We start from the raw sequence: 144,179 nt of genomic DNA, 5'->3' as shown, positions 1-144,179 counted from the left end.
GGAATGGAGTGGGGTAGATTAGAGTGGAGTGGGATATATTGAGTGGAGTTGAGTGGGGTAGATTGGAGTACATTTTAGCGAAGTGGAGTTGGGTAGACTGGGGTACATTGGAGTGGAGTGGGATAGATTGGAGTGCAGTGGGGTAGATTGAAATAGGGTAGATTGGAGTGGGATGGGGTAGATTGGGGTGGGGTGGAGTGGAGAGGGTCAATTGGGGTGGTGTAGGTTGGAGTGGAATGAGGTAGATTAGAGTGGATTGGAGTGGGGTAGACTGGATTGGAGTATATTTTAATGAAGTGAAGTGGAGTGGGGTAGACTGGGGTACATTGTAGTAGAGTGCTATAGATTGGAGTGGAGAGTGGTAGATTGGAGTAGGGTAGAGTGCATGGGGGTAAGTGGTGTGGAAGGGCTCAGAGTGGAGTGGTGTGTTGTGTCATGGAGTGAATGGCATAGTTGGAGTTGTGTGCCATAGAGTGTCTTAGAATGAAGAGGTGTAGAGTGAAGTGACATGGTGTAAAGTGTGGTGGAGTTCCATAGAATGGAGTGGCGTGGCATAGACTGGAAGGGCGTAGATGGGAGTGGCGTAGTGTGGAATATACATGGTGTGGTAGTGCACTGCCCATACATACACATTTTCAATTGAAAAACCATCACATTTGCACCAAAAAATGGTTTAACTTTACACAATCGATAATGTGTGCAAATGTCATCACCCAGCGTATTGATGTCTTTTGATCATATACAAATATTTGTTTCCACCATACTTCAGATTTACAAAAAGAATTTGCTTCATATGTACTAATACTGGTCTATTCAGAAACATCAGCACAGCTCATTTTTTGGGTGCCAAAAAAATAACACATTCTACGCCCTTTCCTCTTAAATGAATACTCAGCAGAATTGTCATAAAAATTCTCTCACTTTGAAGTAAGAGAAAGAGATGTAAACACCAAGCTCCTTCTGAAGAGGGAGCTTGACATTTGACCTCTGTCTTTGAATGCACAGTAAATGTAACAAGTTAAGAACAAAATGTAAAGGCCTGTTTACAGAAAGTGGGTTTGTGGAAGAATACAGTAAACAAGGTTTGGGCAACGGTAGGGGCGAACAAACTCAAGCATTACACCCTAAAGCAAATAAAGACAGCAAATAGAAAGCCAAAAAATGTGACTTACAATCCACAAACCCAATGGTAAGCAACGGACGGAATGCATTCCTAGGTCAACTTTCTGAATGACCACAATATGTGGTTAGCGTCTAGTAGACTTCGACCTAAAAATTGATCTCCTTGCTGAGACTGCAACCAGCTGTCGATATTACTCTACTAAAAATAAAACAGTGGTACTTAGAAGTAATGGCGCTGCTGAATTAAAAGAATAACAACCTTCATGAGGTGCTGATTCCGTTCTGCTAAGAATATATGATCTCTCCTGAGACATTTGATACTAGCAGTGTAAATTTGCTAGCAGACATGCTAAGAAGTTCTGATACTGTCTTATTGCATCCATATTTAAAGTGTCAGTCAATCAATCAATCAAACATTTAGGATTTATAAAGCACGGCTAATCACACGATAGGGTATCCTGGCGCTTGCAGGTCCCGGAGGCTTATTCGAACAGCCAGGTCTTGAGGGCCATTCGGAATTCTGAAAGTTAGATGATGGTCCGGAGGCTGTTCCAGGTTGTTGCTGCAATGTGGGAGAAGAAGCGCCCTCCACTTCTGCTTCGGTAGAAGTGGGGAGTATGGGCAAGTGAAAGGGAGGCAGAGCAAAGTCTTCTTGACGATTGGTGGAAGTTCAGGGGGTGGTTAATATAGGCGAGTCCTTGGCCTTGGTTGTGTAGAGCCTTGTGTGTGTGGATCAGCAGATTGAACTGGCATTTCTTCTGTGCGCGGAGCCAGTGGAGTTGCCTGAGGTGCGGTGTGATGTGGGTGCGTCGGGAACGCAGAGGATGAGTCTGGCTGTGGCGTTCAGTATGGTCTGAAGTCTCAGTAGGAGGTGTGTGGCGATTCCTACGTAGAGGGTGTTAGGTACTCCAGTTGGCTGGTGATGAAGGCCTGTGTCACAGTGCACCTCGTGTGAAAGGATAGCCACTTGAAGATCTTGTGTGGCATGCACAGAGTGAGGAAGCAGGTGTAGGAGATGGCGTTGATCTGTGATTTCATGGTGAGCTTGTTGTAAATGATAATTACGAGGTTTCTGGCATGGTCAGAGGGAGTGTGTGCGGGTCCTAGGTCTGATGGCCACCAGGAGTCATTCCATGTGTTGCTGCTGTTGCCAAAGATCAGTACTATACCGCTCAAGCGACAGGAGTCCTGTTGAGAAACACAAGTATTGCTCCACTAAAAGAATGATAGTTTTACCTGGATGTTTCTAAACTCACCCACTAATACTTGAGATTCAGGTGGGAAGAGCTGTGGCTGTCCCAAAGAAGGGTATGGCAGTGCTGCTGAAAAGTACCTCCTTTTAATATATAGCAGTCACGCTCAAAAGTGCAGTTCCACATAAAATACAATAGCCCTGCTTTAAAGTGCATTCACTGTCCCAATTAAAATATGACTTTGCTGCTAAGAGGTGCAGCTACTGCCCCATTAAAATCATAGCAGCTCTGCGGAGAAGTGCTAGTTCGGCCTGATTCAAAATATGACAGCCCTGCTGGGTGTGTCCATACCGTTTCACCACAAGGACACAACTCCGACTTAGAAATTCTGCTGTAGTCTGGTTTTGGATATAGCTGCAATGCTGAGATTTCAATTCTCTGTCATTCTCTGCTGAGTAAGTAATGGCCGTGTTAAAAGCCCTGACTAGAGAAGGTTACATCTTGCATTTCCTGCTATTCTGCAAGATACATCGTGAGGGGGGTGAAATGTGAAATGGAGTACAGATAAACCTGCCATTGCTGTGGGTACCACTAACAAGTAAAACTACTGTCTTCATATAAACAATATTACAAATGTGATGCTCCACACACCTTCATTCTCATACCATCAAGTCATCACAGTAAATGCTTGTTAAGGACGCCCATCCACACTAAAACAATGAATACATGCATTGGTTCTAAGGGAGTCAGTGGAGTTTAAAAAACATAAATAATAGGAAATAGCGCCCACTGAATAAAGCATGATGGTCAGCGCTATCTTTTAAGTGCGTTGTACAGCGTAAGCCCCTACACTCAATCTTCAGCTGCAACCCTGTGGTACAAAGACTTTTTGTCAAATACAAGGAGATGGGGCTTGGGAGCCCGAGGCTTAGGAAGGATGGCGCATCGGTTCATAGGGAGGGTCATGTTTGTTCTGCCCAAGGTGCCATTGGACCAAAGGCCTCACCCCTGATCTGCTCTGTCTCACTGCTCCACCAGACGGTTTTAGTTTACTTCACTGTGCTCTTGCATTCCTCGCTGTTTATGGAGATGAGGGTGTGGACTCCTGCACCGCTGGCCATGGCATGGAGTGTCTGTACGGTACTCCCAAATCACAGCCCTTCTATATCGTATTTGCACTATAGTGGAATATCTGCACTGCACTTCTGCGCTCGCAGCCTATTACAGAGTATCTACACTGAACCCCTACACCACAGCCCAATCAGAGAGTATCTGCACTTAACCCCTACTCCACAGCCCAATCAGAGTATCTGCACTGAACCCCTACTCCACAGCCCAATCAGAGAGTATCTGCACTGAACCCTTACTCTACAGCCCAATCAGAGTATCTGCACTGAACCCCTGCACCACAGCCCGCTAGAGAGTATCTGCACTGAGCCCCTACTCCACAGCCCGATAGAGAGTATGTGCACTGAACCCCCACTCCACAGCCCAATCAGAGAGTATCTGCACAGAACCCCTACTCCACAGCCCAATCAGAGAGTATCTGCACTGAACCTCTACTCCACAGCCCAATCAGAGAGTATCTGCACTGAACCTCTACTCCACAGCCCAATCAGAGAGTATCTGCACAGAACCCCTACTCCACAGCCCAATCAGAGAGTATCTGCACAGAACCCCTACTCCACAGCCCAATCAGAGAGTATATGCACTGAACATCTACTCCACAGCCCAATCAGAGAGTATCTGCACAGAACCCCTACTCCACAGACCAATCAGAGAGTATCTGCACTGAACCCTTACACCACAGCCCGATAGAGAGTATCTGCACTGAACCCCTGCACCACAGCCCGCTAGAGAGTATCTGCACTGAACCCCTACACCACAGCCCGCTAGAGAGTATCTGCACTGAACCCCTACACCACAGCCTGCTAGAGAGTATCTGCACTGAACCCCTACTCCACAGCCCGATAGAGAGTATCTGCACAGATCCCCTACTCCACAGCCCAATCAGAGAGTATCTGCACAGAACCCCTACTCCACAGCCCAATCAGAGAATATCTGCACTGAACCTCTACTCCACAGCCCAATCAGAGAGTATCTGCACTGAACCTCTACTCCACAGCCCAATCAAAGAGTATATGCACAGAACCCATCCTCCACAGCCCAATCAGAGAGTATCTGCACAGAACCCCTACTCCACAGCCCAATCAGAGAGTATCTGCACTGAACCTCTACTCCATAGCCCAATCAGAGAGTATCTGCACAGAACCCCTACTCCACAGCCTATTCAGAGAGTATCTGCACAGAACCCCTACTCCACAGCCCAATCCGAGAGTATATGCACTGAACCTCTACTCCACACCCCAATCAGAGAGTATCTGCACTGTACTCCTGCACTGATAGTCCTGATATGGTTTATAGGTGCTGGGCATCTGCACTCCCAGTCCTGTTGCACACTATCCTCCTTTTGCCCCTAACCCTGAGCGGTATTATAGAGTATTTGCACCGCACTCCTGTGTTCCTCACCGTTGTATGGTGGCTCGGGCGTGGACTCCGGCACTGCCAGTCCTGTTTACTTTTTTTTTTTGTAAACCATTTTATTGGATTTTCATATTCAAACAAGGTATGCACATTGGAGTAACAAATACAGTTAGTTCTCTGGTATTCAGTGTGTTGTAGTACCATCGCATACTGTTGGTACGAAGACAGTTGACTGTCTGGGCGTGTATTATCCTGCAAGTGTAAATTGTGTTCTTAGTGTAAGTTTGTGTCTTGTGGTGGGTTGCTTGATTGTTCGGTCTAATTAATGCACCCTCGCTGTTTTTGTATCGGGTCGGAAAACAAAATCCACTTATTCCAACTAAATGGGGGGGGAATAACTCGGGGGGATGGGGTTAGGGGTAAGGACATCTAGGGCCTATGACTCTACATTGTTTGACAGGTCTGGTAGCACCGGGTGTGGCTCTCTCACCGGGACAACACGGAATTCTATTGGAATTAAGGGGGTGGGGGGTGTTCAGGCGGCAGCCTGTGTGATGTGGGGTGTTGTGGGGTTTGACCCCGCTGGGGTAGCTGTTGGGGTTCCTGCGGGGGTTTTGTGTGCCTGCTTGAAGCTGTGAAGTAGCATCGACCATTCCATGGATAGGGGGGATCCTCGTTCCGCGCACCTCCACCAGCCTGATTGCATCTTGTTCCGCAGTGCCCTGCCAGTCCTGGTGAATGTGATGGAGTATCTGCACAGTACTCCTGTACTACTAGTCCTGGTGTGGAGTATAGGAAGAGGTGTGGCGCCACGGCCAGGGCGACTGATTCCGGAATCTGGGGATCACGTTCGATCCCCAGCGCCAGCGCCAGATTAGCCCAGCACCATGTGACTCTGGGCAATAGCTTGCTTAATCTTCCTGACGGCCCCCAGCGCCTAGAGACCCTTACGGGTGATTGTTCACGCTTTACAAATGTGGATTATTATTAGGTGCTGCACTTCTGCACACCACCTCTACTGCAGAGTATCAGCACTTTACCCTTACATCAGAATTGCGTTATAGAGCATTTGCATTTGCACAGTCCTCTCGCACTCCTCTAGAGAATCCAGTGTGGACGCCCTCACAGACAGTCCTGGTGATGGAGTATCTGCACTGCACTTCTGCGCTCGCAGCCCTATTACAGAGTATCTGCACTGAACCCCTACACCACAGCTCGATAGAGTATCTGTACTGCACTTCTGCACTCGCAGCCCTATTACAGAGTATCTGCACTGAACCCCTACACCACAGCCCGATAGAGAGTATCTGCACTGCACTTCTGCACTCGCAGCCCTATTACAGAGTATCTGCACTGAACCCCTACACCACAGCCCGATAGAGAGTATCTGCACTGAACCCCTACACCACAGCCCTATTACAGAGTATCTGCCCTGAAACTCTCCACCACAGCCCGATAGAGAGTATCTTCACTGAACCCCTACACCACAACCCAATCAGAGAGTATCTGCACTGAACCCTTACACCACAGCCCTATTACAGAGTATCTGTACTGAACCCCTACACCACAGCCCGATAGAGAGTATCTGCACTGAACCCCTACACCACAGCCCGATAGAGAGTATCTGCTCTGAACCCTTACACCACAGCACGATAGAGAGTATCCGCAATGAACCCCTACACCACAGCCCGATAGAGAGTATCTGCACTGAACCCCTATACCACAGCCCAATAGAGAGTATCTGCAATGAACCCCTACACCACAGCCCTATTACAGAGTATCTGCACTGAACCCCTCTACCACAGCCCGATAGAGAGTATCTGCACTGAACCCCTACACCACAGCCCGATAGAGAGTATCTGCACTGAACCCTTACACCACACCACAGCCCAATCAGAGTATCTGCATTGAACCCCTGCACCACAGCCCGCTAGAGAGTATCTGCACTGAACCCCTACTCCACAGCCCGATAGAGAGTATGTGCACTGAACCCCCACTCCACAGCCCAATCAGAGAGTATCTGCACAGAACCCCTACTCCACAGCCCAATCAGAGAGTATCTGCACTGAACCCTTACACCACAGCCCTATTACAAAGGATCTGCACTGAACCCCTACACCACAGCCCGATAGAGAGCATCTGCACTGTTAGAAGGTGACCTCAGAGGGGCCCGGAGGGGGCCCTGACTACCCTGAGACCCACCCTCGAGGTATCGTAGCCGGGCACTGGCGGGAGACTCCTCAGGGGAGGAGCCTCATGTCTAGGATCGCACACTCGGCACCACACAACAAAGAGACACCACACGAGGAGTTCTTAAGAGCAAATCTTTATCAGATCGGAGTGGTAGGATCTTTATGCTCAGCAAGGCAAAATATATACAAGTAGAGCGCGGGCTTACCAAGTCTTGGAGGGGGGATAGGAGGTAGCGGGACAGTCTTTGGGTGTATGGATCAAATGCAGGAGCGTACCCGGCGCACAGCTCACAATCCTCGAGCTGGGGATACGCTTGTCGTCGTGGGGTCCGGCGGGACCAAGAGAGTCTGTGGGAGCCGCGAGTCACTCAGCAGGGCTCCAGTACAAGTTCGGAGGTCTTACGATCTTCAGGGAGCCGCGAGTCACTCAGCAAGGCTCAAGCACAAGTTCGGAGGTCTTACGATCTTCAGGGAGCCACGAGTCACTCAGCAAGGCTCAAGCACAAGTTCGGAGGTCTTACGATCTTCCGGGAGCCGGGAGCCGCGAGTCACTCAGCAGGGCTCAAGCACAAGTTCGGAGGTTTGGCGATCTTCGGGGAGCCGCGAGTCACTCAGCAGGGCTCAGGTGTTTCCAAGGCGAATCTGCCGGCAGTCCCAGAGCACCCCTTGTTATAAGGCGACTCCTCTTTGATGTCCGGAGCCTGTGCAGGTAGGGGTCTTGTCACCTGGGGGTCGCTTGTTGGGGGTTTCCTGCCATTGTCCTTTGATCCTTTCAGGGCCGGGTCGGGAGGAGCCCCAGACACCCAGCAGGCGTGGAGCCAGCCCTCGGGGAGGCCGGTGGGTCGATCGAAACCCACCTTCCCAGGGAAGCGCAGAGGTGTGATGGAAACTGCTCCTCCCTTTCTCATCCCAAGGGGAGTGCGATGTCCTCCAGCCGGAGTGGCGCCTATAGGCTAGGGTCGCGCTGGGTCCGGGCGGCCATCTTGGTGCATGAAGTGGGCACGCGGGCCCGGGGTGGCCGAAGGAGGAAGGCCACGGACGGGGGAAGTCCGGGTCGGGTGTGTGTGTTCTGGGGGGAAGGATCGGCTAGGCCGTGGGCTCGGGGCTGGTGTGAGGTGCAGGGGTCAGGTCTGACTATGTTACGAGGGCCGGGTCCAACACGCGTCCCCCCCAGCTGAAAGCCGGAGAGAACTACCCATCTTCTTGGGGGTTCTCTTCGCTGAGGCGGAAGAATCGGGAGAGGCCATCGGCGTTGGCGTGGTCCGTACCAGGGCGATGTTCCACGGTGAAATCCATCCCCTGGAGGGAGATTGACCACCGCAGAAGCTTGGGGTTTTCTCCTCGCATCTGCATGAGCCATCGCAAGGGGCGATGGTCGGTTTGGACCCTGAAATGGGTGCCGAACAGGTAAGGGCGTAGTTTCTTGAGGGCTCAGACTACGGCGAACGCCTCGCGCTCGATGGTACTCCATCTCTGTTCCCGGGGCAACAGCCTTCGGCTGAGGAAGGCCATGGGCTGGTCTAGACCCTGGTCATTTACCTGGGAAAGGACTGCCCCGATGCCATGCTCGGAGGCATCAGTTTGTACCACAAACTCTTTGGAGTAGTCAGGGGCCTGAAGGACGGGGGCCGTACACATGGCCGTTTTCAGGGCATTGAACGCCTCTTGGCAGGCAGGGGACCACTGTACCTTCTTGGGCTGCTTCTTGGACGTGAGTCCCGTAAGGGGACCGACCAGGCTGCCGTAATTCCAGATGAATCTCCGGTAGTAGCCCGTGAGGCCCAGAAAGGCTCGGACCTCTGTTTGGGTAGTGGGGGGTTCCCAGGCTAGGATGGCGTCGATTTGGGGCTGTAGAGGGGCGACCTGCCCGCTCCCGACCTGGTGCCCCAGGTAGGTTACCGAACCTTGCCCAATCTGGCATTTGCTGGCTTTCACGGTGAGGCCCGCCTGGCGTAGGGCGGTTAGCACCCTCCGGAGGTGCTGGAGGTGCTCACTCCATTCGGAACTAAAAACTGCAATATCGTCGAGATATGCAGCGCTGAATTTTTCCAGCCCGGCCAGGACTCTGTTTACCAGTCGCTGGAAGGTGGCCGGGGCATTTTTCATCCCGAAGGGCATCACGCAAAAGCGATAGTGCCCATCCGGGGTGGAGAAGGCGGACCGCTCCTTGGCTCCCTCTGTGAGCGCAATTTGCCAGTAGCCGCAGGTGAGATCGAAGGTGCTGAGGAACCGAGCAGCCCCGAGCCGGTCAATGAGCTCGTCGGCTCGGGGAATGGGGTGGGCATCGGCTCGGGTGACTTCATTGAGTCCCCGGTAGTCCACGCAGAAGCGGAGTTCTGGGGCGACCCCGGGGGCAGCTGCTTTTGGGACCAGGACCACGGGGCTGGCCCAGGGGCTGTCTGAGGGTTCGAGCACGCCTAGGGACAACATTTTCGAGACTTCGGCTTGGATACAGGACTGGACCCGATCAGGGACTCGGTAGGCTCGGTGTCTCACTGGTGGGCTGTCCCCGGTATCCACATCATGGACACACCAGTCGGTGACCTTGGGGACCAGGGAGAAAAGGTCCGGAAACTGCCCTAGGAGCTGGCGGCAATCAGTAGGAGGCTCAGCTCCGTCCGCACAAAGTGGGGCTTGAGGCGGTTCACGTGGAGGACCCGGAGGGGGTCCCGGGGTGACTGGACGTCTATCAAGTACGTGACCGGGCTCTTCCGCTCAACTACTTTGAAGGGTCTTTATCCTGGAGAGCGCAGGGTTTCACGGGGGCCATGACCCACACCAGCTGGCCCGGCTGAAACTCGACCAGCGCGGCGTTCTGGTCGTACCAGCGCTTCATCTCCTCCTGACTCGCCTCCAGGTTGGCCTCTGCCATCTTCCGGAATCTCCTAGTCTGATTTCGGAGGGTCAGGACGTAACGGAACACATCTCGGGGGGGGCCTCGGGGCGCCGCCTCCCACTCTTCCTTGACCAGGCTGAGGGGCCCCCTGACGGGATGCCCGTAGAGTAACTCAAAGGGGCTGAAACCCAAGGATTTCTGGGGAACTTCTCGGTATGCGAATAGGAGGCAGGGGAGCAGGATGTCCCACTAACGCCGGAGGGGCTCTTCCAGGCCCGCGATCATCCCCTTCAGAGTCCGGTTAAACCGCTCTACCAGGCCGTTTCCTTGGGGGTGGTACGGGGTGGTGAACTTATAGGACACCCCGCACTGTTGCCATAAGGACCTCATGTATCGGGAGATAAAGTTGGTACCGCGATCGCTCACGACCTCGCGGGGAAAACCCATGCGGGAGAAGATCCCCATCAACGCCCGGCCCACCACTGGGGCCGTGACGGTGCGCAGGGGGATGGCCTCAGGGTAAAGGGTGGCATGGTCCACCAGGACGAGGATGAACCGGTGCCCCTGGGAAGTTGGGGGGTCCAGAGGTCCTACAATGTCGATCCCGACCCGCTCAAAAGGGGTACTGACGACAGGGAAGGGTTGGAGGGGAGCCTTGCGCTTCCCTCCACTTTTCCCACTGGCCTGGCACGTGGGACAGGACTTGCAGTGGGCTTCCATATCCGCTTTCATTCTGGGCCAGTAGAAGTGAGTCACGAGGCGACTGTATGTTTTGTCCTGACCCAAGTGGCCTGCGAGGGGAACGTCGTGGGCCAAGCCCAGGAGGAGGTTTCGGAAGCGTAGGGGTACCACCAGCAACCGGCCGGACCCTAGCTCCACCCACTTCTGTTCGCTATACAAAAGGTCATTCTCCCAATACACCCGGTGCGTCCCCGTCTGGTCGCCTGCGGCCTGGGCCTCTGCCTGTTGCCGGGGCCCGACCAGGGAGGGACAGGTAGCCTGCTCTCGGCAGAACTCCTCTCGGGAGGGGCCCTCCTCGTGGCGCCACTGGGCTAATTCGGGCAGATCGCCTAACTCGGTGACTGGGGTGGAGTCGGAAGGCGGGGGTTCGTCACTGGCGATCGACTCTTCTGGTGGGGGGATGGGGGGACCCTCGTCCGGGACCATCCTATCTTCAGGGGTCGGGGCGTCGTCGACTTCCCTCAGGGGGGTCAGTCGAGCCGCCATGGATCGAGTGGTGGCGCACACCCACTCCGGGAGGCCCATCATCCCTAGGTGGGTCTTGCGCTCAACTTGTCCCCAGGGGGAACTTTCCAGGTCGTTCCCCAGGAGACAGTCGACGGGCTGGGAGGTTCTCACTGCGACCTTCAGTTTACCGACCACCCCTCCCCACTCAAAGGGCACCAGGGCTACCTTACATAGGCTTTCTATGTTGTCGGCTGAAATGACAGGGCAAAATACGTTGGGGAGGACCTGGTCTTCGTGGACTAAATGGCTGAGGACACCGGTGATGCTGGCCCCAGTGTCACGGAGGGCTTCTACTTGGTGGCCATTGATCGTTACGAGCTGCCCATATTTCTTTGTGTTAGAGGGCAGGAGGCTCCCAGGGACCATCTCTCTATCTCCTAAGGATACTAGGGCCATAGCGGCGGGTTCCCACTCCTCGGCCTCCTCAACCTCCTCCCCCAGGGCTACATTGGCTATCTGTCTAGCAGGGGGTGCTGCCTGGGTGGTGCGTGGGGCCATGGGGCATTCAGGGTCGTTGGCGTAATGCCCGGGCTTCTGGCAACGGAAACAAGTGATGGTTACCCGGTGCCCCCGTCTAAGGGGGGGGCCGGATACAGCTGGTGGGGGTGCCGAGAAAGGTGGAGGTTGGGACTTCGGGGGACTAGCCTGGGACTCTCTCTGCCCTCCCTGGTTTCCCCCCCCTCTCTGGCGGGGTGGTCCCTGACTGGCTCGGGGGTACTCTCCTACAGGGCCCCGGGAGACCCGGGTGTTGGTCCAGCGATCCGCCTCGACAGCCAGCTTTCTTGGGTCCGTGAGCTTGCTGTCGAGCAGATGCTGGCGTAGTTCCACAAAGCAGTTGGCAGCCAGGTGTTCCCACAACATAAGGTCGGTTAGTTCTTCCAGGGTGGTTACCTTGCTGCCCTTGATCCACCCATCGAAGGCGCGGCTGAAGAAATTCACATATTCCACCCAGGTGGTACCCGGGATCTTCCTGCAGTCCCGGAACCGCTGGCGGTACATCTCCGGGGTGAGGCCGTACCTTGTGAGAAGGGCCGCGTTCATGTGTTCATAGGAGGTCTGCATGGAGGTGGGTAGGTCGAGCAGGGTGTCTCTCCCTTCGCTCAGGAATCGTCCCCATAACCCAGCCCCCCAATCCTTCTGCGGGACCCGATGGGAGGTCATGGCGACCTCGTAGGCCCGGAACCACTGCTGAATGTCATCATTTTTGTAATATTCTTTGACCACATCCTTGGGGATGTGGACTTTCTGTTCCGTCGGGGCTGCCGCCTCCCGGTTCCCCGGGGGCCGCGCTTCTTCGCTTCTTGCTTTCAGTTCTATTTCCTTCAGGCTGTGTTCATGTTCCAGTTGAAGTCTCCTTCCCTCGTGTTCTCGTTGGAGCTTCTTCTCTTCTAGTTCTCCTTGTACTCGCAACTGTTCTACTGCTAGCTTTTTCTCGGCTAATTTCAACTCGCCCTCAATTTTGAGTTTGGCTAATTCGAGCTCGTGATGGCGACTTTTTTCCCTGTCTGCGAGTTCCTCCGGGGATAGGCCCCCGTCTGGTACGAAGCCTCGCACCTGGTTGCTGCTGCGTTCTCCTTGGGAGGGTCCAGCTTCGTCGTGGGGCTCCCCCGCTCCTTCTGGGCGGGAGGCTCCAGAATCCACCCAAGCTTTCAGTGCCTTTTGCATTTCTTCTTTGGTGTTGAGACCAGTGGTAGCGATTCTGAGTTCCTTACAGAATTGCTTTAGTTCTTTGTGAGTGTACTCTTCCAGCTGTTCCACCTGGAACACGGTACTGGCGTCGTTTTCTATGAGAACTACGGCGTTTCCTTCGGCCATCTTTGTCGGTAGTGCGTCAGCCGTTCACGGTACGATCTCTAGATTATGGGCCCGAATCCCGTCGCTGCCACCAATGTTAGAAGGCGACCTCAGAGGGGCCCGGAGGGGGCCCTGACTACCCTGAGACCCACCCTCGAGGTATCGTAGCCAGGCACTGGCGGGAGACTCCTCAGGGGAGGAGCCTCGTGTCTAGGATCGCACACTCTGCACCACACGACAAAGAGACACCACACGAGGAGTTCTTAAGAGCAAATCCTCACAGCACACCTCTAGTCCCAGCCCTGTACCCTCACTGCACACCTGTAGTCCCAGCCCTGTGATGGAGTATCCTCACTGCACACCTGAAGTCCCAGCCATGTGATGGAGTATCCTCACAGCACACCTGTAGTCCCAGCCCTGTATCCTCACAACACACCTGTAGTCCCAGTCCTGTATCTTCACATCACACCTGAAGTCCCAGTCCTGTATCCTCACTGCACACCTGAAGTCGCAGTCCTGTATCCTCACTGCACACCTGTAGTCCCAGTCCTGTATCCTCACTGCACACCTGAAGTCCCAGCCCTGTATCCTCACAGCACACCTGAAGTCCCAGCCCTGTATCCTCACTGCACACCTGAAGTCTCAGCCCTATATCGTCACTGCACACCTGAAGTCCCAGACATATGATGGAGTATCCTCACAGCACACCTGTAGTCCCAGTCCTGTATCCTCACTGCACACCTGAAGTACCAACCCTGTATCCTCACAGCACACCTGAAGCCCCAGTCATGTGATGGAGTATCCTCACAGCACACCTGTAGTCCCAGTCCTGTACCCTCACTGCACACCTGAAGTCCCAGCCCTGTACCCTCACTGCACACCTGAAGTCCCAGTCCTGTACCCTCACTGCACACCTATAGTCCCAGCCTTGTATCCTCACTGCACACCTGTAGTCCCAGCTCTGTATCTTCACTGCACACCTAAAGTCCCAGCCTTGTACCCTCACTGCACACCTGTAGTCCCAGCCATGTGATGGAGTATCCTCACGGCACACCAGAAGACTGAACCCTGTTTCCTCACTGCACACATGTAGTCCCAGCCCTGTACCCTCACTGCACACCTGTAGTCCCAGCCCTGTGATGGAGTATCCTCACTGCACACCAGAAGTCTGAACCCTGTATCCTCACTGTACACCTGTAGTCCCAGTCCTGTATCCTCACTGCACACCTAAAGTCCCAGCCTTGTATCCTCACTGCACACCTGAAGTCCCAGTCCCGTGATGGAATATCCTCACTGTACACATGAAGTACAAGGCCTGTGGGTGGTGGAGCACCCTCCGTGCACACCTGAATCACCAGCCCTGTGATGGAGTATCCTCACTGCACACCTGTAGTCCTAGTCCTGTATCCTCACTGCACACCTGAAGTCCCAGCCCTGTATCCTCACAGCACACCTGAAGGTTCAGCCTTGATATGGAGCATCATTACTGCACACCAGAAGTCCCAGCCCTGCATCCTCACTGCACACCAGAAGTCCCAGTCCTGTATCCTCACTGCACACCTGAAGTCCCAGCCCTGTATCCTCACAGCACACCTGAAGGTTCAGCCTTGATATGGAGCATCATTACTGCACACCAGAAGTCCCAGTCCTGTATCCTCACTGCACACCTGAAGTCCCAGCCATGTGATGGAGTTTCCTCACTGCACACCTGTAGTCCCAGTCCTGTATCCTCACATCACACCTGAAGTTCCAGCCCTGTATCCTAACTGCACACCTGTAGTCCCAGCCCTGTATCCTAACTGCACACCTGTAGTCCCAGTCCTGTATCCTCACTGCACACCTGAAGACCCAGTCCTGTATCCTCACTGCACACCTGAAGTCCCAGCCCTACATCCGCACAGGACACCTGAAGTCCCAGCCCTGTATCCTCAGTGCACACCTGAAGTCCCAGCCCTGTATCCTCACTGCACACCTGAAGTCTCAGCCATGTGATGGAGTATCCTCACAGCACACCTCTAGTCCCAGCCCTGTACCCTCACTGCACACCTGTAGTCCCAGCCCTGTGATGGAGTATCCTCACTGCACACCTGAAGTCCCAGCCATGTGATGGAGTATCCTCACAGCACACCTGTAGTCCCAGCCCTGTATCCTCACAACACACCTGTAGTCCCAGTCCTGTATCCTCACATCACACCTGAAGTCCCAGTCCTGTATCCTCACTGCACACCTGAAGTCCCAGTCCTGTATCCTCACTGCACACCTGTAGTCCCAGTCCTGTATCCTCACTGCACACCTGAAGTCCCAGCCCTGTATCCTCACTGCACACCTGAAGTCCCAGCCCTGTAGCCTCACTGCACACCTGAAGTCCCAGCCTTGTATCCTCACTGCACACCTGAAGTCCCAGCCCTGTATCCTCACTGCACACCTGAAGTCCCAGCCATATGATGGAGTATCCTCACAGCACACCTGTAGTCCCAGTCCTGTATCCTCACTGCACACCTGAAGTTCCAGCCCTGTATCCTCACAGCACACCTGAAGTCCCAGCCATGTGATGGAGTATCCTCACAGCACACCTGTAGTCCCAGCCCTGTACCCTCACTGCACACCTGAAGTCCCAGCCCCGTACCCTCACTGCACACCTGAAGTCCCAGTCCTGTACCCTCACTGCACACCTATAGTCCCAGCCTTGTATCCTCACTGCACACCTGTAGTCCCAGCCCTGTGATGGAGTGTCCTCACTGCACACCAGAAGTCTGAACCCTGTACCCTCACTGCACACCTGTAGTTTCAGCCATGTGATGGAGTATCCTCACTGCACACCAGAAGACTGAACCCTGTATCCTCACTGCACACCTGTAGTCCCAGCCCTGTACTCTCACTGCACACCTGTAGTCCCAGCCCTGAGAGGGAGTATCCTCACTGCACACCAGAAGTCTGAACCCTCTATCCTCACTGTACACCTGTAGTCCCAGTCCTGTATCCTCACTGCACACCTAAAGTCCCAGCCTTGTATCCTCACTGCACACCTGAAGTCCTAGTCCCGTGATGGAATATCCTCACTGTACACATGAAGTACAAGGCCTGTGGGTGGTGGAGCACCCTCCGTGCACACCTGAATCACCAGCCCTGTGATGGAGTATCCTCACTGCACACCTGTAGTCCCAGTCCTGTATCCTCACTGCACACCTGAAGTCCCAGCCCTGTATCCTCACAGCACACCTGAAGGTTCAGCCTTGATATGGAGCATCATTACTGCACACCAGAAGTCCCAGCCCTGCATCCTCACTGCACACCAGAAGTCCCAGTCCTGTATCCTCACTGCACACCTGAAGTCCCAGCCCTGTATCCTCACAGCACACCTGAAGGTTCAGCCTTGATATGGAGCATCATTACTGCACACCAGAAGTCCCAGTCCTGTATCCTCACTGCAAACCTGAAGTCCCAGCCATGTGATGGAGTTTCCTCACTGCACACCTGTAGTCCCAGTCCTGTATCCTCACATCACACCTGAAGTCCCAGCCCTGTATCCTAACTGCACACCTGTAGTCCCATCCCTGTATCCTAACTGCACACCTGTAGTCCCAGTCCTGTATCCTCACTGCACACCTGAAGTCCCAGCCCTGTATCCTCACTGCACACCTGAAGTCCCAGCCCTGTATCCTCACAGGGCACCTGAAGTCCCAATCCTGTATCCTTAGTGCACACCTGAAGTCCCAGCCCTGTATCCTCACTGCACACCTGAAGTCCCAGCCATGTGATGGAGTATCCTCACAGCACAACTGTAGTCCCAGCCCTGTACCCTCACTGCACACCTGTAGTCCCAGCCCTGTGATGGAGTATCCTCACTGCACACCTGTAGTCCCAGCCATGTGATGGAGTATCCTCACAGCACACCTGTAGTCCCAGCCCTGTATCCTCACAGCACACCTGTAGTCCCAGTCCTGTATCCTCACATCACACCTGAAGTCCCAGTCCTGTATCCTCACTGCACACCTGTAGTCCCAGTCCTGTATCCTCACTGCACACCTGTAGTCCCAGTCCTGTATCCTCACTGCACACCTGAAGTCCCAGCCCTGTATCCTCACTGCACAACTGAAGTCCCAGCCCTGTATCCTTACAGCACACCTGAAGTCCCAGCCCTGTATCCTCACTGCACACCTGAAGTCCCAGCCTTGTATCCTCACTGCACACCTGAAGTCCCAGCCCTGTATCCTCACTGCACACCTGAAGTCCCAGCCCTGTATCCTCACTGCACACCTGAAGTCCCAGCCTTGTATCAAGTTCAAGTTCAAGAAAACTTTATTTCGGAATAAATCCATAAAAGCACATACAATCAGTATAAAACATTTGGCAACAATAGATAAAATCTTTAAAAATAATGCGTCCAAACAGCTAATACATACTAATTACATACATAAATCAGATCGACATTTTTAGGTATTTTTTCCGTTTGTGCCAGAAAGCCCCCAAGAATTTTGCCACTGCGAACACAATGTGCGCGGCCGTTTCGCTCTTGAGAATTCTAAAGGCTTGATGGCACCTTACGAAGCCCATGTTCCTACAGATCGGAATGATCCACTTTCTGCGGAGCTCAGTATAGCCTGTGCAAAAAAATATAAAATGCAGCTCAGTTTCCTCACTTGCGCTGCATGCCGGGCAAATACTGGATGTCGACAGGGACCAGGAGCTAGTGAAAGCACGAATTGGCAAGGACCCGTGCCTCCATTGCAGGTAAAGCTTCCTAATTATTACGGGGTAGACATTATCCAAGGCCGATTCAAAGATGTATGTACTCTTCATAAAAAGGAATTGGTTTGTTAGGGACCCTAGGGATTTAGAGGGTCGGAGTAAAGGAGCCTTAGAATCATAATACACCTTGGTTAGAGCCTTTTTAGAAAATTTGGGACAAACATTACCAGGATCATTCCACAGTGCATCTAGTCCTAGGCTCATCAAACTATTCCTTATGAATTTAAGCCAAGGAATATTCCCCGAATTTGGGAAGCTGAGAACTTCCTGGAGACCCTGTCTATAGTGAATCAATTCAGGCACTGTCCATAATCTGCGCCAGTAGATCACAGGACGAAGTGCCAACTCTTCCTCCAGTGGTCTAATGCCTAAGTCAAGTCGTAAAGGCACTAGCGGTGTACTCGGAGGAAGAGCTGCTAGACACCTAAGGAATCTGTTCTCCTCCTTTGTCAGGCTGTCCAGGATTTTATGACCCCATAGTTCACTCCCATAGGTAACTGCTCCTCTTGCTTGGACTCTATAAATATGAAGAGGAGGGCCTATGGGTTTAAGGGTTGACCTATTCCTCCCCACCATTGCTAGTATTCCACCAATATGTTGCGCCAGCTTCAGCCTTGTTTTGTCCTGATGTTGACCCCACCCCAATTCCTCGTTGAGTGTGACACCAAGGTATTCAAACGTGCTCACTCGGTCTAGTACATTTTCCCCAATGCGAGGAATACGGTGAAACCTGGGTGGCGGATTGAAGGCCATAAATTTGGTCTTTGTGGTGTTAATTTCCAATCCATGCTCTCTACAGAAGTCCCCAAAACCATCCAGAACACGCTGGATTCCCATAGGTGACTTGGAGAGAAGGAGGGTATCATCAGCAAACATAATTGCTGGGACCCTCCTTCCCGCCAACTTCGGGACATCCGAATTGGGGACCCCATTAAGATGGTCAATGACCCCGTTAACAAAGAGGCAGAACAGGGTCGGTGCAAGTACGCACCCCTGTCTTACCCCTCTCTCCACGGGAAACTTGTTTGAGAGTACGCCCTGCGCACCGCACCTCACACGGGCATAGGTGTTTGTATGGAGGCGGATGATCATATTCAGGAGATCAGCTGGCACCCCAACTTTCGCCAGGACTTCCCAAAGCTTACCACGCGGAACAAGGTCGAACGCAGCCCTTAGATCTACAAAAACAGTATAGAGGCTGCCACCCTCCAGCTGTATTGTTTTCCAATGTATAAGGGACAGCCTAAAGACCTGGTCCACGGTAGAGATCTTCTGGCGAAACCCAGCCTGGAGAGGGCTCAGGACATCCCTCTCCTCGATCCAGTCCAAAAGTCGATCCAACAGAAGCCTCGCAAAGAGTTTCTGAGGAACGTCTATCAGACTGATCGGTCTATAATTGGCGGGGAGCAAAGGTGAGCCCCTTTTAAAAATGGGCACAATCTCCGCCCCCAGCCAGGTTGGGGGAAGTGCCATCCCATGAATAATTGCGTTAAACAGTATCACAAAGTACAATGCCCAAATTCTGACTTCGTGCCTTAGGAGGTCGCCTGGAATCTTATCTAAGCCTGGCGCTTTTCCTATAGAAAGGCAAGTTATTGCCCTTTCCACTTCCTCCAGCTTAAAGTCTTCCAACACCGTGCAATTATCAATGGGGTTCATTAAGCTCTCAGGCGGAGTTCCCATTTGGTCTAGCCCAACACTACTATAGAGGGACGAGAAGTGTTTTTCCCAGACTTCAGCTGTAACATTACCTTCTATTGCCTTAACAGGCTCAGCAGAACCATGTCTGACTATGTGCCAAAATTTTTTGGAATCTCTAACTTTGAGAGCAGATGTTATTTCTGACCAGTTCTCCCAGTCCCAGTCTATTTTTGCGGCTTCAAGACTGGACTTATAGGCCACCCTCTTTTCCCTGATCACAGAAGATGTTTCCTTATTTTTAAGTGCTTGGAGGAGATCTTTCTTTGCTACCCTGCAGCTGGCATTAAACCAAGAGGCTCTTTCACTCCTCGGTTTCCTGCCCCGGACCACAGGATTCAATACCTCAGCTAGATTGGCACAAAGAGTCTGATGGATATCCTCAAGGACAGAACAGCCTTCCAACGAGGGCAATTGAGGGAGAAGGCTCTCCATTCTTTCCAAAGTTACAGCCACTTGCTCATATATAGCCCTTATACGGTTCGGTTTCTCTAATAGTCTATCCCACCTTAGTCTTCGTCTGTTGCTAGACAGAGTGAGGCTAAGGGCAGGTAAACCATTTCCCCGGGCTTCTAGCCTAAGGAAACCATCCGCAGCTAATGAGAGGATTAGGGGGTTGTGATCACTCTCAGCCCTTTGGGCAATTTTAAAGTCTAATGCCAATTTCCAATCTTGGAGTCTGATCAGTATGTAATCGATCCGGGACTCCTGCCTTGGTCTGTTAAAAGTTGGCTGGGGCGGATTATCCCCCTTGAACCTACCATTGCATGCTCTAAGTGAATTTGCCAATATTAATGTTAGAACTTGCAATAAGAGAGGTGATGCTACCCTGACTGGCGGACCTGTAATTCTTTGGATTCCCCAGAAATCATCCTCCTCACTGCTGATCCCATCTAAATACGTCGGGAGTGGTTCAAACTGAATATTGAAATCCCCTCCGACCAAGAGTATGTCTGGGCCAGTGAGGGAGTCAAGAAAAAGCCCTAGATCCTCCAGTGTCCTTGAAGTGGCTGCAACTCCAACCGGTCTAGAGTATATATTTACCAGTCTCAGACCCGCCCCATTGGGCCAACGCAAAACGACACATAGGATATCCAGAGAGTTAGTTTCTACCACCTCGGCAGTACAACCTAAATGACAAGCAATCCATGTTGATAGGCCACCAGACGGGCGTCCCTTCCCGCCCCATCTAGCTGGAATATCAAAAATAGCAAAACCGGGGTGGCTAAGATTTTCTCTGGACCACGTCTCTTGGAACATGCATATATCATGTTCTTTAATAAAGGTTTCCCAATCAGTATTGCCTAACTTATTGGGAAGCCCAGCCACGTTCCATGACATAATCTCTAAAGCCCTCATAGTTCTAGTTACAGGCCTAGAAGCCTCGTGCGGGGTAATTTCTTCTATCCTTAAGAGAGCACAGACCTCCCGTGCGCTTCGTGGGTTGCATGAGGACCCCTGTAGGACTTTGGGCTTTCGTGGGAAACAGCCACCCACCGCCTCCACCCCGTTCTCCATGTTTACGGAACGGTAAGATTCGGTAGCTATTTCATCTATGACCACCGGAGCATGTTCCAGGGGCCCTAAGCGACCCGCCAGTGAGGACATAAATTGCCTGTCAGAGATAGAATGGTGTAGACAGCAGGTCGACCGTTTAAAAATCAAGTCCATACCCTCATCCTGGTCCCCCTGTGTGCTATGTCCATAGCCAAAAGAAATACTGAGTCAATCACAGTCATCAACTCCTGATAAGGCCCCAAATCTATTAACAACTTCGAGGGGAGTAAATGGTAGCGTGTAATTCACCCTCCGAGGTCCCATTCTGTGATTCCTAGGTGGAACCGTGGTCCATTCTGCTGCGTTTTCATATGCCACATGACTAGGTACATGCATGTTACAATGTGGAACAAGGGAAGCAGATGGTGCTACAAATGGATGAAAAAGGGCCACTGTTTTTCTTGGAGCCCTGGGATGTGCATTATAAGAGACTATTGATCTTGGGTAAAAATAAGATAATACACGGGGATTTATAGATCCCCGTGTGGAGCCCAAGGGGTAGTCTAAGATGTATTTGACTGCATTGCGGTCTCTAAAATTAATAATGATTACATCCCCTTCTAGATCTTTGATTCTACGGCCCAACCAAGGAAGTCTCCGAACATGCAGTATCTCTCCATTGATGTTTGGGGGAAGGGGTCTATTTGTCCTAAGCCAGTGCACGATTTTGTTTTTTAGGTTATAATAACCCTCATTTCTGCCCTTATCCAGCGGTGGAACTTCAGTTAACACCACCACATATGGTACCGCCTCTGGGGGCAAATTAACTTGATGGCTACGTGAATCACTTACTCTAGCTGAGAGGTGATTCTCCCCCTTCTCGTTTGGGGATGTTACTCTGTTAGGATTTACTATTTCCTTCCTTAGTTCACCAGCTACATGTTGGCCATGACTTAGATTAATTGCGGTAAGGGTGGGCTTGTCCCTGCGCTGAGAATTGGAGCTACCTATCTCGTTAATCCTAGTGTGCGTGAGAGGTGGATCTAAGTCCATAGGGGGAGACGGGTAGTGAGTGGAATCTTTCGATATCCCTGGATGTTTTGTAAATAGAGATTCTAGATTCCCCAGCCGTGACTCTATATTTTTTAATCTTTCTATGATAGGTAGAGTGAACGATCTAATCAACTTCTCGATGCTCTCAAGGTATGATGACACTGTACATAGTTCAGGTAGGAGCAATGGAGAGCGAGACAAATCAGGAGGGGGAAGAACCAGGGAGGAGGAGGGCATTACAGCCAAATCGCATGTAATTGAGGGTGGTAATGGAACCTTTGTCAGTGATGCAATGCTCTCAATTTGTATGGGGCCCTTGCCAAAATCATTGTGATTAATATTGCGAATTGGCAAGTTACCTAACCTCTTTCTTCTCTTGAGCGGGGGGGGCCTTATAACTTTGGACACCTGTACCCTCCCTGCCTTTTTAATAGTGGTCTTAGCCCTCGGTTCAGTTGGAGTAATAACAATATCGATTTCCTTTCCAGAAATAGTAGAAGTATTAGCAGAAGACACATTAGTTAAAACTGGTAACAAGTTAAAATTACTGGGTGTAGGATCAATTGTTCTTAACAGCTCTGGGACGTTATCCATGGCTAGCGCCTCCTGCGTCAAGGTAGAAGGGCTTAGCACAATAAGGGACGAAGTAAGAGGAGATGTACTGTCCAGTAATGTCCTATTTTTCATGCACTCTATGGAGCGGCGTCGCTCGGCCCTTCGTTCAGCGAGGGTAGTCTCCTTGTCCGTGGGTACTGCCATCTTTTTAAAATAGTCTACCAATGTACCTTTGGTTGGAACGCCATGTTTAGCAGGAGAGTTAATAGCTACAATATCAGCCATATTAATACTAACAGTGTCAAACTGTAGACTCACGGTTAGTAGATGTTGGTAATAGGGAGTTACCCCAGTCCGGTCTCCTCGTGTCTCAGAGGGCCTCAGAGGGCCCGCTCTTTGCCCGGTCTTCGCCCCGGCTCTCGTCCCGCACGCGTCCCGCTAGCGCGCGAGAACTGTATTGTGATATTATAGAGGAGGGGGCGGAGATAGGGGAGGAGTCGGGAAGAGGGCCAGGTGCAGCCGGTGTGGAGCGCGCACAGCTCCCTGGTCCTCGCAGTCCCGAATGCGTGGTTCTCTGATAGCAGGCTCTCCCCTGCAGCAGGTGAGTTCAGGCAGCGTTATGGCTCCAGGTTGCGGCGTCCGTTGTGCTGACAAGCCCCAGTGTCCAGCAACAGGGAAACGGTCCTCGAGCGGCTCCCGCGAAGCGGGGGCTGCGAGTCGTAATGTACTTTGCGGGGGAGGAGTCGGGAAGAGGGCCAGGTGCAGCCGGTGTGGAGCGCACACAGCTCCCTGGTCCTCGCAGTCCCGAATGCGTGGTTCTCTGATAGCAGGCTCTCCCCTGCAGCAGGTGAGTTCAGGCAGCGTTATGGCTCCAGGTTGCGGCGTCCGTTGTGCTGACAAGCCCCAGTGTCCAGCAACAGGGAAACGGTCCTCGAGCGGCACCCGCGAAGCGGGGGAGCGAGTCGTAATGTACTTTGCGGGGGAGGAGTCGGGAAGAGGGCCAGGTGCAGCCGGTGTGGAGCGCGCACAGCTCCCTGGTCCTCGCAGTCCCGAATGCGTGGTTCTCTGATAGCAGGCTCTCCCCTGCAGCAGGTGAGTTCAGGCAGCGTTATGGCTCCAGGTTGCGGCGTCCGTTGTGCTGACAAGCCCCAGTGTCCAGCAACAGGGAAACGGTCCTCGAGCGGCACCCGCGAAGCGGGGGCCGCGAGTCGTAATGTACTTTGCGGGGGAGGAGTCGGGAAGAGGGCCAGGTGCAGCCGGTGTGGAGCGCGCACAGCTCCCTGGTCCTCGCAGTCCCGAATGCGTGGTTCTCTGATAGCAGGCTCTCCCCTGCAGCAGGTGAGTTCAGGCAGCGTTATGGCTCCAGGTTGCGGCGTCCGTTGTGCTGACAAGCCCCAGTGTCCAGCAACAGGGAAACGGTCCTCGAGCGGCACACCTGAAGTCCCAGCCCTGTATCCTCACTGCACACCTGAAGTCCCAGCCTTGCATCCTCACTGCACACCTGAAGTCCCAGCCTTGTATCCTCACTGCACACCTGAAGTCCCAGCCTTGTATCCTCATAGAACACCTGAAGTCCCAGCCCTGTACCCTCACTGCACACCTATAGTCCCAGCCTTGTATCCTCACTGCACACCTGTAGTCCCAGCCCTGTGATGGAGTGTCCTCACTGCACACCAGCAGTCTGAACCCTGTACCCTCACTGCACACCTGACGTCCCAGCCCTGTACCCTTACTGCACATCTGTAGTCCCAGCCCTGTATCCTCACTGCACACCTGAAGTCCCAGCCCTGTATCCTCACAGCACACCTGAAGTCCCAGCCCTGTATCCTCACTGCACACCTGAAGTGCCAGTCTTGTATCCTCACTGCACACCTGAAGTCCCAGCCCTGTATCCTCACTGCACACCTGAAGTCCCAGCCCTGTATCCTCACAGCACACCTGAAGTCCCAGCCCTGTATCCTCACTGCACACCTGAAGTGCCAGTCTTGTATCCTCACTGCACACCTGAAGTCCCAGCCCTGTATCCTCACTGCACACCTGAACTCCCAGCCATTTGATTGAGTATCCTCACAGCACACCTGTAGTCCCAGTCCTGTATCCTCACTGCACACCTGAAGTCCCAGCCCTGTATCCTCACAGCACACCTGAAGTCCCAGCCATGTGATGGAGTATCCTCACAGCACACCTGTAGTCCCAGCCCTGTGATGGAGTATCCTCACTGCACACCAGAACTCTGAACCCTGAATCCTCACTGCACACCTGAAGTCCCAGTCCTGTACCCTCACTGCACACCTATAGTCCCAGCCTTGTATCCTCACTGCACACCTGTAGTCCCAGCCCTGTGACGGAGTGTCCTCACTGCACACCAGAAGTCTGAACCCTGTACCCTCACTGCACACCTGACGCCCCAGCCCTGTACCCTTACTGCACACCTGAAGTCCCAGCCCTGTATCCTCACAGCACACCGGAAGTCCCAGCCCTGTATCCTCACTGCACACCTGTAGTCCCAGTCCTGTATCCTCACTGCACATCTGAAGTCCCAGCCCTGTATCCTCACTGCACACCTGAAGTCCCAGCCATGTGATGGAGTATCCTCACAGCACACCTGTAGTCCCAGCCCTGTACCCTCACTGCACACCTGTAGTCCCAGCCCTGTGATGGAGTTCCCTCACAGCACACCTGAAGTCCCAGCCATGTGATGGAGTATCCTCACTGCACATCTGAAGTCCAAGCCCTGTACCCGCACTGCACATCTGAAGTCCCAGTCCTGTACCCTCACTGCACACCTATAGTCCCAGCCTTGTATCCTCACTGCACACCTGTAGTCCCAGCCCTGTGATGGAGTGTCCTCACTGCACACCAGAAGTCTGAACCCTGTACCCTCACTGCACACCTGTAGTCCCAGCCCTGTATCCTCACTGCACACCTGTAGTCCCCGCCCTGTATCCTCACTGCACACCTTTAGTCCCAGTCTTGTATGGAGCATCATTACTGATCACCAGAAGTCCCGGTCCTGTAGGGTAGTATTCCCACTGCATTCCTGCGCACTCGGCCCTCTTACATTGCATCTTCAGTGCTCATTTGAATTGTTAGCTGCTCTGTGACAGACTGTTTGACAGCTTTGCTGCCTATGACGGAGAACGACCTTTGGTCTTTGAGGGACGCTATATCTTCTCTAAAGTACAGACTGTGGCTGGCCCTTTAAAGAGACGGCGTCCTCGGTATCCACCTCCACCCGCCCCTTGTGATGAGACTCAAGCTCCCTCTTCCCAACAGGAGCCGCGCAGGGGAATTCTGCACCTGCCTGCTTGAACCAGCCTGCTGTGGATCAATGCCGCTCACGCGCCTTAACCCTGCACGTGCCGCAAGGGGAGACCTCCAGGGCCCCCGCATCTGAACACGGAGCGCTTCCGGCCGTGCCTCAGATGCATTTGGTGTATGTGCAGAGAACACGGAGAGCAGGTACAGCGATGACCAGCTGGGAGTAATGATAGGACTGCGCCCGCAGAGCTGAACGTGTCATCTTTATTAGGGGGCATCATGCAGCAGATCAGAATTGAGACGCACCGCCAGACGTGGGTGTCCTTGAACAGAGCGCGTGCCACCAATCGTGGCCGAGGTGACTCTGCAGATCTGAGTGGGAGTTTCCTCTTCTGTGATGGAATATGTGTTACCGGTCAGAGGGCACGAGTCTGCGACCCCATCCTAGAGGAAAATGTGAGCTGCCGGCCAAGGTTGGGGGGCTCTGGCACATATGAGGCGATTTTTACTAGAAGGTCTGACCGAGCGAGTGTGGATAGACCTTGAGTAAAATCGGGCCCTACAGGTGCAATGACAGAGCTGTGTAGGCTTCTAGGCGGACACAGCAGGACAGCTATTGTATCCAGTTCACACGTCTGTGTAAGGAACCTGCTATGGCACGATATTCCGAAGCAGCCCAGGGGATGCTGAACAAGAAGCCTGTCTAGGCTGAGGCAGGCAGATATCTCAAGGGGTGCAGGCTCGAGGATCCCCCTCTGACCTACAGCAGGGGACCCTATGGACGTCGATTCACCAAAATCCCCGGGGTCGAGAAGGGAGATCACACTCTATTTGCGCCCCAAAGACATCGCTGGGTTGATGCTACCCTTTAAGGGTGACCCTTAGTCCCTCCAACAGCCTTCTGGCTCCGCTGAGAGGTTTAGGAAGAGCAGGGAGTAGAAACAAAAGAAAGTAAAGAACTCTACTTTCTATCCCTGCTGCTACGGCCATAAGCGTCAACGCCACTCTACGAGTGTAGAGCAGAGGCAGCGCCATGAGAACCAAAGTGAAAGCCAGGGGCAGCAGACATCCTTGGCTGCTGGTTAACGATACACATAGTGGTTGCATATGATCAGATGAACCAATGAGGGAGCAGCTTCAGGGTGTAAGGACCCGGGTCTGTTTCTGGCCAACCGGGTGCCAGTTTAGTGTGTTTAGCTATAAAAAGGCTCACATTTGATTGGTTGTGCCTGGGAAGTACATCATGACCATGCCATCAAGAGAGTGGCTATGAAAGAATTGTATGCAGTAGGTACACAAGTGGCATGGTCCCAGGGACATTTGGCGTTCCCATTCTGTACCTCTAGGCGTCGCATGTGTGCCTGCAGTGTTCAAGGGGCAAGGGGGCAGGGCAGAACGAGAGTCATTACCTTTCCATTCGGCTGGTGTGATTGCCTGACATTGAGGCTTAATGAGATGCTGGCTTCACAAAGATCCAGGCAGTCCACTGCTGATCTGTATTTACATGTGTCCTGTAGGATCGGGGTGCCCATTGTTTACAAACAGCAGCACATAGCAGGGCAGGCTCATCCAGTGGGTCTGACTCGTCCCAAACAAGATTCTCTGTCAAGAGCGCTAAAAAAGGGCCCAGAGAAAGCTCATCCAAATGATTGCCTCTTTAACCCTTTCTTCACGACACTGCGTACCTGGGGAGTTAACAGTTTGAAAAATTACAGCCTACCTGCAAGTTATCACACAACTCCCCCAAATACACACACTTGTAACTAACGGTAGGCTAAGCTTTGGGATTACGCTTTTGGTTCAATTTTTAACAGGGAATTGGTTCTCAGAGGGAGTCCGGTCGGCTACACACTGTCTCCTTGGACACAAGAAATGCCGCAGCGTCTGATGTGGAGCCTTAAATGATACTCCTCAGTGACACTGGCGGGGTCAACCGGTAGAGTAACAATGGACAGAGAAGCTTGTCGTTAACTGGGTACCCTCGCCTTAGAGACTGCCCGTCTCATGTCCTTGTGGCACAGCTGGCACACACCACCTTGACTTAGAACATAAGTCAGATTAAAGGAAAGCAGGCCGCTGTGGTCAGAGAGTCCGTAGGATCAGTGAAGGTAGCCCAGTGTTTCAACTTCTACCCATAATGGGGTGTACCTGAAGCAAGAAGAGTGACGGCCTTTCTTCCTGGTCTTAGCCAGCCCAGTTAATTGGTGAAGCAACCCGTGGAGGACTATGGGGAAGAAACGAGTTCTGCAGCTCGGAGAGACCTTCCCAGTCTCCGCTTGCATAAAGACTCTTGTCCCCCCACTGCTAGTTCATAAATGTCGAATTCCCTTGAGGGACACCTGGAAGATGATAGCAGGAGAGGAAAGCTTCCCCTGGCAAGGCTGTGAATGAACTATTGACTTAGTGGAAAATACTTAGCATTCATTATGAACTGGCTGGTAATTGATGCATGTTAGAAGTTTGCCCTTTCTACAGGGTCACCCTGGATTTTCTTGCCTTTTTGCTGAACCCTATGTTTTCTGGCTATAGAACCTGTACTAACTAGTAACTGCTAACTAGTAGTAAACTGATTGGGCTCCTTCTTTCAGAAAGGTAAAAATGTGTATACACCGGATTGTTTTTCTCTAGTATATGGTACTGAGTGTGCCCAGGGCCTATACATTAATGCTACCAGTGGACTGCAGTACTCATTGTGCCATTTACTGCAGTGGCACTGTGAAGCATGTCTTCAGGCCTACCATTGTGTGCTAGATGTGCTGTTTTAAAATGCAAAATACAACCTGGCAAAATAACCCCTTTTAACAGGTCCAAACCTTCCTTTTAAATATAAATAAGGCACCCCTAAGAAGTCCTTTTGGCCCATAAGGCAGAGTGCATACTATTTGAAAGTTGGACATGTAAAAGGTTAGTGTTAAATTTGTCATTACAGTGAAAACGTCCTAAAAGCTATTTTCACCATAGCAGGTTTGGCTGTTCCACAGGAAAGCATTAAGGTACAATATTATGCTTAATTAATGTTACCTCCGCATAGTAAACAGCTACAATGTGGATTATTTTAAATATTTATTACAAGCCCAATTCACTCGGAATGTCAAATTTGTGATAAATGTTTTGGAAAGCCCACTTTTAAACAATTACCTTTCCCCTGCCTTAACTCCCTGGAGCAAAATCTGCATTTTGCTCTCCCACGTCTGCCAGCCAGTAATTAGCATTTGAATTAGCATGAATGATGTGTGAACTTGCTCCCAAGGAGCAAAGAATAGACTGACCAGAATACTCAGAGATGATAACATAATAGAATATGCAGAATGGGGCTGTGAGGATTATTTTTGACACTGAGGTGTCAATTCCTGCTTGAATGTCAAATCCTGCTTGATAGGTTTGCTGGAGTTTTTCAATTGGCACTTCAAATAGGCCTCCCCTGTCACAGGTAAACGTTAGCTGACACATGGGCAGGGCCCTTCTCCCCCTACCCACCCCCCACTGCCAGCCAGACAGGCCTCAATAACAGTGGTATTCTTTATGATATTAAAGTGTCAAAGCCTGTTAGACAGGTCTGCTGGGGTTACATATAACATTTGAGGAGCACTTCAATGGAGGGAAACAGATTGCAAAAACCCTTCGTGGATATTCACTGTTGAGTTGCTGAAAACTCAGCTTATTCGTCGGTCTTTGAGGTTGTTGCGTGTCCAAGACCTGCCTCAAATTGGATTTTAGTGTTATCTGTGTGAGGACACTATGATTACAATAGTACAATCCCCCACACACCCCCAGTTGAGCGTGGCAGAAGATTTCGGCCATCTTGAAAATGCCCATAGTGGGTAGGGTTAATCCTGGGAACTTTTACCCCATTGGTTAGGGCGTCACCTGGGTTCATTTCCATCCACTAGCTCCTGCCAGGTATAAATGTTGCATCTCCAAGCACCCACTTTAGAACACGTTCTGGCCCTGAGGACGATAAGAGGACTGAACCTGCTGTCTGCAACCTGAGCAGAGCCCAGGACAAAGAAGTGGACTCCATTGGTCATAAGGCTGACCTCTTTCTCAAGCTATAAGAATTCCACAAGCCGCAAGAGGCCTTTCCTGCAGCTTTCCAACTGACTAGTGACAACTGGACCTGGAGTGGACTCTCCTGTTGGCCTCTCGCTGCCACCCTGTGTGTGTCTTCATGCCTCCTGTGAGGTCCTAGGGGGCCTTAGAAGTGTACTCCTGCAGTGGTTTGGGACTGCTACTTCAAACATTAAAAATTCATATCACTGGTTCCCCATATCAAATTTGTCATCCTTTGTGTCATTTTGTTTATTAACCAATTTATCAATTTTTTCAAAATTTGTTTTGGGGGTTTTATTGGTTTGCATTTCAACATTATTACAGTTTTAGCGCTCCATAAATACTTTACACATTTCCTCTAAATCAAGCCTGCCTGCCCTGTGCCAGAACTAGCAGGTGGTTTAGCTCTGGTTAATTTTGTGACTTTAATGATTCACCCTAACAAGGATTGTGGTTATTATATGTGGTGGGTACCTACCCCTCCCAGCGAAAACCCCAATGTCTTACAATGCAATATATATCATACCATATAAAATCCGACTTCACTGGTTCGGAAATTTATCGAATGAGATAATTACCACCTAATTATTTGTTTTTCCCCCTGTAATGACCCAAACCAAAAGCTGCATGCCCTTGTATTTTCTAGACATTTTCCCTTGATAAGTACCAGACATTTTCCTTTGATAAATATAGGAGGACTTGGCGTGCTGAAATGTATCTAGGGAAGCGATAATAATAGCATATAATTCCAATATGTGTGGTAGCAGAAGTTACTGCACATATTGGAATTTAAAGCCCAATCTGTAAAGAGGGCCTAAGTCATTTTCATGTTTCAGGCCTGATCCACCTCTCTTGTAAGCGGTATTGTAAACACCCTACTGTATTGTATTGAAAGGGGCATTAGCTGCACGTTTACCAAAGAGGTAGTAAATCTTTATGAATTCTGGTTGACTTTATTACTTATTAGGGTTTTGGTTTAATTAAGCTGTGGTTGCTTCAGTAGAAAAGTTTCGGCTGAGCACCCTCATTGTTGCTGTACTGGGTTCATCTGTGCTGCTTATTTTCCACCCACTTCCAAAAGAGGTGCTTTACACTAGGCCTGCTACTGAGAGAAAATCTGTATTTTCTTTTGGTGTCCAGGATGCCCCCTTTGTGCAGGATGGCTTCAAGAGAGACCTTCCCTAGTGCCAGCCAGGCCTGCGTCAACGCTCCTGAGCCTGGAGGAGGACTTCACACTCCCTGCCTCTAGGGATGACACTGAGGTAGTCCTGAATTCAGGGCTTCCTTGCACAGCCAGTTCAAGAGCTCAACACTTTTTGGTTCATACCACAAAGGTCCAGATAACCACAATTCAAAACATGGGGTGCTATGTTATAAAGGACCAGGATTGGGTATTTACATTGCTTTGTTAAGAGTAAAGTGTTCGCATACCGCTTATCCCATCAGTGGCCAGCCCAAGGGGTTCATAACTTAGTTTTTTTTTTATTTAGAGTGAGACGACCTCTCTTCTACTTCCAGAGCAGTGGGAGAGAATGGGTTGCACACCTAGCCATGTCCTATCTGGTTGAATGCTGGAGCCCCCGTGGCTACATGTTCCTCCCTTCCATTGTATAAGAGCACACATGGGCAATGCTGAAGCGCCGTGTTCTGTTCATGATTATAACTTCGCAAAAGACAAATAGGTCTAGCATCCCTCGCGAAAAAGACCTGATGGAAGCAAGAGGGATGACTGAGGAACTCCGACCACCTCTCCAGCCCCGCCTCTCAGAGACCCGTGGGACTTGCTCGTCGTGCGCTTCTGCATTTCCGTGCCTTGGAATTTAAGCTTCGGAATATCAGGTACCCTGTCCAGGGGTCCGTATTGTGAGCCGCTCTTGGGATGCGGAATAGAGGTACAGCGTGCTCTGCGTGTCATGCCACGCCTCCTTTCCGCGCGCTCTCTGCTCTGCACCTTTAAGCAGGGTGGGGGCCGCCCCCTCCCGGCTCTGCTGAGTTCAGAACTTTCTTGCTCTGCGGTATATAAGCTGCAGCGCCTGCTCTCTGCCGCAGTGTCCCCCCTGCAACCTCCCGTGCCGGCTCTCTCTCCGTCCTTCTCCTACAGAGTGCCCTTCTCCATCCTCCCCTCCTTGGCAGTGCCATCTCTTCATCGCTCGCTCCCTGCCGGTGCCCTGTGGTCGTCCATCTGTCCTCTAGCAGTATTACCAGCCCACTCCTTTCCTTCAGGTAGCGTTTTCCGCGCATCCCCACCTGTCCCCTCTCCCAGGCAGGCCCCCTTCTACCCTTCTGCCTCCTGGGCAGTGTCCGCTGTCCATCTGTCTCTCCAAGGCAGAGTCCTCTGCCTGTCCTTGCGTTCCTTCAGTCCCTTTCTCCCAGAGAGCCTTCTGCCTACCACTTTCTCAGGCAGTGCCCTCTGCCGCTTTCTATCTCCCAGGGGGCACACTCATCCCCAGCTCCTAGAAAGCGCCCTCTGCCACTCCCTTTCCTAGGTAGCCCTCTGCCACTCCCTTTCTCAGACAGCACCTTGTCTAACTCTCTTTCAAGTAGTGCCCTCTGCCTACCATATTCTCCCCTACAGTACCTTGCCCTACCCCCATCATGATGAGCTACACCCTTGACCCACTGTATGGTCCTTCATCTGGCTACCGCAAGCATCTCGACCTCTCCGGTGGCCGCCACCACCACCTCTCCTCCAGGTCAGCGAGCTCGGTGACCTCCAGCGGCTTCCAGTCATGGTCACGCAGCTCAGCCGTGGCTTCTCCCTACCGCAGGGGCGGCCCAAGCCAGGTCACCTCCTCTACGGAGAGCTTGGAGACCCTCAACGGTGGGTCCAATGAAAAAGAGGTGCTTCAAGCACTCAACGACCGCTTTGCTGGCTACATTGACAAGGTGAGGCAGCTGGAGGCCCAGAACCAGAGCCTTGAAGCTGAAGCAGCTCTACTGAGGCAGCAGCAGGCGGGGAGGTCGGCAATGGGCGAGCTCTACGACCGCGAGATCCGAGACATGAGGGTCTCAATGGTGCAACTCAACACTGACAAGGGGCAACTGCAGCTGGAACAAGAGCACCTGGAGGAAGACCTGCAGCAGCTACGGCAACGACTAGATGAGGAGGCCCGCCAGCGGGAGGAGACGGAGGCGGCCACCAGAGCCCTGGCCCGCTACATGGAGGAGTCCGGCCTGGTACAGTCCGAGCTAGAGAAGAAGGCCCTCTCCCTTCAGGAGGAGACCAGCTTCCTGCGCCAGAGCCACCAGGAGGAGGTGGAGGAGATGCTGAACCAGATCCATGGCAGCCAGGTGTCCATGGAGGTACGAGAGACGGCCAAGACTGACATCAGCTCCGCCCTGAAGGAGATTCGGGCACAGATGGAGGGGCACACCGCCATGGCCACCCTACACAGCGAGGAATGGTTCAGAGGTGAGTGCCGTAGCAGAAGGGACTCAACAGGGCTTGTTCTATCTCAACTTCATACAAGAATCACCTATGACTCCGTACAGCGGGCACCAGATCAGCCAGGCACACTTGACATATGACTCTATTGCGAGGAGGGTAGGAGAGGGTGCAAAATGTCACTTTTCCGGGACAAAAAGTTATTTGTACGTGCTATGGATCTCAAACCAGAAGACAGGTCATTTGGCCATTAAGAAGCTCAGGAGATGTCTTGACAGGCTTATGTCTCCCTTGTAAAAGCTGTCAAGTGGCAATGCTCAGACACAAATACCCCCCAGTAGGCCTGGCCGCCTCTGCCCGGGATAAGGATAGGTGGAAATACAAATCAGCAGAAGAGAGGGTGGTGGGGAAGCTAGGAACGCAGGTGATGAAAAGGGAATACACTCACTGAGATGTTATCATTGGTTTCTGGTTTAGAGATTACGACCCCCAGTCTGCAGGTACGGGCACCTTTTATTTGTGAGAACTTCCACCTCAGTGTCCGGATAGTTGTAGTGGCCTTGGGAGCGTTCCAAGGTCACGAGACCTCGAGATCTGCAGTTTATGCTCCCCCCCCCCCCCTCCAGAAGAGATATTTGAGAATGTTTATCCCCATAGGGTGTGTGCTCGGCCACGTGAAGGCACCGTGGGCAGATATCAAGCAGCAGCTTCATAGATACGATCCAAGCTCCACCCACAATCTGTGATTACAACAATTGGCCATTCTTACGGGTCTTGGTCGACTTCTTTGAAGAATTCCGATGGGCCTTAAGTTGTTAACATTTACTAAAAAGCGACGGCGGCGAAGTGTTTCACAGAGAGCAGAGGGAGGACGAAAGCGATATTAGAGAGAGTGAGAAGGTGAAGATTAAAGACCAGAGAGCAGAAAAAAGGTGGGAGAGGGAAGGTGAGTGGAAGTGTGGGGGGAGTGCAAGTAAAGATGAAAAGGTGAGTGAGAGAGTCACAGGTGGCAGCGGAGAGGAGGGCCCTACCTTGGGAAGAGCAGGGAGATATTTAGGGAGAGTAAATTATCCAAGAAAAGCTCAGGGGGCAGCGAGAAGGGGAACAGATGGGAACGAGAGTGTGTGTGTGAAGGGCGAGCGAGAAGGAAGTGCCAAGTGAGAGGGGAGAATTCGGGGTAGGTGAGAACCAGAGGCAGGACAGGAGAGAAGAATGGGGTGAATAGTTTTGAAAAGGGTGCAAGAGTGAAGAAAATATGGAGAGGGGCGTTGGGAACGGAAAAGTGAAACAGAGCAAGGGGAAAGCAAGAGAGAAAGTGGGAAGGAAAGTGGAAAGTAATTAAAGTGTGGAGGGGTTAATGAAAATATCGGGAAGAAGGTAGAAATGTAAAACATAGCAGTGAAAGAAAATGAGTGATGAGGAGTATGAAAAGGAAATAATAGAGGCGAGAAAAGGGAGAGGAGAGAGGGGACGAAAGTAGAATAAGATTAACAATGAGGGGGGTGGACAGAGGGAAAGGGGTACAAAGAGCAGGGGAGTGAAATCGAGGGTTGAGGAGAGCGGCTGAGTGGCAGAATGACTAGGAGGAGAGAGGATAGATAGATAGATAGATAGATAGATAGATAGATAGATAGATAGATAGATAGATAGATAGATAGATAGATAGATAGATAGATAGATAGATAGATAGATAGATAGATAGATAGATAGATAGATAGATAGATTGATTGATTGATAGATAAATGCATAGATAGATAGATTGATTGATTGATTGATTGAGTGATTGATTGATTGATTGATTGATTGATTGATTGATTGATTGATTGATAAATGCATAGATAGATAGATAGATAGATAGATAGATAGATAGATAGATAGATAGATAGATAGATAGATAGATAGATAGATAATTGCACACTATACAAAAAGTTATTGCTAGGCCCTCACACCGATAATGTACCCCGTGAGGACCAGCGATAGAACGGGTCAGCTTTATGACTGGTCTTGAAGATATAAAAACTTTTCCTGTAAGAGCTTATCTAATAGGACTTTCCACCACCAAATCCCCAGACTTCCTAGTCTATAGCCTTTGACAGTAAAACGTTTAAAATCCTTCTGCTGTTGGAAATTGCTGCCCACTGAAAGCAGCCCTCTGCTAGGAACGTAAGCCCACATTTTCATTCAATAAAGGGGATGGGTTCCCTCAGCTTTTTAGAGAGCACGCACTAGCGTTTAATTGGATTCTAGTGCCTCCAGGGAGCCAGTGAAGGGCTTGTCTGACTGGCCTGTTTTCGCTGATCCATAGACGCAGCAGACTCCTGCCTGATGGCTTTTTGAGGCTCGGAGGCTGTTCCTACCAAAGGGCCAATAGAAAACCTTAGTGTGACCTAGAATAGAGGTAACCACTGCATCAATCAAGATGGCTCTAAAACCTGGCGGAAGGAGGGAGGATGCCTTCTTCAGGCTGGCGGAGAGATGGCAACCAGGTGGCAAAGGTAAATGGAACGAATGAACAAGCGGCACAAGGGAAGGGGGAGAGATAAGGAAAGAAGCGGAAAGGAGAAGATCGAAAAGATGGAGGACGTATGTAAAAGAGGGGAAGAAGAGAAAGTATATAAAAAAGAAAGAAATACGAGTGAAAAGAGGGAGGGGTAAAAGAAAGGGAACATGAGGGGTATGCAGTGATAGGAGGGAAAGAAGTGTAAGTAAAATGGAAAATAAGAAAGGGAGCGGTGTACAGAAAAAGTGAGTAAAGAAGATAAAAGGGGGATGAGAGAATAGAGGGAAGGAAGAGGAATAAGAGGGATTGAATGAAATAAGGGAGGGGCATGGACAAGAAGTAAAGAATAAATAACAAAGGGAAATGATGGAGGAGAAATGTGTAAAAGAGGGGAGCAAGGAAGAGATTGAAAAAAGTACAGTGGGGAGAGGAAGAAGAGTACTAGATAAAATAAGATAAATAAGTAGGATAGAGTGAACAGAAGCAGAGAGACAATAGACAGAGAGGAAGAAGGGGGGGAATGAAATGTGAGGGGCAGGTGCAGAAAAGAGGCGAAAAGGCACCCTGTGAAAAGACAGAGGACCCATAGAGACAGAAAGGTGAAATACGTTGTGAAAATAGGGGAGGAGGCAGTCAAAATAGATGACATAGATGAAGATTAAGGGTTACAGAGGAATAAGAAAGTGGAGAAAGACCTATAAAAGGATGAAAAATGTAGGACAGAGCGAAAATAGAGATGGAGAAAGATAAATCGAACCGAACAGAATGAGAGGTGAAAGTGAGTAAGAAACAACAGAGAGAGAAAAGAGTAAAGGAAGGAGAGAAGAGTGGAACAAGGAGAAGAGGTATGAGGATAAGTAAAAAAAAACAGACAGAGAAGGTCAAGATAGGAAAGCAGGGACAGAAGAGTGGTACGGGCTAAAAAAGAAAGAGGACGTGGGGACAAGGAAAATGTGTGTCTGGGAGCAGAGGATAACTCGGTGGAGGGGCCGATAGCCTCACAGCTTCCTGAAAAATAACGTATGCACATTTCGTATTTATTTTCTTTTAATGCTTGGCAGAATGGTGTCCCTCGTGGACAGAATAAAGTGCAGAATTATTCAATAGTGCTTTGCTGACGGTCTCTAAGCTTCGCAGGGCTGTAAATTGCTGCTGCGGCTATTCAACTCTATGGTACTCATTTTACTGACCTCGGAATGATGAAAGGCTGATCTAACTCTCCAGGATTCAAGCCTGTGAGGAGCAGGTGGCACACCCACATCTTGAGGAGGGATGGGGTGAGCCTTAAGAAGCGCACTAGGAGCAGCAGAGGATTTTTGAGGGTACTCAGAAGGCTAATTTACTATTCTAACTCCAGTCCTGGTATATTTTGGGGAAAGTTAATAACCCCCTAAATATTTTCCAAGTAGTGTAAATGTAATTTTGCATTGGTCTCAGGTGCTGCACTCAGGGCGCAGTTGAAGGACAAAAATAAGAAAACTAGAGGTGACAGTTTAGCTTTGCTCCCGAGGGACAGAATGTCTTTTCTCAGGGCCAGTGGCATTATATTTCGCCACAGCGCCCCCTCTGTCCGCTGGAATGTGCTTGTGCTTTGATAAGGGGTGACATTATTTTGCAGGCAGCTCCCTTCACCTTGGGTGGGGCTGTTAAGTTGCTGCATCTCGCACTCCATGGTGTGTTTTCATTTACACTTTAATCTTTCTAAAAATACTCGAAGTGAGGTGTCACCATGTGTGTAGCGAGGGATGTCTGTCTGGCTCTTCTCCCGCCAGAGGCAGCTGTGAAAGTGAGCTGTGGTAAACTACTTAACACAGTGTTTCTTCACCTGTGATTCACAAAACCTGTTCAGGGGGTCTGCGACTGTAAAAATTAAAGCATATTAGCAGATTAATAAAATACATATAAATAAAAAACGCAAAACAGAAAATTTGAAAATGCTCTGTGAATTGAAGGAATTTAAAACTGGAAACTAAAACTTAAGTTGGTATCTTTGGGGCTTATTATGGTGACGGTCGGTTGGACGACCAACCGCCATCCCAGCAGGAATGGAACCGCCTGGCAAATGAGTTGGAGGTCCCACCCGCTGTATTGCGATAGGACTGCCAGCACGGTGGTCGGAATGGGCTCTATAACACAGTGGCTTGTGCTGCGGTGCTGGAAAAGGGCCGCAGCACAAGCTGCAGTGTTCTTGAGCACTTTGTGCACATTCATGCACCGCGCATGAATATGCGTGGGGGCACTACATGTGCCCCCAAGGCCACATTCCAGTGGCCCATGGGGGCCCTGCTTGGGTCCCCAAAGTCCACTTCCGTCTGCCTTTCTATGGCAGTGGGACCGCCATGAAAAGGCAGTCGGAAAGGGACATCTTAATCCCTACTGCTGTGCCTGCGCAGGCACTGCCACCATTGTAGGGATAGGAGTCCGACCGCCGCCCAACTGGATCCTATGGGAGGCTGCGGTCTTTTCCCCCGCCCTATGCGCTCTGACTGCCGGTATCATAATCCGGTGGTCGGACGTTGCCCTGGATGTCGGGCAGACCGACAGCCCCGTTGGTGGCGGTCCACCCAAAATCATAATGAGGGCCTTTATCTTGATTAACTGGAGCAGTGCAAGTACAACAAACGGAACCCAGTATGGATGACTGGTGGCCTCAACTGAAGCATTGGTATGCACTGACAAAAAGAGAGCATGCACTAGGAGGAAAAAAACTGTGATACTCTAGAGTGTACCATATTACTCTGTCTTTTAGAAATAAAACTTAATTTTGAAAAGCTCCAACCTTACCTTTAAAATGATAATTTCAATGTTTTCATGTTTGGGAAATAAATACAATATTTTCATTTTTTAAATGTATTTGTTTGATGTAACTTCTTTCTGTATTTTTGTGTATTACTGTGAGTTTCAAATCACAGAAGGGGTCCCTGGCTCTTTTGCAGCGGGGCAATTAGTGCAGTAGTAAAGAAGTGGGTGGGGCCGGAAGTTGAAAGGATGCAAGGAAGGATGGGCAATTATTCAGGAAAGCAGTATCACCAATCACCAATCAAATGTAAACATATTGCAAGTCACCTCAGAGTTCTGTGCCCTTACAGTTGAACTGTTTTATCTAAGTATAATGTAATGTATGCCTATGGTGGCCATAGTGTAGAATTTGCATTGCGCTTTATACATCTTGAGAGCGCAGTATGAAAATACCGGTGCCGTAACAAATGATATGGCGTTTTAAGAGGTCTCTCTGTGCCTCTCCTGACAGTTTGGATCAGGCTGTCATAGCCCACACATGCACCAGTGCAGCAGAGTGCGTCAATGCTCAGCGAGGGGAGGGGCGGTACGGCACACCGGTGGTTACTGCACTGCTGAGTCATGGCTCTGCTCTTGCTGCAGAAGACCCGCCCCTTCCCATCGAAGCAAAGCTCGTGGAATGCACCAGCAGCCCAAGACAAGCTGTAGCTGAGCCTGCAGCCTTTCACAGCCTTTCACAGCCTTTCACAGCCTTTATTCTGGATGCATACAAGTGCTGTGGATGAAAGACACCCCCCACATGTGCACTTTCAATCATAGGTCATCAGTGAATCACCGGAAGTGCATGCTGAAGCACTGCAGCATTTCTTTTGGACACACACACACACAGCAATGTCTGAAAGCCTGAAATTCTAACTATCCATACTTGCTCATATGGAACTTTATACAATACCATTTTACATCTATTATTTCCCTTATACATGTATACCATTTCTATGTAGTTATGTATCTATATATATATATATATTCTACTGTAGAAAGAAAGAATAAAAAGCCTTAATCTCCCTCCAATGCACTATTCTATGTGTCATCCTATACCACTCTCAATATATCCTCTACCTCCACTCTCTGACTCATCCGAAACCTCATTCTACTGCTATGATCTCCCTAAGACCCTTTCTTGACTCTTCCCTCCTCTATCCCTCCTTCACTCACCCCAAACCTCATTCTATTGCTATGATCTCCCTAAGACCCTTTCTTGACTCTTCCCTCCTGTATCCCTCCTTCACTCACCCCAAACCTCATTCTATTGCTATGATCTCCCTAAGACCCTTTCTTGACTCTTCCCTCCTCTATCCTTCCTTCACTCACCCCAAACCTCATTCTACTTCTATGATCTCCCTAAGACCCTTTCTTGACTCTTCCCTCCTCTATCCCTCCTTCACTCACCCCAAACCTCATTCTACTGCTATGATCGCCCATATAACCCTTTTTAGGCTCATCCCTCCTCTATCCCTCCTTCACTCACCCCAAACCTCATTCTATTGCTATGATCTCCCTAAGACCCTTTCTTGACTCTTCCCTCCTGTATCCCTCCTTCACTCACCCCAAACCTCATTCTATTGCTATGATCTCCCTAAGACCCTTTCTTGACTCTTCCCTCCTCTATCCTTCCTTCACTCACCCCAAACCTCATTCTACTTCTATGATCTCCCTAAGACCCTTTCTTGACTCTTCCCTCCTCTATCCCTCCTTCACTCACCCCAAACCTCATTCTACTGCTATGATCGCCCATATAACCCTTTTTAGGCTCATCCCTCCTCTATCCCTCCTTCACTCACCCAAGCCTCATTTTACTACTATGATCTCCCTAAGACCCTTTCTTGGCTCTTCCCTCCTCTATCCCTCCTTGACTCACCCCAAACCTCATTCTACTACTATGATCTCCCTAAGACCCTTTCTTGACTCATCCCTCCTCTATCCCGCCTTCACTCACCCAAACCTCATTCTACTGCTATGATCTCCCATATAACCCTTTCTAGACTCTTCCCTCTTTTGACTCATCCAAACCTCATCTAACTAGTGTGATCTCCCGAATAACACTAGACACTTCCCTCCTTTATCCTATTCAATTGAGCTAACAGACTCACATGTTCACAGCTCAAATGAACACCTTATATTTCCCTATACGAATTCATCACTAATCCTTTGGGTTCCGTCGTAGTGTTTTACTCTGCAAAAAGCACTTCAACGCCTCGTCAAGGGCAGTAAGGGCTATATAAATACAATTACACTGGAGTCCAGATTGACTATATCTTTGCGCCAACGTTCATGGAACACAAGGAGGTGTAAAAAAGTAGCATCAATCAACTTTTGTGTACAAGAGTGTTTTTTGAGTTGATAATGGTTTTGTGCGCCACCAATGTTTGTTAATGTATGCAACAGGGACATAATGGTGGTAAAGGTGCAATCATTCCTAGAATTCCATCCAACACCAATGCTATTAAAATTGTGTGTCCTGGTTTTGAGTAAAATCCTAGCGGACAAAAGGAAAATTATGTGAATTTTCTATGCGTAATACTTGCATTCCATATGGAATTACACATATTTCACAATTTACTCATGGGCTGTTGTCTGCATGTAGAAATTCGTTTGTACTGGAGGGTGTCGTTCAAGTTCAACTCTCATGCAAGATACTTTTCACTCATCTTTATGCTGTGGCACAACTCTTGGGGCCTTATTCACAAAGGTAAACGTACACTTTTGCTTGAGTTTATGATTTTTTTCAATTCACAAACAATTTATGAGTAGTATCTTTATGACTGCCTATATTTTTTGGTGCGGAGTCTCTGCCACAAGTATGGAGACTCCATAGTCATAAAGATACCACTCATAAAATTCCTTTGTGAATTGGAAACTTACACAAAAGTGTAAGTTTACCTTAGTGAATCAGGCCCCCAGGAGTCTCCAAAAAATGTTTTTTTTTCATGAACACTGCCAATTACATTTTCAGAGCATTACTCTCTGTAAATACGGTAGTCTTCACACAACACAACATTTCTGATACACTGCATAATTCTTTAAAACATTTGGGCCAGAGTGATAGATCAAATGTAGCTATGTTTCAATGAATTAATTTTTTTAAGTGCTGACTGTCATCCAGTTGGGTGTCCTGGCACGATGGGATTATGGTAAGCTTTGTGCTTAATTTGAGCCGGTGGTTTCTGGTTCTTGGCACTGGCAATTAATTGTCAACACCAGCAGTTATGACAGTCTGCCACATGGTGGTGCTGTCTATTTAATTTAGAGATTAGGACAACAAAAGTTGTTTATCCATTCAATATACATTAAAAATGACTAACACCTGCTGCCCAATCCATTGCTATAGCTTTGGGGGCCTGGAATAGTCTGAATTGTCACACTTGTAGGAGTGTGAGGGTTAGTAATTGTGTTTGTGGTGTCATTGGTAGCACTGGCAGAGGCAATGGCTGGGCTAAGCTGCAGTGGCCTGATGAGGGCCCTGGCTCCTATTATTGTTTTTTTTTACAAAATGAGCACAGCGTAACTTTACAGTGAGGGTTCATGAAAAAGTTAGACTGTAAAGCGGGCCAGTGGGAGATTAGTTCTCCTAATAGTTGAGTTAATGTGTCCCTAGGAAATGCACTTTTTCATTTCACTGAAATCTTTTGCTCTTTTGATGAATCTACTTCACTTTCGGCAGAGGTGACCCATTTAGTTTTGGCTCTGTGAAGCAAATTTGGCAAAGATTGTTTGTGGAGTTCATATGTTATCAAGGTAAAGCACTTTTGAGAATGTGAATACTAAATCCTAATTTTCATTTCCTCTGTCAGCTACAGGTCAAAGTACAGGGTAGGTTTACATAAAACATGGCATGATGGCTGTGCTGGTGTTGGAACTCGGATTTGGAATAAATGTATTCAGCACTTTTTCAAATACTTGCAATTAAAAAGTTAACTTTCCATAATTGAGAGACATTTTGTGCATCTGTGCCTTCACCTTCACAATCTCGTCTACATTCTTTCGTTCAGACAAATATTTTCAAAACAGATTGGCTAAGAAGACTTGCAGCTTGCAAGCTGGTAATGAAAGTTCACAAACTAAACCTCATTCCATTGGATTTGGAGAAATGAGATGTTTCATTGTTGCTTGGCTTTTATACGGTTCACCACCACATCTGCGGTTCACGACCAACACAGCAAAAGTAGTCTATGTAGGAATAAGCTGGTCTTAGACTGACCTCAAAGGCAAACTGGAGTTACACAACGGGGCATGGAAAATGCCCTCATCCCCCCCACCCCACAAAAAAAAAACAGATCAAGGTTTGAACCTTGGTGTAGGTTATTGAACCACATTTGATGTCATCTAAAGGAGTCAAAAACATTTCATGAACATTGCACCAAATAAGAGATGGTTCATAAAATGGGACTGTAAGATGTTACAATGTGTACATTTACAACGCATGCCTTTAAAGCGCAGTTTTTACATCGCAACATCCTTTACAACGCATACTTTTACATCGCATGCCATTACAACAAATTTTTTAAAACTACACTTACAACGCATTCCATTACATCGCATTATACCTTCACAACACATACCATTACAACGTATACCATCACATTGCATTTAAGGTAAGTGTTGGATAGTGTAGGGGTAAAAATTACTATTCTAACTCCAGTGGGTGCAACAGTAGGGTAAGTGTTGGATAGTGTAAGGGTAAAAATTACTATTCTAACTCCAGGGGGTGCAACAGTAGGGTAAGTGTTGGATAGTGTAGGGGTAAAAATGACTATTCTAACTCCAGTGGGTGCAACAGTAGGGTAAGTGTTGGATAGTGTAAGGGTAAAAACTACTATTCTAACTCCAGGGGGTGCAACAGTAGGGTAAGTGTTGGATAGTGTAGGGGTAAAAATAACCATTCTAACTCCAGTGGGTGCAACAGTAGGGTAAGTGTTGGATAGTGTAGGGGTAAAAATTCCTATTATAACACAAGGGGGTGCAACAGTAGGGTAAGTGTTGGATAGTGTAGGGGTAAAAATTACAATTCTAACTCCAGGGGGTGCAACAGTAGGGTAAGTGTTGGATAGTGTAGGGGTAAAAATTACTATTCTAACTCCAGGGGGTGCAGCAGTAGGGTAAGTGTTGATTAGTGTAGGGGTACTATGCGTTGTAATGGTATGCGTTGTAATAACATGCGATGTAATGCCTGCATTATAGTGACATGCGTTGTAGTGTCATGCATTGTAGTGACATGCAATGTAATGGCTGTGTTGTAGTGACATGCGTTGTAACGGATGTTGCGATGTAATGACTGCGTTGTAAATGTAGTGCGATGTAATGACTGCGTTGTAAAGGTTGTTTCCCATAAAATGTATGTCAGTGTTTCAAAACCCAAATACCGATTGTGATTGCAAACAGGTGACAAAGTGTTTGAGAAAGTTCTACCAGCCGCTGCCATCTTTATAATGACTGTGATCACTCACTGTTCACAAACAAATGCCACATTAAAGTGATCGGGTTTTGGTTATATGCACCACCGAAGCCGTACCGGATATATTTGGGGTGTGTTGGGTATATGCAATTCCAATGACCATAAGTAACCCAAAGTTATTTTTTTATCTCAGCCATACTGCTCCTCTCTGGTAGTTGTGGCTGAGCGTATGTTTCCATAGGAAATGCAACTTTTGTGTCACTGTTAACCCTGATATGTTGACCAGGATACACCAGACTTGGCAGACTTGAACCTTTTCATTTTGTTTTTTCATTCAATATTCGGGATAGATAGATAAAGCGTTCAGTGTACATCGGGCTCCAATCAGACGTCCTGTTCTTTACCACACACGGTGCCCTGCTCTGCATAATCTTCAGCCCTCAGAGGGGGTTCTCTGTCATTACTCACATAGCCTGCCACAGAGGCTTTTGACCAGGACCATTGGGTGCTGGGCAAAGGACATCAACTTTGCTATTTGTTTAGTCCACCAGGCCTCAGTAAAAACTGAGTACTCCCTTCAGCTGCACCCCGAAGTCTCCATTTGTAGGGCGTGGTTCTACACCATGCGACATTCCATGAGTTCGATACCACATGGGTATGGTCCTCCCGCCGTGCTTCATATTCTTTCTCTTGTGATTTCACAATAAATTTCACAATTGTGAAATCTGAATTTCAAAAGATAGTGTAAATTGTGGGACCCGCCAACCAAACGGCAATCAACTTCCATGTTCAAAATTAGATGGACAAATGTTTTTGGAAAACTTTGAGGAGGGTTCATTTTACATCTCCAGAGTCTTAAGTAACCCAAAATGCTTTTTTTGTAGCTGCATGAAATGGCAATGACAATATGCATCAGCACGTATGGATACTGGGTTCATAGCACGCCCCTTTGCACAGCACATATGGATGAGTGCGGTATTTGGGTTACGTTAGGATTGGGACTAGGGTCTTTGCAAGAAGAAACTTGACATATTATCTGCAGGTAACAGGCAACAAAGATTAGTTTCCCCCACTCTGGGTGTGCCTCGTTCCCCTGGAATTAGGGTGAGTACACAAGTCCCCTCAGAATTTATTTCTGCAACTTGAGATCTGATTCTCTGCCAGAGGTTTGCCGGTCATCTCCTTACCGGGAGCAGTTTTCTAGTTTGCGAAACAATGAGATTGGTTTTCATATTTAAACGGTGGCTCACAAATAGGTTGACGGCCTTAATGGCACAGACATAGAAAAAGATGTAATTTAAACATACGTTCTTCTTCAGTGAAAGCAGCTGAATGGTCTATTTTGAGTAAATTTCGAGTGTCATGCCAACTTTGGTGTAAATCTGAATAATCATATTGGCGTGCATGTGGAAAATGAATCCTTTAGACCCCCCACATTTGTTTTGACCACCTTGACCAGTCTTCACAAACCTCTAAAGGGTGAGGCTTGGGTTGCTGAACCAAAATTGTGTAGAGTCGACAAAAAGACGAAAGTTATTAACACAGTAAAAAGTCAATGTTCAAAAGGCTAAGCATCTCTAAGATAACTAGAGTCTTCATCGCTAAATAGGTAACAAATATATATGAAGATCTATCTATACATATAATTGTATATGCGTTTATACAGGAGCACACACGCTCTTAATTAACATTGTTAGAAGGAAGCTAGAGTTGAGTGTTGATACCACAAACTAAGGTGTTATTAAAAAAAAAAAAAAAGCCCCTTAAAAGTCTTCATTTGAAATTCTAGTATTGTTACAGTCCACATCCTAAAAAACCCAGAAATGTATCAGTTGCTGTGAGCTGCACAGCCATAACTAATGCGAGGGCCTGCAACCACAAATATTTCTTTAATCTTCACAGGTTTTGCAAAGCGTGAAGTGTTGCTATTAAAATACACAAAAGAGGCGCAGTGTCAAGGACTCTGCAGTATTGGAAATGGTTGCGATGGGACTGGGACAATGCAAGGGGCGGCTGGGGCTACGGACACTGCTCGTCGGTCCCCTGATCGATCAGTCGCTCTCCCACTAGCAAAGCTGGCAGGCTGGTTCAGCCTTCGGCCCCGCCCCCACCGCTGCCGGCGGTACTTGTCCTTGCAGGGCCCTCGTAAGGTGACCAGACGTCCCAGATTGGCCTGTCCAGCGCTGCCGTTTTGAGGATGGTCTCGGGCGGCATCCCGACTCTATACTTTTTGCAAAATTAAATACACATGTCCCATTTTGCGAGACGGTTGAGCACGCTCATTGAAGCGCTATATAAATGCAATTACAATGGCAGTTTATCAGTGTGCTGTGAAGGCTCACATTCACACCAGCCCTCTGATTACACCAGGGGCAGGGTTTACTTGTTTTAAGGTCTCTTGCTGTGCTGCGTGACCTCATTGAGGCAGCACAGCAGGAGTTAATGAGGGATGAACCTCTGCAGAGCTCATCATCCCAGGCCGGGGTCACAAACCTTTCCTTGGAAACCACCACAGCATGGCTGAGGGGGTCTTTAATTTAATTTAATAATGCTACAGAGGTATGAGTGTGTGTGTGGACTAATATATAGATATAATATATACAAGGCCGCTGGAATCACGCAGCAGAGAAGGGCCAAAGTATGCAGCAGGTTTGAGTAAATTATGCTGCATGAATAGGCAAATTATGCAGCGTAATGCAGCTCATTTTGTAATAGTATTGCTTCATTATTTTGTCATTTTTAAACTTGTTAACACTGCCTGGGTTTTAGTTTAACACCAGATTGTGCAGCAGATGATGGATTATGTGGCAAATGCGGTAAATCTACAATTGTGCGAAAATCACTGCAGCCGCACAATCCCATAATTCCTGTGGCCCTGATAATATATCCAACAAATTTCTCGTATGTAGTAGCCCAAGAAGAAAGCCTGCACGTCATGATGTCACGATGCACCACTTTGACAAAGACCATCAGGTCGAAGTGCATCAGCCAAGCTGATTAAAAATGAATTGTGAAAACGACATCTTGGAGCGCGGGCTTTCTTCTTGGGTGAATCACGTATGAGAAATTTGTTGGATTTCAAGCGGATCCTGTGCCCGATGCCAAGCACAAAAAAAACAAAGGTTACGGAGCTTTATACTTAGGAAATAGAATTTAAAAGTCTTATAAATTCACTAAAAAACCATAGGTTGCAGGGACGTTGTAGTTAGGTTCAAATTTTACACACACAAAAACCATACAAATTCAGCAGTTACAGTTCAAACAACTGTAACTCGTGCCTTAGGATACCTATAACTCGCGCCTCCTCCATGCACAGTTTTCTCATTAATAATTTTACAGCAAATGTTGCAGTGATATTATTAATGATGTCATAGAAGATGTAATGAGTGATGTACTATGTGGGGTAATTAGCAGTGCATGGCAGGGGCGCGAGTTATATTCACCTTGGAGCACGAGTTATATTTACTTGAGAACTGTAACTGCTGAATTTTGGCCCCAGGCATCAGCGCACGTCTTTTAGGGAATGGGGTTACATGCCGCCGCTTCCTGGGATGTTTTTGGCCCTAGCGGCCTCATTCCTCGAGACCCACCATTATATTTATAAGGGAGGAGGGCATGCGCCCACCCCCCCCCCCCCCGCCCCCCACCGGGTACCTCTTCCCCTAGGACCCGGCCATGTACTAAAGGGGAGGGGGAATGTAGCCACCCTCCACAGGCCGATTTCAGCCCTGGGAACCCCCATCCCCTGGGGCCCAGCCATTTAGTAAAGGGGACGTGCACCACCGCTCCCTGGGCTGATTTCAGCCCAGTGGACCGCATCCCATGGGGGCACAGCCATTTACTAAATAGGGAGGAGGGCAAGCAGCCCCCCTCTCTGGACCAATATAAGCCCTGGGGACCCCATACCCTAGTGCCTGGACAATGGTTCATTGGGGAGGAGGCTGCGTGGCACCTCTCCCTGGGCTGATTTTGACCCAGGGGACTCTGTCCCCCGGGCCCAGCCAATAAAGGGTTGGTGCCTTGATGCCCACCTAGGGCACCCACCATCTCCTTGTTGGAAGTCACGGGATAAGCCACACGGACCCTGTGGCCTCAGCTGGCTCCCTGCCTCTGACAGGAGCCGGCATTGCTCCCGCCCACACGGGGCAGTTTAAAATGCTGCTCCCTATGGGCGGGGGCAATATTCTGATCTGATTCCCTGCCTGTATCATTGCGGGCAGGGAAACAGATCTGAAGTCGGCTCCCAATGGGCTGTTTCATCCTCCTGCCCGCTGGCAGCGGACTTTGTGTTTGCTCTCACTTGGTGCGAGCTTTGAAATTGCTTCTGCCACGTGAGAGAAACCGCTTTGTCCCAGGAATGGGCACCCTGGGACACACCTGTAGCCGGCCCTCGGGGATGGGGTCCCCAGGGCAATGAATGGCTTTGGCAGGGGGGCTGCGCGGCCCTCTCCTTTTTTAAATTGTGTCCGGGTCTTGGGTCCCCAGGGCCAAAATTGGCAGAGGAGGGGGTCCGCATGCCCCCCTCTCACTTTATATGAAGGCCTTGTCCTGGGTGATGGGGTCCCCAGGGCCTAAACTGGCCCAAGGGGGAGCTGGCACGTGATCCCTTCACCATCTGAATATCGGTTAGTCCCCAGGAGATGGGGTCCGGAGGGCTTCAAAAAATGCTACCGGCGGCTACAGCTTGCAGTGCATGTGCGCAGGCGTGCGCAAGCTGTGGCCGGCGGTAGCCTTTTTCCCCCCAGCTTTTTAGCCAGCTAGCAAGAACGCGCAACAAGCACACGCGCTTGCGCGCGCCTCCCTTGTGTGTTTTAGCACGTCATCGCGATCCCTTTCGCTTTCACAGCGATCGTGATGACTGTCGTGGCCAATGCTTGTTTCCTCCAGTTTCCTTCTTTTTAGTTTTATTTATTCCAGTTCGCGTGTCGCCTCTTTCTTCCTTTGCCCATCCAACCTCAGTTTTTGTTCTTCCTTTTTCGTTATATCTCCTGCCCCCTTTCCACCTAGTGTGCTTCCTTCCCCTCCCTTGTTCCTCCCCTCCTTCCCGCGTGCACAATGCAGTCCTTCCGTGTCTCACCTCTTTCCCCACATTTCTAACTGCACCGCCTCTAATCCTATAACCATCCTCCCCACTTTGCTGTCTCTTTCTACACGTGGTCTGCAGGGGCGGCTGGTGACATTTGAAAATGGCGGGGCGTAAAAGTGCTGGAGGAGTGCCCTGTAACATAACCTGGACGCTAGCTTACCACTTCGGCGCAAAGGTGGGAGATAAAGCTGCCAAGCCAGAACACCCTAAATTAACATCCCAAACATGTGCATTACCGCCAGCTCCCAAAGGCCTAAAGTCGCATCAAAACACAGTCTGAAACTAGGCCCAAAACACACCTTCCCCTCCATGGATTTTCTTCAAAACACTTGCAATCAAAATTAGACCTTCCCAACTCTGATCCCAGCTAAGCAAATCCACTCGGAACCACCTGCAACACCCTACAATCGAAACCCAAAAACATGCAAAACTCACGTTTAACATGGGCTCCTATGGCAGCTCTTTCCCTTCCTCGACTTTGCCAAAAAACACCCTTCCCATCGATCGATTCCTCCCAAACTTCCTGCACACCCATGAATCCCCCTCCCCACCACTCACAGCAGCCCCGTTCCTGTTGATCAACCGGAACCCCCTAAAAACCACTTCTCCACCACCCCAACACCGCCCATTGGATAACATCGCACTTCCACTACTTCGATCATCTTCAAACTCACTGGGACACTAGTTCCAGCCATTCCAAAGAATCTCAGCAAGAATTACACAAATCCATCCACTGGAAGGGGTACGACTTTTCACCCAAACACAAGCCCCCCGCAAACCCACAAAAACACCACCATTATGCACGAACCTGAATCGTGCCCTGAGCCCTAGACTCCGGGAACCAGTGCTTAATTTGTAAAAAATGAAGTACAGGTGCTCAAATGTTTGTCGGAGGCCACACCTACTTTCCCCGGCTCCACCCACTTCTTCCACTTGCTCCACCCACTTACTCTCTTGGTTCCACCCACATCCTCAACTGGCACTGCAAAAAGTCATATGTAATAGCCTACGCCTACTCATAACTGTAAGGTAAGTTAGAGGTAAAACTATTGATTTGTTTGGACAGCATTGCATTAATTCTCAGCCATATAAATTGGAAAATCTGCAACAAGCTAGCCTTTTCCCTCCTCCTTCATCACTTTGGATCTGCATCCCCTGGTCCATGCCCTGGCCATAGTCACTATAATCTTTTAGGAAAGCATGGTCAACAGAAGGCTCAGCCATTTCCGCACCTTCCTGGCATAAGAAGTGTCAGTAATTTTTCACATCCTGTTTCCTGCCTAACTATGCGTACAACTTCCCAGATTGTGCCAGTGTGTAATTTCCAAAGAGACCCACTTCATGTGGATAAAATAATAATGAAAACATGTGAAAAACAAATATCTGGAAGTGGGGGTTTGAGCCTTAATGAAAATGCTAAGTTATCTATTTACCACGTTACCAAACTAGTTACTGTTTTCACGAATTGGCGTTATGTCCTTTTAGGATATTGATAATACATCCCTTGCTGCACAATGTGCACATCGACAACTCTTGTGTGCCCCCAGGTCCCACAGCACCGCAAACAAAGTATTTGGACACCACAGTACTACCACTATCTGCTAACTCTGCACAGGCCATAAACGTGATCAAATATCGTCTCGAGTTACGGGTGTATGAAGTGAACTTTAGACACTTCAAACAGAAGAAAGGCCTCTGATGTGGGTTGATGTAGTATCTTGCACTTGTCATGGTGTCAGACAGTACCTTTGAGCTGCAGTGACTTGCACCAGTGGATGTAACACAGAGTACAAACATGTAGAGGTCTAGGGTTGTATGGCCTTTGATGTGGGTCGAGGTAGTAGTGCTGTGCCTTGGACTTGTCATGGTGCCAGGCTGTGCACGTGTGAGGTTCAGTGACATGCCCCAGTGGGATATAAGACAGAGCACACACAGAGGACAGGGGTGAAGGGTACCCTGGATGTGAGGCTTGGAGTACCTCAAGCTGCCTTTCATAGGGCTAAAAAGAGGGATCCTTCCGAACAACCCCTTAACGAAAACATGAGAGCGCAAGGTAATCAAATTTAAACCGGAAAAGTGAAATCTCCTGCCTGAAGCATTCGTGCTACATCCTCTAAGAGATGCTTCTTTGATTATCTCCGAGTAGCAGAGAACTGAGAAGCAGCTTCCAGGCAGGCTGTGACTTCCTGGACAAGAGCCAGCCTTGCCCAGTTGGGCAGAGGTGAGTGAGTGCGGAGAGAGTGCTGGCAGGTCAGACACACACCTACTTCTGGTAGGCAGGGCAGCCAGAGTGTTGCAAACCATTTCACTTTCTCAGGTGCTATTGGGTTGTCAATCGAGGGCGGGCACCTCCCCGGTCTGCATGTGCATGTTGAGCTTCTAAAGAGAGCTGTCTCACGGGGGGAGTCGGGAGGGGGGAAGCTCTCCAGTCCACAGGCCTGAACTCTGCTTGTGCACGCCAGGCTTCGAAAGAGGGCTGTTTCACGAGAGGGGACAGTGTTGGCTCTCGGGGAAGGGGGGTGTCGGCACCCACCTACAGTGGTGTGTAATTCTGGGAGGGAGCGGGTGTCTCCCTTTTCCTTGCCTAATTTGGGGTCCTGTCAGGTTGAGGGGGTCTCTCTTCCCTTTGGTAGTGTGGATTAATGGGGTGGGGGGGGGGTCTCCATTTCCCTTGGCTAGTGTTCAGTCCTGCAAGGAGCCAGCTCTCCCGGCCCGTTGTTAAGGTGGGTTCCTGCTGGAAGGGCTGGCTCCCTTCCTCTTGGCTAGTACAGGGCGGGGATGGAGTGCAGTGTCTGCCGTCCAGAACCCCTCTTTAAAACTGCCACAAGCATTTCTCTTGGACTCTCAGCAGAGATTTTCGGAGCCGAATGATGTCCTGTCAAAGTTCCCCCTCAGCCCCCCTCCCCATCAGGCGTGGTGAGCTTCTGGGTGGCGGATCCCTCAGGGATACTCCACACAGAGGTGAGCAGAGTCCGATTCGGGGACGGAGAACCACAGATTCCTGCACACAGACTGAGACTGATGGAACCATGAGTGAGGGTCCAAATACGAGACATATGTGAACGTGGAGTAAGTCTGGAGGAAGGGGAGCCTCGAGGCGCTACGCTTCACACTGCTTCCTGCTGGAGGGCGCGCGCTGGGGCCGGGTGGCTGGAGCAGATGACTGCCGAGGTGTAAAGCCTGGTCTTCAATAAATAACAGGGAGACACCTGTTATTTGCATACCTGCGTTTTCTTAATTTAGTAATAAAACTCTTAAGGGGACTATTTGTCAATGTCACAAGGCTGCTACGTAAACGTAGCCACGGCTCTGTGTGTGTGGGGTTATAGTGCCATGTAAAGTTGGTGAAAGTTCCACATGTTGTAGTGAGTCCACACCAGAGGCGCAACTAGAGCCACATTTCGGGGGGGGGGGCTGAGCAAAAATTTCGGGGGGGGGCTGAACTTTAAGCAATAGGCAGAGTGGAGCTGCAGGGGCTCTTAAAAGGGGTGAAACAACAGCGAGGCCTCATTAACGTGCAAATGGTCTTTTAAAGACCTGTGAAGTGCTCGGGTGCGGCTGCTTTTTTGCCCGGGAAGGTGTCTCATCCCGGGCTGCCACACACGACGGGGGGGGGGGGGCTGAAGCCCTTTGAGTCCAATGGATGTTGCGCGCCTGGTCCACACGACCACAGTTAGCAGCAAGCAGTTTAAAGGTGGGGCTAACCAGAGGCGCAACTAGAGCCAAATTTCGGGGGGGGGGGGGGGGCTGAAGCCCTTTGAGTCCAATGGGTGTTGCGCGCCTGGGGCTAACCTTTCTCTGGCCTTACTCCACCTCAGAAAAATGTGGACAAGGCTGAGCGCTTCGATGACATGCAGGTGCGAACAGTGTGCTATATGAATCTTATGGCATTCATTGTACTTAATTGCAGCCTTGCACATGGTGCCCAGCGCCGGAGGAGGCATGATTGCTCAGCCTCATGGCAGGCCTGAGGCCTCGGACTCGTCACTCGGTCGGTGTATTTACTCATAAAGCTGTTATTATAGTCGGCCACCATAGTGACCCGCTGTCACAATGGCACGCTCAAGGAGAAAGCATCGTTTTGATTGGGCTACTTACAGTTATAGGTGGTGGTGGGCACTGGGCGGCACTGCCTTGATTAATAGGCCTGCTGCTGACTGCCCTAAACTCGACGATGATCATCATGTCCAACTGCTGGTGATTACTCGTGGGTACGGGTGTGCCGGGGCGTGGCATTTTGAAAACGAATCTACGTAGTACGCACGCTGCCGCAGCACAGCCCCTACCCCCACAGAACCAAATCCAGCCCAATCCGTGACCCGCCCACCAGCAACACTGAACCAAGGGCCGCAGCTGCCTAAGGCAAGTTCGGATATATGTTGGATTCTGGAATGAATTACTGATATTTTCTTTTTATTATTGGCTCTCACAGCCAATCTTCACGACTGCCGGGGACTCGGGAGGCAAACAGCACTGTCTGCAGCGGTGAGTCAGTGAGTAAGGTAATTATATCACTGACTTTGCCACAATGCCATATGACGTGCAGACGCATGGTGTAGACCCGGCCCCAATAAATAAGTGCCGGTGCTAAGCACCGGAAAGCACCGGCACAAATTAAGCACTGCCGGGAACCCTAGCAAATTTCAACCCTAAACACCACCCCAACCCTACCACCTAACCCTAAACACCACCCGAAACCTACCACCAGCAGCGGGAGAAGTGAATAAAATGAAAAGAAAAAATTACCTGACCGCCTCTGCTCCTGGTCCACCGTCCGCCTTGGCGCCTCTGCCACCTTCAAACTGGAACACAACGTCAGCACTGGTGTGGCAACCCCTCAGCCAATCCTGGCACTGCTGCAGCGCCAGGATTGGCTGCATGCCTAGATATACAAAATTCTTTTTTTTTAATAACTGGAAAACTACTGAACGGATTTACACCGAATAAAAAAAGGAGATATTTCTTGACCAAGATTTAGCTTTTGTGAAATTTGGCTTAAATCCATTCAGCGGTTCGGGCTGTAGTTGTGTCTAAAATTCCTATGGGAAATTGCATGGGGAAACACTCCCCCCCCCCCTTTCTCGGCCCCTGCTTGACAAATCACCCCAAAACTTTCCAGACAGCAGCTGAAGCGATTCGCGTACTAGGTTTGAAAATGTCGTGAAGATTTGTCAAACTGCGGCAAAGTTATTAGGAAAACAAAAAACGCTTTGTCTATGGAAACTAGGTCAACCATTGACATAAAAATACGACTAAATGTTAACAATGCACTGACCTTTGCCAACATTTAGTCCTTCTCCTATGTCGATGACTGTCCCATTTTGTTGCTGAAAATCTGGTCACACTATGTCTGCATTACCCTTCTATCCCATCTGTCACACCCTGCAGTACTGCTGTAGCCTTGCTAGGCCAACCGCCCCCTGCCACCATCCCAGACACCTTTTATCAGCAATCTTAGGAAGGTGCACCTTTCTTTGAGGGATTTCATGCTTCGGGATGTGCTGGCAAAGGAAATGGTCATAAAGAGTTGGGACAGCAGATTTAAAATACACCTTGAGTAGATAGAACACATCTGGTAACTTTGGTTGACTTCACAAAGGCTTCATGGGTGTATTTGAATAAGTACTTACTTTTAACCATAATACTAAATTGTATTTCCCATGACCTAACACATGATATGATGTAAAAATACATCACAAATTCCATCATTGATGACATCACTTGACAACATCTGTGGAGTCCCAAGATCCCAATGAGTACAAAGCCTCTGCCATTCTCTGGTCTTTCTCTTTGTCAAAACTTTCTTTATTGAATTTATTTGATATGCTTCTCACAGAATACCTGGATATATAGCATTAACACCAACATCATGTCATCAACAAGCCAAAAATAGAAACCAGTATCTATTGGATGCAGTAACAAGTCAAAGGCATGTTAGCTATGGAATGGCACAGCTAATATATCGAAAATTTGTCACATAACAAACTTTGTCCCATATCAAAAGAAGAACGCCCCCGCCACCCCAACTCTCTGAATCCCCATGAACTATCAATGAGGTTAGAGACAATTAAAAACTTGCGACGAGCCAACAAAGGTAAAAATAAAATAAAAGGAAAACTGAAGAATGGCAAATGGATGTAGGAGCTCATGCTGTGTGAGTTGCGGAACATGAGTGCAACGGGGGAGGGGGGCAGTAGAATACTAGGGCTATCTCCCTCCCTGATGAAGGGGGCGTGTACAACTTAGTATTAAAACTGAAAGAGGTGGAGTGCCGTCATTCGAGTGGGGCATGCCACCAGTGGCAAACATGTGGAGGGATTGGTTACCAAGCGGCCTCAGATATATTCAACATTATTAAATTGATTGGTCCTTGTGAGAAGTTGGCCTGGTATATGATGTTCACTAGTTAAAGTGACCACCTTGTACCATGCCAAGCAACCCTTATGGTGTGGTTGTAAGTCAACCTTTTCGGACTAGCTGCCCTAGTGGTAGCGTAGGCTAAGCAGTCTTTGAGGCTAAACTCGTGAAGCGTTTTAAGCCAGCTGTTTTACCAAATGTAACCCCCTTTTATACCAATGAAAGGACACCACACAGATATATATTGAAAATATATATGTATTTATTTCTCAAAGTAACCCCTAGACTCTTTATGAGCACAGGAGCACAAATCGTTAAACAAGAATACGTTAGAATACACAGAAGTTGCACTTTATATGGATAGGCCCTGGTGGCCGCTCAAACCATATACTAAAATAGTGGTATAAGTACCACGAACAGAAAAGGGAAAAGGCCTAGGGCCTCTAGAATCACTGGGCCTACAAGGAGCTAACTTTAGTTAGTGACCAGGAGGTCCACGGGTTGCGTGTGCAGAGCAAATAGTCACACGCGAGCTCCCATAGGTTTTCAATGGGTGCGTAAAAGTTACTGCAAAGAGGATCTTCCGGATGGACTATGAACTCAAGATTGGAAACACAGACACTAGAGATGATACTCTACACTTGGGCACCGGAGTGCCAGCTTTACCTCACCCACGGGAAGCGGGTGCATAGGTCTCGGAGTGCGTCGGGTTTCTTCTATCTGTTCAATGGAGCCTGAAGACAAAGATGCTGCAGGCGGCCGGTCCGGAAGAGATGCGGTGGATCCAAGGGTGGATCGGAGTTGTAGAAGACCTGTAAGCAGAGGGGACAGTGTTCACAGTCACTAGCCAGTGACCAGCATGGCACCAGGTGGGTACCAGGCGATGTCGGGTGCAAACAGGAAGGAAGGTGTAGCTTGTCTCTGCAGCCACGTGGTCCCTGAAGGTCGACGACGTCCAGGAGTCGGTTCACGAGCTGTCCCACGCAGGCTCTCGCTGTCGGCGGTGTCGGCGACTTGATCAAAGCAAACAAGCCTTGGCAAAAGCAATTGTTGTGGAAAACGAAATAAGCTGATGGTCCTGACCGGCAAGGTCAGAGGGACTGCTCCTTTGGAGGGGAGCAAGGGCCAGTCTGGAGCAACCAGACCAGTGGTGTAGTCCTTGAAGTTCGTCGCCAAGATGGCCACTAGCCAGCGGGCCAGCAACCGGTTAGGCGCGTCGAGTGGCAAAATGCAGAAGGGCCCCACGCAGATCGTGGAGATGCTGGAGGGCTCACCTTTGGTGCAGATGCTGCTCGAGGGTTGGGCTTCTCAGATCCCAAAGCACAACTTGGAGGGAGCCTCGGTTGTCGCGCTTGCAGCTTGTCGTGGTCGTTTCAAGATGGCTGGCTCCACGTGTCTCGGTGCCTCCACGGGTCTCCTCTTTTCAGGGACTGTGGATCGGGCGGTGAGAGGTCTGGAGGTCCAGGTCTTGTCAGTCTCGGGGCTCGGGCTCCGGCGGGAGGCGGCGGCAAAGCAGATGTTGATTCGCTGGATGGTGCTTGCGTTAGCAAGGTGGTCACTCCCTGACCACAGGGGAGATTGGCTTCAGTCCTCTGTGCGGCAGAGCGTCGAAGTTCCCGTCTTCTTCTTAGTTTCAAGTTGATTCCAGGATGTCTGAAGTCTTAGGACACAGCTCCTACCTTTAAGCGGATTCTAGGGGCCGGACTACCTGCTAGGTCCCTCCCTAAGGGTGGGACCAGGAAGGGGGGTGGTTACACCCCCAATCCTTTGTCCAGCTCGCCCCAGGCCCGGGACTGGTGTGCCCCAGGACCGGATTGAACTGGCATATGCACCGAGGCTCCTTGTGAGCCTCAGGCATGTCTGGTTTCTTTCAAGCCCTACCTGACCAATACACAAAATCCTGTCTGGGGTGGTGCACGCACCTCCCCTGGCAGGAAACCCTTTGTCCACACCTCCCAATCTGGAAGGACTCCCAGCAGCAGTAGGGCAGACTTGTGTCTGTGGTGGCAGCATCCATTTTGTGGAGCTGAGGCTATGTCTGATTTTACCCGGGTTTCAGGTACTGTACATGTCGTGTCCCTCTAGAAGGGTGGAATGCTAACCCCGTCACCAGAATTGGCGAGGGGTTAGTATTCCAATTCGTATGACACCTTACTCGACATGTTTTGATAAAGCCAAACCAAAGATAGCATTTAACCGCGAGGTTCATAATGCACTTAAGAGTATATGGTATGACGTTATCTGGAAACAGTAGAAGGAAGTTGTTCCGACCACTGCAGACAGGCTCAGCTCATGCCAGAGCACCATCTCACATGGAACCAAGCACTCTGCCTTCAGGATTGTTAAGGCCTGCCATAGGAGTGACTTATAGGTTAACATGTGTCCCATTTAAGGTTAGGTATAGGTATACTACACCTAAGTAAGAGGTGGTTACACCAACTTACCCCAGCTGAGTGATCAGCCAGTTGTGTCAAATTTGTTAGGCCAAGCCTGGGGTGGCATAATACATGCTTCAGCCCCTGGCAAGCCTTAGATACACCAATGCCCTGGGTACCTAGTGTACACTGGTACAGGGGCTCACAGGGTGATCCACTTCCAATTGGTTATGCACCTAGGGTGCATAGTGTAAATTTAGTAGAGAGAACAGCAGGCTGGGGGTCTGATTGGCAGGCCCACAGCCTCAATATGTCAAAAACCAGTGAAGCAAAAAGCAAAAATTTGGGGTGACCATAGGATAGCAGACCCTACTCTCCTACACAACCCCCCCCCCAAACGCAGGGACATTAAACTAGCCTTGACCAGTCTCATCTTCATGTCCTAAGTGGAAGTACCTGGAGAGACCATCTGCATTCCCATGGTCAGTACCTGGCCGGTGCTCCACTGTAAAGTCCATACCCTGTAGGGAAATGGACCACCTAAGCAGTTTGGGGTTTTCACCCTTCATCTGATTTAGCCACAAGAGGGGCTTATGGTCAGTCTGAATCTTGAAGTGAGTGCCAAACAAGTATGGCCTCAGCTTCTTCAGGGCCCACACCACAGCAAAGGCCTCCCTCTCAATAGCTGACCAATTCTTCTCTCTGGGGGTCAACCTTCTGCTAATAAAAGCAATGGGTTGGTCTTGACCATCTACATTAAGTTGTGACAGCACAGCTCCCACACCCAACTCAGAAGCATCTGTTTGGACAAGAAACTCTTTGGAGTAGTCAGGACTTTTCAGGATAGGTGCAGAGCACATGGCCTCCTTCAGGTCATCAAATGCCTTTTGACAGCTTACTGTCCACTGAACCTTTTTGGGCATCTTCTTGGATGTCAGATCATTAAGAGGAGTCACAATGGACCCATAGTTCTTAACAAACTTCCTGTAGTACCCAGTCAAGCCCAAGAAAGCTCGAACTTGAGTCTGGGTGGTTGGAGGAGACCAGTCCTTGATGGATTGTATCTTACTCTCCAGTGGTTGAACTTGGCCTCCACCTTAAGGTGGCCCAAATACACAACCTTACTCTGCCCTATCTGGCACTTAGTGGCCTTGATAGTGAGGCCTGCCCTTTGCAGAGCCTCAAGAGCCTTCTTCAGGTGGATCAGGTGATCCTCCCAGGTGGAGCTAAAGACAGCAATGTCATCAAGATATGCTGCGCAAAAGTCATCCAACCCAGTAAGGACTTGATTCACCAACCTTTGGAAGGTGGCAGGTGCATTCTTCAGACCAAAGGGCATCACCACAAACTGGTAGTGCCCACCTGGGGTTGAGAATGCTGTTTTGGCCTTAGACTCCTCAGCTAATCTGATTTGCCAATAGCCAGCTGTCAAGTCAAATGTGCTCAAAAACTTAGCAGAAGCTAGTTTGTCTATGAGCTCATCTGCCCTTGGAATAGGATGTGCATCTGTCCTGGTGACAGCACTGAGTCCTCTGTAATCCACACAGAACCTCATCTCTCTCTTGCCATCTTTGGTGTGAGGTTTGGGGACCAGAACCACTGGGCTAGCCCAGGGGCTCTCTGAGGGTTCAATGACACCCAATTCCAGCATTTTGTGTACCTCAGCCTTTATACAGTCCCTGACGTGGTCAGGTTGTCTGTAAAGCTTGTTCTTTACAGGCAGACTGTCACCAGTGTCCACCACATGGGTACACCAGTCAGTTTGGCTAGGTATTAGGGAAAACAGATGTTGAAATGATTGTAGAACTTGTCTACATTCAGTCTGCTGATGGGCAGTGAGGTTGCCTCCAAGGGTCACTCCTTCAACTGAGCCATCTTCAGGGTTCTGAGACAACAGGTCTGGGAGAGGGTCACTCTCCTCCTCCTGTCCCTCATCTGTAGCCATGAGCAAGCCCATGTCTGCCCTGTCAACATATGCTTTTAACCTGTTAACATGGAGTACCCTGTGGGGACTCCTGGGAGTTCCTAGGTCCACCAAGTAGGTGACCTCTCCCTTCTTTTCCAGGATTGTATGGGGTCCAGACCATTTGTCTTGGAGTGCTGCTGGGGCCACTGGGTCCACCACCCATACCTTCTGTCCTGGCTGAAACTCAACCAAGACAGCCTTTTGGTCATGCCAAGCTTTCTGTAAGGCCTGGCTTGCCTCAAGGTTTTTGGATGCCTTCTCCATATACTCAGCCATCCTGGAGCGGAGACCAAGTACATAGTCCACTATGTCTTGTTTAGGCTTTTTGAGAGGTAACTCCCATCCTTCCTTCACCAAACACAGTGGGCCTCTTACAGGGTGCCCAAACAACAATTCAAAGGGGCTGTAGCCAACCCCCTTTTGTGGGACCTCTCTGTAAGCAAACAGAAGGCAGGGTAGAAGGATGTCCCATCTTCGCCTGAGCTTTTCAGGTAATCCTTTGATCATACCCTTTAGGGTCTTGTTGAATCTCTCAACAAGCCCATTGCATTGTGGGTGATAAGGGGTGGTGAACTTGTAGTTGACACCACATTCCTTCCACATAGCTGTCAAGTATCCTGACATGAAGTTGGTACCTCTGTCAGAAACTACCTCCTTAGGAAACCCCACTCTGGAGAATACTCCCAGCAGGGCCCTGGCCACAACAGGTGCTGTAGTGGTCCTAAGGGGAATTGCCTCTGGATACCTGGTGGCATGATCCACTACCACCAGTATAAATCTGTGCCCAGATGCAGTGGGAGGATCCATGGGACCCACTATATCTATTCCCACTCTTTCAAAGGGGACCCCCACCACAGGTAGTGGTATTAGGGGGGCCTTTGTTGTGCCACCTGATTTGCCACTGGCTTGGCAGGTCACACAGGAGCGACAAAACTCCTTGGTATCTTCATTCATGTGAGGCCAGTGAAAGTGAGGGACAAGCCTGTCCCAAGTCTTGTTCTGGCCTAAGTGTCCTGCTAAAGGAATATCATGGGCCAAGGTAAGAAGGAAGCCCCTAAATTGCAGAGGTATAACCAACCTCCTGGTTGCACCAGGCTTGGGGTCTCTAGCCTCTGAATAAAGGAGCCCTTCATCCCAATACACTTTATGGGTACCTTGAGCATTCCCAGCAGCCTCAGCAGCAGCCAGCTGTCTGAGGGGTTCAAGAGAGGGACAGGATAACTGAGCCTGCCTCAAGTCAGCCCTTGAAGGTCCCCCTGTCCCCAGAAACTCAACCTGATCAGGTTCAAGCTCTTCAGGGACAGTTCCTTCAGGGTTCTCTAGATCAGCTTCCTGGGAAGGTTGATCATCACTCTGAGGCAGGGGGAAGGCACAGCCTTGACCCTCCTGTTCTTCTTCTTGGTAGGTGCTTGGTCCATTGTTCCAGGATCCAAGACCTGAGGTTCAGTAAGGCACTTTTTGGCCTGTGACCTGGTCACAGCAAGGACATGTGGTGATATACCTAACATCTCTGCATGTGTCCTGTACTCCACTTCAGACCATAGAGAACTCTCTAGGTCATTGCCCAACAAACATTCTACTGGGAGGTCTGCACTAACCACAACCCTTTTGAGGCCAGTTACCCCTCCCCATGAGAAGTTAACAACTGCCACACTATGTGAAGTAGTGGCATTGCTGGCATTGGTCACCAGGTAATTCTCACCTGGTATGTACTGTCCAGGGTCCACAAAGCCTGGTGTCACCATAGTGACACTGGCACATGTGTCCCTGTAGGCTTGAGCCACTTTTTCATTAATTAAAGGAGTCTGTCTGTACTTGCCCAGGTTACTGGGGCTCACAGTCAGGGACAAATCAATGTCCCCATCACAGATCAAGACTGCCTGTGTCAGGGTTCTGTCTAAGTCAGAATCTCCTTCAGTTCCCATAGTGATTCCCACTACACCCTTTGTCTGGGGACCAACACTGCTAACAGTAGTACTGGGAGCAGGTGCCTTAGGGGCAACAGTGTTGGGGGCTCCACCCTTCTTACAATCACTAGTCCAGTGAGTTGTATTCTTGCAATGATTGCACCAGGGTTTCTTTTGACCTTCTTTCTTCTTTCCCTTAGATTGTTGTTGGGACCCACCCTCCTTAGCAGTAGTTTGGTGCCCTGTTGAAGACTTCTGGTCTTTAGATTTCTGATCTCCACCCTTTTGGTCTGTTTTCTTCTGATCACCCCCTTGGCCCTGGTTCTGGTTCTTTTGCTTAACCCTGGTTCTGACCCATTTGTCTGCCTTCTTTCCCAATTCTTGGGGAGAGGTCAGATCAGAGTCAACCAAGTGTTGATGCAGTTGCTGGTTTTGACAGTTATTTAAAATCTGTTCTCTCACCATCAAATTGAACAATCCTGTATAATCAGATACCTTAGTTCCCAGCAACCAACCCTCCAAAGCCTTAGTGGCACATTCAATGTATTCAGACCAGTCCTGAGTCTGTGTCTTCTGGGTGTCTCTGAACATTAACCTGTACTGTTCAGTGGTTAAGCCTAACCCATCAACTAGGACACTCTTCAGGACTCTGTAGTTTCTGACATCCTCCTCCCTAACAGTGAGGAGTCTGTCTCTGCCTTCAAAGGAGAGCCAGAGGATTGCTGCCCACTGGTCTTCAGGAACCTGCTGTACTTTGCAGGCTCTCTCAAGAGCAGTCATCCATTTGTGGATGTCATCCCCACTTTTGTAGGGGGGCACAACCTTGGACAGGTTCCTATTATCAAAGACCCTATCCTTGTCCTTAGGGACAATGCTGCCACCAGTGGGTATAGATCCACTCTCTCTAGGTTGCCTAGCCTTGTTCAGTTTTTCTTCCATCAGGGCTACCTCTAGCTCCTGCTTCCTGATCCTCAGCTGAGCTTCCTGCATTCTGGCCTCATGTTCCCTCCTCTGAGGGGTGGTCATCCTTCTCCTGGAGTGACCTTGAGAGCCTCTAGAGGTATGAGAAGCATTAGAGTCACCCGAGTGATTCCTTTGCCTCCCAAGCCCCTGGTTAAGCCCACTGGGGAGATCCAATGGGATGATCCCATTGTCAGTCCCCAATAGCCTTAAGTTAGCTGGGCCACGTATAACACTTGGCACTGGGCTATTTCTCCCTTCATCCTCACTACCATCTGTATCCTTATCACTTTCATCCTCTGTGGTATGAATCTCACCTAAGGGGTGACTATTGGAAGGGGTACCTCAGTAGCATCTTCAGAAGGGGGGCCTCCTGTTCCAGTCCCTAAGGGGCCTAACTGGGAGGCTTTCTTGAGAGCTTTCTGATCTTCATCAGCTTGCAAAAGCTCTCTGAGTTCAGCAGAAGTAGGATTATTGGGCTGTTTAAGGCCCCTGATATTTGCCAACTGCCTGAGCTCATTTTGATTAAGGGTAGCAAAGATGGATGGTGCCCTCTGGGGGTCACTCTCAACAGAGATGGGTACATTGGACCCCTCTGCCCCAGCCATTGCTCTTAAGTGTGGGTGGATGTGTTGCAATCTACCTACACTTGGGTTTTCCTACTAAACCTATCTAGCAGTTGTAGTCAGGGTGTGCGACTCCCTTTGCTCTACAACAACTAAGTTCAGTAGAACTTAAGTATATCTAATCTTGTTTTATATGTACCTACAGGTACCTATGTGATCTTTCAATTGGTAACCAAGAGATTACAATGGTAAAACACAGCAAGCTCAAATCCAACCGCTGCTCACCAATGTGAGAAGTTGGCCTGGTATATGATGTTCACTAGTTAAAGTGACCACCTTGTACCATGCCAAGCAACCCTTATGGTGTGGTTGTAAGTCAACCTTTTCGGACTAGCTGCCCTAGTGGTAGCGTAGGCTAAGCAGTCTTTGAGGCTAAACTCGTGAAGCGTGTTAAGCCAGCTGTTTTACCAAATGTAACCCCCTTTTATACCAATGAAAGGACACCACACAGATATATATTGAAAATATATATGTATTTATTTCTCAAAGTAACCCCTAGACTCTTTATGAGCACAGGAGCACAAATCGTTAAACAAGAATACGTTAGAATACACAGAAGTTGCACTTTCTATGGATAGGCCCTGGTGGCCGCTCAAACCATATACTAAAATAGTGGTATAAGTACCACAAACAGAAAAGGGAAAAGGCCTAGGGCCTCTAGAATCGCTGGGCCTACAAGGAGCTAACTTTAGTTAGTGACCAGGAGGTCCACGGGTTGCGTGTGCAGAGCAAATAGTCACACGCGAGCTCCCATAGGTTTTCAATGGGTGCGTAAAAGTTACAAAGTTACTGCAAAGAGGATCTTCCGGATGGACTATGAACTCAAGATTGGAAACACAGACACTAGAGATGATACTCTACACTTGGGCACTGGAGTGCCAGCTTTACCTCACCCACGGGAAGCGGGTGCATAGGTCTCGAAGTGCGTCGGGTTTCTTCTATCTGTTCAATGGAGCCTGAAGACAAAGATGCTGCAGGCGGCCGGTCCGGAAGAGATGCGGTGGATCCAAGAGTGGATCGGAGTTGTAGAAGACCTGTAAGCAGAGGGGACAGTGTTCACAGTCACTAGCCAGTGACCAGCGTGGCACCAGGTGGGTACCAGGCGATGTCGGGTGCAAACAGGAAGGAAGGTGTAGCTTGTCTCTGCAGCCACGTAGTCCCTGAAGGTTGACGACGTCCAGGAGTCGGTTCACGAGCTGTCCCACGCAGGCTCTCGCTGTCGGCGGTGTCGGCGACTTGATCGAAGCAAACAAGCCTTGGCAAAAGCAATTGTTGTGGAAAACGAAATAAGCTGATGGTCCTGACCGGCAAGGTCAGAGGGACTGCTCCTTTGGAGGGGAGCAAGGGCCAGTCTGGAGCAACCAGACCAGCGGTGTAGTCCTTGAAGTTCGTCACCAAGATGGCCACTAGCCAGCGGGCCAGCAACCGGTTAGGCGCGTCGAGTGGCAAAATGCAGAAGGGCCCCACGCAGATCATGGAGATGCTGGAGGGCTCACCTTTGGTGCAGATGCTGCTCGAGGGTTGGGCTTCTCAGATCCCAAAGCACAACTTGGAGGGAGCCTCGGTTGTCGCGCTTGCAGCTTGTCGTGGTCGTTTCAAGATGGCTGGCTCCACGTGTCTCGGTGCCTCCACGGGTCTCTTCTTTTCAGGGACTGTGGATCGGGCGGTGAGAGGTCTGGAGGTCCAGGTCTTGTCAGTCTCTGGGCTCGGGCTCCGGCGGGAGGCGGCGGCAAAGCAGACGTTGATGCGCTGGATGGTGCTTGCGTTAGCAAGGTGGTCACTACCTGACCACAGGGGAGATTGGCTTCAGTCCTCTGTGCGGCAGAGCGTCGAAGTTCCCGTCTTCTTCTTAGTTTCAAGTTGATTCCAGGATGTCTGAAGTCTTAGGACACAGCTCCTACCTTTAAGCGGATTCTAGGGGCCGGACTACCTGCTAGGTCCCTCCCTAAGGGTGGGACCAGGAAGGGGGGTGGTTACACCCCCAATCCTTTGTCCAGCTCGCCCCAGGCCCGGGACTGGTGTGCCCCAGGACCGGATTGAACTGGCATATGCACCGAGGCTCCTTGTGAGCCTCAGGCATGTCTGGTTTCTTTCAAGCCCTACCTGACCAATACACAAAATCCTGTCTGGGGTGGTGCACGCACCTCCCCTGGCAGGAAACCCTTTGTCCACACCTCCCAAGCTGGAAGGACTCCCAGCAGCAGGAGGGCAGACTTGTGTCTGTGGTGGCAGCATCCATTTTGTGGAGCTGAGGCTATGTCTGATTTTACCCGGGTTTCAGGTACTGTACATGTCATGTCCCTCTAGAAGGGTGGAATGCTAACCCCGTCGCCAGAATTGGCGAGGGGTTAGTATTCCAATTCGTATGACACCTTACTCGACATGTTTTGATAAAGCCAAACCAAAGATAGCATTTAACCGCGAGGTTCATAATGCACTTAAGAGTATATGGTATGACGATATCTGGAAACAGTAGAAGGAAGTTGTTCCGACCACTGCAGACAGGCTCAGCTCATGCCAGAGCACCATCTCACATGGAACCAAGCACTCTGCCTTCAGGATTGTTAAGGCCTGCCATAGGAGTGACTTATAGGTTAACATGTGTCCCATTTAAGGTTAGGTATAGGTATACTACACCTAAGTAAGAGGTGGTTACACCAACTTACCCCAGCTGAGTGATCAGCCAGTTGTGTCAAATTTGTTAGGCCAAGCCTGGGGTGGCATAATACATGCTTCAGCCCCTGGCAGGCCTTAGATACACCAATGCCCTGGGTACCTAGTGTACACTGGTACAGGGGCTCACAGGGTGATCCACTTCCAATTGGTTATGCACCTAGGGTGCATAGTGTAAATTTAGTAGAGAGAACAGCAGGCTGGGGGTCTGATTGTCAGGCCCACAGCCTCAATATGTCAAAAACCAGTGAAGCAAAAAGCAAAAATTTGGGGTGACCATAGGATAGCAGACCCTACTCTCCTACAGTCCTTCCCTTTGAACCGACAAGGGTAGACCTTTGGCCATGCCCTGTGAGCTCTGAGTGCAGGATTTGACATTAGGCAGTAACCTGTGCAGAACTATACTGCTCTCAGTGTCTGCAGATCCTGGTCTTCAGCAGTAGCTACAAGGCTTTGTGCACAAGACCTTGCATTCCGAGACCCTGCAGGAAAAGGTCAAATGAAATCTCCTTTGGGTCCTGAGTCAGTCCGTGGACTTCAACTATCACTTTGCCCAGTCCCCCAATGCCAGAGGCTGTAGGGCCCTCAATACTAGGATTTTTGCTATCTCCTAAAATAGTCTCTAACAGTGGGTCTTAACTAGAGCAAGGTCTGAAAACTCCGCTTTGGAATCCCACCATTTTTGGTTGCATGTAGATACACAAATATGAGTTTTCAGTTTGCAATCACCTGTCACAATGTAATACCGTTTCCGGGGAATATGTTTTCTTGCTCTCTTGTTTCCCCTGCCCAGGGCTTACGTGTGCTACATTTGTTTCACATACTCTCTAGTATTTTTTTCTGGAATGAAATTGACAAATGGCCTCCCACATTTCTCATTCCTTTCACTCATTCCAGTGGTTGCTTAGCAAAAAAAAATGACTTTTCTAAATTACTGGGAGTGGGTTAGTTCACTTTGCAGATTCATCAGCACGTGGGCTAACTGGGTTTGTTTTCCTTAAAAATGCATACTACGATTCTCAAACCCATTAGTCAAGATATCACTACGAAATCCTTCTTGAATTTTTTTTAATAAATTGCTGAAAAAGTATGCAGCTTATCTAAAAGAATTCATTCAGGCCCACACTCTTGCTTCAAGTCAAAAGTTTTTGCTGCAAAGGACAGCTAACATTTCTGTGGTAGCCAGAAGGGGGATTCAGCTTTCAACCCCCCCTTCTGACTAATCTGCAGAAGAGGTGAGAACTAATGGCTTTCCCAATGTGTGTTAGGTCTTGGCACAACACCCCTGTGATTCTGAGTAAATCTGTTAATCTCTCCATAAGCGAAAAAGAAAAAAAATATGACATTTGGCTATACTGAAAGTAATTGCACCCATGTCCATGTCCTAGTCAAAATACATTTGGAAGCAGAAAACATCTGTTGTCACTATAAACATCAATTTCAAAGAAGAAAAGGGCTTCTTTGAAGTGTGTGTAGCAGAGTAAAACATATCTACAAATGGCAAGAGGTTCAACAAGGACGACAAGGAAGAAGAAAAAATATAAGTAGTACCTCAATCACAGCGCGATCAGAGGAAGCCTAGCAATCCAGCTGAAGCAATCAGTACTTGGTCCATGCTCCAGCCAAAAGACGAGGAAGTGAAAGCCAGCCTGCGCTGGCTAATTAGAAGGCAGCAAATAAGAGTGGCAATGAAGCCAACGAATGTTAATAAATGGGCAAGCTTCAAGCCCCTTATACAATATCTCACACAAGCTAGGGCGCATGCAGCACATGGGCTGTTACAAGCAAGACCTAGCAAGCTTTAGAAAAGACAACAGATCTCGCCTTTGGGACCTATTGGGTTTTCCAATACGTGTTATCCATGCTGTCCCACAGCCCGATGGTGTACAGCACGGTTAAATAAGAAAAAAATTCTTTGTTGTTATTTTGTTAGCGCATACACCATGAACAGTCATGCTTTTGAAATTACAAGGCCACTTTTTATTTCTTTTCATTGGATGATCCAACTCGGATCAGCAAATAAAAAGAAAAATATATGCAATAAATGTATAACAAATACATATAATTGCTGGACAACTTTGCACTGTCCATCACTGAAAAAAGGCTATTGAGAGAAAAACATTTGTTATTAGCAGTTATAATGAGTGCATACATAAAAACGAAAATGAAAGTCTCAAAAGACTTCAAAAATACAATGCATTGCGCTATTAAAAAACACTTAACTGACTCATAATAATCACTGGCTCAGTGCAGCACAATACAGGACGCGAGCAAGACAGGATTTAGGGTCAAACCAAATCCTGTAAATCAAAGGGGGTTTTGTTGGGTCAGTTTATCTCGAGAATTACAAAACTTAGAATACGAAAGTGATAGTCATCACAGTGTTGGATAGGCATGCTGGTTTCAATTTTGTTTTTGAATCCACTAAATCTGGAAACAGAAAAGACGTCGTGTTCGTCCCTAGAAACGGAATGTATTTTTGATTTTCATCTGCCTGCTCTGAGATGTTGAAAGGTGTGGAGAAACCTGATGTGCGAAGGATGGGAGCTGCTTTGGGAATTGTAGGCAGAGTCAGCACCGTCCTCTAGATCTCCTTGGAGGCTCACGGATTTTGCAGCTTTCAGGGTGTGGGGAGCGGGTGGGTCAATGGGCACTTTCCTCTTCCGGTCTCTTAGGGTTTAGCATGCTGCGTGTTTAGTAACCACGTTGGAAAAAATACATTTTAGGGAGACTACCTTCCTCCCAAATAGGTCATGTTATGTTATCGTTTTATGTATAGCGCCTTTACCGTTAGTAAGGCACTGAACTGCTTTCTTAATCTGGGCGCCCTTTTCGTACAGCAGTACAGCTGCATAATTTCCTACCCTCTGTTGTGTGAGCGTCAATGTTTTCAAATATATGGAATTATGTAGCTACAAAGGTCGTATAAATGTTTGCAAGAAAAGAGCTGGCCTGGAATTTGAAAGGTGTTTATAATCAACAAAGGGGACGGATCATGAAGAGCCTGGTAACAAGGTGAGGGAATAACAGGGTGAAAGCAGTGTTATTGCACAATTTTCCACAAGTCCTAATTTCACTCCTTTTTAGGTGGAGCCTACTAGACAGCGTCTAAGCTACAGTGTGAGCTATATTGTGGCTAACCATGAACCTAGAGGGGTTTGGGGCCCGCCCAATGCTTACCATTGGTTGGCTTGCCTGGTCACTCTCATTTGTCTACTTCTTTTTCGTGCACCATCTTGTCAATCTTGTGTTTGTCCCTCCCTTGAAGCATTGCTTCTTTACAATGTCGGGAAACAACTTTTTTTCTTTTTTGTGTAAACACTCACAGAGTGTATGTCTTTTTCAGTCGTCTCCCTCATATACTTCTTTTCCCCCTCGTGCATTTGCCTGTCCTGTGTGTTTTCCTAGATCCTACCTGTGTGCTTTGCCATGTTGCATCTGTTCCACCTCCTTCCTCTATGCTTCTTTCGTGTGGCCATGCACTCTCCCATATTTGCCGCCCTACCCTTGTGTCTTCCATATTGCCCCCTCCCTGTGTTGCTTCAGTGTCCCCCTGTCTTCCCTGTTTTGCTTCCGAGACCCCCAACGTCCAGTGTTGCTCCTGACCACCCTCTGTTGATTCGCCCCAGTTGCGTCCACTCACCCTGCCCACTTTAAGAAAAAAAGAAAACGCTTTCATGTGTTTTGTTGTTAGTTACCGATCCGACTCAGATGAGTAACTAAAACGAAACAAGCATTGGCAAAGCCAATAGGTCTCGCGTATGCAAGAGGTATTGGCTTTGCCAATATCTTTTAGAATGTTGTACACTAGCGTGGCTCCTGTTCAGCATGGCTAAAAGTTATTGGGTAAAGGAGCATGGAGTAGAGTGTCATAAAGTGGAGTAGAGTGGAGTGTTATGGAGTGGCATAAAGATTCGGGGAGTGGTGTAGAATGGTGTGGAGTGGCGTAGAGTAGAGTTTAGTGGCATGAAGTGGAATGGAGTATCGAAGTGGAGTGGTGTAGAGTGTTGCAGAGTGCCGTGTTGGGAATAAAGTGTCAGAGTGGAAGGACATAGAGTGGAGTAGATTTAAGTTGTGTAGAGTGGAGTAGAATGTTGTAGAGTGGAGTGGCATAGATTATTGTGGAGTGGCGTAGAGCAGAGTAGTGTAGGAGAATGGAATGGCATAGCATTTTGTAGAGTCAAGTGGTGTAGTGTAGAGTGGAGTGGCATAGAGTAGAGTGGTGTAGAGTGGAGCAGTGGAGTAGAGTGGAGTAGTGTGTTGTAGAATAGAGTGGAGTATAGTGGCATGGAGTAGTATAGAGGGAGTTGCGTAGATCATTGTACAGTTGAGTAGTGTTGTAAAGTGGCATAGAGTGGAGTGTCAGAGTGGAGCAGAGTTTAATGGAGTAGAGGGTCATAGAGTGGAGCATCGTTGAGTGGAGTGTCGTATATTGGAGTGTTGTAGAGTGGACTAGAGTGAAGTGGCGTAAAGTACAGTGGTGCAGAGTAAATTGGCGTAGAATGCTTTCGCTTTGAGTAAAGTGGTGTAGAGTCCATTGACGTAGAGTGCAGTGACATAGAGTGTAGTGGCGCAGAGTGGGGTACAGTGGTGTAAAGTGCCATTACATATAGTACAGTGACGTCGAGTAGATTGTTTCAGAATAGAGTGAAGTGGTGTAGAGAGGAATGGTGCAGGGTACAGTGCAGAGGTGTAGATTAGACTGGGGTAGAGTGCAGTGGCATAGAGTAGAGTGGGGTAGAGTGCAGTAGTGTGGAGTGCAGTGATGCAGAATAGATTAGAGTTGCGTGGAGTGTTGTACAGTAACGTAGAGTGTAGTGACGTAGAGTGCATTGGCGCAGAGCGCAGTAGATTAGTGCAGAGTAGAGTGCAGTGGCAGAGTGCATTGGTGTAGAGTGCATTGGATTAGAGTGGATTGGCATAGATAAGAGTGATGCAGAGTAGAGTGGTGCAGTGACGAAGAGTGCAGTGGTACATAGCAGAGTGGGGTCAAGTATACTGGCATAGAGTAAAGTCAAGCAGAGTAGAGTACAGCGGTGCAGAGTGAAGTGGCGTGGAGTCCAGTGTCATAGAGTGCAGTAGTGCACAGTAGATTAGAGTGGTGTAGAGTGGATTGGTATAGTGTAGTGGCGTAGAGTATAGTGGCGTAGAATTCAATGGGGTAGAGTGCAGTAAAATGGTGCAGTGGGGATGAGTAGAGTAGTGCAGAGTAGAGTGGCATACAGTTTAGTGGCAAAGAGTGCAGTGTTGCAGAGTAGGGTGTTGTAGAGTACAATGGTGTAGAGTAGAGTGGTGCAGAGTGCATTGGGGTAGAGTGCAGTGGCATAAAGTGGCGTAGACTGCAAGGCTGTAGATTAGAGTTGCGTAGAGTGCAGTAGCGTAGAGTAAAGTAGAGTATAGTGGTGTACAGTGCAGAGGCGCAGAGTAGATTGTCAAGGAATGCAGTAGCGTAGAGTGTATTTGTTTTGAATAAAGTGGTGTAGAGTGTATTGGCGTAGAGTGGAGTGGCATATAGTTGAACCGGCATAGGGTAGTGCAAAGTAAAGTGACGTAGAGTGCAATGGTGTTGAGGAAAGTGGCATGGAGTGCAGTGGCGTAGAGTGCAGTGGCGTAGAGAAGAGTGTTGCAGAGTAGAGTATAGTGACGTACAATGCAATGGAGCAGAGTAGATTGCCGTAGAATGCAGTGACGCAGATTGTATTGGTTTTTAGTAAAGTGGAGAGTGCATTGGCATAGAGCTCAGTGGCGTAGAGTGCGGCAGCATAGTGTGGCGTAGAGTGCAGTGGGGTAGAGTGGAATATAGTGAAGTGGCGCTGGGTTGATTGTAGTGGTGTAGATGGAGTGGCATAGTGAGAAATAGCACAGAGTGGAATAGAGTGGCGTGGAGTAGCAGGAATACACATCATAGCCCCTTAGCTTCTTTAAAACCACTGCTGTGCGTCGCATCCTTGACCCCGGACTTCACTTTGGAGACCCCGTCAACATCTTCGACGAGGGCACAGGACTCTGCATCGCAGCCCGAAGCTTCCTCGGCACCGCTGCTGCGCATTTCATCCTTGACGTGGATTCTCGCAACCCTCAGCAAACCAGAATTTAAGGTACTTTGTTCAGCAAGCCTAACTTGGTCCCTGTATCCGGCCCACACTCCATCGCTGTGGGCCTGAACTTGTGACTTTGTTCCAGTCCGGCCTGACCAGATAACCACAGCTGGCTCTTTATTCTTCTAGGCACTATTTTCACTTAAATCTTTAAAATTGCCTATCTCCAGTTCTACTGATTGAATGTTTTGGTCTCAAATTATTCATTAGTTTACTCTATTTTTCTAAAATAGTGCAGAATATTTCTTGTGTTGTATTTTCACGTTATTACTGTTTGAAGTGCTGCATAAATACTTAACACATTGTCTCTAAGTTAAGCCTACATGCTTTGTGCCAAACTATCAAAGGGCTTCAGAGTAGAGTGAAGTGGTGTAAAGTGCAGTGGCATAGAGTAGAGTGCAGTGCAGAGTAGATTAGAGTAGTTTAGAGTGGATTGGCGTAGAGGACAGTTGCGAAGAGTGTGGTGGTGCAAAGTAGAGTAGTGTGAGGTAGATTGCATTGGCATAGAGTAGAGTGGTGTAGAGTAGAGAAGCGTTGAGTGAAGTGTCGTAAAGTGGAATGGCAGAGTAGAGTGCAGTGATGCAGTGTGGACTGGAGTGGCATAGTGTGGAGTGGTGCAGAGTATAGTGCTGTGACGCAATGTGAAGAGCAGTGGAGTGGTGTAGTGTCGACTGATGCAGACTAGAGTGCAATGACGTGGAGCGGTGCAGAGTAGAATGGAGTGGGGTAAATGGGAGTTTATATGGTGTGGTAGCGCACTGCCAATACAGACAACACATCTTCAATTGAAATGACCATCACATTTACACAGACATACAGTTTTACTGATAAAAGTATACAGCACACAAACGATAATTTGTGGAAATGTCATCACCTAGTGTATTGATTTGTTTTGATCGTATTAAAATACTTGTTTCCACCGCACTTCAGAATTACCAAAAAATGTGCTTCATTTTGCTTTCCATATTCTGAAATATCTACAAAGTTCATTTTGATAGACATTTAAATTTTGGTCTGTGCTAGATAACAGCTACAGCACACCCATGAGTAACCAGCTTGATTGTCACATAAATCCTCTCACTTTGAAGTCAGAGCAAGAAAAGTAAACACCAAGTTCCCTGGAAGACAGAGACTGACATTTGACCTCTGTCTTTGAATGCACAGCAAATGTGACAAGATAAGAAGATGATTTAAATGCCTGTTTACATTAATTCAGTACTGGTGGAAGTATACAGTAAATAGGGTTTGGGCAAGGGAAGGGACACACTCAGGCTGGACAGCCTAAAAACAAATAAAGCCAGCAAATAGAAAGCAAGCAATTGTAAGTTATAAATAGGGCTCCCGGTTTTATGATATTTATTCTTTTAACATTTCCATCTATATTTATCCATATTTTTTTTTGCTGTCTTATTGGAATTTATCTATATTTATTTTGTGTTTTGAAAATAAATGGAGTCGTAAAATGGTATTTATCATGTTTATTTAACTCTTAGACGGCACTCATATGTGGATGCTTGTTGCGTTTTGGCAAATTAGGCAGCCACATATTACAAAACACTATACCAACGGGTATATATTAGAGTTATACTGCAAATATACATTAACTTAAGCCTGTATTTAAGGAAGCTTCATCCTGTTTTGTTACGCCCCATGCTGTCTATCTGCTCAGCTTTTGCCTGGAGTTCATGAAAGACAGCATGGAGAGTCAAGAAGCACAATTTTCAGTATTTTTCCGCCTTTAAAAATAAATACCGATAGGAAACACATTGTTTTCTGTCTGTATTTATCCATAAAAATCGGTAACAACGGAAAACTGGGAGCCCTAGTTATAAACCCCAAAGCTAATGGTAAGCAATGGGTGGAATGCATCCCCAGGGAAACGTTCCAAATGTCCCCAAGATGTCATTAGCAAACCAGACAGCTTTGCTGTCTGGTATGCTTTGTCCTAAACAGCAGCTTTCAAGTAATTTTAGAGGTGCGCACATGAGTGGTGTGCATGCCCACAAAATGACGCAGACGGTTGTGTCAAAGGTATGTTTTCTTTTTGTTTTACTTTAGCCATGCTGCACAGCAGTGGAGATGCTGTGCAGCATGCCTAACAACCATTGGCAAAAGACAATATGTCACAAAGTTGTGACCTAGTGGCTTTGCCAATGCTTGTTCCAGGTATGTTTCCAGTCCTTTTGTTTTTAGTGGATATGTGGCTGGGAATATTGGGACACTTGTTATTACGTTTTAGAAGAAAACTGCAGTTTTTATGTGCAAACAGGATCACCGGTTTGCAAGGGATTGGCCCCAGTCAGTCAGTGACAAAGAACGCAAACACCATACAGATGTTTTTGGGTTGATTTTGATCCCAAGCATTTACTGAAAAGGCAGGTCAAAACAATTGACTTTACAGTAAAATGACTTACAAAACGGTTATCAAGAGAAGCTTATGAAATATTCAGTTTCAGGATGAGCCACAGTTCCATAATCAATAATTTTCCACAGCACAAACCATGCATATATCTACCAAACAAGCACCAGCAATGCCAACAGGCCTGGTTTTAAAGGAATGTTGTATGGCAATGTGAAGCATTACAAGTAGATAGCATGGGAATGGATATGTATTTGTGTGGAAGCAAATAACTGTAGAATAATATTGGTGTGGGTTAAAAGTTCAGGTGACAGTTGCACTGTCCAGCGAGACCTAAAAATCCATGTAGATCAATAACGGCCATCCTCCCATCTGTGTTGCTGCCAGAGAAAAATATGAGACATTATCTAGCTTATTATTAGCTAAGACACTTTAATGGCATTGCAATTTCATGTGTGTGCCTCTGAAAGTGCAAGCTTAGTCAGATAGATAAATAAGCAAAATGATTACAGCTGTGTGGAATGCAAGCACTATTTTTGTGGAAGCACTCACCTTCTGCCTAATCAAAATAAGTACTTCTGGCTCTCAACATATGGGCGAAGCCAAAGCCCCTCTCCTGGTTGTTCTCACATAATTGTCTAGCGATAGCTGGGCTGTCAACTCAGACCATTCCACCCTGACATGTTTCCCAAGTCCATGCTTGATGTGCTGCTGTAGTCTGGGTTTTGTAGACTTGTAGTCTTGTTTATTCCATCATACAACAGGACTACAAGTCCCAGAATTCAAAAGAAGAAATCTGGACTGAAGCAGCACATCACGCAGGAGCACGGTCAGACTGAGAACAGAAATCAGCCCTGGCACATCCTGTTGCTCTGCCCTTGGGGGGAGTGGGGGGGGAGAGAGGCGCAGGGGTGCTACTAAGATGCACTGCTGTCGCTTTTGTTACAGTAGGGCCGATTTTACACTGCTGCAAAACTGGCCCCCACGTGTCACAAACTGGCCCCCACCCTTCCGGCCCACCGGGAAAATGCCTGGTGCCCACTATGGCCAGTCCGGCCCTGCGCAGAAACCTGGGAAACTTGGCAGCTAAGCATACAAATTGATTGCTTCTCGCTCAGGCCTGCTATTTGTGCCGGTCCTGTGAGCAGCAGAGCTCGCAGCCTAATACGTTCTGAAAGCAGCTCACTGTCCCCCAGCCCAGCCTGGTTATTCCATTTATAGGGTGTCCAACTCTCGCAAAGACGATTAAACTGTTTCCAAGTAATCACACGTCTGAAAAGGAACAGTAAAGAAAATGCCTTGTGCTTAATCTTTGATCATATAAAATAGTACTAAGGTTGTAGAAAGTTGGGCCCACATTTTATTCATGCGTGACCTTGCTATTTAAAAGCTATATTTCGAAGCTACAACCTCCTCTCTCATAGTATCTGGAAGATCATTTAACTAAATCATGTCCAATGGTTTTAATTTCCTTTGCATGGGCTGCCTTTGGATCTGATTACCCAATTCCTGAGCCGGTGGTGACCAGCTGACGATAGTGAGGACCATAACATGTTAAACCACGCTGGGCTCAGAATCAGACACATTGCACCCAACATAAATTTGCGCCTGGCACCATATTACATAAGTGGTGCTGCCAGCCTACTACACAAACTCCATGGGTGCGCCACAAGCTGCAGGCACACAGTGATAAATCTCACAGGGGTGTGGTTTTGCACTGCTACCGACCTGTTCCTGTGTTTAGTTGCCGCTAAAGTATCTCTAAGAGGAAACTGCAGAAAAACCTCTTAGTGGGTTGAGCACCATTTATCGTCCTACGTGCTTCAAGCGTGAACCCTGCCATGGCCAATAATGTCCATCATATTTTTGAGGTCAACAAAATGATAAACATAGAGCATAATGATACTAACAGGGATTATTTGAGTGCCTAAACACAGTTCATTTTTTTCAAATCGACCTTCCAATGGGTTGGCAGGAGAGAACACCTCTTGTGTGAGTAAAACGAGGACAACCAGTCAGCCACACAAGACTTTGCTCCTGCTGCATAAAGTATTGCAGGAAGGACCATGCATCAATTTAATAGCACCAACATCTTCTCCAAGGGAGGAAATGATCATATAGCAACTGAATGCACCAAAAGAGCTTATGTTAATGGCCATTGGTCTCTCTCTTTCTCTCTCCTCTCACACACACTCTCTCTTTCTACATCCATGAGGGTGTTTCACAGCTCAGTTGTCAGTGGTGGACTGATTTTATTTTGGGTGGTTATTTATATGGTGTTGACTGTGAACGCAATCTGCTTTTGCCAGCTTCAAACTAAATAATTAAAGAAAATGCTGACTCTGCGTATTTCAAGAAACAAGTCATAGTGCTGTTTGTCTGAATTTTGACAATGTCCTTTTATAAAATTAATGAGAAGATTAATCAAATATGCAGGTTTTGGAATATTTCCAAATTTAGAAATGACTAAGTCATCTGATGCAGTGGCAGCTGGTGACATTTGAAAATGGTGAGGGCGTAAAAGTTGCGGCAGAGTGCACTGTAGCGAGCGAGCCCGACTGACATAAGGGGGATTCGGGAGGGTTCTCCCTTGCGAATTGTTTTAAAAAAGAGTGGGCAAATTATGCCTTTTCAAGCAAATTTGAGAAAAGAAGGTTAATAAAGCACTTGTGAAAGTGTAATTATTACATCAATAAAGAGATGTCATATTATAATGTAGGTCGCTGCTTATTCAGTAAAACCACAAAACTTAATAACATACTTCGAGATAACAATGCTGAGTACCTCACAGATTTTTTTATTTATCAATATGCCTTTTGAAATTAACAGGTCCCATTAAAGACTGCTATATGTGCTTCCATTTCAATGCCTATACTTGCTATTAAATCCTCAAGGCCTCACAATATACCAGGATTTGAGGAACTTTCAGATTAATCATGCCCGTATAATGCCAGTTCAAAAGCACCACAGAAACTAATGCAATCAATTATTTTTGACAATATGTGTCTATTCCTATCTACTGCTTCATTGTGTTTCTGTATTGATTTGCGGTATGCGCCACTTATGTTGGTGTCAATCGGTGTGTATCCCAAAATTCCCAGTCTCGTCAGGTTCTCCATACGGTTTCTAGTGGGTGCATGCTTCTTTATTTTGTCTGACAACTGCTCCAAGTCTGTTACTCCTTGTTTTGTACAAGGAATGTCACCACCAAACAGCAAGCAGGAGAAGCAGAACAGAGAATTTGTTGAAGTACACCCTGTAAGCCAATCATCATTTGTGTACCAGGTGTTTGAGAATGTACGATTGTAAGTCTTCCCTCTGTCTTGGGCACTTTGTTGTAGTGTTAGGTCTGGCCGGTGAGGTCCTAATTGTTTTACAATTAGTTTGTCTTCACGTCTCAGTCCAATGAATGGCCTTGCAAGTAACTGTTCTACTGTATTCATGGTGTCTTACCAATATTAACGTTACCTGTCAATAATCAAAGTACAAAGTATAAGGTATTGTGCAAAAACATCATGGTGCCGATTAGGATACTGGAAAAACCGGGTACGAACCGTCGGTCGGAGCGTTTTCTCCGTCCGACTCGTACCCGGGACAAAAACATTACAAACATGGAAGTACGATTCGCACGGAAACACGATTTCCGTACGAGTCGTACAAAACACCGACCGACGAAAATATACATACGAATGAGATCCGGGAATGCTCCGACGTGACGTCGGGACGCTTTCAGACAGCGTTTCACGACCCAGGAAGTACGAATCGAACCGACAGCAGTCCGGACGGCAATATTTTTACGGCACCCAAAAAGTGCCGGAAAAGCGAAGTACGCCGCGAAACGACCAGATTAGGGGGCCCGGTACGCGCCGTACCCCCCCCCCCCAGCCCCCGTGAGTACACGCCGAACCCCCCATGTATGTACACCCGTGTACGTAGGAGTCGTACCCCAACCCGTGTATGTACACCCGTGTACGTACGAGTCGAACCCCCACCCGTATATGTACACCCGTGTACGTACGAGTCGACCCCCCACCCGTGTATGTACACCCGTGTACGTATGAGTCGTACCCCCACCCGTGTATGTACACCCGTGTACGTACGAGTCGAACCCCCACCCGTGTATGTACACCCGTGTACGTATGAGTCGAACCCCCACCCGTGTATGTACACCCGTGTACGTACGAGTCGTACCCCCACCCGTGTATGTACACCCGTGTACGTACGAGTCGTACCCCCACCCGTGTATGTACACCCGTGTACGTACGAGTCATACCCCCACCCGTGTATGTACGGTGCGTACCCCCAGCGCGTAGCTACGCGCTGGGGGTACGCACCGTACATACACGGGTGGGGGTACGACTCGTACGTACACGGGTGTACATACACGGGTGGGGGTTCGACTCGTACATACACTGGTGGGGGTTCGACTCGTACATACACGGGTGTACATACACGGGTGGGGGTTCGACTCGTACGTACACGGGTGTACATACACGGGTGGGGGTTCGACTCGTACGTACACGGGTGTACATACACGGGGGTTCGGCGCGTACTCACGGGGGCTGGGGGGGTGTTCGGCGCGTATGCGGGCACATGTCTCCATGGTTGCTATGGGAGTTCGGTCCGTACGGTGCATTTTCCATACGGTTGTAACATCGGACGCACGGGATGGAGCGTACTTGCGCGGTCGGACTTCACTTTTCACATTTGTATGGTAAATCGTCCGGGGACGTGTCGGACACATTTTCCGACCCGAGGACGTGTGGGGAATTATTCCCAATGCGATTCGTATGGACTTTTTCCCATGCGAATCGTACTTGGCAGTTTGTACGGCACTTGTACGATTCGTACGGTAAAAAGACCGGATACGAGTCGTACGGGGAAATTTTTTCCAGGATCCTAATCGGCACCCAAATGTCTGTATAAGTACATAACTGGTGCGTTATTGCAATATATCTCAAACAGCTCCCCTTTGCACAACATAACAGTGAAAACTACATCCTTATAGCCTGCTGCCTCAGTGTGCCATACTAGTTGCTGAAGGCCCTGAAGCAGACATAGCTCGTGCCACAGGTGAGTGAGGGCCTATAACATGCAAAAGGTGAGGGTTCTTAACAAGTGGTATAGCCTGAGGCAGCTGGGCTATAAAGCTATTATTACATTACATCCACTGAGGATAGAATGTTTGAAATTAAAACGGGAGAAACAGAAAGACAAACTTTGGATTTATGTTGGAGCAGAAGGATAATGCCAGCCATTATTGTCCCTGTGCCAGTTCATATTCTTCAGTGGAGCTCTCAGCATGCAAATCTATCTTGTAATATTGATTAGACAGATCAATGCCTCAAATCGACAGTGGTGTGCACCCACCCCACACACCATGTAGACCACATACATAGCACTTAACTACAATGTAAAAACGCTATAGCATCAGTTTCCTTACCGTAAAAGCTGGGGTTGTTGTGTTGTAAGGGTGCAAGAGCAGCAAAGGAGGCCTGTTGGGTCTTCTTCTTGTTTGCCCATAAATTAGGTAAAGTTTGTCAGGCTTTGCCAGATGCTGAAAAGAAAAATGTAACATAATTTAGTAGTGTCGACCACTCCTGGTGTCAACCGAACACATGAATTGTACGCCAAAGCCCAGCGATGCCTGCGAAAATCACTTTAGGTAAAAAGGCGTTCCTTTGGATTAGTGTTGGCAAATCAATGGTAGGCATTGGCATAAGTGCTGTGTACTATTACCCACTATGATAAAAAAAATAAGAGGATTTTCTGATTTTATAATGTGATCAACAGACCTTCACGCTGCACCCAATATCTGCCCACGCATCTCCCCATTCTGGAAGTCTGTGCCCAGGGCAATGGTATGTGCAGAGGATTAATATGCCTGCTGCAAACAACATGTACCAGGAAGATCACAAAAGTGCATAGAATGTAGATAATTCAATGGGTCAGTTAATGCTCTTGTCAGAGAGATGCTTTTGTTTCTTGCATTTTAAAAGTTAAAAGCCTAACATATCAGAGAGAGGAGCTATTAACTCGGTCATCAAAGAGCTGCATACAAACAGCAAGGCATGGGTTAGAGCGTTAAGCTTTTGTTCTCCAGTCATGATCCTAATGTTGCTAAAAAGGGTTCATTTTTATTATTTAAGTCAACACAACCGCAGTGCTATGTTTAAAATGTAAGAGTTTGTGCTGTTTCAGACCAGTCAGTCCTAAACTATACTGCCCAGTGTGTACCACCAGTATGCATGACATGTGACGCCTGCACCATGTAGTCCTCTTAGTCTTACGTAACATTTCCTATGCACTGATTCACACACGTGTGAGATCCATTGTCTCTGTATAATGTGTGTGTGATGTGAAGGGCTTTGAAACCCTACACAGCACTAGAAAACGAAACTCACTGTACACATTAGCAACATGCATCGAGACAAGTGAGTACCAGGTGGACTGGATTCACATTAAAATGATTGCATGTTAAGGAATGAATGCAGCTGTTTATGTCCTGATAAATCACGGGCTTGAATTGTATTGCTTGTGTTTGGACGTGGCTGCTTTCAGCAAACCACTGTGTTTATTACTTCCAAATGCAAGCAGTAAAATGTAAGCCATTTGCAGGCCATAAAGACAGCACACAGGGCTGAGGCCAGGGCTCCTCAGGAGTCAGAGGGCCCCTAAACTATAAAATAACACCCCGCTTCTCCAGTTCCACTTAAACCACTTTCCTCTCTGCATCAGGTCAGCACTTAAGTTTATGCAAATCATTTCATAATTATTTTCAGGTGACTATCTAATTATCTCAAATACTCCATTTAAAGAGACATTAAGCTTAATCTCCATCATGAATCAGGCATGAATCACCCACAAGTAAATAAGCTTCAAGTTAAACTAGCTTTATTGTTTCCCAGTACTGTATCATCAACATGTTGGCCAGCCTAGAACTCTTTGCAAGTTTTCAGCTACAGAAATATAGCGCTTGGATACTTACGTTGTTTGGCTAAAGGCTCTGCGAGAGAATGCCATCGTCACACCCTGCACACCCCCAATGGTACGGTCTGCCACGTTTATTTTTAAACATATCCTAATGCGTTTGCATTTGAAAACAAGCATTTGAAATGCAAAAGGTCTCGCATTTGCGAGAGTTTAAGCTATTGGCATTGTAAATGGCAATGCCTTTTATTTATGTTTTAAAAACGAAAACATAAATAAAAGGCATTGTCATTTACAATGCCAATAACTCAAACTCGCGTAAATGCGAGACATTTGCATTGCAGATGCTTGTTTAGTTTACCAGAGACCTCGCAAATGAAAGCGCCTGTACTGTCTCGGGCAATACCTAAAAATACATCATAATGTTCAAAGTTCGTCAGTACCAACAACCACCTCCCAATCATTTATGCTGAGGGTTGAGATGTTGAAGCAAACCACGAGAACTCGTGCATAACCTTCTGAAGGACACTTTCACTTGGTATACACTGATCCATGCAATTCATTTCGTACATTTAACCCTCGTCTGCAAAGGGAGCAAAAGTTGACTGCCATGCAACCCAAGTGTGCAACCTTTAGCAGTCAACAGGCTTAAATTTCCAGATGGGCCCCTGTAATTTTTCAAAAGCATTTAAGGTAAAACATAAGTTCAGTTAGGCGGAGCTACAAGGTGAGAATTAAGCCTGGGCAAAGCACTATGCTACGCTCGCGTAGTTTGCGAAGTTTGCGCTACTTGCGAATTGCACGTAGCACAGTGCAAACACGCGTAGCGTTGCGTAGTGCAGCGGTCATTTTTTGCTTGCTCGCGGTCCTCAACGTCAAGTTGGCGACCGTGAGCAAGCAAAATGACATCCTGGCGAGACTTTTTCCTCGTTCGCGATCAGCAACATCAAGTTGGCAATCGCGAGCGTGGAAAATAAACCTCTCGGCGAGATTCTCAATGCGGGGAGGTCAGGTTTCTCATTGCGAGTGGTCACGTATGCTCGCAACCGCTCGCGATGAGAAACTACCAGTCTGCGTTGAGAAAGCTGCCGCTCAAGTAAAAATCTACTCGAGCGGCAGAAAACTACAGCTCGCACTGTGCAAGATGCCGTTTTCAATGATTGCACATTGCCGGATGCTTGTCCGCACTGCGCAATCATTGAGAACAGCATCTTGCACAGTGCGAACAGGGTACTACGCAGTTCGCGAAGTGCTAAGCGTAGTTCGCGTAGTGAGAAGTGCACTTTGCGTAGCTATGCGTAGCGATACTTCGCGAACTACGCCCAGGGTTAGTGAGAATGATAAAAAACACCCATTCTTAGAGAACGAAACAATGTGGCAATTTACACTGAAGCATATTCATTCTGTGCAGTTTAATTATCTCTTGCTGCCAAAGTAAGTGGAACAAAGGTGCTGCCAATCCAGAGGCTTGTTTAAAGTACAGTAATTAAAGATTTAAAAAAAATGGAATTGCTACGTAGAAGAATATATGTTACTCGGCTGACTTTGTTTAACTGCGCGTGATGTGCACATTGATAAAAAGAGCCAACAGTTTTGGAATCAAAGAGTTAAACAAGCCGGTGGTCACAACTGCGCATGAGAGACTCTCCTGCCCTCCTGTAGTAAGAGAAGCTCATTAAAGAAAATAGTGCTTACAGACTAAACAAACATACTGTATAACAACCCAAGTAAAAGGGCCAGTCTTCATGGGAGGTTACAAATGAAGACAAGGCGGTACTAAGTAGGGACTAACAAGCCTAATAGGAATCAGAAGCCAGCATTTACGAAGGACACTGACACAAGCCAATGACAAATATGGGCGGAGAGTGGGCGGGGCTTCAAGTACATACTCCAATACAGTCAAGTCAAGTCAAGTCAGAGAATTTATATAGCGCACTACATACCCAGAGGGTCTCAGGCGCTAAGGGGGGGGAGGAGGATTACTTGTCAAATATCCACGTTTTAAGTTGCTTTCTGAAAGCTAGGTGGTTCTGGGTAAGGCGAAGGTGGGTGGGGAGTGAGTTCCATGTTTTAGCAGCCAGGTAAGAGAAGGATCTACCTCCCATTGTGGTCTTGTTGATGCGAGGTACAGTGGCGAGGGCTTGGCTGGAGGAGCGTAGCTGGCGGGAGGGGGTGTAGAAGGACAGTCTTGAGTTGAGGCATTCTGGTCCGATGTCGTAGAGTGATTTGTGTGCGTGGGTTAGCAGTCGGAAAGTGATTCTCTTATTGACGGGTAGCCAGTGGAGGTCTTTCAGGTGACCAGAGATGTGTTCGTTGCGTGGGATGTCTAATATGATTCTGGCTGAGGCGTTTTGGATTCGTTGGAGTTTCTTTTGGAGTTTAGCGGTAGTGCCTGCGTAGAGGGTGTTTCCGTAGTCCAGTCGGCTCGTGACCAGAGCATGGGTGACTGTTTTCCTGGTTTCGGTGGGGATCCAGCGAAAAGTTTTTTTGAGCATGCGAAGAATGTTGAAGCAGGATGAGGATACGGCGCTGACTTGTCTGTTCATTGAAAGTGAAGAATCCAGGATAACGCCTAGATTCCGTGCGTGGTCTGTCGGGATGGGTGCTTTTCCAAGCGCTTCCGGCCACCAAGAGTCGTCCCATGCAGAGGGGGATGTACCTAGGATGAGGACTTCTGTTTTATCTGAGTTCAGTTTCAGACGGCTGAGTTTCATCCATTCAGCAACTTCTTTCATTCCTTCGTGTAGGTTAGATTTGGCGGTGCTGGGGTCCTTGGTGAGGGAAAGGATCAGTTGAGTGTCATCCGCGTAAGAGATGATGTTGAGGTTGTGTTGGCGGGCGATGGTCGCGAGGGGGCTCATGTATACGTTGAAGAGGGTGGGGCTGAGAGAGGAACCTTGTGGTACGCCACAGATGACTTCGGTGGCCTCGGACTTGAATGGTGGGAGGCGGACTCTCTGGGTTCTTCCGGTGAGGAACGAGGTGATCCATCCAAGTGCTTTTCCATGTATTCCGATGTTGCTGAGGCGTTGTAAAAGGGTGCTGTGGCAGACTGTGTCGAATGCTGCAGAGAGGTCGAGGAGGATGAGGGCGACTGTGTCTCCATTGTCCAGTAGAGTTCGAATGTCGTCTGTTGCTGCGATGAGGGCGGTCTCAGTGCTGTGTTTTGCTCGGAAGCCTGATTGTGAGGAGTCGAGGGATTTGTTGGCTTCGAGGAAAGCGGCGAGCTGGATGTTGACAGCTTTCTCGATGACTTTGGCCGGGAATGGAAGGAGCGAGATGGGGCGGTAATTTTTGAGTTCGGTGGGGTCCGCTGTTGGTTTTTTCAGAAGGGCGGTGAGTTCAGCGTGTTTCCAGTTTTCCGGAAAGGTGGCGGAGTTGAAGGAGCAGTTGATGACGTCTCGGAGGTGCGGTGCTATGACGGAGTCTGCTTTGTTGAAGATGTGGTGAGGACATGGGTCTGTGGGGGATCCTGAGTGGATGGAGTTCATCAAGCGGATGGTGTCCTCAGTGGAGATTGGGTTCCAGTCGTTAAGGGTGTTCACGGGGGTGGAGTGTTCAGCATGTGGTTGGGTGGGTTGGGCTCCGGGTTGGTTGTCGAAGCTGTTGTGGATGTCTGCAATCTTGTTGTGGAAGAATGAGGCTAGGGAGTCGCAGAGGGCTTGAGAGGGGGTGATGTCGTTGGAGTTGGCCGAGGGATTGGAAAACTCCTTGACGATGTTGAAAAGTTCCTTGCTGTTGTGGGCGTTGTTGTCAAGTCGATCCTTGAATGCTGTTTTCTTGGCCTTTCGGATTAGTTGGTGGTGAGTGCGGGTGGCGTTTTTGAAGGCGTCCTTGGTGCTGGTGGTTGGGTCTTTTTTCCACGCTTTTTCAAGGGTGCGGCAGAGTTTCTTGGACTTCTTAAGGTCATCGTTGAACCATGAGGCCTTCTTGTTGCCAGGTTTGCTGTGACGTTTTTTCAGTGGTGCTAAGGTGTCGGCGGTGTTGGCTAACCATTGGGTGAAGTTGGCGATGGCTAGGTTTGGGTCCCAGGAGTGGGTTGGGGTGTTTAGAAGGAGCGAAGAGGAGATCTGGTCGGTGGTGATTTTGTTCCAGTTTCTTTGCAGAGTTGGTTGGAGGTGGTTGGTGGGTTTGGGCTTGTTGTAGGTGAAGTGAACGCAGCTGTGGTCAGTCCAGAGGAGATCCGCAGTGTGGCTGAAGGAGACATGATTGCTGGAGGTGAAGATGGGGTCGAGTGTGTGACCTGCGATGTGGGTGGGGGAAGTGACCAGTTGTTTAAGTCCGAGGTTGGCGAGGTTGTCCAGGAGGGTGGTGGTGTTGCGGTCGTTGCTCTTTTCAAGGTGAAAGTTGAGGTCTCCCAGAAGGATGTATTCTTTGGAAGGGAGCGCGTGTGGAGTGATGAAGTCCGTGATGTCTTCACTGAATTTCGCGCGGGGTCCTGGTGGTCTGTAGAGGAGGGTGCCTCTGAGTGTGGTTTTGGGGTCGATGTGGATTTGGAAGTGAAGGTGTTCGGAATTGGCGAGGTTGGCGTCAGAGCTGGTTGAGATGCGGATTGATTTCTTATGGACGATAGCGATTCCTCCTCCTGTGTGGCTGGTACGGTCTTTGCGAGTGATCTTATAGTCTTCCGGGATGGCAATGGTGATGTCTGGTGCGGAGGAAGCATTCATCCATGTTTCTGTGAGGAAGGCGACGTCTGGAGAAATGGTGTCTAGTAGATTCCATAGGTCAATGGCGTGCCTGTGGACTGATCGGGTGTTGAGAAGGATGCATTGTAGGTGGTTGGGTTCGGGAGTCAGTGGTGTGGTCGTGACGGAGATGTTGTTGGTGCCGCTGAATTTGCAGGAGTAGCAGGAGAAAGGTCCATGGGTTTGTCCAGGGGCGGCTTGGACGCAGTTGGGGGCGCGACCGGGGTTGAGGGCTAGGAGGGTGGCGGCATCGTAGGTAATGCGGGAGGGCTGGGCAGCGCGAGGGGCAGGGGGTCTGGCGCTGGGCGCGGTCCAGGCGCGGACGGGCGTAGACGGGCTTACCTTTGGCGCACCTTCGGCGCGGGTTGGGCGCGATCGCTGCGCGTGAACGCTGCGCGCGGGAACTCCTGTCATATATGGATAGTGGAGGGGGAGGGGCGAGGGCGTCTCAGCTGGGAGGCGGGGCGGGCTACGGAGGACAACAATCAACAAAATGGAGGCGGAGGGGTCTGAACGCCGAGAACGCTTGGGGGAGAATGCAAAAACAGGAATAAAGTTGGCAAATATAAGACAATGCAACTAACGCTGGCAATTAAACATATAATTGGGCAGAGCGGCGGTCAGAGCACACAGCTGGCAGTCGGTAAAGGCAAAGCGCTGCAAGTAATGGAATAAAGTTGGCAAATATAAGACAATGCAACTAGCGCTGGCAATTAAATATGTAATTGGGCAAAGCGGCGGTCAGAGCACACAGCTGGCAGTCGGTAGAGGCAAAGCGCTGCAAGTACGATACCACAGTCACAGGGGGAGCGACCACTCTGCTGGGAAGCGGAGATCGAGTCAGCGACCACTCTGCTGGGAAGCGGAGATCGAGTCACAGCATAGCTCACAGAGCATCGCATGTGCTGTCCAAGCTCCACCTAAAAATGCTCAAGTCCTTTCAGACATTCTACTATTTCTCCATAAGAAGTCAAACTCGAAGGACTCCTGGAAGCTAGTGAAGAGCATTAATACAGCCCTCCATCCCATCAATAACTCCATTATTACCGTGGCCTGCTGGGTCACTTTAGCTAGCAATGAACTGCCAGAACAAAGTTCATGATTTAGCGAGCAGCAAAGGTTTCTTTCAGCTTGTTTAAAGAATTAAGGGTGGCAGTCAGGTAATACTCCAATTTATATGCAATGGGTATATGATATGGATTATGGTCAAATGGAGACCCAGCCAGGGGTTGCCAAATGGAGAGACCCAGACAGGTTACGTACGCAGCAAATTAAATTATACGGGCCTGCGCTGCGGGCCATGTTTTCGGCAAAGCAACAACAGAAAGAGGGGGCGGCATACATTGCCCTGGACGAGAGGGAATGCATTGTACAAGCTTTTAAATTAGATGGAAAAAATGGACATTTGTATCAGGATAGGAATTAAATTGGAATCCAATTCCCACTTAATTCTCCCCCCTTCCCCCTACTGTAACTGTCGACCATCTGTACTGCACAATGTGTTTCCCCTTTTTCCAAACTATATTGTGCCACGGTTAGTTCATTCAAATTGTTTGTTGCCATCTTAAGTTGCGACCTACTTTTGTTCAGAAGAGGTTTGACTGGCTGGTGTTGTTCATCAACTTTGTCATGCGTGTGCCGTTGTCTGACCTCATCAGTAGTCCACTCCAATGTAAGTCCCCGACCTCCGGATCGATTTGAATGATCGAATCCAGTTGTGACTACTGCAATGCAATTCAAGTCTGGCTGCCTTGAAGTCGCCACAACAGCATTGATATGGTCTCTTCCTCCGTTCGCGGAGAGGAGGGGAGAGACAGAGAGGCAGGCCGATCACCCCAGCCCAACCCAGACACGGCAGAAATGGCCAATCCCTGCATGGCTTTACAATAAGCCACTACAGTGATTGGTCATTGCAATGTTGGGCAGACCCTCCCATCCCCGAGGTGCCATGTGTAGAAAAGCCTACACTCGCCCTGGCAATAGCGCCTTGCTGCAGCCAATCCAGATGCTGCTCTCTTGTCGAGAGCGTCACTAGGATTGGCGTGAGCAGGCCAACTCACTGCTCATTCAGTGACTGGAAGTCTTCAGTTTTGAGCAACCCCCACTCACTCAATGTGCAGTACAGAGAAACCTGCAGTGCGCATGTCGGTTTGGCTGGTGAAAAGCAGCCGGCCTAACCGACATGCGCACTTTGCTCACTAGGTCCGACTGACCTCTCACAATACCCGACTGAAAGCACCTGTAGGTGACTATTTGTGAGAAAATACATTTATTGGGGGAGTGTAACACCCCAAACACACCGCTGAAGCTACGCCCCTGAAAAGGCGCCTCTGTTTGTCTGGCCAGGTGGCATGGCAATAGTCTCTACATAAATATCACACAAAATTAGCATGCATGCCATCTTGCAAAATAATGGTTTACACAGCAGTTGTGTGCAAGTTCAGAGCCCTATGTCGCAGCATCCCCTCTTTTTAAAGTATTTTACTACTTGTGCTTCCTCTGCCTTTTATGCATCTTTGAAAGCCAGGGCTTTAATGGTTGAAAGCCAGGGCTTTAATGGTTGAAAGCCAGGGCTTTAATGGTTTTCTAAATCTTCCATGAGTCCTTTCTTAGCCTCAATTAATATCCACCCTGAGAGAGATCCAGGTGTATTTTTCCCTCATAAACATAGTTGTTGTTATTTGGCAAAATTGTATCTGTCTAGCTATCTCTTCTCTAATTGTCTATAGTGTTTTGATAGTTAGGATGTCCCATTTTTTGGTGGGGTATTGTGTTCCTGAGGATGAAGCAAAAGTGAAGGCATCTGCTGTGGGCATTGAGTAATTGTGGATAGCTTTGTATAAAGGAGACACCATTTTCCTGATCTTGTTTGTAAGAGCACATAACATCGTTCAGAGGAGAAAATAACCAGTAACTGGATACAGTTTTAGACCAAGCAGGTGTCCACTCTAGCTCACACCCTACCAGTGACCAATCTTGCTCAAAGTAGGAATCTGCTACATATGTAATCTGTTGTGGGGCATAATGTGGTTCAAACCAGAGATCTACTCCAGTTCTCATCAGTAAGAACCAGCAACCTAGTTCAAAGGAAACAGCCACTCCCAGGGCCACCCACTTCCAGGTCTCACCTGTATGTGGTGGCGACTGGTGTCTCTTGAAAATGGCAGGACATTCATAGGGTACATTTTTGTAATGCATTTTTTTTTATACCGGAGAACCTGTCACAAGGCCATTAGAGGCATCATGCTGCTGCTACATTAAATGTTTATTGTTTTTTGGCAGTATTTACATAGAGCAAACTCGACCTGACAGTATGGGAGCACTTTACACGAACTCTCGTTACACAGCCCCAGCTGGTCCCAGCAATAAATCACACCTCCAGCAGTCCATCTCCTGTCTACTTGGATAATTTATGAGATGTAATGGCTCGCAGGCAGGGAGTCAATGCCCCTATGGAGAAACCACCCCTGCCTGTAAGAGAATAGAACAGGGTTAATTTCAAAGAGAGTCACCTGGAATTGAAATAAAGAAAAAATAATTCCTATGTGTACTTAAGTCCCCAGGATCAACTAACTCCACATTCAGTTCTATCAACGCTGTTTTTTTTCCACAATAACATTTTATTGTCGACAGACAAATCAGCCCTGGTGTAGCCAGGGTTACCAATATTACCATAGACATAGTAGTAATAGTGATGTCAACATTTATAGTATCAAAATACAACAGTTTAGAAGTTAAAGATATCTGAGTTAAAACCCAAACAATAACATCCGTGTCATATTCCCATTATGTAGTCTGACGCATGTAGTTCCCAACCTCCCAGGTCAACAAATGCATAGTTATTATCCAATCTGTCGCTCATCATCTTATCATCCCACAAATTCCTCAATATTTGATTTAGGGGCGATGGGCTCCAAATAAAGTCCCTGATAGCCTGCACACCTCTTCCATATCTAAGGGTGTTTCTGGGGGCACCCCCTTGCCTTGAACATTGGTATCTCCAGCCCCATTGGAAAGTCAAGACCCCTCTTCCAATCCTCCACTGAAGGCGGGGACGCACCTTTCCATGCCCTAGCAATATCTCGCTTCACCAGTGTGAGTCCGAGAAATAATAAGTGGCGCTTATACCTATTGGCCCCTATTCCTTCTGTGATATGTAGCAAAACCAGACATGGTGATTGTGGAATATCCCATCCCAGCACTTCCGAGAGGCCAGCGATTACCCCTCGCCAAAATCTCGATAATGCCACGCATTGCCAGAAGGTGTGCATGAGAGTGCCCTCCATGACCTTACAGCACAGGCACTGCTGGGAGGCGATCAGTCCCGCCCGCCAGAGCCTGTGTCTAGTGAAATAGACCTGGTGAAGATATTTGAATTGTATAAGGCGGAGGCATGCCGCGATTCCTGTGCTGCGCGGTGAGTCCAGCGCCTTGGCCCAATCATCGTCATCTATAGGGCCAAGATCTTTTTGCCAGGCGCCCCGTGTTGTGTTGATTGTTATGGGGCTATTGGTTACAAGTGTACGGTATATCGCAGTGATTTTGTGGTCACCCAATTCTCCCATGTAGACTTTGGCCTCGATGGGATTAAAGTCGAGTATATCTTCTTGGTGTGCTATGTGGGGGGGAATGCATGGCGGGATTGAAGGTATCTGTAAAACTGCGAGCAGGGCATGTCAAATTCTGTTTGGAGCTCCTGGAAGGACTTTAAAGTCCAGCCATGTAGGACCTCCCCAACCGTAGAGATACCAATGGCCTCCCAGCCTACAAATCCAGACAACATGGACAGCTGTGGTAGTAGGTCGATATGCCAAAGCTTGTCTCCTTCGTCAGTCTACCCCACCACCCCATCCTGCAGAGCGCTTGGCATCATGTCACAAAAACCGTCCTGGTTGCTGGCGGTAGCTTTTTAAGCATCTGTCCCGAATATAGGATCATATGTAATGACGTAGTGTCCATTAACCAATGTTCGACTGCATAAGCTGGATCTTGTCTGTAGCCATACCATCAGTCCTTAAGGATAGGAAGATGTGAAGCAGCATGGTATGTCTGGACATCTGGAGTCGCAATACCTCTGCAATAAGTAGATTTGAAACAGGTTCTTAGAGCCAGCCATGCTGAGCCCCCCACCCCCAAGGTAGTGAGTGAGGATTGTGTTTAGTTGTCTAAACCAGGTGAGTAGTACTGGGTAAGGGTGATTTTGAAGCTGATAGAGGAGGCGAGGCAGGGAAACCATCTTAAAAATGGCAGATCTAGGGGGCGTGGCTAAGCGCCAGCGAAGATGGCCGCTTAGGTGCGAGCTCCGCCGGAGCGACATCTTTCCTCATGAAAATCCGGCAGTAATCACCCAAGCAGAGCGGTTCCGAGGTGGGGGAATCTCAAGGGCCACCTGCGGTGCTAAATCCTGTGCCCTGGGGACCTGAGGATGCCTTCACGGCAAAGATACGGCGGATGAGTTGGGAAGCCCCGGGAGCAGCGAGGAGGCGGGCATAGAGGCGCACGCAATGCCCCGGCGCGGAGGCCTGCCGCGACACCTGCGGCCTTAACGGTGAGATCCTGTCGGGCCCGCGTTGCAGGCGGGCGCGGCACCTGTAGGTACCGGAGGCCGGAACCGGCTCTGGGGGATGGGGCGCCGCCTTCCTCGTGGCGGCTGAAGCGGCGGCCCGGCAGGCCTGGACGACTGAAGCGGCAGACTCTGTGGGGCAACCACGAGGCAGCTGGTTCTATGGACTGTGGAGGACGCCCCGATATGTGGAGATGACCGGGACCCCGGAGCTGTCTGCTGACCCCTGGAGCCTTGGCCATACACAACCTGCGGGGGTGCGAGCTGCTGAGTGAGGTGGAGGATCTGTGCGGCGTGCCTCTGGGGCCCCGCGGAGCAGTGGCGGAGAGTGAGCTGGGCCACCCCACGGGATATCTGGGCCTCTCCTCCAGGGGCCTTCTTGAATTCACTCCAAGGGCCCGGAGCCCTGTGGTCCGGTCGCTGACTGGGAGCGTCCACCCCACCAAGACCCGAAGGGAGGGCTACGCACCTGGAGATTGATCCCGGCCGCCCCTAGGCAGGGGAGCCAGGTACGGACGTGGCAGTGTGTGTGTGAGGCAGCTGTTGGCGAGGCGACACCACTGCACTGCACCCGTTGGTCCGCCTTCGGGCTGTCTGTATGGGTCCTGTTGGAGAAGGGGACCCTAGAAGTGCGCGTTCATCCACCCCCTCCTTTGTTCGGACTGACCAGGGGACATCCTAGGGGCGGCTGATTGGCGAGGAGGATCTGGTTGGCGCAAGATAGACCTATTATCCTGCCTACAGGGACGCACCAGCGACCGGGTGGCGGTTGGCGCCGCGGGGCGAGGAGGCATAGCTCACTCAAGTGGAGGTGCCCCGATCAGCGACATACGGCTGCAGCCTGCGTGCGGGAAATTACTGGGCAAGTGGCCTAGATCACGACCCGCACTTGTGGCCGGCGGCTTCACGCGGAGACCTCATCATGAGACCTAAAGGGGCGGCGGCGGTCCAAACGAACAAACTTGATAAGTATGCAGTCCCGAGGCCGGCCCCTCAGACCGAAGAGGCAACGGGGGAACAGCTGACACCGGCGGAGCCCTCCATGACGGCTATCATGACCGCCATACAGACCCTGGGGACTACCCTGGAGACTAAAATTGACAAAATGTCCATTGAAATGAATCTTTTGCGTACAGACCTCAACAAAACATCGGACAAGGCCAGAATTAATGAGACTGACATAGCGGAACTCAAGGCCTCCTCCAAGAAACTTGAACAGAGGGTCAATGAGCTGGTCCATCAACACCATCAGGTGGCCCTGAAGCTTGAGGATCAGGAAGGGAGGGCCTGGAGGAACAACGTCCGCGTGGTTGGTGTTCCGGAAGGTTCAGAAGGGCCTAGCGTGGACCTATTCTTCGAAGACCTGATCCTTAATAGCCTGAAACCATAGCGGCTCTCTGTTATGTTCTCTGTCGAAAGGGCTCACCGCGCACCCGTCCCTAAGCCTAGACCCGGTGCCCCGACGCGAACCATTATTGCAAGGATCCTCAACTATAGGGATCGAGACGTCATTCTGCAGGCCGCCAGACAGAAGGGGGACCTACAGTATGAAAACGGGACGGTCAGGTTCTTTCCCGATTTCACGCTTAAGGTGCAACGAGAGCGACGATCGTTTGAAGGGGTGAAAGCAGCGTTGCGGGAGAGGGGCATCAAGTACATGATGTTCTTCCCAGCAAGGCTCAAAGTTCTCGATGGCAGCAGATCCCTCTTCTTCACTACGCCTTCAGAGGTGCAGGACTGGCTGGACAGGGGAGCCTCGCGGCCGTTGACCAGCGCTACGAGGGACGACTGGAGGGAGGCCCGGATCGGCTCGCCAGTGCCCCTGGTCGGTGGGTCGGAAGCGGATAAGTTAAGTCAGTGCTCCTGGCGCTCAAGGTCCCGCAGTCCGGACTTGGATGGCACCTAAAGACCTCGGAGGCGCTGGCACTGATGGGAGGGCGTTCTCCCTGGAGGATTACGCGCTGACCTGTAATGTATAATTTTTCTCTATGATATTGAAGGGAGGGCTTGCCCGGGACGTCGCTTCCAGTGTGGGGGCCGCCCTCTTGGCACCTGTGGAGGAATGTCTCTACACGGGAGGAGTCGGAGACTGCCTGGTTTTACATGCCTGCTCGGTGCGGGTAGTGGGCCCGACTTGCTGAGGACATTGAGCGAAAACAATTGATAAGGGAGCGGGGCAGTACTGCAGGGGACATTACACTCTCTTGGTGATGTGCTCGCATGGGTTGGAAGAGACTAAATGGAAATGGGGAGGGGCGCTCATCAGCTGGAGTTGGTGCTAGCGCACGCCTCACTTATCTGTTCTTAGAGGAGAGGGACTTTTTCTTTCCTTTCTTGTTTAGGGCGAAAGGCGCTCTGCTAGTTGGGGATTTGGGTAGTTGTAAACCTACATGGCAGGGTAGCAGGGAGGGAAGGGAGGCGGGGGGCTACAGTTTCTTGGGGGTTTTGGGGGATTAGTGACTCTCCGGAGGGGTGGGAGTTTCAGTTGGTCAAGTGAGAACGATCCTTGTAAGGTGGCGCGGTGTTGCATGCCATATGGACAACAGATTTACATCGTCTATGGGAATGGCTATGAGGTGGGATAAAAGTATCAAAGTGCTTAGCTGGAATGTCAATGGGCTGGGGGACAACCTTAAGAAAAGTATAGTACTCCAATTCCTCAAAAAGCACCTCCCAGATATTGTCCTATTGCAAGAAACACACCTCATCGGAAATACGTGCCAGGCACTTAACAGATGGGGGTACACATTGGCCATGCATGCCAGCTTCACATCGGGATCCCGAGGGGTGGGCATACTGGTGCGCCGTAATTTTCCAATGGTAATTGAACACACGAAAATGGACCTGCTGGGCCGCTATGCGGTGCTCACGGGAAAATGGGCAGGTCGTACGCTTAACCTGGTGACGGTGTACATTCCACCTGGTCTCCAGAGTCAATCCTATCAGGATCTGGGGGAACTCCTTCTCTCACTCCCCGAAGGGCAGCTCTTAGTTGGGGGAGACTTTAACGCAGTAGTGTCGGGTGACTTAGATAGACACCCACCGCGGAACATTGCACCGGGGCACATGTGGCTCTCCAACCTGCTGGAGGCGTATGGGCTGGTGGACCTTTGGCACCTTCGCCACCCCACCCAGCTACAATATACATTCTTCTCGGAACCACACCACACATTCTCCAGGATAGATTACCTCCTTACTCTCTTGCAGCACGACACTACGGTTCAGGACGTCAAACACTTGGCAAGGGGTATATCGGACCACTCCCCGCTGTGGACGCATCTAACAATCGGGGAGCAGAGGGTGGGATGTGTTGCGCCCATAAACCCCTGGTTCTTGTGTAACCCTGAGATTAAGAAGGCACTCACTCATTCAATAGATCAATATTTCACTGACAATGTAGGGACAGTGGAGGCCCCAACTACCCTCTGGGAAGCATTTAAGACTGTATTGAGGGGGGAAGCCCTCTCAAAAATCGCCGGACAGAGTGAGGAGAGGGAAGCGCAGATGCTTACAATGGAGCGGGATCTTCTCACACTGGAGGGAGAGGCACAGGTGCATGAGACCTTAAAGACCCAGCATCAAATGCAGTTGAAAGCCGCTGAGTATAAGGCCCTAGCCACGGAGGCTGCTAAGACTCTAGCAAGAGACAGAGGAGGCCGGTTATACGACCAAGGGGACAAAGCGGGTAAATTAAACGCCTGGTTGGATAAAAAGCAGATGACACAGAGGGTGATGGCAGAAATCTGTTCTGAGGGGGCCTCCCCCCTAACCGAACCACAAGAGATAATAGGCGAATTTGCTGCACATTTCAAAGGAGTGTACAGCAGAGGTTCGGTCCGGTCAGAAGAGGATTCTGCTGCGCTCCTAAAGGACATCAAGCTGCCCATGCTTACTGGGGAGGATCGCGAGAATCTGGACGGCGACCTCACCGTCGCGGAACTGGTAAACGCTATTAAGGACCTGCGGCCTGGGAAGGCCTTGGGCCCTAACGGCCTACCTATTGAGCTGTACAAGCTCCGGCCCGACTGCCTGGGCATGCATCTCAAAAGTATGTTTGAAAACAGCAAAGCGTTGGGGAAACTACCAAGAGACCAACGCATAGCCAAGCTGGTAGCTATCCCCAAAGAAGGGAAACCCAGAGACCGCTGCTCCTCCTACAGGCCAATATCGTTATTGAACGCTGAGCCTAAGATATTGGCTAAGCTCCTTGCAAATCGGATTAAACCAATAATCACCAAATTGGTCCATCCTGACCAATCGGGCTTCATGCCGCATCGAAATACAACCCTTAACCTGCGACGGCTCCACGGCGTGATGGGTCGCCGCCACACGATCCAGGAGGATGCGGTGGTGGTATCATTAGATGCTGCTATGCCATTCGATACGCTGGAATGGCCCTTTATGATGGCGGTCCTTAAAAGATTGGGCTTTGGTCCCAACTTCGTTGGGTGGGTGCACCTCCTCTATACTGAGCCGTTGGCCCAGGTAGTGGTGAATAACAAGAGCTCCGAGGTTTTTGCACTCGAAAGGGGGACAAGACAGGGCTGCCCCCTCTCACCCTTGCTGTTTGCCCTCTGCCTAGAGCCTCTGGCAGCTTGGATAAGACAGGATCCCTCAATACGAGGACTGAGATGGATGGAGGGATGGGAGGACAGGATTTCGCTATATGCAGACGACATCCTGTTATACCTTGCCTCCCCCTCTAAATCCCTCCGGGTGGCCCTAGACATTTTTACTAGCTTTGGGAAAAACTCCGGCTACAGCATCAACTGGGGAAAGTCATTGCTCTATGTTTTGCACGGCACCCCTCCCACTGTTCCGCGTGGTTGCCCGATCCAGATAGCCACGGAAGGGTTCAGGTACCTCGGAATCTTTATCTCCAGTGATGCAAAAATACGCTTTGAAAATAACCTCAGGCCACCTCTGCAGAGGTTCCAGAGGGATACGGCAATCTGAAAGAAGCTCCCGCTGTCGCTGCTGGGTCGTGCGGCCCTTTTTAAGATGATGGCGCTGCTGCGGTTTTTATACGCGCTCCAAAATTACCCAGACCTAGTCCCACACAAGTACTTCGCAGATATTGAGGCTACTCAGAGAGACCTTCTGTGGAATGGCGCACCACGCATAGCTCTCCATGTGGTACGAGGGTGGTATAGCACTGCCGGACATCCGTAAATATTACTGGGCAGCGCATCTCTCGGCTATCAACCAGGGCACGTACGGCAGTGGGGATGATCCCGGGTATGGGATGGATAGGTGGCTCCTCCCGGGGGAAGCTTTGAGACCGCACTCTACTCGCGGCCTAATAAGTTCCACCTTACGGGGCCTACAATGCACTCGGTCCAACTGTGGCACATTGTGAACCGGAAGCTAGGGTGGGCTGACAAACTTACGAAGGCAACCCCGCTCTGGGTGTCAGAAAGGCTCGGGTCGTTGGGTCGCACTAGGGGATTTCGCAAATGGGACCTGTTGGAAAACCACTCCCACACTAGAAAGGGTGGTGGTGGTCTTCCGGACACACTGTGGTAGCTTGGCTCGAGTGGTCAGGAAACAGGCGCAGTGCTAAGCATACAATATACCCATACAATAACCATGCGTGCATCCGTTCCAAAAACGACTCTACACCGTAAAAATTATGAAAATATTCTTTTTTATCTTTTTCTCTTAGTTGCTGATTGGAAAAATAAATAGGTCAATCACAATATACAAGTTTCAATTAGTGCAGGTCAAATAAATACTGGCTGTTTGATGAAATAAATAGGGGTGATCATAAATAACAGGGCATAAATACAAGTGCAATATATACAGACAATTAAATACTTTGAGGCAATAAATACTGTACCAATAAATATTGTACACCACCAAGTCCTGTGGACCTATAAATATAGTGCAGCAATAAATAGATAAAAATTCAATAAATACAGTACCCCCAATAAATAATTACAAGTATACAGCACCCCTCATATAATCAGATGACACTTCACTTCTTAAGGGCTGATTTGGCCCAGGCACAGCTTGTAGGGTTGTGGAAGGCTTGAGGGGGGAGGCTACTCCCTGGCTGGGACAAGGCTGAGGCCTAAACTGAGGTAGATCAAAGGGGGGAATACCAGTGCCCTGGCTTTCTCTCTCCACACAACCTCTCTAGGTTAGTCCCAGTTCACCCCTTGCACAGTCAGGTTGGTTTCAGCACCTCCCTAGCCCCTTAGAGAAGTCTCTCAGGTCTCCACAGGGCCTTAGGCGCCCTCTACTCCACTTACTGCCCTTTTTCTGATGTTCCGACGCCGCTGGAGTCGTGTCGACGCCGTGAGGCGGTTCCGGTTCGGTCTCGGCGGCCTCGGCACAGTGTCAGTTCTTTGACGACGCCGGCAGGCGGTTCCGGTCCGATGTCGGTGGCCTCGGTTCGATCTCGACCTCCGATTCGACGGCGTCGGGCAGTCTCTTCACGATGTCGACTTCGGGCGGCTCCGGTCCGATGGCGCTCTCGGCTCCGATGACGTCGGCCGGCCTGGCCTCGATGTCGACTTCCGGCGACTCCGGGGTGCGATCCTCACCCCCGACCTCCGGTGCTCCTCCTCACAGGCTCCGGGCGACTCCGGAGTGCGATCCTCACTCCCGACCTCCGGTGCTCCTCTACCTCGGTCTCCGACGACTCCGGAGGGCGGACTTCACTCCTCCGATGACGCCGCTCGCTCGACCTCGGTTCACTTCCTCCTCGACCTCTGGTATTCCTCACGACCTCCGTCGGCGCCCTCTCACGACCTCAGGCGGCTCCGGGTACGACGTCTGCTACTTCAGTCAGCGCCGCTTCTCCACCTCGGGCTCCAGGTCTTCAGGCTACTCGACGCCCGACTCCAGGGAAACCAGTTCTCAGGTCAGAATCTTGCTGTTTTCTTGGTTCTAAGGCCTGTTCCTGCTGTCCAGGTCCTTAGGATAAGTTTCTTCTGTCTTCTTCCCACACAGGGCTATAGGCTGGGATCCATCAGTAGGGACAAGTATCAAGGGTGGGTTTATGGACCCCACTCCAGGCACAAGTTTCCACCCCTGCTGCTTCACTCCTTCCTCCTTCACTGTTGTGCTCCTCTCTCTTCACCAGTCAGGTGCCAACTGCCAGCTCCAACTGCCAACTGCCTCTCTTATCCTCCCAACATTCTAAACGGTCTCCAACTGTCACAGGGTTCTGGAAGCTCCTGGAATGTTCTGGAAGGTGCTGGTAGGTTCCAGTGGATGCTGGTGATGTCACAGGTGGCCACCATTTTGTGCTCCAGGCCCTCAGACAGAAGTTTCAGGGGTAGGTAAAATGGCTCCCTGAATCTGCAGCAACACTAAAAAGTCTGGTGGTTCCCAAAAAGGAAAAATTCAAACAGGGTTTGAGGCAAAAGTGGGACAAAATAAATAATGATGAGGAGGGACCACCCAAAGGGCTGACAGGTCTAACAGGACCTGATCGGGATATCCCATATAGGGGACCTTTGGGGATCCAGGGGAATGGTGACCTTTGCCGCCCTACAGCAGTCCCACGAGTTGGCACACTCGGAGTTCTTCCGGTACATGCAGGTTCGGCACTCTCTTCAATCTAACATTCCACCCGGGACAGCGCTCCCGGAATCCTACCCCTTAGAGGATAGGTTGCTTGATGGCTACCTGCCGGAAAGGGCAATATCCCTCACATACAAAAAACTCATACATCACTCTCCGGATCCACTGCGCTTCCTCAGGGGGAAATGGGAGGCGGATGGACTGGAGATTGATGAGGAGGAATGGAGGGAGACGCTCTCTTCCCCCAAAGTGGTGGCGATATCAGCAAGGTTGCGGCTGATACAGCTCAAAATATTACATCGGGTGTATGTCTCAGGCACCAGGCTAGTGTTGATGGGGAGGAGTGCAGATGAACTCTGTCGGCAGCAGTGTGGGGAGAGGGGGACATTTCTTCACATAGTATGGGAATGCCTGCAAATTCAAACATATTGGGCAAAGATACATGATTGTATGAGCGAGGTTTGGGGGGTAAAGTTACGGCCTGAAGCTAAGCGGTGCCTCCTGAACATTTGGGAGCCCACGGACCTGCCGGTAAAAGGCAAATTGTGGGCAACGCTGGGGCTGGTGATTACAAAACGTAACATAGCGCGCCTATGGGGAGCGGGAGCGCCCCCGCTGATTAGTGCATGGAAGAAAGACATGGACTGGTGTATGCTGCAAGAAAAGATAGTGTATGTTTCGAGGGGATGCCCCGGTAAATGGGTAACAGTCTGGTCTTGTTGGAATGCATACTGCGGCAACATCTGCGAACCTCCCATCTTCCCCCCCCTTAAAGAAATGTTAACCCAATAATGTGATGGTACTGTCTACCCCTAATATGCTGTCCCATGTTGAGTTACAAAACTGTCTGTGAGTCCAAGGATAAAACACTGTAACACCATTATGTTGAAACTCTACAATGACCAACATGTTTATGTTTGTTAATAAAAAGAATTATTTTTTTTTTTTTTAAATGGCAGGTCTGCCGAACAGAGATAGTGGTAAGTGCGACCAAGAACGCACCTGTTCCTTAACCTGTGTCCATCTCGGGGCTAGATTCCTATCCCATGAAATGGGCTGGGAGGCCAACAGGAACACCCTGAGATATTTAAACCCATCTGGGACCACTGGCACCTCACATGGCCATTCGCCCAGTTAGTCTCCCCCTGTAGTGGCCATAGGAAGGATTTATGGGCATTCATATAGAGACCGGAGGTCTCACCAAAGATCTGCATTATCCTGAGTAACCGCAGTCCCGATATATTAGGATGTATAAAGAAGAAGAGTACATCGTCCGCATATAGCGCTATGCGGTCTGAGACTTCCTGTGACCACTCAAAACCATGGACTGGGGAATCAATCCTAACCCAAGCCGCGAGCGGCTCCATGGCTAATGCAAAAAGGTAGGAGGAGAGGGGACGTCTCTGTCTGGTTCCCCGCCCGATGGAGAAGGTCCGCGAGGTAAGTCTGCCACGCGCACAGAAGCAGTAATGTCGGTGTAGAGGAGGTGAATATATATGAGGAGGCGGAGGCCAATATTCAGGCGACTCAGGAGTGCGAAGAGGTAAGTCCAACTAAGCAAGTCAAAGGCCTTGTCAATGTCTGCAAGGAGAAGCGCCGCCAGTCCATCCAATCGGTCCACGGACACAATATCATTGTGTGGGCAGTGAATATTATGTCGTGTGGCGCGACCTGGCATAAAGCCAGCTTGATCAGGGTGAATTAACTCAGTAATATGTTGGACAATACGATTGGCAATCACTTCAGCCAGGTGTTTAGCCTCGACATTAAGAAGAGGGATTGGGCGGTATGAGGTGTGATGTTCTGGGGGTCGGCCTGGTTTTAAAAAGACAACTATTTCTGGGGGATTCCAGTCAAGTGGGAGGCACCCCTATCCACAGCAGCATTGAGTGCTGCTCGATATGGAGCAGTCAATTGAGATGTATGCTCTTTATGAAATTCACATGGAAAGCCAGTTGAAGAGCTGGAATGTTTCCTGAAGAGAAAAAAATCTGGGAAACAGAGACAAATTAATATTTTCCACATGATTGGGATGCTTTCTAATGGGTTCCAACAATAGCCCAGAAGTGGGTCTTATGGGTATGCAGAAGGTTTACTAGCTGCAGTTAAATCTTCACATTGCTTCACTGTGAGTGGCCGGAATTCGGAAAACTGGGCTGCAGATATCTTCTCACCAAAAGCAAAAGTTTGTCTGTGTACTCAGAGAAAACATTCTCTAATGTTTAAATTTTGCTGAAAAATAGTTGAGCAGGGATTCCACCAACTCCCGGGAGGGCAGAATATCAGGGGTAGCACCAAGAGGAATGACTAAGGAATTTAAAATATTCAAAATAAAAATTCTGTAGAACTTTTCTCATAGGAATAGGAATAGTATGTTCTTATGACTCCCCTGATTAAGAAGCTGTATTTATGCAGATGTTTGGTAAAAATATATCTATCTCTGTAAGTTTTCCAACAATTTGACTCCAGTTTCTTCAATGTTTGTTTTTCAGATTTTTATTTGCATATACCATTTGCATGCAGCATATTTGCCAATAATGCTTTTTCCAGTATGGGACTAAGGAAATTTAAAGCAGGTACTATCACAGCATAATGCCCTGTACAAAGATATCCAAGTTCTTTAAATTGTCGAAGGCGTGCAATTTCATTGCATCTAATCTTTAAATTATGGCAGGTGGTGTATTATTCTTCCAATCACCAGAATTAATGGTTCTCGTATAAGTTCCATCCTGTGCCCTTTAATTTGACCTCTTATATAGAGGATAATTAATTAAAAAATGGGCAGAACAGGACATTTGTGCAAGGAGTGTGATCCTAAGGCAGTTTGATGAACTAGACAAGTCCATTGAATGGCTTATCATCGGAGTTGGTTCTTTACTCTGTTGATCTAGGTATAAAGTGTTCATGACCCTTGGGATCCTGACTACATTCCTCTAAAATGCTAAAGTTTCCAAAAACTACCAGATTCACATGGCGGGTCTGAGCATATAGAACAAGTCTATCTAACCAGGGGTCACTAATAAGCGATAAAGTAAAATACAGCCCATCACAGTTCTTGTTTTAAGCAATCCAGTTTCAAAGAAAATTGTCTCAATGCTGGTAAGTTGGGAAAAGGGTTTACAATGCACTGGGATTCACTTACAGTAAATACAGGCAACCCACCCGCCCATTATATGTCTAGAGGGAGAGATGCAATTCAGCATTCTATATCCCTGAAGTACCACATCTTCCAAGATAGGGTTACAATCTTCAGACAGTCCGGTTTTCATGATAAAGGTTATCCTTGGATATCAAGACACTTTGTTCTACAAGGCAGATCTTTTCCTTCTTGTGTACACATTCTCTTACTCCATTCCTCTTCTCATAAGCTCCTACTGATGATTCACTTATTGATGGTATGGACCGTTTTCTGTGCTAGATGTCTTATTTTTATGAAACATTTCATCTCCTAATAACAACTCACATCGTCCACTTGCTACAAAATTAAATAGTAGCCGTGTGGAAAATAATTGTTCAATGCCAATGGCAAATGTAACTAGTTTGTGCAACAGTGGAAAAGATCCATAATATCACTGGCCAGGTTCCGTTGTCTCTTGACAGGCACCAGGGTATAGGGTACTTTCTTTGACCTTAATCACTCTTATGGGACTTGGTACACTTCTCAATTAGACCTTCAGTCGCCCTATCCAAAGCCAATCATAAAACACGCTGCACGCCTCTCCAAACACTAGACTACATGACTAGACGATCCACAACGGCCACATTAAAGGACTTTACATGTACACTCACTGGCAGATCAAATGTCTTGTCCCTTGCTACAACGCTGCATAGTCTCTTTTATTCAGATATCCAACAATAATGTATTCCAGTATCTGTTCCAAAACGACCACTGTGTCCAACACTTGTTTCACTTCTCTTCGTTCAAGTGATTCAGCATGGCCGCTGTGACATCCACTTACTCCAGATCACCAATGTCCACCTGAGCTAATCGCAATCACCCTCATGTGCCGTTCACACAGGCACCCGAACCTGGAAAGTCACCTGCACATTCTCAACCTCAAAACAAAAAGCCTGCAATTTAGCAGTCAAATTTGCTAATTTGTGCCACTGGAATGGTCCCTCCACCTGCAGTCAACATGTATATAAGCTGTTTATGGTTTGTCCTCTAAGTGAACTTGGTGCAGGCAAGTGTCCACCAAAGTGGAACAACTATGTTATGAGCCAGTAACATTTATTGTTTGCGACTTTTGTTTTTGTGAAAACCTCAATAATGCAAATACTTAACCTGCAAAGGAAGGATTTTGGGCAGATGTACTAACACTGGGATTAGCGATTTCTAAATTATGATTTTCTCCAAAATGGCAATTAGGAAATCACTATTCCTAATGTAAGAAACGTTTATTTTTAAATTAGCGAATCCTAGTGGGTTGCAAATCGATCACCTCATGAATATTAATGAGGTATATCGCGATTTGCCACCCAGTTGGAAGACAGCCATCACAGGGATGATTGTGAATAGCTAAAAGTAATCCTAACAACAGGTGTACTGGTTTTGTTCCCAAACCACTTACAATGTGCACGTTTTATGATTAACGCTATCAATATTGCAAATTTGTTACTCTAATAATGGTTGCAAACATACAAAATATAATAAACACAATGGCATCCCTGTCTGCCCAAACATCTGGGCACAGAAATCCCCAAGGGGCCAGTAGGTTGCCTACATGGATCCAGCTACTGCACCCCAAAAACTAGGGCATCAAATAGGGCTTGTGCAGAGATGATCAACGGGGCCACACCAATGGCTACAATATTTAGTGGCAAATTGATTGCCTTCCCTCTAAGGGCAATCCGAAGCAGTGTCCTTGTGGATTACCAATTTTCAATTTGGGGACCCCTTGGAATCAGGGTACCCACCCACAAGCTGTTGTCAAAAATGAAAAGGGGAATTTTCTGGGGCATAGAATAAATGGCGGGGGTGGTAAAGAGGCACAGGTTGTTGGAACTTCCATGCTAATACCAACTATTTGCAACTTCTTCCCGTTCCAAACCTTCTGCAATGTAGGACACGTGACAATCAGCTTGTTTTTTTAAGTATTTAGTTTATTTGTTGAATTTATAAAACTTTAAAAAAAGAGGGAGTTAGAGGAGCATTATGACCGAATCCTACGTTTTTTTGGACCCACATTCCTGTTTTGAAATCATTTATAGAGATGTCCTGCATGTTTTATTATTAATAATGAGGCTTCTACGAATGAAATTCCATTAGACAGACAGACACACACGGAAGAAGCTGAACCCTATATGTAGTTATTTACTGGGGTCGTTCAAAAACCAGTGACAAGCTTAGCCTGACACCAGTTCTGCAGTGTGGCCTTCACACAGAAAGCAACACAATAGTCGCACGTAGCACAGACAAAGAAATATATCAGCAACTCAGATAGAAATAGTTGTACAATACGTCACTCGTAAAGACACTAAAACTACGTAAATTACATATTGCACAGACAATAAACATAGCACCATAGATCAGATAAACCAGCTGTGCAAAATGTCCTCACACTGACACTAAAACTACGTTGATCACATGTTGCACAGACTACGTTTTCGAAAAGCACAGTAAAAAAAAGTTAACCAGCCTGGAACATAATTGATTAGAACGCCAAAGAAGTATTAAAGCTTGAGAAATAATTTGAATATTCGCTGGGCTAAATAGAAAATCCTTAAAACTTAAATTTTTCTCACAATATCCACATTCTCACTTTACACAAGCAGACCTCGCTCATCATGAAAACCAAACCTATTCTTCTAACTTCTGCTGTTTGTCTGAATGTGCATTTAGAGTGTTTTCATCAGTTCTACTGCTAGCCTGTTTGCTTCATGGTGCTCTTGCAGGTCCCCGGTGTTCTTTCAGTGCTAAATGGGCAGGTACTGTCCGGTACTGAGTACCCACACTTCTTTAATTTGAAAGGGAGAGTACCTGCACTTTCAGCACTGCTGCAGTACATTTAAAGGGAGAATACCTGCACTTCTCAGGAGCAAATAGGTACTCTGAATAGTGAGTACCAGCACTTCTGTATTTTCGCTGACAGCACTGTGTGTAGTATGTGATCCTACAGGTGGTGGCATACATCTACTTACAGTAGGGCGCTCTTACAGGTCAGTGTCCTCTCAGGAGGGCGCTCTTACCAGTAGTGATAGCGAGTTCTCTGCTGTAAGGGGCTGTCTTATCAGCCTCTTTGGGTGGTAGGAGGTGACTGTTGAGTCGGATGGCCTCACAGCATTGATCCATACCAATGAAGTCTAATCAATAAATGCCAGACTTAAGCAAATACATTCAAATAAATTAGAAGCTCTTTAGCCACCATGGGATGTATTTTTTTAAATGCAGATCTCCATATCAAAGGTGCTTAACATGCATAGAGCGCTCATTATCACCTCAACCACCACAGACTTTTCATCGCCATGTTGGAAGTGTGTACAGTCACTTTCAGTAAACCCCAGGAGCATGTAGCTTTGAACAAGACTGTTCAGTTCAACTAAATGATCCATCCTCAGTGGGAATTAGATTGTCCTTATTCATATTCCCACAAGGATTTTCGATGCCACTATTTCATTCCTATTGTGTGTAATGTTTGGAACGGTCCTATGATAACTTGTAACTGTAAGCTGACAACTATCTTCATGTAAAAGACTTGCACACCATAAAACTGTTCTTATGTAAAGTGCTCTGAGACCCCTGGGTCTTGGTCATGTTACAAAAAGCTGCAAAATAAACAAACAGAAGAGCACATTGGGAAGCAAATTGCAGGAGTGAAAGAATATCTAATCGCTGGGGAGACATAGCAACTCCAGAGGTATTCTATGGACAATGCATCAAATGAAGTACAGTTCACTCATTTAGAGTGACAACCACTCAAATGCCTGCCTTCATTCTTGGCGTGACGCATGTGTCACTCTCAAGGACAAGCAAGAACTCTGTATCCACAACAACTTAAACTCAAACCTGTAACACTTTGTTCCAAGCAAGAGGAGTGTCCTAGGAGTATCTGAATGTAACCATGAATAGGCCTCTGTCATGTCATTTATTAAATTGAAATTATCTCATTAAGTGTCCACCCCAATGGCAGCCACAGACATTAATGCCCCATGCATTAGCACCCCAGCGGACGCAACTCCATATAACGTGCAAGCACTGGTCCCTGCAAGCCGGAGGAGTAGCCGGATGAATCAAAGTAATTTGCTTGACTCACAAAGCATTTAGCACACTAAAAGTCAAATGCTGGTGCAGGAAAACATCTATGCTGACTCTGTTTGGTGGAAGTTTACCTTCAGAATTTTACTTGCGGATGTGGAAATCCTGTCAATATGGTAGAAAAGCCGTATTTACAGGTTTATAAGTAGGGGCAGATTTGGGCTCATTTCAGGTGGTGACAAGCTTACAAGCACGTATGTATGTGGATTTTTGCAAACCTCTTTCAGATAAAGATCCATTCTAAAAATGTGCACAAATTTGCTGCTGTCAAAGGCACTAGTGAATGTGTGCCGGGAGGTGGGGGAATACCCTATATTTAACAGGGGAAAATTGAGCACGGGTTTCCCAACAGTGAAAAATATTTTTAAATAGGCAAAGACAAAATGAGTTACATGTCATCTTTTGTTTCAAAATATAAACTTCAAAGAATTTAAGCCGGTGGCGGCTGCCACTTACAAAGGGTGGTGAGTGGGTGGGGGTAACGGGACTCACAGGGGGAGCGTGTAAATAATGATGAAAATAAGAACTTACCTGAAGCCGCCGGCCGCCTCCCGCGCCGCTCCTGCAGTCCTCTTTCTGGTCCCAGCAGCCCAAGGCACAGACTCCCATCCAATCCCCGTGCAGCAGAGCAGCGCGGGACTGGCCTGAGTGGGTTGGAAAGGGTGTGCGATGGTACAACGTAGGTAAATACATCGCATGCCTTTGCCACGCATTTTTTAGCATGCATGTTTTTACCGTGAATATGCATTTACAACGCATACCAATACCACACATTATTTTTAGATTTGAAAACAATGTATTTGTGGGGGGAGACCCCCCACCACCCCCAACTTACCTTAAATGCGTGGTAGTGGCATGCGTTGTAAATACATATTCGCAGTAAAAATATATGTGCTAAAAAAAGCGTGGTAAAGGCGCAACGAGGTAAAAACCTCGTTGTAAAGGCTGTTTCCCGCTGGAAAGATGCTCCGCACAGGTCATGGAGTCTGTGGGGTTTCTCCAGCCCGGTTGCATTCAGCAGCCGGGCTGGAGTAACCTAAGTGCGCATGTGTGTTTTGGTCGGCCTGAGACGGCCGGCTAAACACACATGTGCACATAGAAGTGCACAGCACTCTTCCTCACCCCTCCTATGACCCGCCCCTCCCTGCACAAGCTGGCTCAGAGCCAGCAAACGAAAAATAAATCACCACTAGATTCAAGTTAGCCTGGCTGATGAGGGGTGTTACCCTGAAACGAGTCCCAGAATGCTTGTCTCCGGTCCAGGGAATATCTGGCTTGGCCGTTTGGGCTGAACTGTTCCCATGAGGAACAGGGTAAAGACTGATTTGCATATGGCGGAGTGATTCAACCCAGATATGTGACTGAGGTGAGTGTCTGAAAAGTTTCAGCGCTCCGTCCATCATCTCCTTGTGTTTGCAGTAGTGAAACTGAAACATGAGACAGGTCTAATTGTCTAAATTATAGCTGGCGTACTTCAGTGTTTATTGGGTATTTTAATATTAGTTTGTATCATTTCAACACCTAACTATAACGTCACTATAACCTTTGCTTTTTCAATACATATATACATAAATAGTGTACTAAAACCTAGATAGATAGATAGATAGATAGATAGATAGATAGATAGATAGATAGATAGATAGATAGATAGATAGATAGATAGATAGATAGATAGATAGATAGATAGATAGACAAAGATTATCAACAATCAACTCCTGACACACTTGGAGTAAAACCAGCTACTCGACGCCACCAAATTCAGCTTCCGCAGCAATCACAGCACTCAAACTGCCCTGATTGCAGCAACCGACAACATCCGAACCCTCCTTGACTGAGGAGAAACAGCAGCTTTGATCCTCCTTAACCTCTAGGCAGCCACCACAAACTGATCATAAGACTCCAACATATCGGAATACAAGGGGACGATGTCAGATGGATCACCTCCTTCCTCACCAGAAGAACCCCGAGGATCCACCCATCTCCCAACTTTCACATCTGAAACCAAGGACATCACCTGCAGTATCCCTCAGGGTTAATCTCTCAGTCCCACGCTCTTCAACGCATATATGACCCAGCTGGCCAACATTGTCAAATCATACGATCTCAACATAGTTTCCTATGCAGACGACACCCAACTCATCCTCTTACTCACCGACAACCCCACCACCACCAGAACCAAGTTCCACAGATGCATGACAAACGTCGCTGACTGGTTGAAGAACAACTGCTTGCAGCTGAATACAGACAAGCAAGAAGTCCTCATCATTGGCAACAGCAGCAACACATGGAACGATTCCTGGTGGCCATCAGACCTAAGACCCACACCCACTATCTTTCAACCACACCAGAAACCTCGGAATCATCATTGATAACAAGCTCACCATGAAATCACAGGTCAATGCCGTCTCCTCCGTCTGCTTCCTCACTCCGCGCATGCTTCGTGAGATCTTCAAGTGGCTACAGCTGCATATCTGACACAACATGACACAGGCCCTCATCACCAGCTGACTGGACTATGACAATGCTCTCTATAAGAATCACAGACCACCTCCTACAGAGACTCCAAACTATACAGAACACAGCAGCCAGACTCGTCCTCGACCTCCCCTGACAAACCCACATCACAGCCCACCTCCGGCAATTCCACTGGATTCCCATACAGAAGAGATGCCAATTAAAGCTGCTGACCCACGCTCAAAAGGCTCTACACAACCAAGGACCCGCCTACATTAACCACCACCTGAACTTTCACCAACCAAGAAGATTACTCTCCACCTCCCTTTCACTTGCCCACCCTCCTCACATTTACCGAAGCAGAAGTGGAGGCCACTCCTTCTTCTTCATCACAGCCAAGTCCTGGAACAGCCTCCCAATGCAGCTCTGCACCATCACCTCACATCCATAATTCCAAAGGGTGTTCAAGACCTGGCTGTTCAAATGAGCCTTCCGGGACCTGCAAGCTCCTGGATACCCTATCAGGTGATTAGCAGCATTATATAAATTCAATTGATTGATTTTGATTTATTTATTTATGTATTTATTTATTTATAAAGCGTGACATTCATCCCAATGGGATATCACGGCGCTAGTGTAGCCGGAAAGTGATGAGCCAGTTTAGTCTAATTGAGGGCGGTAGCGGCAATTCTAAGGAAATAAATAGGTTTTAAGTTTCTTCCTGAACGCCATGTGTTCTACAGTTAGCCGTAGTTCCAGCGGAAGCTCGTTCCAATAAAGTGCTGCAAGGTATAAGGAGGTGCGTCCACCTGATTCATATATTCTAGTACTGTGCCAAATAAAAAGTGTGAATTTGTTTGCACAGTGATCAAATGAGGCCAAACACACTCCATGTTCACAATCTTAGACCCACCTCAACTTTTGGTATCTTAACCACTGAATTAACTGCAAGGTTTGTATCTGATGTATAGATTCTTGGCATATTTTAAATGGGGATCCTCTTGATGGTCAAGGATTGAACTGAGTGATGTACCCCAACCTCTAAACTTACAATGTTAAGCCACAATGAAGTCAGGGTACTAAGTCATATCTTGACCCACTGGAACCATGGGGATTCTTTGTCCTCAACTCAACTAATGGAAGGCTGAGCTATGTTATCCTCTTTATGGGTCTTACAAATAGCACATAGGCCGTCTGAAATCTTTGAGGCCAGACTTGCAGCCCCACCATAATTCCCTTGGCCATGACAGGAGAACATCTTCAAAGGGGTGGAATGTGTCCACGTCTATTCACAAACAATGCTATACCTCTCTACGTAGCTCGATAGTTTTCAATTTGACCCCAGTGACTATTTAAACTTACAGTTCCTCCCCCAATCCTGGCTCAAGATGGGACGGATGAACATCCGAAGATTCTTGGTGAGAGGTCTGGGTCTCCCAAATTTCCACCTCTTCCCCTGTTAACAGAAGAAAACTACCTGGACTCCCAAAATAAGAACTAACATTTTTAAAACTGCCATAGCAACTTTATCACTGTACAGCACTAATTCCTGTGGTAATACCAGGAGATGCAGTAATGTTACCACAATTTGGATGCACAATATTGCCATCGAATTTAGTGTTCAAGCTTAGGAAAGGCAGGAAAACATGAACTAAAGTAGGTTTCGATATTCCTTTATACTACTACACATTTTCCCCATGTAATTGGTTAGCATGAGTGCCAGGCACCATCAGACTGTAGATGAAATGGTACAGAAAAAAAAACAAGGCAAAACGCTTCCTCCAAGATCTGGTCAACATCCCTGTAATGATGAGGGCCATCCATACCGTTCTTCAGTTTAGAAAAGAGCTGAAGATACATCTCTTTAAAGAGCACTACAGTGTGATAGAGTAAAGAGTCCACTCCTCCCCGACCCAGCACCCCTGCTTAGAATCCCTCTCGGATTGTACCTCTGCCTTTGACCTTGTACGGTGCACATACATACATGTCTGGTGGTGTCAGCTTTCCAATCAATATTGGTAAAAGTACAAACGTGCTGTAATTTAATTACCTTTGTTAAATTTTAGAGAGACTCAAAGAAGCTGTGGAGCTAGCCAGCAGGGGGTAATAGACAGAATATATTAGGCCTGGGTGGTGAACTCCGCTCCGTTCGCTGAGTTTTCCGCATTCCGCGGAGCACGGGAAGTTGCGATTTGCAGAGGGTAGATTTTTCCTCGCTTGCCCTTTCCAACATTAAGTTTGCGAGCGCGAGTAAGGAAAATCCAACGCTAGACCACGTCCCAGCGAGATTTCTCAACGCAGGGCAGTCGTGATGGTCCCGGACGCTCACGTTAAGAAACCATCCGTTCGCATTGAGGAAGATGCTGCTTGAGTAGAAAAACTACTCAAGTAGCAGAATGAAGCAGCGCCCTCTTGTGCTGCACACGGTGCCGTTCGAGCTGATTTTCTAATGCGGGACAAACACCCAGCGCTAAAAATCACAGTGAAAGGTGCAACCTAACGCACTCTCTCACTTGAGAAGTTTTTTGGTCACTACGCGGAACTCCACAAACTCCACCCAGGCCTAGTATATATGTTTTATGTTTCTCATTAATGATGTAAACACATTACCATATTACAAAACTTTCATGATCTCTAATTTTCAAAATATGTGACATAGTACTACTTGAGCAGGTTTAAAAAATATATTTTTACAGTCTTTTCAAAAACTATCCCCCGTTTTTGTAGAAATAACAATTCGTGTTCTCTTTAACCTCCACAAGATCTTTGCTTTGTAGGAGTTGTGAGTATTATTTATTGCCAGTAGGGACTGCAAGTCACCTTAGACCCCAACTCTAGCTTAAAGCAGTTTCCCACTGATAAAGTGGTGGAAGACGAACCCTGTATGGGCCATCCGGTGAATGATATCACAAAAGGCCTCAAATCAGACTTCAGCAAACAAAGGAAGATTCTAAAATGTCTACTGCAGGTGATTGTGAGCGATGAAGGATGGGTAAAGAGACCTGTTTTTTTCTCTAACCTGGATAGCTCTTTTTTGGTTCCAAAGTACTCAGTTTGTGTTAGCAGGCCAAGCAGACTTTGTATGCGGATGGGTCAATAAATAATAAAAGAAACCCAGTCTAACACGGTTTGAAAACGAATGAAAGCGAAACCACACTAACAATAAATAATGAATAAAGGAGCAAAGTCGATACAGTAATATACAATAACTGTAGAACAGGATGCAGGGAAGGTTATACATGTCTCATAAGATGACTTTAGCCCACGATCACAAGTGGGCTGTAAAATTCTGGTAGCCGCAGAAACTCCTGTTTGTGCAGGGGTCAGAATGACAGGTTATTTACCGCACCCACAATCGGTAATTATCTGCTACAATAAACTCCGCCCTCTGCATTTACCACCAGGCCAATTTCAGTAGGTCAAACCTGCTGAAAGTTTTGGGAGAAAATGTTCGGTAACCACCAGGACATGCGAATATCAGTGAGGAATTTCTTATTTCATCCTCATTTCTGAGTTTGCATCTGGAATAGAATATATTTACCAGACCCAGTCTCCTTCGAAATGGGGATGTACTAGGAAATCAGGGATACCTCACACAATCAAATCTGTAATTAGCGATTCCTCCGGCAATTCCTCATTTCTAAGGGGACCCTCAAAATCCCACTTATAAACCCCATTAACTCTGTCCCCCATAGTAACCGATGCCTCTGATATTAGTAAATCCATGGGGTGGAGTTACTGGGTATAAGACGGATACTTCTTAAAGAGGCCCTCTATCTTCAGGTGTAACCACGCAGAATGGGCAGCCGCGGTTCATGCAGGTAAGAGCGGTGGGCCGGGTGGGGGGGATTTCGACCGATGACAACGAGGGAAAATTATTTATTTATTTTATTTTCCTTCATTATCGTCCTTCAAAAGCCTCCCCCGCCCCCTCCACCCGGTCCTACCGCTCCACCGCTCTTACCTGCACGGGCCTTGGCTGTCTGTACCTACGAAAGGCCATAATAGAAATTACCAGTCCCAACAAAATTATTAAATCTGTGGTTTTACTGTGGATTCCTTGGGATTCACCAGAGGATTAAGGGCCCCATTATGAGTCCTTTGGTTGTACCAATCGGGCTGGTAACACAAGTTACCAGTCCTGGGGCTGGTGGCGAAAGTTACCAGCCCCATTCGAGTTGCAAGATTCATGGGACCATTGCGGATCCGTTTAGAGTTTGGCTGCTGGCAGTAGGTGAGATCTCTGGGGCACACTTCATGGAAAATAAGGAATTACAAGTGGAATCAAACAGCCACGGCCCGTGCAGGTAAGAGCGGTGGGGCAGTGGACCGGGTGGGAGAGGAGGGGGGGATTTTGATGGATGATAACGAAGGAAAATGAAATAAATAGTTGATTTATAGTTGGTAGGTTACAGGAGGTCATCTGATTTTTGGGGGATGTGCTAAATGCAGAAAAGAATCCATCGGTGCAATTTCCTCTACCATTCTATTTGTGGAAACATTCCGAGAGGGATTTTGCCACCAAAGTCAACGGTTCCTTCAGAAATAAGAGGATTTTCCATTACTCCAAACTCTCAACCAATCCCTTAGTCTCCGGAAGTCATGAAAGAAGAACTGAGTAGTCCGGCTTATCGATGGAGTCCAGCTGGCAGTGCAGTGTAACTCCCTGTTGAACAAACCTCCATTCTCACCAATCCTTAGACGCCGTTTCCAGAGGATCGAGGGGTGTCTCAGTCTACAGTATGATGCACACCATGCACTAAAGAATAGCGTCTCTGATGGCCTTACCTGTTGTCACCTTGGAGAATTGACTTATTTGGACCACAACATGAGCACTGGGTGAGGGTATCAATGCAATACAATGAGGTGTACTTTCAAGCGGTGGTTACATTGTTGGTAGGTGAATGACTGCTCTGTCCAAACATTCTGCATTTCATGAGCAGGTGAAGGGCTGCTTTATCCAACAAATGCAGCATTTCATGAGTAGGTGAAATGTGGGTAGTCTAAAAAGATGCTGCCAGAGGTAACTTTGTGGACCATACAGAGCTATCCCAGAGACAGGTGCAACTTATTCTTGCAGTGTTCCCTTGGAAGAGATGCTATAATCTTAGCATGCCCTTAAAATGACTCAATTTTATCCCAGATAAAATTGACAACCCATAATTCTCCATATAGAGGGGGCGGTGGGGAATAGGGGCTGGTGACCTAGACTAGTCTATTGAGGGCAGATAGGGGTGTTCCTGGTGCTAGTGTATGGAATTTGTAGAGATGAAGAGTGAAGAATTTCACCAAGGAGAGTGTCTCCCAGGGTTCCATGTGGATTCTCCCAACTCAAACATGCTTTCCTGAGGAGGGAGAGATTTGCTATAAAGGCCCTCTCAGGACAAAGAAAAACTCCAGTTGCCTAGAATTCCCATCCCGAGCTGATGACAGCACCAAAACGAAGTGTGCAAAACCAACTACAAGTGGCAAAAGAGGTTCACACAAAAAGGTTAATGAAAGAATAAATAGCCATTAAGTGCTCAGAAAAGCCATTGCACAAAGGTCAGGGTGATAACAAGGTAAAGGAATGAGTAAAACCTCCTTGGGTTCAAGCATACAGGTTCCAAAAAATCAAAACATTCATGGAACTGTAGAAGAAGACGGACTTCAAATGTGGGCTTAGCATGCATTTACCACATCTAGGTGCAAACCCCGGCCACATTAAAAGAGTTTTTGGGACCGCTGCATTCTATTATAAACATTGGTTAGCCTTAAAATCGCTCGCTTGATCTTAATCAATCCTCTGGGCAGCGGCTTGCATGAAACCCAGCAACCTACACTGAACATCGAAGACTGTGAAAGCAGAGAGAGAAGATGTCAAGTCTCCAAAAAAGGATGGATGCTGATGTAAAGAGTCTAGAAGCACCAAACTTCCAGTTGGAGGAGGTGGGTGCCATTTCCCATCCTTTCTCCGCAAACGAGTCAGGTGCCAGGTCCAGGTGTCGGACCAGCAAGCCTAGAGAAATGATCATGAAGCAGTGAGCAGCAGAACCCTCCTGACCAGACCCTGTCACCAAGACCAGCTCTGTCACCCTTTGCATATCAACCAAGCCTTTCGCACCAGAAACCTTATGTTATATCAGAGGGCGAGTAAAATGTAGGTGCTGGAAAGCTGAAACTATGTTGGAGATTAATTTACCTAAAATTATTCTAAATAGTCGTCATTTAAATAGACAGTGATTATACTGAGATTTTGACTTGGCTCTGGTCATACTAGACATGGCCGGGCACCACTGTTTTATCCCCTCTAGCTCTCTCTCTCAAATTTGCTGAAAGAAGTCAGCAGTTATGAAATTATGCAATTTTGCATCCACAATAGGTTCCGCCTAATCATGGATTTGCTTCATTTGCCACATAATCCAGCATCTGATCATCATTTACAGATTGTACCCCAAAAATTCTAGCTTAAACAGAGCAGAAGTTACTAAACCAAATGAGACACAATTAGTTCCACATAGATGCTGTCGTGTAGTTTCTAGGAGTACCCCAGGAGCTGCACATTTTGGATGACCTGAACTGAGGGATTGGTGTACAGACAGGCTCTGGACACCCCCACGGGATATGTCAGCCATTAGACCAGCTAGCTCTACACTGCCACTACCAGCCCCCTGTATCTTACAGTGGTGTAGGTAGTTTCTGGCAACCACTGAACATGACAACCCTGATTCCTACGGGATCGTGGAAAACAGTACAGTACGTTTTGCTCAGACACTCGTGCTTGCTTTCTCTCAGAAAATACACAGAATGGCCATTAGGACGTTTCAATAAGTTATTTATTGGTCCAGCAACAGCCACATATGTGCTGCGACAATCAGGAGACAGAAGCATAAAAAGAGATTGCTAGTACCAATATAGTAAATAGTAGATACATTTCTACCACAGTGCTAATAAGATGAACATGAGAAGTTCATATAAAAACAGTTGCACTTGCATATTACTGAAATGCGTGCCCTAAGTAATTTGCTAAAAGGTACGTAGCCTAACCTGGATGTGTAGTTGTATATGCGTATAGCTATGTGTATCTGTAGCCAAGAAACCTGATGGTTTAGAATGAAGGGCCCCGCCTCTGCATCAAGGATGACAACCCGCAAGGGATGTCAGACCGCTGGGTGTCGAAGATTCGGCATGCAGGACCCCTGTCTCAGCTTGGAAGGAATTCTTCTCTAATTTGTAGGGGGGAGTGAGGGTCTTTTATACTAAAGTGGTCACTCCAGTTTTTTTTATAGAATCAATATGTTTTTAAAACAACCATAAATGTTTTGAAAAAAATCACCGATTCTTTTCTAAACAAGTGTGATCATGCACAGCTGGCTGTTGGCCAAGGATGAAAAATTGGTGACCCTTATACAGAATAAATCTGCCTTGCCTGGGGACATGTTTATGTACGTCAGGTACAGGGATTATGATAAAATACTTAGAGCCTGGTGTCGAGGAGACAGGAGCAAACTACTAGGTAAAAGGATCCCCTGTTTTGAATTGTTATTGTTGTGTGGATGGTGTATACAGTCCTAAAAGACACGACAATGCAGATCTTTTGCAATCCTTTACTTTCAGCAGTTGTATTCAGGTGTTAACCCCTTCGCCGCGGCACGAATTTTGCCGCGGTGCTGGGGGGGTTCGGGGTGAGCGCGGCGCCGCCATGCTCGTGACGGAACCACTCCGTCATGAGCCACGGGCGTGCTGTGCTCATGACGGAGTGGTTCCGTCACGACTCCGCCCACTTGCATTGTTCGCCCGCACAGGCAGGGAATCAGCGCCGCGTGGGCGGAGCGGCCGCAACGGCCGCAGCATGATGGAACCACTCCGTCATGAGCACACGGTGCCCGTGGCTCATGACGGAGTGGTTCGTCATGAGCAGGCAAGGGGTTAAACTAGAATTGAAGAGGTGTAACATTGGCCAAAGAGTATAAATATCTGTTAAAATGACAAAATAATACTGCTACAGGTTGTGCCACATTAAGCTGCATAATTAGCCTTTTCTTGCCACATAATTTGGTCCTCTACTGCTGCATAATTCAGGTGGCCCTGATTATTGGTTAGATTGACGTTGTTTATTATTTAAATAATCAAACTCTGTCCATGTAGGATTAATTCCATTGTGTAATTTCCTACATTTTTTCGGACGACCGGTATAAACACGAATATCTATTGTTTAGCCACATTGTGTGGTCCAAGGCATCTGTTACGGTCAGGTGAAAGATATTTTAGGGTAACAAAAACACTGCAACATGGATACAGAAAAGAGGTAGGAGTAAAGTCAAGAAATAAAAGAAAATATCAGTGGTGTAATGAAACCTTATGGAGCCCCCCTGCAAAGTTCCATGAGAGGGCCCCCTCCATAGCCCAACCAGTCTTGTCCTCAATAGCCTACCTTTGCCAAGCTTCACAGAGACCCTTAGGGGTGATTTCCCACGCTATGCAAATCCAGATTGATTGAGCAATTATTGGGCAAGGAGATTTTGGAGTATGGCATTGTCCACTACTGAGGAAAACTCAGAATATGTGCTAATTAGGAGCTATTTATTGCACCTGACAAATTCTAAACCGAGGAGTGTAGGACGTTATCAGGCACAATAAATACTAAATACACCACTGGAACACTCGTAATCAAGTCCTGTGTTTCCCTTTCACTTTCTCCTCTTTCACCTCCTCTCTCTCTTCCCCACCTATCTCTTTATATCCTCTCTCGCTCGCTTTCTTCTCCTCTGTCTCTCTGTTAGGTGTCTGTTAGCCAGCTGTGTTTGTTCTAGCCTCTATGTCTAGCTATCTGGCTCTCTTCTCTCTCTCTGGCATCTGTCTCTTTTCTCTCTCCTGTGCTCACATGAAGCTACTTAGCTCACCTATCGCTCTGTAAACTTACCTTGTTTTCACTCTTTCGCTTTCCCTCTTACTCAGCCATCTCTTTTACTCTCTGTAGACTCTTCACAGTGCCCTCTCTCCTCATAATTTGTCTTTCCCTTGTGGTTCATTCGCTTTGTCCTCACTCTCGCGCATGTTTGAAGTGACACAGTCACATGGGCACCATTTCCCTGTGATTTTCTGTATTGTAACGATAAATCCAGCGGCGACTCCTCCGATATGGCGGAGGAGCATCGCACCCCCTGCCAGCAGCCTTAAACACGAAAAGAAAACGATAATAAAACGGGTTTATTATCATTTGAATTTTTTCTAGCGGCTGAGTTTTGGCGGCTGGCCCAAGTCGGGGACAGGCACTAGAGCAAGTGTTTCGTACTGGTATCAGTGCGCATGACGGTTTGGCCGGCTGTCTCAGGCCGGCTAAACTGCCATGTGCACCAAAGCTGTCTCCAACCCGAGCTGCGTTGCCGGGTTGATGACAGCAGGCACAGGCTCCCAGTCTAACTGGGAATGCAAATTCATGGCGCTCAGGCCAATCCTGATGTTGCTTTCAGGCCGCCACCAGCAGCATGAGAGCAGCATCAGGATTGCCCAGTGGAGCCTGTGGCTGAGGAGGAGAGGAGCTTAGAAGAGCGCAATGTGGCAATCCGGTGATGCACCAGCTAAGTTGCTTTGTTTTTGTTTATTTGTGCCATTCCCCCCCGCCGCATCTCCCCTCTGCCTCACCACTCTTCCGAGATACCGGCTGCCACTGGATAAATCAATAAAAGTTGCAACTGTGTTTCTTTCAGCAAACTGCCAAGCATTTCGGATGTAGTAGGATTTTGACAGGCAGCAGCAGTTGTTCCCTATTTTGTCACATGGTACTGGCATTGCATGGGTGCTTGAGGGGGCCCTCCAGTCCCTCAGGGCTCCCCGCACCATAGGGGCTGCAGGCACTGCATTACACGCTGTAGCAAGGCAGAGAGTTTGGGAGCATGTCGTTATAATGCAAGATTTCTACAACCACAGGTTCTTGGTCAGTGTTGACTCAGGGTTATGTGGTACAGCCACTTACCTCTACCAGGGATTGATTATACTACACAAAAGGGTATACCAGGTGAGATCTTCCTCTGCTGGTATACAGTTTAATCTTTAGAATTTACAAAAGAGCAGCTGTTGCAATAAGCGATCTACAAGAGGCACTTTTAGAGTTTTAGGTCTAATCAATCCCTTCTGGGACAGATTCACTAATGACTGTGAAATTAAGTTACCATCAAACATTATATCAAAAATAAATGATTTGTATGTGTTATCTTTAATAATCAGTCGTCTGCTTTCCTCTTCACGTACTTTTCATTAATACCCCATCACATCTTTTATTTTCTCCAATTTTGCATCTACTCATCTTCACCCACGTCCTTCCTCACTCTGCGGCACTGCCCTGGCAGTGAGGCTAGAGAAGTTGTCTGAGGCGGCCCACGTGAACACCGATGCCATTCGCTCCAGCCAAGGGGAGATTTCTGAATACCGCCGCCAGCTGCAGTCTAAGATGAATGACCTGGAGTCCTTGAGGGGATCCAAAGAGTCGATGGAGAGACAACGCTTGGATATGGAGGATCAACACAATGCCGATGTGATGTCCTACCAGGTAACACCTCCACCAAGCAGACCTGGACCTCCACTAATCAGTCCCGCTTATTTTTTTTAGAGTGCACAATGATCTGAGTAATCTCCTGGCACCCACTTCATTAGACCAATTTTTCTTTCTCTAGTCAGAACAGAGAAAGAGTGAGGTAATGTGGGCTTCACCCTTTTCACAATTCAGAATCACAGTAGTAATTTTATCTTAAATAATATAAGTAAAAGGAGAGGAAAGTGAGGAATCACCCTCCATCAAGACAGTGATGCTCACACTAAGTCCCATAACACTAGATGATATTAAAAGTGCAACATATGAGTAAATTGCTTTTCTATGCATCGTTCGCTAACATTTATTTTCCAAACATCTTTTAAAATAACCTCAACCTCCAACACATCTTAGACCAATTCTTTAATTGCATTCTATGGCCCCTAACACTAAAAATGTGTTTTTTTTTACTAATTGAGAGTGTCACATTATTTATGATGAAAGTAAAGGTTGAAATGTTTTAAGATTTTTTTTTCAAATCCGTAAAAAAAAATTACTATTTGAAAAAGGGACAGAAAATTGAAAAAGCAATTCAAAATGTCAAAAGACAATTAAAATAAGTTGCTTTGATACGTTTTCTGGATAATTCTTCCAGAAGATGACCTGGAAATAGCCTTTCTAGATTACATGGCACTAAGGACTTTGTCAATGTGCCAACCCAAGACAGAAAGCCAGTTGGACTGCAACCCCCCCAAACTAACTGGGCACTATTGAAATGAGTTTCAGGTAATGATCAATCTTATTAAATATCACAGGGACAATTTGTGTAATCCAAACCCTCTTTCATAATGAAAATGCACAATAAACAACACTAGAAAACCAAGGATATTTTTGAAAGATTTCTTTTTAAATCAAAATCCTATCCTAGGGCACACAATATGAATAGTAATTATTATAAAAATCAATTATATAGTGATGGCCCAATTTACCAATAGAGACAGCAACAAATAGCTATGTCACATATTGGTAAAGCCATAAGATTATTTTAATTTGAAATCAGTAGCACCACCCTCAATCAAGTCAATGTTCAGTGAAATAGCAACTCCTGCTATTTCCGTCTGCGTTGAAAGGAAGGCCGATAGGCCCACACAGTGAAGGTTAGGTGTGCTCATGTCAGCCTTCAGCAAAGAAAGGTGATACAATTCTGTATGGCTTCTTTCTTGAATTTCTGGCATGAAGTCTCCTCTATCTTTCAACTTTCTTTTCTTAGTTCATATAACGTGTCTATTAATTGTTGAATCTTTCAGAATAAACAATTAGCAGAAAAGGCCTTAGCACCCTTTCACGTAGTTTTGTTCCGTGAAAATATCCTTTTTGTTTAAAAACAATAGTGAGAAGAGTACTTTATCTATTAAAGCAATCACTAGCAAAAGAGACTTGATTCATAAGCAATAACATGAAGACATTCAAGCAAATTTGATGATCACGTAGCAATGAATAATAGCGTGAGTAAATGTGCATTTTAGACTTCAACATTTATATCTAGTAACCAACTTATATAATTCAGGAAATGAGACTACCTAAAAGCAAAAAAACAATACTCCCAACTGGCTAGTAAGTGATAAATATTTGAAAACGTATATTTGGTGTGAAAGACAAATAGTTAAGGATAAGGTGGTTCGGGAGCTCAACATATTGCTAAGTGTAAGGAACAGAAAAGGGTTTGAGCATGCAAAGAGGTATAATTCTCTACAGTGACATGGTATTAAACAAACCCAAATGCACTGTAAAAAACACAAGTAAAAAAATGGTGTTAAAATGTAAAGTCAAAATGCATAAAAAGTAGTCGAAGTAAAAGATACAAAATAAAACAAGGTTTTTGTAAAAGCTGTATTAGAAATTATTGTTTCGGAAAAGGATTTTAGCACAGTGAACATTCACAAGGCCAGTTTAGATGGAAGCGAGAATGGCGACTTGAGACCATGGGATAATGAATACCCTTTATGAATGTAGCTCTCACTTACACTAGATCAATATTGAACCCCCGGTACCTGGGTTCTGAGAGGCATGACATACAGCTCCAGGCCAGTCGATTCTTCTGTGTTGCAGGATGCCACCCTTTAGACTGCATATACGCACAGATATAAACATTTGCCCATCTGTCATGGAAGTGATAATGTCTACATTGGACTTCAGAATCAAAAGTACACAAGGTCCAAGGAAAGTTATGAGAGGTTTAACTAGGCAGACTCTCTGAGGCGTCTGAACTCACAGTGTCCCAACTGATCTGAAATTTCTGACTGTTTTGCTGCTCATCACAGACGTCTCATTTTCTGAGATCTATTCAGAACAATGAATGGAGAAAGAAATATTACAACATTGGAATGTTGAGCGCTCCATTGAAAAGCTCCATTGAATGGAGTGGCTCACACTCAATATTGACTGGAATGCAGCATCTGCTCCACCATTTGTCTTTCTGTTTCATCCTGTTAAATTTAGAGCATTCTAAGGAGAGGGAGTGGAATGTTTTACAATAGCCTTTTATCCCTCATGCTGTAACAGTTGCTAAAGGCCTTGAGCCTTATTATAGGTCGTTGTTTGTGAAGTGGGCAAATAATATAAAGAGGGCCTTTAGCACCCTTTAGTGCCCTCTGCACTGGCTATGATGCTATAATAATATTCTGATCACCCTTTATGAGTGTTAACTTATAAACATGCTGGAGGCATTGCAACAACCCCAGTCACTGAGAGGCAGGTTCCCTACTGTGGGGTTTGGAATCCACCTTTTTTCACAGAAGCTCACACCTTTGTTGTTTGGAGAGTTCGTTTAGGGAGGGTGTGTGCTGGATAAAAACCTCTCCCTGCTCCCCTTTATTTGTTATTGTTGATGCTCTGGGAAAGGCCACAGTCTGAATGACCTGTCTGCCTCCTCCAGCGAAGGAAGCCGCCACCCACCCGTAACAACACAGGTAGATGTCCTACCGTTGCCAACAGAATGGGTATTCGTTCTCTCAATTCCCGATTCGTTTAATTGAAGAGTCAACATTGAGCCGGGGGAACTCAAAGTGTTAAATCTTCTCCAGCCTTAATGATCTTCTACAAGTCGTTAAATCTCTTTCCAATCTCTTCTGCCCTCAGGACACCATACAACAGCTGGAGAACGAGCTGAGGAGCACCAAGTGGGAAATGTCCTCCCAACTCCGAGAGTACCAGGACCTACTCAATGTGAAGATGGCCCTTGACATTGAGATTGCTGCCTACAGGTATTATTGCTATGCATGTGATTGGGTGCCAGTCAAATGTTAACAAAGGAATTAGTGTATACTCCAGGTGCTGCAAAACACAACTTCTACCTGCTTCACCCTTACTGGTTAGGTTTACTGAGGCTTCGCAGAATAAAAATAGACCCACCAATTTTAGGTGCTAGCGGTTTAAGTTGAAAACCAGCTTCCATGTTGCTAAATGTGCGGAAGATACTTTCTTTTCAATGCCCACCATCTCTCCTGCAATCTGCCTGAATGTTGTGTGCCAATAAACAATTGTACCAATTGGTACATTCTAGAGGCTACATCCCTGATATGGCTCTGTACCAGCAGCTGGGAATCAGCTACAAAAATGACAACATCGTGATCAACTAAACCAATATCAGACATGCTGAAGCACTTAAATATAGATGCCATAGGAAGGAAACTAGAAGAGGGGCTCATGTACTCCTCTGTCAGAAACAGAAACCAGCAGACTGCAGAGGATTGTGACGGGGGAGGGGCATGGTGGGAGGGGAGTCGACAGACGACGGGATAGGTAAAATTAAATTTCAAAAAAGAAAAACACTTACCCTGCACTCGCTGCATCGCCAAATTAAATAAAAAAATTAATAAAACCACTTACCTTGCGCTTGCCGAATTGCCGACTCGGCGATGCAGCGAGCACATGGTAAGTGTTTTTTAATTTTTTTTAATTTAATTATATATATCCGGTCGTCTGTGGACTCCTGCCCCCCACTCCGCCCCACTACCCCACCACTCTTACCTGTGCCGGCTGCGCCTGGGTTCTATTTCATTAGGGAATTGTTCAAAAATGTAAGCTACCTTGGTTTGAAGAAAACAGTCAGCCAAAGTGCCATGGGAAGAAGCGAGCAACATTTGATCTAATTTATACTCAAGATATCTTATTTTACCAGGCTTTTACTGAGAGATCGAGCAACCTCCGGCGCCTCCCACAGATCTCCACACCCTATCTTGGTTAGAGTTTCCCCCACATAGCTAAACCAAGGAATGCTTCTTGATTCCAACAAACCTAACACTTCTTGGAGACCAGCCCGGTAGGAAGATAGCTCGGGGTGGCCCATATCCACCTGCAATAAACTATAGGCCTGATTTAGCTGAATTTACATCCTCTACTGTAATTGGATTAGGTTTCATGGAAATGAATTGACCACCCTCACCTGCCATGTAATGATCAGTTGTCAGCAGTGACTGGAATATAGTAACATCTTCTTTTAAGGAATATAGGGAAGACAAATGAACTACCCCATCTGCTGTAGGAATATTTGGCATTGAGGGGCAGACTCCTCCCCTACAGCCCAACGAAACCAAATTCCAGAACCCATATTGATCCCTGTTCTTTATTGCAGTCCTCATACTGCCCCATCAATCTGAATCCTAGTCCTTGTTTTGCCTTTCTGATAGTTTTCTTATACAAGTATCTCTGGACTATAATTTTCCCTCTATCCTGACTTTTGATTGCAGAAAATTGGCAGATCTGGTGTTCTTGCATGCTCTATTATACTAAGACTCAGAGGTAGTTTGCTGTAGGGTTTTTTAGATACCACAAAGAAGTAGCCTTGAAGGTCGTCAAACAGTTTTTTATGGATTGTACAAATAGAATTCAAAACTGCCTAACTGGTACAATCACTCCCCAAGTTGAGAAGGTCCTCTAGACAGCCATCCACTAAAGAATACATTTCACCTAATTGTTTCTCCAAGCCCTTCATACTAGCCCACTTTACACTGTGCTTGTTACTGGGCACACATACCCAATGATCCGGTTGGTCCCCAGAGTAGGTCTTCAGGCCCAGGGAGAAAAGATCAGCTTCCAGAATTAGAGCGTTGTGGTCGCTCTCTAAGCAATCAGAAGTGTCCAGACACTCAAATCCACTAGGATATAGTCAATAAAGCTGGTGATACACAGACGATTATAGGTATACTTCCCCTCACATTCTGGCCTTGTTCTGCCGTTTACCACTTGAAGTCCAAATTTCACAGTTAATGCATTAATTTGCAAGACCAGGGAGGACCACTTCTTGATTGGGGCTATTGTCAGCCTAGGAATGCCCCATATACTATCTTCTTCTTACTCAGATGTCACACCCTCATCATCCAAGCGTTCAAATTGACAATTAAAATCAATATATCCCCAGGGGCATCTGTCATATGGGAAATTAGTAGTTCAATGATGGGCGACTTGTGTGATAAACTGCCTAACCTTAGCTATACATTATATAGATATCCAGTTGAAGCCATGGTAGTTATGGAAACACATTGAATATATGGGGAGGGTATCAATACCTCTATGACCTTATGGTCAAACCAGTGTTTACCCAGGTTGTCAACCCTCCAGAAGGTCTACCTCTACCTTGGGAAATAGCATCTTTGCTAAAATTAGCACAACCTGCCAGAAACAATGGTCTAAGAGCACAGGTCTCCTAAAGAGGCAAATATTATGTTTGATCAATACATTTGGGCCATTCAGGGATGTTAAGCTTAGAGCTAAACCCTGCAATATTCCAGGTCAACATTTTCCAAAAATTACTTGAGGATTTTGGAAAGGTACCCACAGGGTTAGGCAGTCCCCTGTGGTCGCTATTACTACGATTGCCCTCTGGAGTTTGCTGAGCATGGAGTTGCGGCTGTATACAAATAAGCTTGTGGTGACAGAGTTTAACCATCCCTTGGGTATCCTGGCAGCCCGCAAGAACAATCTCCCCATTAACTAAGGCCTTTGGTGCTTCTCATTCATCGCATGCTATGGGCCACATTGGCAATATGACATTGTCAGTCTCACAGCTGATTCCTTGGGCCAAAGTGAGATCCTTCCCTTTTTCTCCTTTATATAGTAGGTCACCTTCAGTAACTTCCTTAACCTTCCCTAGTAAAAATCTCATCCTGGGTGGGCCATTCCCCATTGAGTCTTGTCCCTCGACCCCATCCAAGACATCAAAATGGTGCAAGACTGAAATGTTAAAGCCAGCATGGCCTGATGCATGGTTAGTAGGGATCCTTGATATGTCAGTACTGGCAGGGGGTTAGTATGCAAAGGTATTTGTAACCCCTAAGGCAAAGCAATTTATAAAACATACCCCAGCAGGAGTAGACCAATTTTGGTTTCTCTCTTGGGTCATGTGAATGGCCAAAAAGAAGCCGCTGTGCAACCTGGGGAGATATAACATTAATGATAATACAATCATCACAATGGGTCTTGGGTCCTGGCCCCAGCCAGTTCAATTTCCATGTAAGGAGAATCTCCTTTACCAAATAAAAGAGGAATTGTCTCTGATGGGCCAACCAGCTCAGGCATTTGTTGGTCAACTCATTCTGACCCTCCCACTGATGTTCGAGCAACACCGCAACACCAACCAATACAAGAACATATGGACAGGAAGCCGGTGAAAGCTCAATCACTGGTTGTCTCTCTGTAAGTGCAGGGGCCTTAGGCTTGGATAGACACATTCAGAGGCTCCAGAGTTCAATCTGTTAAATTGGACCGCTACTCTCTTATGGTAAAATAAGTTTACACGGTCAAGGGTTACTCCCTGACATCTGATACGATATGGAGGGTATGATGGGAACACTCCCTGAGCTCTGATTCTCATATACACCTTTCCCGCTGGCTTTTACTAGTGATAACACATGGCCTTCCAATCCCCACTTTCCACCCATCTTCCGCTCCTACCACCAGGGAATTGATGGTTAGTTAATGGGGTGACCATGAAGGAAGCGCGTCATCAACACTCCCACCCGGCCTGAATGACCTTAGACTGGACACAGCCAGGATGGTGCATGGAATAGACCAGATCCAGTGAAGACTTCCCTCACCCTGTCAGAGTCTAATCTCCAACATGCTCCTATGGGTAGTTACTACGCCTTGTCCACAGATCAACGGCGATCACACTGTACATATTTGTCAATGATGTAACATGTGCTTGCTCTACACTTTTGTTATTGTTGAAAATCGTGTGGAAAAAATCAAAGTCAAAAGCACTGATATCAACGCAGATTGTTTTCTCAGATTGTGCTTCCCCGCATAATGAGCAATAATCCCTTTAACTTTATGAACGTCCTCCACAGTAGCCTAGCCACTCTGATTGCAACGACGATCTCGTAAATGAATGATAAGATTGAACGTGTGTACAGCGCACAGTGTAATCTGAATGACCTCGTAGCACTAACAAGTCTTTTTTGAATATAACTATCTCACTGATGAGTGCATCAATGAGAGGAGGTTGAATTGGCCCACTTAGGATTGAGACCAGTGTTCTGAAGGTTACATACAGAGTTGTGCAGCAGGCACACACTGCATGACTACATATACACACATTTCAACTTCTTTCTTTTCTTTCTTTGCAAACACCTCACCCATTACTGAACACCAGCTGAGTGTGACGCACCAAGACCAACTAGAATACTAGAATAGCAAACATTTAACCTTTAGACCATTTCTATGCAGGGCTGGCGCATTTCATCATATAATGCACCACAGTCGTAGCTCTTGCACGCCTGGTCCAACACCCCCCCTCCTCCTTACTTGCATGTCGTCTTTTCCAGAAGAGGGAAAGAACAGAGATTTGTTTTAACAAACTTCAAAAACTCCACTGAATGTCCAATACAGGGAATAGTCATTAATACCTTCTACAGCTACTACCTTCCTTGTTCGATGGTTGTGGGATATTACAATAAATGATAACGTTGAAGGGTAAACAGCTACCAAACATCCCATAGGTTAGCCAAAAGTATTCATTAACATGGTTTAGCCATTGGCTGCCTTGAAATATATGACGTTACAATGCATGCAATTACAACACATGCTTTTACAACGCAGTCTTTAACATCGCAACTACCATTACATCACATGATTTTACAACACATGCCACTACAACGCATTTTTAAAAACTATCATTACAACGCATTCCATTACAACACATACCATTACAACTCATACCATTACAACGCATAATACTTTTAGGGCAACAGTAGGGTAAGTGTTGGATAGCGTAGGGGAAAAAATTACTATTCCCACTCCCGAGAGTGCAACAGTAGGGAAAGTGTTGGATAGTTTAGGGGTAAAAATTACTATTCCCATGTACCCCAAAACTCATACCCACCCTAATACTAAAGAAAAAAATCTCCATTACTTACCTTATTATGCGTTGTAATGGCATGCGTTGTAATGGTATGCGTTGTAATGGCATACGTTGTAGTGACATGCGTTATAATGGCATGCAATGTAATGGCATGCGATGTAAAGGCAGTTGCGCTATAACAGTTGCGTTGTAAAGGTAGGTCATTGTAATGACTGCGTTGTAATGGATGTTTCCCGCTGCCTTGTAGATGACCTTTAGAGGCATTATGAAATCACTGAGGCTGACTTGAATAGAACGGCACGACACGACTGCCATCAGAGGCCAGAAACCCCAATGCATATTATCAGAAAACATTACACAAGAGTATAAAACGTGCCTAAGAGCCACTGACTGCCTCTCTTCATGGTAATGACCATGGTAAATAACAAGGAGTCCTTCCAGGACCAAAAGCGTTGTGTATTTGAGATAAAACCTGAAAAATTCCTAATGTTAAGGTTGTGAAGAGCTCTCCAGCATCTAAAAAAGGGCTTGGAAAACAAACTACAAGACAAATGTTGTGGTTCATGTGAAAAACTCATCTGTAGAAATGAGGCATTGGGTTCTTACACTACCTCTTTGAATTGGCTCCTTTAATAGTCGGGCATAGCGACAATACCAAAAAAGATTGTGCCTTTCACCGACGTTGCATCACAGGATGCCATGGATCCAGATTATGAGCCAAAGCAGAAAAATAGCTTTTAAGTTCAAAACCGGAAGGAGCATTCAAATTGGGAAGAGGGTACCTGCAGGCAAGCTCATCAAAGTGCCATTTATCTGAGGAGCTACTAAAGACTCATCTTTTTACACGTTCCTTCCACCCATATGTAGTATGTGAATATCATCACACCTATTCTCTAAGCATGCCTTAAACGCCATGCGAGGCCGGGGGGCTCTAATGCTCCACCGTTTTTGTTAAGCTAATATGCAGGGATTTTGAGATTCTGATGTAACAGTCGCTGTTTAACATTGAAAAAATGTCTCGTCTCTAAATTTTTGTAGTTCTCTATATTAGATACTGAAGAGAAGTTGCTACTCCCAGACTTCTGCTTGGTATTCTTCGGAAATATAAGAGCCAGTATCCCTCTCAATAAAACCCAGACTATTCACCGTGTACTCAACAAGGCAAAAGTTGCCCCTTGATGCAAAAGTTCACCTTCTTGCCATCCATCTTGAGACGCAACATATGTAGGTCCGTCTTTGAGTCAGGAGATGGCGTAATTGATCAGGTTCAATAGGAGTTGAGGCGGGGGCCAACACCTCAATGAAATGCTGCAGCACAGTCACAAGTGCTGTCTGCATCAGGCAGGTCCCTCTTTTACATCGAGCATTGCTATTGGCTGGCCAGGAGGTACAGCTCAGTGTGAAACGGTAACCACCCATGGGAATAGTTCTTGAAAGAATCCAGTCAATGTTTGACTCCTCATGAAGTAGCTGGAAACTCCTACAAAGTACTTGCAAAAGATGAGGCGTTGTGCTCAACAGCTGTAGATGATGTGTCTCCAGGCTATGAGGTATCCCCAGGAGATACTAACACCACCGACAGAAGACTTGCTAGGCCCTTGTTGGGAATCTATGTAGTGACAGCTTAAAGGGGCTAAATGTCCTAGGAGGGTGTAATGGGTTTCACAATCAACATATCTGTCATGGAGGAGGACATAACAGAAAACCCAAGCTGCTATGACCAGGCATATTTCTAACCGCTATTTTTATAACAATGGCCTATGGTAGCACTTGTGACTAGTTCTCTGTTCTAAAGGATGTGGAAGTATGGCTTGAAGATTACGTCCTATATTCATCCAGGAACTACTGTCTGACAATTGATTAGGAGGGGGAAATAGAGCAGTGTCCAGGCAAAATGAAAAGCCTGGTGCACGGTTGTCTGGCATAGGTCAGCAAGGCCAGATTTTCTAGATATCCACATAAGATACCATTACATGCATTGTAAATTAGTTTATTTTGGAGCCAAAGTCGAGTATTATGACAAAATGCCAAGGATAGAGCCTTCCTGGACCCACACTTGATATCCCAGGTCGGGTGAATCCAAGTGGTACATTCTCCCCATGGCACAATCTGTCTGTTTGGACGGGGGCTAACGTTGGATGCTCGCTGGTACTGTGTGTGCCTCACCCGACATCGTGAACCTTGTCGATACCTCTGGCCCCTGGCGTGGTTTGTTGAGGGCAGAACATCGAGCTGGCTGTGCCTAGAACTGTTATGCATTTGTGGTGTCAAGGGCTCCAGAGCCATAAGTACTTGCACCGGGGACATGGAATCAGAAAAAACCCTAAGCTATACCTGCTGGGGGGTCACACTAGAAACTCGACAAGCCCACTGTCTCACATCAAGATAAGGGCCAAGATGCTTCTCTGGATGACCACATTGACACTTGAAGGGCACCCCTGACCGAGTAAATGCTTATATGGTGCGCTGAGAGATGCAGAGACTTTTCTTCCCGACCTATCTACTGGGATAAGCAGTTCATCAGGGTCTTGTTAAGAGATGTCTTTGCTCATCCTCTGCTTCCGAGCAAGGAAGTGACGAAGCTTCAAGTGCGCGTGCGCTCTACAGATGACCTGTCACCCGCATAAGCAGCTTTCCAAGTCCTGGTCACGAAGGAGTCTGAACTCTATCTTAATTGATTATATACTGGGACTAGAAATCCCTGCTGGGTGACACTGGGGTCACTATCCCCAGCTGCATTCCTTAAAATAAGTCTTCTCGAGCAAGAAGCAAGGTCTAGGATATTTGCTTCGAAGCAAGCAAACCAGAGAGAAGTCACCTAGCAGCAGAACCAAAGACCAAGAAAAATGCTGCATCTGCTCGTTGTACACTGAGGAGCTGCTCGTTTGGCAGGGGAAAGAGATTCTGAGGGGAATCTGAGAGGGAGTTTAGATGACCAGGGTCTGGGAATTGGCACAGTGGTGCTGGAAAAAAGTTCTGGGTGGTGGTGCTGACATCAATGTTATATCACTGAAGTCCTAGGCATCGTCAAAAATCCAGGAGTCGCATAAGCAATAAGTATAGCTAATGTCACAACCTTTCAACAGGAGGGTGGAAAGGGTGTGGCGTGTAGCCAGTGGTGCATTTTGGAGCATACTTTCGCAAATCTACTACTTTTAGAGTCAGCCCATTATCCACTGAAATGACCACAAAATGTGCACTAAACTGCAGCTTTACTGATATAACCAAAGCACACAAAGGATAATGTATGAAAATCGGGCTTTCGTAAATATTTATCGTTTGCACATCATCAGGTGTCTTGCTTTGATGGTATTAAAATCTCTGGGGCATATTCAGAAGTCCCTATCGCCACCACAACTACACTTTCAGTGACGTTGTGATGGCGATACGGGCCTCGCCTTATTCACAAGGCAGTATTAAGCCACTTAACGTGGCTTAACGCTGCCTTGTGAATAAGGCACCCTTTCACGCTGTATTTAGCGTGAAAGGGGAGGGTAATGGGTGTTGCGGTGGGCGTTACACCGCAAGATCCATTGATTTTGACGCTGCCCCCCTATTCACAAGGGCAGCGTAAATAGGAGGCAGCGCCAAAATTTAGACCAGGAAAATCCTGGACTTAAGTAGGCGAAACGAGGAGAAATACTTTATTTCTCCTTGTTTTTGCTTTTTCCATGTGTGCTGCTACATAGAAAGAGCAAATTGCAATGGTTTGTGTATGTACAGGAAGGTGTCTCTTCTGTCACTTTCATGTGTGCTGCATAAACGAAAGTGAGAGAATTGCATTTAGGATTATTTATGTGCAGGAAGGGACGCCTTCCTACACATAAACAATCCTCCCCTACACACAGACACCCTTGAACTCTGGTGCAAGGGTGCCTGCTTTGGCGCTAAGTTGTTAAACTTAGCACCATCACAGGGGGAAACGCAAGGCTGCACCATATCCTTGTGAATATGGTGCAGCCTTGCGTTTCCGAAGTGGCGGAGAGAGGCGTTAAGCCAAGAAGGCTAACGCCTCTCTCTGCCACTTCCTTGTGAATATCCCCCTCTCAGTGGCGTAACGAAAGTTGAAGGGGCCCCCCTGCAAGGTACACAGAGGGGCCCCCGCTCCGGATTTAATCCAGAGCTGTCCGGTGTGAGTACAGTGCTGGGGGCCCCCTGCAGCTCTGGGGGCCCCCCACACTGCAGGGGATGCGGGGCCTGTGTTACGCCCCTGCCCCCTCTGTTTTAATCACACTTCAGAATTACAAAAATGGGCTTTGTTTGCGCTTTCCTAACTGTTGATATATTTTGAAACAGATGTACAGTTCATCTGCAGGTTTCAAACATTTGTGTCTGTTGGAAAAGAAATTATATCCTACAGCTTTTCTTTTCACACTTTCTATATCACAGCAATATTGTCATATAGTTCACCTTACAAAATGCACTAACTTTGCAGCTAGAGAAAGAAAACTAAACACCAATCTTCATGTTAAAAGAATAAGAAGCAATTTGTCAAAAGACATAGCCAACATTTAACCTTTGTCTTTAAACTCATCTTTAAATTGCTCATTCACCTTCTGAACTCCTCATTATTATTTTGGGGTGCTGGAGCACCCCCACCGCTCCTACTTCTAGTGCTTGTTAATTGGCATATGAGCAATGGGGGGAAATAGGGGGGTGAATGGCTCCTTACACCCTATTGGATAGGGACTAGGAACGTCCGGTATAACTTTGCAAAATGCGCACGCGCCAAAGCATGATGCTGGTGCGGAAGCACTGCTCTTCACAAGTGTACTAAATGCTGACGTTTGCATTAATGTTAACCCGCACCTACCAGACGGCTGCCTGAGCCTGGCCTTTGGGAAGCACCAGCGGTAAAAGGAATTGAAGCTGCATCAAAGTTCACGGTGCTTTTGTCCACCTAGAAAGTTTTTTAAAATGCTAAAGTTTGGTAAAAGGTTACGCTTGATACAAGCATAAATGCTTAACTGTGCACTGTTTTCTGTCACAATTAGCCTAACACATACCCGCATGTCGACAGATTCCAGGCACCAAGACCAGCCACAGTATAAAAGCACAAGGACTCTACAGATTCACTCCCAGCTTCTGTGACGCTGCTAAAACCCTCTGTGCCACCAGCTTTCATGCCACCAGTACTTTTTTTTTTACTTCTTTCCCTTGTTCACAAAGCTCCCTCACCTACCACTGCTTGGTTTATCGTCCCACAATAAAGCAGGAGTACAGCTTTGTGGGGTTACTAACATAGGACAACTTACTTCCCATAATATGGATTTTATAGATTTTGGAACAGGTGTAAGGTTGTCAATGGGTCAGGAATGGAGTCGCATAAAGTCTAAATTTAACTACTTACATTTCTGAAGACTTCTTAGTACTGTTTGCTTCACAAGGCCCTTGGTTATTTCTATTCATATTACAAGAGTGTGTCCTTGTAAACCAGTGGAAGATTTCTCAGCTGTATGTAGTGTGCAGAAGAGCATTTACACATTGTTTATATCACTGACCTAAACATAATTTATGCTAAAGAGTTACCTACATTTTTCTATATTCACATATCCCGTGTGCAGTTGTAAACACTTTCCTCTCTCTGTTTCCTACAGAAAACTCCTGGAGGGAGAGGAATGTCGCATTGGTTATGGAGGAAGCATGTTGCCATTTGGAGACAGTTCTACTAAAGTTCCTGCGGCTCCAAAACACATCAAGGTGAAAAGTAAGGCGAAAACCACGATTGTGGAAAAGTCTGAGAAGGAAAGAGTCATTGTAGAAGAGCAAACCGAAGAAATTCAAGTGACAGAAGAGGTAACTGAGGAAGATGATGATGCTGAAAAGGAGGCTGAGTCCCCAGGGGAAGAGGAAGACAAGTCCCCAGAGGAAGGAGAAACTGAGTCCCCAGAAAAGGAGGTTAAGACCCCAGAGACAGAAGAGGCCAGGACCCCAGAGACTGAGCAAGACAAATCCCCAGGTACAGAGGAAGTCAAATCACCAGTCATAGAAAAGGTTAAGTTGCCTAAGAAAAAAGAGGCTAAGACTCCAGAAGCCAAGTCTCCTATTGTGGAGTCTCCTGAAGAAGAGGGTGCCAAGTCTCCAAAGGAAGAAGCCATGTCTCCCCAGAAAGAGGAAGCTAAGCCTGCAGATGAAGAGAAAAAGTCACTGGAGAAAGAGGAAGCCAAGTCTCCAGAGGAAGAAGATGCCAAATCTCCAGAGAAAGAAGACGTAAAATCACCAACTCATGAAAAATCAAAGGCTCCTGAAGAACAACCAAGTAAACCCAAACCAAAAGAACATAAGGAGGAAAAAGAAGAGACGGAAAAAAAGACAAAGAAAGACACTAAGGAAACGTCAATCGACATTGAAGAAAAAGAACCTCCCAAGAAGACTGAGGATAAGCCCATGGCTAAAACAGATAGCAAAAAAGATGAACCATCTGTAAAGAAGCCTCAGCCTAAAGAGGAAACTAAGATAGAAGAGAAGAAGCCAAAAGAAAAAGAAGCACCGACACCAGAAGAGAAACTCGCCAAACCTGCTAAAGCTGAGGATAAAGCACAAGATGATAAGAAATTGACTGCAAAAGGTGATCCTCCTAAAACCGAGGTACAAGATAGTGCTGCCCCTAAGCAGAAGGATTTAGTGAAGCCTGAGCAAGAAAAAGAGAAAACAGTGAAGGAGACAAAGCCAAAAGAAGAAAAGAAAGTGAAGGAGGTGCCCGCAGAAACCAAGGTTGAGCCAAAACCTCACGAGAAGGAGATCAAATCTAAGGAACCAGGGCACAAGGAGGAAGAAAAAACTAAGTCTGAAGTGAAGAAAGCAGCTGAGAAGAAGGAAGAGCCAAAGGAAGATAAGGAGCAGAAGGGAAAAAAAACAGAGGTCAAGAAAGAAGACCTCAAAAAGGAGGTTAAAAAAGAAGAACCAAAAAAGGATGCTGAAGAGGAAGAACCCAAAAAAGAAGTAAAGAAGGAAGAACCCAAAACTGACATAAAGAAAGAAGAACCCAAAAAGGATGTTATGGAGGAAGAACCCAAAAAGGAAGTAAAACAGGAAGAACCCAAAAAGGAAGTAAAGAAGGATGAACCCAAAAATGACATAAAGAAAGAAGAACCTAAAAAGGATGTTAAAGAGGAAGAACCCAAAAAGGAAGTGAAAAAGGAAGAACCCAAAAAGGAAGTAAAACAGGAAGAACCCATAAAGGAAGTAAAAAAGGAAGAACCCAAAAAGGATGTTAAAGAGGAAAAGCCCAAAACAGACTTAAAGAAGGAAGAACCAAAGCAGGAAGTGACGAAGGATGAACCTAAAAAGGAAGTAAAGAAGGAAGAGGTAGAAATTAAGGAGAAAGAACCGACAAAGGAGACTAAAGAGAAAGACTTCAAAAAGGATGTAAAAACGGAAGAACCCAAAGCGGAAAGTAAGAAAGAACCAAAAAAAGAGGTAGATAAGGAAGAACCCAAGAAAGAATTAAAAAAAGAAGAACCTAAGAAAGAGACAAAGAAGGAAGAACCCAAAAAAGAGGTAAAGGAGGCAGACCCCAAGAAAGAGGTAAAAAAAGAAGAACCCAAAAAAGAGGTGAAAAAGGAAGAACCGAAAAAGAAGGCTAAGGAGCAGGAGCCCAAGAAAGAGATTAAAAAAGAAGAACCAAATAAAGAGGAGGTAAAGAAGGAAGAACCCAAAAAAGAGACAAAGAAAGATGAACCGAAAAAAGAGGTTAAAAAGGAAGAGACTAAGAAAGAAGACACTAAAAAAGAGGGAGCCAAGAAAGAGGTAGAGATACAAGAACCCAAAAGAGGTGTTATGGAAGAGCACAAGAAAGATGAAGTGAAAAAGGAAGAGCCAAAGAAAGCTGTAAAAGAGGAAAAGCCTAAGAAAGAGGAGGTACAAAAAGAAGAACCCAAGAAAGAGGAGAAGAAAGCAGAACCCAAAAAAGAGGTGAAGGAGGAGGAACTGAAGAAAGAGGAGGTAAAAAAGGAAGAGCCTAAGAAAGAAGTGAAGAAGGGAGAACCTAAAAAAGACGAAAAGACAGAACCCAAAAAAGAGATAAAAAAAGAGGAAGCAAAAAAAGAAGTAATGAAGGAAGAATCCAAAAAAGAGCCAAAAACAGATGAGTCGAAAAAAGAGGAAGTAAAGGGAGAACAGACGAAGAAGGAAGAAACCAAGAAAGTGGTGAAGAAGGATGAATCAAAAAAAGAGGAAAAGAAGGAGGAATCAAAAAAGGAAGAAAAGAAAGAGGAGCCCAAAAAGGAAACAAAGGAAGAACCCAAGAAAGAGACAGAGAAAGAGGAGAAGCCAATAGCAGATGTTAAAGCAAAAGCAGACAAGGCCACAAAAAAGCCAGAAGCAGAGCAGGAATCCCCCAAACCCAGCAAGCCCAAAACTGAGAAGGCTGAAAAGTCTTCCAGCACGGACCCAAAAGATGATGACATAGCCACAGAGAAGCCCTCTGATGACAAAGTCAAAAAGAGCGAGAAGAAGTAGCACTATCAGTGATAGCCAACCAGAGAGGATTTATCCTAAGAGATATGTCATCGGGACAAGAGAGACTGTGCTTGACATTGGTGTAATTCCTCTCCAAGCAAGCAATTGTATTAGCAATATGTTTAGGCGACCACAAGGACACACAAATGGTGATCAATTATGTCATGATAGCTTGAAGTAGCAAAATAAGAGAGTATGCCAAATGTCATGTTTGAAAACTTAAACCTTCCACTTGGGAAAATCCCCTCTCAGATAAGTGCATTTATTTTACCACCTGTGTAGGCCTTGGACAACCACTATAGACCATGTGTATGTGTATGTGTAAATGCTAGGGTCACAGCCTGTGCTCGTGGGGCATATATATGCTTGAACCTTTCCTCAGTTAAAGTTCAAAATGCCTTTTTCATTTTGAAAATTAAAACACAGAGTGGCTTTGTCGGGCACGGGTGGCAAGCTGCTTACACGCCAACACAAGACACGCGCGCATATACTGAATCTAATGGTGCACTAACTGGAGGTCTCTTTGCTTACTAATACGTGTAATAAATTGTTATGTAAATAAACAAGCAAGTTTTAACTTGGATGGGTATGCCTGGTTTCTCTTAGCGCTCAGTACTCTTCTCTCCTAGAGTGTCACTCCACGTTTGTCTCTCTAATCTGTTTCTTGTGTGCATTCTGTGCCTCACCGGTTTAGCCAGCTTAGCTAAGGATGACCTACTGGCCCAAAACATACTCCTCCTCTGTGTTATCTCCATGTGATGTGGCTAGAACCCGGATGGCTTACCTGGTTTCTCTCAGTATCTTAGATCTCATTTGTTCATAGTCATACTAATAACTCACCTAGTTTCCTTTAACATCCTATGTATTTTGTGCTATCTGTGTGCTTACATCTCACTTGGATTCTATTGGCATGCCTTGCCTCGTGGATTATTCCAATATGTACATCTCACCTGGTTTTTATTAGCATTCATGTGTTATCCCTGCATTTACATCCCCCCAGTTTTCTACAAGTGAATCATCTGGTTTATCGCTTTATCAATGGCCTCATCTAGTTTCTGTAAGTATGCCATGCCGTGTTTGTTATTTCTGACCCTGTGGACCACTTTGTTTCTGTCAGCATCTTATTCCTCTTTTGATTATCTTGTCTATTACCATCATGTATTACATGTGTCTCTCTGCATATATCTCCCCTGGTTACCCCTTGCACCCTCCAGCCCGTAGGCTATCTATCATCATACCGTAGCTAATCATAGTGGGTTCTCCTTCTATATGCCACTTGGCTCCTACTAGCCCCTTGTTATGGCCAACCTAGCAGTTCAGCTGGTGTCTCTTAGCATTCTATGATTTACAGGTGAGCGCCCTAGAAACATCTCATTTCTTAGCTCCCTGCAAATAATTCACAAAGGGCCAGATGTACTAAGGGAATTTGCAGCCGCAAACCCGGCAATTTACAAAATATCAGAGTTTGCAACAGTAAAAATAGTTTTTCTAATTTACTAAAGCCATATTAGGGGTCGGTGAAGTTTTACTGACTCCTAAAGTGGGTTTGCTGATTTATACCTACTCGCAATTTGGAAGGGGGGGGGGGGGGGTGGGTGTCATAAGCATCCAGTCCAAACTGCTATTTTCATCCCTCTCTGTCAGTAGTGGTCAGTGAGAACCATTGATATGCTACAGTTAAGATGGTAACTCTTCACAGACGGAAAGGGAGCCTTTCTCCTTTGCAAACTCGGTTGTGTGCTTCACGGGGAGTAGGCAGTGGTCCATGTAGCCAACTCTCATTGAAACTTTTCAAAAATGGAAACTTGTTTTTTACACAACATCATTTCCTTAAAGAAATTTAGGCTGCTTTAATAAAAGCTTTCATTAGGTCGAATCTAGACAGCGCTTGCGATGTCTGGAAGATCTGTTGTATGTACTTTGTGTGGGCTTTGGAGCATAGCCCTAGGACTTGTCTGTTTCCTCTTTTGCTTAGGGACTACTTTTTTTCTAGCAACTGCCTCTATTTAACTGTCTTGATAGAAAACGAACAGCAGAGGTCAGTAAAATACCAGAATCGCTCTGCTTAGGGACTTTCTTTTTTAATTTTTCTAGTAAGTGCCTGTATTTAACAGGCTTGATAAAAAACGACCAGCAGAGGTCAGCAAAATACCAGAATCGCTTTACCAAGATTATGTGCTTCATAGCTAAAAACTTGTAAGGTCCCAAAGGTGAGACCTGTTGGACTGTAAATGCTTGTTTTTGAAAAGCAATCCCAGGAATGGTGTTGCTGGTGTCCCTAATAGGTCACCCTTCCTGTGATTGTAGCCAAATGTAATGAGTAGCAAATTGTGACCTGCCTAATTAATATATATGTGTCTGCGAACCAACCTATTAGTGCATATCTTGGTTGGCAAAAACAGGCTGAGTTAGCCAAAAGTCAGTGCGCAATTTGTTATCACTTTTTGTGAATCCACTCTTAGTACATCTGGCCACTAGTTCATTTTAGCGTCCTGTGTCTTGCAGCTTATTTAGGCATATATGTCACACCTGGTTCCTAGTAGCTTTACCTGGGCACATTTATCGCACCAGGTTCCTATTTGCAACCCGGGACTCAGGCTTACCTCGACACATATCGCACCAGGTTTCTATTGGCAAACTGCGATTCACAGCTTACCTGTGACTTATGGCTTATCTAGGCTCATATGTCTCACCTGGTTCTTATTAGCATCCTGTGCGTCATTGCTTTTCCAGCACATATATCACAGCAGAGGGCACATGTATGAAAGCATTTTGCATTTGCAAGAGGCCTGATTAAAAGAATTGGGTCTTTGTGACTGCATTAAGGCTTTTTGGTATGTAACAAACCCAAACTGGAATTTGGTAACCTTACCAAATAGCAATTTGGGTTTGCGACTAAATACCTAAATGGTATTTGGAAGGGATGTGTTTAGAGCATCCAGTATTTGCGACCAGTGATTCGTACACCTGGCCCAAGCTTCCTAGTAGCAAACTGTGACTAATGGCTTACCTGCATATCTAAATTTCACCTGTTTCCTAATACCATACTATGCTTAAAGGGGCTATCTCTGTACCTATATCTAACCTGGCTTTAATATTTATCAAAGGGAGGTGTCGTTTTTGCACCACACAATATGGTGCAAAAGTGATGCAACCCTTAAGATGTGATTTATCAAGCCACATAATGCCCCCTTGCGTGGCCCTGAGCAGCTTGATAAATCCAGAGTAACGCAGCACAAATCACTGCGTTGCATTACTCTACACCAGGGAGGCGTTCCATGGGTGCCACGTGGGTGTTTCCAAGTAAAACCCATGGATTTTGACACATTCCCAGATTTACCATAAGTGGTAGGTCTGGGAATGCGCCAGAACTGCTCTGCCTCCCCAGGTGAGGCATACTGAGGAGAAATATGTATATTTCTCCCTGTTTTTTTCCTCTTTGAGGAAAATGCTTCAGGAGTTTGTTTTTTAGCAGGAAGGTCCCCCCCCTGCACAAAAATAATCCTACTAACAGCACAGGCACCCTTGCACCGTGGTGCAGGAGAGCCTGCATTGACGCTAGGCAGCACATTGTGCGCCAGCGCTGGGAAAAGGCAGGAATGTGTTGTACAATGTTAAGTACTGCACATTCCTGCCCTTTCCCTATCACGCAACGCAGCAAGGTGACTTGAAGCTCAGCATGATATAATGATAAATATGGCCCTCTATGACTCATCATTAATAAAAACAATATTTACTCCATTGGGTTCATAATCCAAACATGTTTAGATGCATGTGGCAGGAGCACTGAGTTAATACAAGAACATACGATTAAAGAGCAAAGAGAGCATTCATTGTTAACTAGCCTGGGAAATGATGAACTGATCACTAAAGAATTATGGACCAGATGTATTAACCCGTTGTGCTTTGACAGGTCTGGAACAGAGCACACCCATCACTTTTCAGTGGTGCAAAATGGAATATTTAGAGAAGGCTTCTGGAACTGGGTACAAGGTCCTCGGTGCTTGGGGGCTCCTGTGGGTAAAGAAAGAGTTCTGCAGCCTGAAAGGCAATGAGTACAAGTCTTCCACTGTGATCCGGCCCTCTTGTCCCATGCACACTCACTCACTTGAATTAAGGCATACAGGACCTTGTACCCTGTTCAGTGGGACCCAGAGAAGGAAAGTGAGGAAAGGAGGTACAGACTAGCTCCCTGGAGGAGGAGGTTAAGTAGACTTCTTTCCAGTTGAGAGGACTGAGCCGACCTATCTAGACGCAGTCAAATCTCCTACAGAAGATACCAGAAGGCAGAAACCCCAGAGAGTGAGGTGGGAAGGCAAAGACCAAGACATGGGTGCTAAATTGGGTGCTAAATTCAACTTCAAAATCCCCCCGGATTCCACACTCAGAACCGCTTATGCGGATCTGCCTGAAATGCCGAGCCTCGCAGTGGTCCCGGGTTGCATGAATCTTCTTTTGGCACAGAGTAAAGACTTTGGGATCAGCATCAGGTTTGTTGTTCTTCACTCCAAATCCAAGACGTCACAGTAGAGTGTTCAACCTCACGTTTACAGATCTGCAGGAGCATGTCCATTCTCCTGCCTGAAGGCTGTGCTGCACTGCATCAGCTATCCTTCTGCAAGGCCACTCCGTCCCTCCAATCCACCACACCCATGGGACCCATGGGATCGGATCAGAACACCAGACACCCCACAAGACACCTGAGAGATCCCACAAGACATCCCAGAGATCCCACAAGACACCCGTCATGGAAGGTGAGCTTAATCAGGCGGGGCACTTGACAATCTTCAAACCCTAATGTGCAAAAGGTCTGTCTGCAGTAGGACAGTGGAAGCTTCAGGTAGTTCTCCTGAAGTCTTGCTAGCCTCTGCCAGGGACACCAACTGGGTATCCGATACTGTGGTTCCCTGCGGCATATCAAAGTGGTGTCAGTCACAGGAAGGTCGCTAAGGAAGCATTATCAAGTAGGAATCGGAGAGCAAACCTTGGTTGTGTTTGTATTACAGCACTTAGCTGGCTCCTTCACAGTGGAAAGGAGCCCAGATGATGTACTGTGGAGAATATTTACTTTCACAAACAAACAGTATGTATTAACAGATATGAAGTGGCAGACACATTCCTGTGAAACTGTTATGCAGCTGCAGTAAAAATGCTAGAAATAACAAAAGACAAAAAAATTCTTGCTGGCAATGATTGGAAATAATGCAAGGTAGAAGCAATTACCGCCAAACTCTTAACTGTGGAAGATTCTGAATGAAGTACCCAAAATGAACTCTTCTAGGATGCTTCTTTAACCCACTGCCCATTCCTATCTTCAACAAACAGATGGAGGCCCTTTTTGATCCCATCAGAGAACGCAAACTCCAATAATGTGCGGATGGCAAGCGCAACATACTTAACGAAACCTTAAATTCACACCGGTATGGCAAGAGGCAGCTCAGGGGCCAAGAGCGAGGAGGTGGTGGATCAGCGAATCGACAGTGCCATCTTTGATCCAGGGCGATCTGCTCTGCACGGTACGTTTCAAGAGCTATGGTTTCTTTCTCCAAGCAGTTTGGGAGAGCATCACAGAGAGGTCAAGGTGCTGAGGTATGGACTTAATACTTGCACCTGAAAAACCCCATTGAGAGGAGGAGCCTAGCGCGCAACCAAGATGGCCGCGTAGGTGCGAGGCTCCCGAGGACCTCCGTGACCTCCTGCATAAATCCTGATTATATCCTGTCCTAGATGAGGGGACTGTGTTCGTGAGACCGAGCTGAGGTGCCACCCGTTTTCCGTTTCCAAATCGGACCTCGGACACCGGCGGGAGCATCGATTGAGGTTTGCGGCCTTCTCCACGCCGGCCCCCCGGATTGGAGTTGTGGGGCGATCCGGAGACAAAGTGAACAACAGCGGCGGGCGAGGCTGGGCGATTCGCGTACCCCGCACTTTCACTTTCGCTTTCGCGCCCTCCTTGCTGCCAAGCGAGGTAGGGTCGCAGGGCGGCGTGCGGTGGTGTGACTTCATCGGGGTGCCCTGCCGGCCCGCCAGCTGTGATCCGCCCTTCGGAGCTGTGGTCGCCCACCCCCGGAGCCCGTGAACCGGTCTGTCAGCCCTTTTCAAGGAGATTGGCACGATTTGGGGACTGGAGCCATGTCCACGAAACAAGATGGCGACCGGGCAAAGGTGAAATCGACCCGCCGTGGCGCAGCCCCTCAGTCTAACAACATGGACCGCTACACCCTCCAGAAGGGATCTCCAGAGGCGCCGCGTAGGTCCCCTGTTGGCCCGACTGATGCCCCTGCTTTGCCCGCGGACCTGACCCTCCGGGACGTCATGGGCGCCATCGCCGAGATGAAGGCCTCAGTGGACCAGCGCTTTGACACTCTGGCGCAAAAGATTGACTCGGTCCTCGTGGATGTGGGCCTGGTGAGGGCCGATCTGTCCAAGACGAATGACCGGGTCGACTCTTTGGCCCACACCACCTCGGGCCTCACAACGGACGTGGCGGCCCTCCAAAAGGAGGTGCGCCGACTGGGCCAGGCGAGCGCCCTGATGGATCGTCGACTGGAAGATTCCGAGGGTCGGGCCCGGAGGAACAATGTTCGCATTGTCGGGGTGCCGGAGGGACGTGAGGAGGAGGCGGCGGATCTGTTTGTGGAGGACCTGATCCTCACCCGTCTCCAGCCCCGGGGGCTGAGTAAACTCTTCGCAGTGGAACGTGCCCACAGGGTCCCCGGAGGGAGACCTAAGATCGGAGCCCCTCCGAGGCCTCTCATTGCCCGGATCTTCAACTTTCGGGACAGAGACGCTATCCTGCAGACTTCTAGGCAACAAGGACCGGTCAGACTCGACAATACGGACGTAAACTTCTATCCTGATTTTACTCCGGCGGTCCAGAAGCAGAGACTGAGTTTTCTCGGAGTCAAACGTCGCCTACGGGACCTGAACCTCAAGTATGCGATGCTTTTTCCAGCGAAGTTGAGGGTAGAGGTGGATGGCCGCACGCACTTTTTTGATCGTCCCGAGGCGGCCGGGGACTGGTTGGACACTTTGCCCGGGGACCGGGGCCGGGGGGGTGGGGGGGGCGCGGTTGGTGGGGAGGGCTTGCCGGATCAGGACTGAGGGACTAATAGTAGGCCTTGCTCTGGACAACATTATTGTCATCATTGACTGATTGTGTAAGTTCCCCTCCCGTGGAGGTCGTACGGGGTCTCTTGGGGGCTTTCCCTCCTCCTCTGGGGGACTAGTTAGTGTTTTCATCTATGGGGCGACAGGCACACTGCACTTTGGGGGGGCTGTTTGGGCTCATGCAGGGGTGCAGGGAGGGGGGAGTTCTGTTGGGACGGGTGGGTTGGGGTGGGGTGTTGTTCGTTTTTACCGCAAGGCAAACCCTTTACTGTATTGGTGTTTTTGAGGTGCTCTCGGGGGGACGAGTGATGGCTTCTGTATGTGATGGGGGTAGGGACTTGACTTTGTTGTCTTGGAACGTTAATGGACTGGGGGATAGGATTAAGCGAGGTGTGGTCCTGCAGTATCTGAAACGAATTTCGCCAGATGTGGTCTTTCTGCAGGAGACACACCTTATTGGTAATTCCTTCTTTGCCATGAATCGGCGTGGCTATCGTTTGGTGGCCCACTCGGGCTTCACGTCTGGCTCGCGGGGGGTGGGCATCATGGTTAAGAACTCGCTCCCGCTGGAAATAGATGAGGTGCGCCATGATGAGAGGGGACGCTACACTGCCTTGGTGGGGAGAATGGAGGGCAAAGTGGTTGTCTTTGTTTCAGTGTATGTTCCACCGGGGCTACAGTCTACCACCTTTGCGGACCTGGGGCGCCTCCTCCTTGACCTTCCGGGGGGGCTTCTGGTGGTTGGGGGGGATTTCAATGCGGTGGTTTCTGGGACTATGGATCGTCACCCCCCTAGGGACCTCCCCCGGGCGCAGGCGTGGCTGTCCGGCCTTTTGGATACATTGGGATTGGTGGACTGCTGGCGCTTAAAACATCCCACGCAGCTGCAATACACCTTCCATTCGGGTGCCCATGGTAGCCTCTCGCGGCTTGATCATATCCTTGTCCCTGCGGCCTATGCTGGGAGGGTGGGAGAGGTGCGCCATCTGGCGCGGGGTATTTCAGATCACTCCCCGCTCCTGTTGCACTTTGGTGTCCTCCCGAGGGGGGAGGGCAGGGTAGCTCCAATCAATGCCTGGTATCTGCGCGACCCCACTATTCACGC

The 144,179-nt window shown here is 47.7% G+C and overlaps 1 protein-coding gene across 2 annotated transcripts; it reads left to right on the top strand.

Annotated features, from left to right (window-relative positions):
• Positions 1 to 31,753: 31,753 nt before the first annotated feature.
• On the top strand, positions 31,754 to 136,545 carry NEFH (neurofilament heavy chain). 2 transcript variants are annotated; one of them, XM_085633441.1, is made up of 4 exons: positions 31,754 to 33,144; positions 118,967 to 119,166; positions 122,284 to 122,408; positions 133,102 to 136,545. In XM_085633441.1, exons 1-4 carry the CDS (start codon positions 32,328 to 32,330, stop codon positions 135,962 to 135,964), a joined length of 4,005 nt encoding a protein of 1,334 aa, XP_085489567.1. In that variant the 5' UTR covers positions 31,754 to 32,327; the 3' UTR covers positions 135,965 to 136,545. The 2 variants fall into 2 exon arrangements, with proteins under 2 accessions (XP_085489567.1, XP_085489568.1); XM_085633442.1 differs by lacking the exon at positions 31,754 to 33,144 and adding an exon at positions 35,487 to 35,612.
• Positions 136,546 to 144,179: the final 7,634 nt, after the last annotated feature.

This window comes from Triturus cristatus, chromosome 11 (assembly GCF_964204655.1).
Source record: "Triturus cristatus chromosome 11, aTriCri1.1, whole genome shotgun sequence".
Taxonomy (NCBI): domain Eukaryota; kingdom Metazoa; phylum Chordata; class Amphibia; order Caudata; family Salamandridae; genus Triturus; species Triturus cristatus.
This window is presented reverse-complemented; position numbering and strand designations above follow the sequence as displayed.

Bases quoted from the DNA above. Each gene is read 5' to 3' on its own strand.
- NEFH (XM_085633441.1), top strand. From the start codon at position 32,328: ATGATGAGCTACACCCTTGACCCACTGTATGGTCCTTCATCTGGCTAC. The intron at 33,145-118,966 runs GTGAGTGCCGTA...CTGCCCTGGCAG, and splicing joins CAGCGAGGAATGGTTCAGAG to TGAGGCTAGAGAAGTTGTCT. The intron at 122,409-133,101 runs GTATTATTGCTA...TGTTTCCTACAG, and splicing joins ATTGAGATTGCTGCCTACAG to AAAACTCCTGGAGGGAGAGG.